Below are 144,179 nucleotides of genomic sequence, written 5' to 3' on the forward strand. Positions count from 1 at the left end.
CTATCCGCCGTACCCGCCTGCTTGCCTACCCGGAGCACCTGTCTGGCTATCAGCCGTACCTGCCTGCTTATCTACCCGGATCACCTGCCAGCCTTCCTGCCGTGCTCATCCACTGTACCGGTCAGCTCCTGTCATCTGACCCGTGGGAGTCACCTTCTCTCACACAAAGTCGGTCCCAGAGTGGCACCTGGTTCACCTGCCCAGTCCCTCCCTGGTTCACGGAGTCAACTAAGCTGCCGTGTGACCTGGGTTCGGTCCGTGTAGGCACTTAGTTACGCCCCTCTGGTCCCTCCCTGCACCGAAGCACAGAGGTTCCACCACCCGGACCTGTAACAGTTTGCACAGGCCATGGAACCCGGTGGCCCCCAGGCTCCTTCGCTCTCAGACATGTATCAAGAGGTCTCTCGCCAGAGATCCCAACAGGATACTATCCTGTCCTACCTGCGGACAGTCAACTCCCGCCTGGACGCGCTGTCCACCCCGACTGTTTCCGTCTCCAACCGAGCCGCACCCGCTCCAGCGGCATCTCAACCCAGTGGCGCTGTGGCACCCGGCTTTGGACCCCAACTCTCTGAGCCTCCACGTTTTGGTGGTGACCCCGTCTTATGTCGGGGCTTCATAAATCAGTGCACGCTGCACTTTGAACTCCTGGCACACCAGTTCACCTCCGACCGGGGCAATGTGGCGTTTATCATGTCTCACCTCACCGGGGAGGCTTTGGCATGGCAAAACCCTCTGTGGGAAAGAGGGGATCCCCTGGTGTCCGATCTACTGGCCTTCCTCGCTGCCTTCCGGAAGGTCTTCGATGAGCCCGGACGAAAATCTTCTACTGCCTCCTCACTTCTCCTTCTCCACCAAGGGAGTCTCACTGTGGGCCAGTATGCCATACGTTTCCGAACCCTCGCATCTGAACTTGCCTGGAACAATGAGGCCCTGGTGTCCACCTTTTGGGAGGGTCTTTCCGGACGGATCAAGGATGAGCTAGCCGGTCCTGACATCCCTTCCACCCTGGACGACCTGGTGTCATTAGCTACCCGGATTGACATCCGTTTTCTGGAACGTGCTAAGAAGACTACCCGAGAGAGAAGATTTCCACGTCTCGCTCCAACATTCCAAAGGTCAGCCTCACAACCAGCAATGTTCGCCTGAGCCTATGCAAATTGACCAAACCAAGATGATTAAGTCTCGCCTGGAGACACGCCGAGCTGAGGGGAGTTGCTTCTACTGTGGCAGTATAGAGCATCTGATCCGTTCCTGCCCGGTGAGGCCAGGAAACTCCAGTGTCTAGGACCGCTCAGAGAGGTCGTCCTAGGCAAGAGTAAACTCTCTCCGTCTTTGACTCTGTCTGTTTCCATCTCCAGTGGTGAGACCCGCTTCTTTGAGACAGCCCACCTGGATTCCGGAGCCGCTGGGAATCTCATTCAACAGGCCGTCGTGAAGCGTTACCAAAATCGTACCGTACATCTGGCTGAACTGTTGGCGGTTGCCTCTGTGGATGGGAAGCTTCTCCCGGAGACCATCTTGCTTGTCACTGAGCCTGTAACCCTTCAGGTGGGAATGCTGCACTCGGAGAAGATCTCCTTTCATGTGCTGTTCGGTCTCTCTCACTCCCTCTTGCTTGGTCTACCCTGGTTACAAATATATGAGCCCTTCCTGAATTGGAGATCTGGTGAAGTGCTCCGTTGGGGTCAGGAATGGCATGAGTCCTGTCTGGTTCCGGTTCGTCCTGCTCGACCCCCGTCTACTCCGGCTAATCTACCTGGTCTGCCGGCGCCCTACTGGTCCTATGCAGATGTCTTTGACAAAAAGGAGGCTGAGACACTACCACCCTATAGGCCGTATGATTGCCCCATCGACCTGGTACCTGGTGCTTCTCCTTCCTGTGGGCGAATCTACCCTTTGTCGCTGGCCGAGACCCGTGCCATGTCTGAATCCATAGAGGAGAATCTTGCTAGGGGATTTATCCAGAAATCCTCCTCTCCACCTGGAGCAGGATTCTTCTTCGTCAAGAAGAAAGACGGCTCTCTACGTCCCTGTATCGATTACAGGGGCCTTAACCAGATCACCATCAAAAATAAGTACCCCCTGCCTCTTATCTCAGAGCTGTTTGACCGCCTTAAAGGCACAAAGAACTTCACCAAGCTCGATCTTCGTGGGGTGTACAATTTGGTCCGGATTCGCCAGGGAGACGAGTGGAAGACGGCATTCAACACCCGGGACGGTCACTACGAATACCGCGTGATGCCCTTTGGTCTCTGTAATGCTCCAGCCGTCTTCCAGGAGCTGGTCAATGACATCTTACGAGATCTCCTGTATTCTTGTGTGGTGGTGTACCTGGATGATATCTTGGTCTTCTCTCCGGATCTGCCCTCTCACCGGAGGGATGTTCGTCAGGTTCTGCTGAGGCTCCGGAAGAATCGCCTATACGCTAAATACAAGAAATGCCTCTTTGAGCAGACCTCTCTGCCGTTCCCGGGCTATATTATCTCCGAGACTGGTCTGCGGATGGATCCTGAGAAGGTGTCTGCCGTCTTAAAGTGGCCCCGACCGGAGGGGTTGATAGCTATTCCTGGGCTTCCCAAACTATTACCGCCTCTTCATTCCTCATTTCTCCTCCTGGACTGCTCCCATCTCTGCGCTCACCCGTAAAGAAGCAAATCCCAGGGAATGGACTTGCGAAGCGGAGAAGGCCTTCGTCTCCCTTAAACAGGCCTTCTCCTCCGCTCCTGTGCTACACCGTCCGGATTGCAACAAGCAGTTCTTCCTGGAGGTTGATGCGTCCTCCTCCAGGGCCGGAGCAGTGCTCACCCAGAAATCCTCGCCTGGGCGAATGGTAACCTGCGACTTATTCTCCAAGCTCTTCTCCTCGTCCGAGCACAACTACTCCATAGGAGATCGAGAGCTGCTGGCCATCAAATTAGAGCTGGAGGAGTGGTGCTATTTGCTTGAGGGTGCTCTGCACCCGGTGGTCATCTACACTGACCACAAGAACCTCGCTTATTTGCAGAACGCCCAAAGACTAAATCCACGTTAGGCCAGGTGGCCTCTATTCTTTGCCCGATTCTGTTTCACTCTGCACTACTGCCCGGCGGACAAGAACATTAAAGCTGATGCTTTATCCCGCTCATTCCTGCCTTCCGACCAAGAGGAGGAGCCTCTACATATCATTGACCCCTCCAAAGTAATGACTGTTGCTCCGTTTGACCTGTCTCATCTTCCACCCGTAAGACCTTTGTAGCGGTTCCGGATCGAAAGAAGGTTCTACTCTGGGGCCATTCATCCAAACTAGCTGGTCATGCTGGCCAGAGGAAGACCTTTCTGCTCGTCGCCCGACATTACTGGTGGCCTTCCCTGCACAAGGATGTTGCGGACTTTGTCGCGGCTTGTTCCTCTTGTGCCCGTAACAAGGTTCCCAGGCACCTTCCAGCCGGCGGTCTTCTTCCTCTTCCCGTGCCTTCCGCTCCATGTCAACACATTGCAATGGATTTCATCACGGATCTCCCTGTTTCTGCCGGTTGTACTGTCATTTGGGTGGTTGCCGACCGCTTTTCTAAGATGGCCCACTTCATCCCTCTGCCTGGTCTTCCGTCTGCATCTGTGCTGGCTAAGGACTTCATCCATCACATCTTCCGTCTCCACTGCCTACCCCTCCACATTGTCTCTGATCGCGGAGGTCAATTCACTTCGCGCTTCTGGAGAGCCACGTGCAAGCTGCTGGATGTCTCTTTGGATTTCTCTTCTGCTTATCATCCTCAGTCCAATGGTCAGGTGGAACGTATCAACCAGATCCTTACCAGCTTTCTTCGGCACTTTGTCAACGCTCACCATAGCAATTGGGTTGAGCTCCTGCCCTGGGCCGAGTTCTCCTATAACAACCATGAGAGCGAGTCTTCTACTAAATCCCCATTTTTTGTGGTCTACGGTCGACACCCCCGGATTCAGTTTCCCATATTCTCTTCAGTAGACAATCCTGCCGCGGAGCCTCTCGTCATTGAATTTTCGGCTATTTGGGAAGACACTAGATCTGCACTTCTTCAGTCCTCCGAGCGGATGAAGAAACATGCTGATAAGAGACGTCTGGATCCGCCTCAATTCCGTCCGGGAGACAAGATCTGGCTTTCCCCCAAATATCTCTGTCTCAAGATACCTTCTTATAAGTTGAGTCCGCGGTTCATCGGTCCGTTCGAGGTTCTGAACCAAATCAATCCCGTGGCTTACAAGCTGAAACTCCCAGTCACCTTACGGATTCCCAACTCCTTTCATGTATCCCTCCTAAAACCAGTAGAAAACATTTTGGCCAACAAGAGGGTAAGAGGAAAGACTTTCTATCTTGTGGATAGGATGGGGTTTGGCCCGGAGGAGAGGTCTTGGGAACCCAGGAAGAACATTCATGCCCCTCATCTTCTTAAAAAATTTCTCGCGGGCCTAAAGAAGAGGGGGCGTAAAAGGGGGGGTACTGTAGCTTCGGCGTCTCTGCCTCCTGCCGGGCAGAGATGCTGTTCCCCTCACCGCCGCGGTCCCGGTCCGGCGTCTTCCTGCTCCCCTGCTGCTGCTGTGGCGCGCACCGTGCACAGCTTCCCAGGCACTGTGCTTAGGGCACGCACGTTTTCAGAAAATATTGCCATTTTTGGCCTACATTAAAAATTTGTTTCAGTCTGTTAGTGAAGCAATTGACCCCAGATTGCTGTTCAAAATAGTTACCTACAGGCAAGGTATTTAAAACTGTGTTTTCTCCGTCACATGGATCACATATACGTTTTCAGAAAGTACTGCCATTTCTGACCTCCATTTAAAATTTGTTTCAGTGTGTCCGTGAAGCAATTGACACCAGATTGCTGTTCAAAATAGTTATCTACAGGCCAGGTATTTAAAATTGTGTTTTCTTTGTCACACAGATCACATACACTTTTTCAGAAAATACTACCATTTCTGACCTCCATTAAAAATTTGTTTCAGTGTGTCAGTGAAGCAATTGACACAAGATTGCTGTTCAAAATAGTCACGGATCACATATAAATTCGCTCCAAACTCAGTCATTTGTAGTGAGCGTGGAAGATATTGTCCTCCATTTAAAATGGGCAAGGGACGGGGAACTGGACGTGATGGTGCATGCAGAGGCCAAGGCCGTGGGCAAGCTCAAATTGTGCCACAACAAACACCCACATCTTCTAGCCTGACCTTCCTGTCCCAATTCCTAGGGAACCGTAGCACACCACTAATGAACCCAGAGCAATGTCAAAAGGTTGTTGGTTGGATAGCAGATAATGCTTCCAGTCACTTAGCCACCACCACCACCCTGTCTTCCACACAGTCAAGTCTCAGTAGCCGTGAGTCTGGACCGCATATTCCTCACCCTGATCTTCCTTCCTCCCACCATGCTGAGTGCCCGGAGACAAATGATCCCACACTTGGACACTCTGAAGTGCTGTTCACTTTTCCATTTATAGATTCAGGCCTCTCGCCCAGTCCACTCGAAGCGAGGCAAGAGGAGATCGCATGTAGCGATGCCCAAATATTTGAGCAGCCACGTTCACATGAAGGCGATGGTGGGAAACTGTCACAAGAGTGGACGATGATGAGACATAATTGCCAGAAAGTCAGGAGGAGGACCAGGGTGCGGAAGTGGAAGACAAGGTGGTGGATGATATAGTTACTGACCCAACCTGGCAGAAGGACATGCAGAGCGAGGAGAGCAGCTCACAGGGGGGGAGGCAGAGCACCCCAACAAGCAGGAAGAAGCAGTGTGGTGGCCGCAGACAGAAGGCAGGCAACCGTTCCCCATAACACCAACACGAAGGAAGTTGCCAGTACAACTGTTAGGTCTTCCAGAGTCTGGTTGCTTTTTAAAGACTCTGCCGATAACCCCAAAAGGGCCATTTACACCACTGGCCAGGCCTGCATCAGCAGGGGTGGCAAAACGACCAGCCTGACCACCACCAGAATGATCAGGCACATGGCAGCAAAGCACCTGATTTTGTGGGCCGAACCCCAGGGTTCAGGAACAGTGTCTGTGGGTGGCACCATTGCTTCTTCCGCTGTTGTGCATGCATGCCAATCCCCTGTCCATGGTGCATGCGAAGATGCCTCCTGCCCTGCACCTGTCGTTGCACACTCTCAAGTAGCAGCATCAGGAAGCACGTCCTTGTCCAAGCGCAGCGTTCAGTTGTCCATACCCCAGTCCTTGGAACGCAAGCGGAAATATGCAGCCAACACCCCACAGGCCACACTACTAAATTCTCACATTTTACGACTGCATGCGCTCGAAATGTTGTCTGTTAGGCTCGTGGAGACGGAAGCATTCCGCAACCTGATGGCGGCCGTCCCTCGGTACTCGGTCCCCAGCCGCCACTATTTCTCCCGGTGTGACGTCCCCGCATTACACAAGCACGTGTCCCAAAACATTAGCCGTGCCCTCAACACGGACACGTGAACAAGTGCTTGTGGGCAGGGACGGTACATCTCGCTGATGGCATACTGGGTTAACATAGTGGAAGCTGGGACCCAGTCGGATCTTGGGACGGAACACGTCCTCCCGACGCCAAGGATTGCGGGCACTAGATCAATCAGGGTTGCCCCCACGGTCTACAGCTCCTGCACCTCATCCTCCTCAGCCTCCTCCTCCTCTTCAGCCTCCATCTCCGAAATGACCACATCAGTCACAAGCTAGAAGCAGTGCAGCACAGCCTCGGCCAAGCGGCAGCAGGCTGTGCTGAAGCTAATATGCTTAGGTGACAAACCACACAATGCTGAAGAGTTGTGGACAGCTCTGAAAGAACAGGCAGATCTGTGGCTCACACCGCTGAACCTACAGCCAGGCATGGTCGTGTGTGACAATGGCCGGAACCTGGTGGCCGCTCTGAGGCGAGGCGAGCTCACACACGTACCATGCCTGGCCCATGTGCTTAACCTCGTGGTTCAGCGGTTTCTCAAATCCTACCCGGAGCTACCGGATCTGCTTGTTAAAGTACGCCGCCTGTGAGCCCATTTTAGAAAGTCACCTACAGTTTCTGCTGCCCTTTGCCGTGTTTCAGCAGCGTTTGCAGCTTCCGGCTCACAGACTGGTGTGTGATGTCCCCACGCGTTGGAACTCTACACTGCAGATGTTGGGAAGGATTTGTAAGCAGAAGAGGGCAGTTGTTGAGTGCCAGCATCAACAAGGCCGTCGGTATTCATTTCAGACTCCACACATAAGACCTCAGGAGTGGACATGGATGTCAGACATATGTACCATCCTCCAAAATTTTGAGGACTCCACCGAGATGGTGAGCGGCGATGATGCCATAATTAGCGTCACCATCCCGCTTTTCTGTCTTCTGAAACGCTCTCTGCTCACAATCAAAGAGGATGCATTGCAGGCAGAGCACGATGAGATGGAGCAAGGAACCATACAGGGTGATTACACACAGCCCAGCCTCAGCTCATCTCAATGTGGATTGGGGGACAATGAGGAAGAGGAGGAGGAGGAGGAAGAACAGGAGCTAGTTTCATGCGCTATAGATGGTACTACCTGCACAGCTGTCATACCTTCTGTTCAGCGTGAATGGCCAGAGGACAGAGAGGAGGAGGAGGAGAGCATGGTCAATCATCCTCTTGGTGAGGAAGTCTTGCCTGTTAGTAGTCTGGCACACATGGCTGAGTTTATGTTATGCTGCCTTTCCCATGACCCTCGCATTCTCAAAATTTCATTACTGGTTGGTGACACTTCTAGACCCACGCTACAAGGAGAACTTTATATCTCTTATTCCTGAGGCGGACAGGTCTGCAAAAATGGGGCTGTACCAGAAGGCCCTTGTTGCGGAACTATTAAAAAAATTCCCATCTGAAAATGCTGGCAGCAGAGGTCACACTTTGTTGGACAACCAAGGAGTACAGGTAAGAGAGACACAACTTCAATCCAGCAGAGGCAGGGAACACTGTCAAAAGTTCTGGGAGAATTTTCTCAGCCCCTCCCATCACACGAGCCCTGAGGCGCGGGGTACTATCACAAGGAGTGCAAAGTTTGGGAAGATGCTGAGGGAGTACCTCGCCGACCGTACCAACGTCCTTCATGATTCCTCTGTGCCTTATAATTATTGGGTATCCAAGCTGTATACGTGGAATGAACTGGCTCTCTATGCCTTGGAGGTCCTGGCCTGCCCTGCCGCTAGCGTTTTATCAGAGCTGGTTTTTAGTGCCGCTGGTGGAATTATAACTGATAAGCGCATCCGCCTGTCAACTGAAAATGCTCTTATAAAAATGCAACACCACCGAATGATAGCAGCGTAACATAAACTCAAATCCAGTGTCTTTTCTTGCGAGTTGTATTCCCATGCACCTTTAGACACCCAGACATGGGTATACACTTCCTGATTTTGGCTATTTGCTCTTGTCCTCCTCCTTCTCCTCATCCTCCACCACCATATCACCAGGGTGACCGTGGTCCATGATGCAACACCCACATAGTTTTTTTAAAGGGTGTTTATGATGCCCGTAAAAAAAAAATGTATACAGTATGTTCATGTATACCCCCCAGGGGTAAATGTTTGTCAGCCCATTCACTTAGTGCATAGGCATTACAAGTATAGGAGGCCCGCTCCTTACTAATGGGAACATTTTTTTATGAGGCCCTCCTCCACGTCTCTTCCAAGGGGCATTGGAGTGCCTCCCAATTTTTGGCAACCCTTGCATTCACTGCATAGGCCAACCCTATGGGAGACCCACTTCCTAATAATGGGAACATTGTTTTCAGGAGGCCCTCTGACCTCCACGTCTCTTCCAAGGGGCATTGGAGTGCCTCCAAATTTTTGGCAACCCTTGCATTCACTGCATAGGCAAATACAATGGGAGACCCACTTCCTAATAATGGGAACATTGTTTTCAGGTGGCCCTCTGACCTCCAGGTCTCTTCCAAGGGGCATTAGAGTGCCTCCAAATTTTGACAACCCTTGCATTCACTGCAGAGGCAATCACAATGGGAGACCCACTTCCTAATAATGGGAACATTGTTTTCAGGAGGCCCTCTGACCTCCGCGTCTCTTCCAAGGGGCATTGGAGTGCCTCCAAATTTTTGGCAACCCTTGCATTCACTGCATAGGCAAACGCAATGGGAGACCCACTTCCTAATAATGGGAACATTGTCTTCAGGAGGCCCTCTGACCTCCACGTCTCTTCCAAGGGGCATTAGAGTGCCTCCAAATTTTGACAACCCTTGCATTCACTGCAGAGGCAAGCACAATGGGAGACCCACTTCCTAATAATGGGAACATTGTTTTCAGGAGGCCCTCTGACCTCCATGTCTCTTCCAAGGGGCATTGGAGTGCCTCCAAATTTTTGGCAACCCTTGCATTCACTGCATAGGCAAACGCAATGGGAGACCCACTTCCTAATAATGGGAACATTGTTTTCAGGAGGCCCCCTTCTAAGTCTCTTCAAAGGGATATTGGGGTGCATCCAAATTTTCAAAGGAGTATTGGGGTGCGTCCAAATTTCGGGCAGCCCTGGCACTCACTGCATACACAATAACAGTATAGGAGACCCACTCTTTAGTAATGGGAACAATAAAACATAGCCGGCTGATGGCTCTCTAAGAATAGTGAGGGCCGACTGCTGGCCCTTTAAGAATACTAAAGGCCGCCTGATGGCCCTATAAAAATAGGCTTTGTGACTTTCAGAGTCCCTCCTTCATAAATGAAACACGATGTGTCTGATGATATCTCACACATCACATGGCCAAATAAGATTGTAAAACGTTAAAATGACATTTCCTGGTGAATGCATTTGTCACGGTTGAAAGCAATGCAAAAGTGAAAAAATGCATCAAAAACGCTACGTGTGAACATAGCCCAAGGTGTGGAGGAGCATTTTTGTTTTTGGTTATTTATTTTGCTTTATATACAAGTCATTACCCTGGAAAGGATGTTCCTTAACATATTTCCCAGGAAAATCCATTTTGGTTTCGTTTTGGTATGTTTTATTGTGAGTCCGTAAAAGTGGCGCAATACCTCTGACAATGTTGTTGACAGAAAGGACCTGGGAGTCAGAAATGCTTCCAGGGGTCTTCCCCATGCTGTCCCCATGTCATTTGAGCACTGTTCCCATCGATTTTGGCAATTTTTAGGCCCTCTGCAGACCGCCGGGGGGAGCTGCCTGAAAAATGCTCGTTTCCCATAGACTTACATTGGGCTCATTGCTCGGGTCGAGCACCCGAGTATTCCAATGTGCTCGACCCGAGCATCGAGCACCCGAGCATTTTAGTGCTCGCTCATCACTAGTGTCCATAGACTCAATTAATCAGTCAGACTCTAACCTCTACAACATGGGCAAGACGAAAGAGCTTTCTAAGGATGTCAGGGACAAGATCATAGACCTGCACAAAGCTGGAAAGGGCTACAAAACCATAAGTAAGACCCTGGGTGAGAAGGAGACAACTGTTGGTGCAATAGTAAGAAAATGGAAGAATTACAAAATGACTGTCAATCGACATCGATCTGGGGCACCATGCAAAATCTCACTTTGTGGGGTATCCTTTATCATGAGGAAGGTGAGAGATCAGCCTAAAACTACATGGGGGGAACTTATTAATGATCTCAAGGCAGCTGGGACCACAGTCACTAAGAAAACTGTAGCATCGACGTCTCTGCCCCGTTCTAGGCAGAGACGCCGTCCCTCTCACCTCCCCGCTCCTGGCGCGGCGTCCTCCAGCGCTGCTCTCCCCGCTGCTTCCGGCGCGCGCTCCTTCTCCGGCAGTGTGCTTAGGGCGCGCGCGCGCTCCCCCTCTCTTAAAGGGACCGCGCACGCCGTCCTAAGGAGTCCCCGGCCAATTGCCGGAGGACCTCCCATATAAAGGGCACCTCCTCCAAAATGGAGGTGCCCGAGCAATGTTGTTTGCACCTGTGTCTCACCTGTGCTTCAGCCCTCAGGTCCCGTTGCCAGTTACCTGCCAGTTACCTGCCAGATTCCTGCCAGCTTGCTGCCTTTGTCCTGCCTGATATCCAGTCACCTGCCTGCTAGCCTGAGGTCCGACGGTCTGCCTTCCAACTCCTGTCAGTCTGTCTATGGACCAGCTTGCCCGCTCACCTGGGAGCGCACACCTGTTACCTGCCTGCTAGCCTACCTGGAGGCTCCGCCGTCACGTGCTGTGACCACCTACCATTCCAGAGACTCTCGCTTGCTCACCTGGGAGCACACATCTACCATCTGCCTGCTAGCCTACCCGGAGGCTCTGCCATCACAGGTCGTACCTACCCTTTACCCAGAGACTGCCCCGGTCACTTGCCGTAACTCCCTGCCCGTTCATCCAGAGACTGCCCCGGTCACTTGCCGTAACTCCCTGCCCGTTTATCCAGAGACTGCCCCGGTCACTTTCCGTGACCTCCAGCCCGTCCACTCAGAGACTGTCCCGGTCACCTGCTGTGACTGCCTGCCCGTCATCCCTGATTGCCACCCGCTCCCTTACAAGGACCGCCCCCTTGTATAGTAGCTCAGAGGTTCCGCCTCCCAGACCCGTTACAGTTTGCTCGGGCCATGGAACCCGGTGGCACCCAAGCTCCCTCGCTCTCGGACCTGTGTCATGAACTGTCCCGCCAGAGGTCCCAACAGGAGTCCATCCTGGGTCACCTGCGGAATGTCAATTCTCGCCTGGACACTCTGACTGCTCCGCCAGCAACCTCCGCCAGCGCCATGATTCGCAATCCGACAGCTCCGCTGTCCACCAACACTATGGTATCCTACCCCGGACCCCGGCTTTCTGCACCTCCTCGCTTCGGAGGCGACTCCGCTCAGGCTCGGGGCTTCATAAATCAGTGCACCCTGCACTTTGAACTCCTGTCCCACCAGTTTAACTCCGACCGGGCCAAAATTGCCTTCATCATGTCCCATCTCACCGGAGAGGCTCTGGCCTGGCTAAATCCTTTATGGGAGAGAGGAGACCCCCTGGTGTCCAACTTGCCTGCCTTTCTCACGGCCTTCCGGAAAGTCTTCGACGAACCCGGACGGAAGACCTCATCCGCATCGTCACTGCTACGCCTCCGTCAGGGAAGCCTCACCGTGGGCCAATATGCCATACGGTTCCGTACCCTTGCCTCGGAGCTGGCCTGGGATAATGACGCTCTGGTTTCAGTCTTCTGGGAGGGTCTGTCCGGCCGTATTAAAGATGAACTTGCCGGTCGGGACATTCCTACCACCCTCGATGACCTGATAGCTCTTGCCACCCGAATTGACCTGCGGTTCCAGGAGCGTGCCAAAGAGGTCACCCGTGAGAGGAGGTTTCCACGCCTAGCTCCTACTTTTCAGCAACCCGTCACTCCCTCCGTCTCTCCTGAGCCTATGCAGGTCGACCAGACCAAGATGGTCGGTTCTCGCCAAGAATCTCGCCGAGCCGAGGGAAGCTGTTTCTATTGTGGCAGTAAGAAGCACTTCATCCGTTCCTGCCCGGAAAAGCCGGGAAACGCCAGTGTCTAGGACCACTCGGAGAGGTCGTCCTAGACAAAAGTAAGTCCACTCCGTCTCTGACCTTACCGGTCTCTATTGCTTGGGGAGAAAACTGTCTCTTCGAACTCGCCCATCTGGATTCTGGAGCTGCTGGAAACCTCATCGCCCATTCTCTGGTAGAGAGATACCATATTCCCACCAAGTCCCTGGCGGAGCCATTGTCAGTTGCTTCCGTGGATGGAAGACTTCTCTCGGAGACCATCCTGCTCGTCACCGAACCTATAACCCTACAGGTGGGAATGCTGCACTCTGAGGAGATCTCATTCCATGTGCTGTCCGGATTTTCTCACTCCTTGTTGCTAGGTCTACCTTGGCTCCAGACACATGAACCCGTATTGAACTGGCGGTCCGGTGAAGTACTCCGATGGGGTCCTGACTGCCATAGGACCTGCCTGGTTTCGGTCCGTCCACTTCGCCCTCAGCCTACTCCAGCTAACTTACCTGGTCTCCCGGCTCCCTACTGGCCCTATGCGGACGTCTTCGGTAAGAAGGAAGCTGAGACGTTGCCGCCCCATAGGCCATACGATTGCCCGATCGACCTGGTACCTGGCACCACTCCTCCCCGTGGGCGTATCTACCCGTTATCTGCAGCCGAGACCCGAGCCATGTCTGAGTACATTGAAGAGAATCTGGCTAGGGGATTTATCCGAAAATCTACCTCCCCGGCTGGAGCCGGATTCTTCTTTGTCAAAAAGAAAGACGGCTCGCTACGTCCCTGTATTGACTACAGAGGACTCAATCTCATTACGGTAAAAAACAAATATCCCCTGCCACTCATCTCCGAATTGTTTGACCGGCTCAAGGGCGCCAGGATCTTCTCCAAGCTGGATCTTCGAGGAGCGTATAATCTGGTCCGTATCCGTCAAGGAGACGAGTGGAAGACGGCATTCAATACCCGGGACGGTCACTACGAGTACCTTGTGATGCCCTTCGGTCTCTGTAATGCTCCCGCGGTCTTTCAGGAACTAGTCAATGACATCTTCCGTGACCTCCTGTACTCCTGCGTAGTGGTATACCTGGACGATATCTTGGTCTTCTCTCCGGATCTCCCCACACACCGGAGGGATGTTCGTCAGGTCCTGCTTAGGCTTCGGCAGAACCACCTTTACGCCAAATACGAGAAGTGCCTCTTCGATCAGACCTCCCTTCCGTTCTTGGGCTATGTCATCTCCCAAACAGGTCTGCAAATGGATCCCGAGAAGCTCTCTTCCGTTCTAAAATGGCCTCGTCCTGAAGGTTTGAAGGCGATACAGCGATTCCTGGGCTTCGCTAATTATTATCGTCTTTTCATCCCACACTTCTCGTCTCGGACTGCTCCCATATCTGCACTTACCCGTAAGGGGGCTAACCCCAGGATATGGTCGCCTGAAGCCGAGGAGGCCTTCCTTTCCCTAAAGAAAGCCTTCGCCTCTGCTCCCGTCCTGCACCGTCCGGACTGTAATAAACAATTCTACCTGGAGGTTGATGCTTCCTCCTCCGGAGCCGGAGCGGTGCTCACCCAGAAGTCTTCTACCGGGAGAATGGTAACGTGCGGCTTCTTCTCCAAAATCTTCTCCTCGTCGGAGCGCAACTACTCCATTGGAGACCGGGAATTGCTAGCCATCAAATTGGCACTAGGAGAGTGGCGCTATCTGCTTGAAGGGGCTCTCTACCTGGTAATTATCTACACGGATCACAAAAACCTGGCATATCTCCAAAATGCCCAGAGGCTCAATCCTCGCCAGGCCCGGTGGTCGTTGTTTTTTGCCCGCTTCGACTTCACTCTTCATTTCCGTCCGGCGGACAAGAACGTCAAAGCTGATGCCTTGTCTCGGTCTTTCCTGTCCTCCGATCAAGAAGAGGAACCTACGCACATCATCGACTCCTCCAAGGTGATGAATGTGGCTCCCTTGGATCTAACTCGTCTTCCACCCGGTAAGACGTTCATAGCTGTGCCAGATCGGGAGAGGGTTCTTCGCTGGGGACATTCTTCTAAACTAGCTGGCCATGCTGGCCAAAAAAAGACCTTTCAACTTATTGCCCGGCATTACTGGTGGCCTACCCTACGTAAGGACGTGGTAGACTTCGTCACGGCCTGTTCATCCTGTGCTCGTAACAAAGTTCCCCGACATCTACCTGCCGGCCATCTCCTGCCCCTTCCCGTACCTGCTGCTCCTTGGCAACACATCGCTATGGACTTTATCACCGACCTTCCAGTTTCTGCCGGTTGTACCGTCATTTGGGTTGTCGCTGACCGTTTTTCTAAGATGGCCCACTTCATTCCCCTGCCTGGTCTTCCGTCTGCACCCGAGTTGGCTAAAGACTTTATCCGCCACATCTTCCGTCTCCATGGTCTGCCCCTCCACATCGTGTCGGATCGTGGGGTTCAGTTCACCTCTCGTTTCTGGAGAGCCACTTGTAAGCTGCTGGACATTACCCTGGATTTCTCCTCCGCTTACCACCCTCAGTCCAATGGTCAAGTGGAGCGGATCAATCAGATCTTGTCCAGCTACCTCCGGCACTTCGTGGATGCTCACCACTCGGACTGGGTGGATCTTCTACCGTGGGCCGAGTTCTCTTATAACAACCATGAGAGTGAGTCCTCTTCCAAATCCCCGTTCTTTATAGTTGGTGGCCAACATCCCCGGATTCCACTTCCTGTCTCCGTTTCTGTGGACAACCCTGCTGCGGAGTCTCTTGTCAGCGAATTTTCTACTATTTGGGAGAGCACCAGGTCCGCTCTTCTTCTCTCCTCTGAGCGGATGAAGAGATATGCTGATAAGAGACGTCTGGATCCGCCCCAATTCCGTCCGGGAGACAAGGTTTGGCTCTCATCCAAACATGTGCGGCTCAAAATACCCTCCTACAAGTTGGGTCCTCGATTCATCGGCCCCTTCGAAGTCCTCAGGCAAATTAACCCTGTGGCCTACAAATTAAAACTCCCGGCCACCCTACGGATCCCCAACTCCTTCCATGTATCTCTCCTCAAACCCGTTGTCTTTAACTCTTTTTCCAAAAATCCAGGTGCCCCTCCTGCTCCGGTTTCCGCTGATGACATCTTTGAGGTAGAGAGTATTCTGGCCTCCAAGAGGGTAAGAGGAAAAACCTTTTTTCTGGTAGATTGGAAGGGGTTTGGTCCTGAGGAGAGAACTTGGGAACCCAGGGAGAACATCAACGCCCCGCTTCTCCTTGAAAAATTTCTTTCTGGCCTAAAAAAGAGGGGGCCTAAAGGGGGGGGTACTGTAGCATCGACGTCTCTGCCCCGTTCTAGGCAGAGACGCCGTCCCTCTCACCTCCCCGCTCCTGGCGCGGCGTCCTCCAGCGCTGCTCTCCCCGCTGCTTCCGGCGCGCGCTCCTTCCCCGGCAGTGTGCTTAGGGCGCGCGCGCGCTCCCCCTCTCTTAAAGGGACCGCGCGCGCCGTCCTAAGGAGTCCCCGGCCAATTGCCGGAGGACCTCCCATATAAAGGGCACCTCCTCCAAAATGGAGGTGCCCGAGCAATGTTGTTTGCACCTGTGTCTCACCTGTGCTTCAGCCCTCAGGTCCCGTTGCCAGTTACCTGCCAGATTCCTGCCAGCTTGCTGCCTTTGTCCTGCCTGATATCCAGTCACCTGCCTGCTAGCCTGAGGTCCGACGGTCTGCCTTCCAACTCCTGTCAGTCTGTCTATGGACCAGCTTGCCCGCTCACCTGGGAGCGCACACCTGTTACCTGCCTGCTAGCCTACCTGGAGGCTCCGTCGTCACGTGCTGTGACCACCTACCATTCCAGAGACTCTCGCTTGCTCACCTGGGAGCACACATCTACCATCTGCCTGCTAGCCTACCCGGAGGCTCTGCCATCACAGGTCGTACCTACCCTTTACCCAGAGACTGCCCCGGTCACTTGCCGTAACTCCCTGCCCGTTCATCCAGAGACTGCCCCGGTCACTTGCCGTAACTCCCTGCCCGTTTATCCAGAGACTGCCCCGGTCACTTTCCGTGACCTCCAGCCTGTCCACTCAGAGACTGTCCCGGTCACCTGCTGTGACTGCCTGCCCGTCATCCCTGATTGCCACTCGCTCCCTTACAAGGACCGCCCCCTTGTATAGTAGCTCAGAGGTTCCGCCTCCCAGACCCGTTACAAAAACCATTGGTAACACATTACGCCTTAAAGGTTTGAAATCCTGCATTGCCCGCAAGGTCCCCCTGCTCAGGAAGGCACATGTGCAGGTCCGTCTGAAGTTTGCCAATGAACACCTTGATGATTCTGTGAGTTATTGGGAGTAGGTGCTATGGTCAGATGAGACAAAAATTGAGCTATTTGGCATTAACTCAACTTGCCGTGTTTGGAGGAAGAGAAATGCTGCCTATGACCCAAAGAACACCGTTCCCACTATCAAGCACGAAGGTGGAAACATTATGTTTTGGGGGTGTTTCTCTGCTAAGGGCACAGGACTACTTTACCGCATCAATGGGAGAATGGATGGAGCCATGTACCGTAAAATCCTGAGTGACAACCTCTTTCCCTCCGCCAGGACATTAAAAATGGGTTGTTGATGGGTCTTCCAGCAAGACAATGACCCAAAACATACAGCCAAGGCAACAAAGGAGTGGGTCAAAAAGAAGCACATTAAGGTCATGGAGTGGCCTAGCCAGTCTCCAGACCTTAATCCTATAGAAAACTTATGGAGGGACTTGAAGCTCCGAGTTGCCAAGCGACAGCCTCAAAATCTGAATGATTTAGAGATGATCTGCAAAGAGGAGTGGACCAAAATTCCTCCTGACATGTGCGCAACCCTCATCATCAACTACAAAAAACGTCTGACTGCTGTGCTTGCCAACAAGGGTTTTGCCACCAAGTATTAAGTGTTTTTTTGCCAGAGGAATGAAATACATATTTCTCACTGCAAAATGCAAATAAATTTATCTAATTTATACAATGTGATTTTCTTGATTTTTTTTGGATATTCTATCACTCAATGTTAAAATTAACCTACCCTTAAAATTATAGACTGTTCATGTCTTTGTCAGTGGGCAAACTTACAAAAACAGCAAGGGATCAAATAATTATTTCCTTCACTGTACATCCACAATATTAAAAGCTAATGTTGACTTCAAAAGCATATAGTATCTCCAATGCATTTTCAAAACATGTGGTGACTGTAATCTTTATATATAAAAATTCAATTTAACAACACATGAGCAGCAGCTGAGTAATATATGTATATGTGTAGCCTGAGAGGTTCCTATGACACCAAGTTGGTGAGACTGTTTTTATACATTGTGCCTTATCCAGAGGCAAAGACTATGTTTGTTTATTCATATGTGCAGAAGAAAGTACTGGTTTTGTTTAGTCATATATACTGAAGAAAGCTGTTTCTGTTTAGGAGCTGTAAAGTTTATGAAGGACAATAAACTTTATTCTGTTTTAATATAAAAACCCTGTGCCTGAACGTATCCATGTGGATACCAGAGAGTTGAGACCCCCACATTATATATATGTACAGTTGAAACCAGAACTTTAAATACACAATATAAAAAGACACATATGCATGTTTTTCTCAATATCTGACATGAAATCAGAATAAACCTTTCCCGTTTTATGTCAATTAGGATTACCATAATTTTTAATATTTGCCAAATGCCAGAATAATGAGAGAGAGAGAATGTTTTAAGGCATTTATATTACTTACTCAAAAGTCAAAAGTTTACATACATTTCATTAGTATTTGGTACCATTGCCCCTAAACTGAATGACTTGGGTCAAACGTTTGGGATATCCTTCCACAAGCTTCTCACAATAGTTGGTCAGAATTTGGGCCCATTCCTCCTGACAAAACTGGTGTAACTGATCCAGGTTTGTAGGTTGCCTTGCTCGCACCTGCCTTTTCAGCTTTGCCCATACATTTTCAATAAGATTGAGATCAGGGCTTTGTGATGTCCATTCCAAAATATTGACTTTGTTATCCTTAAGCCACTTTGTTACCATTTTGGCATTATGCTTCGGGTCATTGTCCATTTGGAAGACCCATTTCTGCCCAAGTTTTAACTTCCTGGCTGATGTCTTGAGATGTTGCTTCAGTATTGCCACATAATCTTCTTTTCTCATGATGCCATCTATTTTGTGAAGTGAACCAGTCCCTCCTGCAGCAAATCAACCCCACAACATGATGCTGCCACCCCTGTGTTTCACAGTTGGGATGGTATTCTTCGGTTTTCAAGCTTCTCCCTTTTTCCTCCAAACGTAACGATGGTCATTATGCCCAAAAAGTTCAATTTTAGTTTCATCAGACCACAGGACATGTCTCCAAAAATTAAGGTAAGGTCTTTGTTCCTGTGTTCATGTGCAAACTTTAATCCGGCTTTTTTATGTTTATTTTGGAGTAATGGCTTCTTCATTGCAGAGTGGCCTTTCGGCCCATGTTGATACAGTACTGGTTTCACTGTGGTTATTGACACAATCTTACCAGCTTCCGCCATCATCTTCACAAGGTCTTTTGCTTTTGTCCTTGTGTTGCTATACACATGTCGGACCAAAACACGTTCATCTCTGGGACACAGAATCTGTCTACTTCCTGAGCAGTATGATGGCTGGACATTCCCATCTTGTTTGTACTTGCGTATAATTGTTTGTACAGATGAACGAGGCACCTTCAGGTATCTTGAAATTGTACCCAAGGATGAGCCAGACTTATGCAAGTCCACAATTCTCTTGCTGATATATTGGCTTATTTCTTTAGATTTTCCCATGATGCTAGAAAAAGAAGCAGTGTGTTTCAGGTGTGCATTAAAATCCACAGGTGTGTCTCTAATTAACTGATGTTGCCAAAAAAACTATCAGAAGCTTCCAAACACATGACATCATCATATGGGTAGTCTAGAATTGTTTAAAGGCATAGTAATCTTAGTTTATCTAAACTTTTGACTTTGCAGTAAGTAATAAAAATGCCTTAAAACATTCCCTCTCTCTCATTATTCTGGCATTTGGCAAATATTAAAAATTATGGTAATCCTAATTGACCTAAAACGGGAAAGGATTATTCTGATTTCATGTCAGATATTGAGAAAAACATGCATATGTGTCTTTTTATATAGTGTATGTAAACTTCTGGTTTCAACAGTATGTATATAATTTAATTTTGGGGATACTGTTTTCTATGACGGGAACATGTTACTGTCCTGTTAATGTGCAGGATGGCACTATGTTTCTTTTTTTCTTCATCTGGCGCAATATAGAAATTGAGGAAAAAGTGTGTAATATGCTCTAGAAGCGATCAGCTATAGATGACTGTTATTTTCTGCAGACATGAGTCCTGGTTAGATTGATAGCGGTCTGCGCCAGATGAAGAGAAAAAGCGAAGATGAATTACTTCAACTAGAGAAGTCACTGGTAAGTCACTGTATTATATATACACTTACACTATAAAGTATATACTGTATTACATATACACTATACACAGAGATCCTGTGTATAATGTCACTGGTAATCACTGAATTGCCTGTACACTGACACTATATACAGAACTCCTGTGTATGATGTCACTGATGATCACTATTTTACCTGTACACTATATAGAGCTCCTGACTATAATGTCACTGGTGATCACTGTATTACCTGTATACTGTACACTATATACAGACCCCCTGTGTATAATGTCACCAATGATCACTGTATTACCTATACACTGACACTATATACAGAACTCCTATGTATAATGTCACCGGTGACCACTGTATTACCTGTACACGTACATTATATACTATCTACAGAGCTCCGGTGTATAATGTCACCAGTGGTAATACTAGTGTTATTAGTATTGTGGTTTTTATTCATGATCAGTATTGTAGTATTATTCGGCCACTATGTGGTAATAATATGTAGTCTGGTCATGGTGTGGTGGTATTTGTCCCTTGTATGTAGTATTATTCGGTAACTATGTGGTGGTAATATATGGTCTGGTCATGGTGTGGTGGTGTTTGTTCCTTATATGTGGAATCATTCAGTTACTATTTGGTGATAATATGTGGTCTGGTCATGGTGTGATGGTATTTGTCCCCGGATGTGGTATTCTTCAGTCACTGTGTGGTGGTAATATGTGGTCTTTTCATGGTGTGGCGGTATTTGTCCCTTGTATGTGGTATTATTCGGTCACTATGTGGTGGTAATATGTGGTCTGGTCATGGTGTGATGGTATGTGTCCCCTGTATGTGGTATTATTGGTCTTGGTATAGTGGATTGTGTTGTGTATGGCAGTCACTTGATCACTCTAATAATTTTAATAATAGGATTCTTTATTTCCATTAAAGATTACTTGGAAGTTTAACCCCTCCCTGTCCTGTGACATACCATTACACAGTATGGTGGCGCCTAGTGGATGTGCAGGAGCCTCCTTGCTAACAGGTATTTGCATATAGCTGTAGTGTGGGCCCCAGTCCTACCATCTGTATCAATGGAACAGACTTTTTTCTAGAAGCAATGTGCCAGAGGTGACTGCCTGGGCTGACATGTATTCCTATATATGTGCTGGCTGGGTAGGTGGTAGAATATCACCAGCATACACTATTCATAAAGGTCACGGTGGAGATGACCTCTCCCTGTGACATTGGAGACGATTCATAGGAATATACTAAGCCCAGAGTCAAGCAGGACAGCAGTCAGCTGAGACGCACGCTTCTAACGCAAAGAGCTCACTTTACTGCGGTCACGTGACTGACACCGCCCTTCCTTAGAGCAGCAGCCACTAAGAGTATAGGAGTTTCAATGACGTCCGTAGCTAAAGCCAATTAGCTTGGTGGAAGGAGTGCGGGGGCGGGGCGCTGACGTCACGGAAGGACAAATTCATTAGGTCTGGAGGACGTTCGCTCTCTGTTAGCCGGTGACGGCAGAGTGAGCGCCATCTTCTAGGTGAGTGCGGGCAGGCCGCAGTGTGAGGGGCTTCGGGCCCTCTGCCGGGTAGCGTGGGTGACACCAGTGTGGCCGGTTTGGCGGTGTGCAGAGAGCGCATTTACAGGCGGCCCAGTAACGTAGACCCTAGTGAGCCGTATATCTGCGGGGTCACACCGCGTCCTACGGCCGCATCAGCTCACATCCTGCACTATCGGCTCAGTGGGCCACACACTCTGTTCTGAATCAGGACCCCCAGCCATGGCCGGCTGTCCTCAGAGAATGCCTGCTCCTGTGCTCCACTGCAGCAGAGACCTATAAATAGACCACAGGGCCCAGTTTTCACTTCCACTGAACCAGTGATGCCCTTGGGTGCCACACAGGGGTCTCTACCACTAGTGGGGTCTACAGTGATGATTTATGTAAGTTCTATCTTTAGCGCTAATCTGGGGGAAGCGATGGTGCTGATCAGGACGTCATCCCAGGCTGCCTCATTCTCAGCCATTGCTATAACTGCCAATTGTGCCTGCAGGGAAGAATAAGCTGATGCAGTCTGTTCTCCATGTGGTGTAAGACTGTTAGGTGGAGTGATTGCTGCTCTGATGGCTGCATGGAAACTTTTATTGGTCAAAGACCTTATGAAAACTCATAGGGGGGTAATTGTGGGTCGTTGGTGACCAATCCGGCATGACTAGCTGCCCGGCCCCTTCTGTAAATGATGGGGGAGCTCGAACCCCAGTAAGAGCCACTTGTAGGTTCTGATTGGCCCCCACTGGGTGTAAAATGTCTTTGGCTGCTGGTGTGACCTTAGCTGTGCCCACCTAGTCTGAAAAATACTTTAATTGTTGGGCTGTAGGTAATCACATTGACCTGTAGAATATAGATATATCTCACTATATCTGCACAGTATGACTGTTCAAACCAAGTACATGCGGTTGGTGCACCCTTGGCTTGGCTAGACTTCTAGGTGCACCATCTTATAAAATTTTTCTTGCGCCTTATTACCACCCCACCGTCATCCTTGACAGCTCTGGCTTTATAGAAAGGTGGAGATAGATGGAGAACAAGTAGGTGGGAAGGTGTACCTATATGTTTGACCACGCCAAGGATGCACTGCGTATCTGTGCTTGGTTTGAACAGTCATTCTGTGCTGACAGACTTTAACATACATGTCTTTACCTGCAGTTAAAACCTAATTAATACAGATCTGCTTGGGATAGAATAGCGCCAGCTCTTTCTGGTGAGCAGAGCCAAATGATCCAAAAAGACCCGGGCTGCCCACCACTAGTACAGAGGCCTTGCCCACAGTGACCAATCATATTATATCTTTTGTTTCCTAGAGGCCTTTCTAAAAAATAAAAGGGGAAACCTGATTGGTTTCTACAGACAACCAGTTACAGCACTTTTCTTGTGTGCCTGCTATGGCTCTCCATCAGTGTGCAGGAACAGCCTAGGGTTCATATGTCTACTGAGTTATCACATTCAGATACTAAAGTCTAATAGTGTGCCAGTGTATTCTCTGAAGATCTACCAAATATACTCTGCAGCTCTAGGAACCAATTCTTAACTTCTGCACAAACTTCTCACCAGAGTGTGGCTACCAAGCTTGTATGATGACAGTCCTCCTTTAAATCCACAGCTGCCACCATGTACTCCACTGTTGCCCAGCTTGCCCGGGTGAACCCATTTAATGCTCCGCACTTCCAGTTGGGACCGGAGAATGTGACGTTACGGAAGAACAGCTCCTCCCAGGTCCAACCAGTTCGCCGGCTGGCTGCTGCTGCAGCTGTACAGGAAGGTATGTGTACATAGCCGTGACACCGGGGTTATAGTGACCACACATAAGCTGTTAAATTGCCTTCCCATTATCTTGCTATATAGGGTTTGGCAGATCCAGCTTGTCTTATCAGGATATGAACTTGTATAGGTCACTTTTTTCAAGGTCATGTCTCTTTCAATATGCAGGCCTTGCATTAACTCTTCAGAAGCAATAGTGATTTGCCTCATGCAGATGTGTTATCTAGAATTTCTTTGGTTATATTGAAGGTTATATTCTCCATACTGTCTATAAGAGGGTTGTTGCAACTGCATCTGGTCTATTCGCCGGAATAAAGTGACAACATTCAAAAATTAAATAACACCTTGAACTGTCCTGGGTATCATACCCCAGTAAATAAGGTGGAAGACATTAACCTAGTGGTTTAGAATTGCTGTAGGATATTAAAATTGGCTGTGTGTTTTAGGGGTTAACTTTTTTTTGTCTTTTTAGTAAAAACTAGAGGGTCGTTTTGTTTTTTAGCATGAGGACAAAAAATAGTAGCTAGAAACTTCTGAATAATAGTTGTTTCTATGAAGGCAGTTTGGCGAAGTCAGACCAGTCTGATTCATTGGGAGACTTTCACCACTTGAAGGGGTGGTCTGAAATACGGATTAACGTTCATCCTAAATACCTATTTGAAGCCACAGTCTAAACTATTTTCTTATATACTTTAATTAAAAATCCCCTCTCCTTTCCTAGCTACACTAACTGCTCTTTTTTGAAGACTCTTCATTTGAGAATCCCAATGTATGTTGAGATACTCAAAGTGTAATCAGGGGACAGAGGCTGTGGTCACTGCAGCCCCCGCCCCTTCCCAGAAGCGAAGCTTCGTTGGTCACTTTTGTTTCAGGGATTGGGCTAGTCCCTACTCTCGCTGTGTGATGCGAGCTTTTTTGCTGGCTCAGATTAGTAGTAACGAGCCGGCGACAGAGCTCACTGTCAGTGTGTGTTGTAAGGATACCCAGCATGCAGAGACGAACACCATCCGTGTGGCTCCAGTCTCTGCACGCCGGGTATTCGTCTTGCAACAGTGTGCTCTGTTGTCAGCTTCTTACTACTAATCTGATCTGTCGAGAGAGCGCACTGTCATTGTGCACATCGCACAGGGACTAGCTCTGCCCCTGAAACGAAGGTCACTGACTCTTCGCTACAGGGAAGGGGCAGAGGCTGCAGCAATAACCGCCTCCTGTGTCCCAGCATGCACTGGGATTCTCAAACGAATCATCAAAAAGGAAGTAGTAAAAAAAAAAAAAAATCTGTTAGATATTGTAGTTAGGGAAGAATAGAGAATTTTTAATTATCAGAAAATAGTGTAGATTTATGGCATCAAATGTATGGGCATTTAGGATGACAATTTGTATTTCGGACCACCTCTTTCATGAATCGTGCGCATCTTGCCAGCAGTCTCACGAGGCGTCTTACTCCAGTCAGAGACTGTAATAATATCTGGTGTAGGGTATACCACGTCTAGTGATGAATGACACAGTTGGACGTTGTCACACCCCAGCTAGGTCCATTTTGGGCAGAGCTGGTATAAAAACTACAAAAAGTAAATTTTTTTTTGTGTATCTGTAGCAAAAAAAATTTGTGCAATGCAAAGTGTTTTAGTCCATTTTTCTGGCAAAAAAAACCCACTTTGATAAATAGGAGCTTTTGAGTGCAAATACCCCTTTATTGGTGGTTAGTAATGCTGGATGTACATGTCCATAATGAAAGGTTTGTGCACACACTGCAATATCCATGAAGTCTTCTGACCTGAGCTATCTCATATGTACTTACAAAGCAGTTCAGGTCAGGAGACCTGCGATCAGGTCAGAAATTACTGTCTAGGCACAGACCGTGTAGTAGGGGTGTGTGAATCCTGGTAAATTCCAGCACTAGTGTCTTGGTGTAATGAGAATTATTTATATTTACACTTACTGTATTGATTTTGATTAAACAGAGGAATATAGCTGTGCTTATGGATCTGGGAAGTTCTTTGCACTATGCGGCTTTGGTGGAATCATAAGCTGTGGTACAACGCATACTGCAGTGGTCCCGTTAGATCTGGTTAAATGCAGAATACAGGTTTGTCTGCATGTATCCTGGAGTGAAGCTGAAGTGTAAACTAACCAGTGTTTCCTAAATGAATCTGTTGTGTCACTAAACAGTGAGCATCGCATGTTTGTTATAAAAGCATGGTGTGTTCTGGTTTGTTCATGCAGGAGAATACAGTTGTGAATATGGCTCCACACAGTTCTATGCAATGTGTGGCTTTGGTGGCATCCTCAGTTGTGGTATAACACACACTGCAGTTGTACCTCTGGATCTGGTGAAATGTCGAATTCAGGTTGGTATAACACAATCAAATTAACATTCTAATGTGTCTGGTGTTTTTTATTTTGATTTTAATACAAGTTGCATATGTATTGTCATAGTTATCAGATGTCAAGAATTAAATGTCCTCATCTGCCAATGTGGCTTCGCAGCACTTTCCCATAAAGGGGTGACCCAATCAGTGCCCTCCAGTATGTATATATGCCCAAATAGATATTTAGTGGACTGGACTACACCTGTCTATTTGCTGCCTCTCCTGTAAGTCTAACTGAATATGAAGTAAATGTTTAGTAACAATTTTTACTGCCAGTCCCTTTTTAAAGTTTGTAAGTTTTATCCCTTTTCCTAAACTTCTTTATTGATGGGGTGTGATCACTGGGACCCTTTCCAGTTCTGAAAACCATGGTCTGAAGAGCCCTGTCACTAGAGCTGTGGTCAATCATACACACACCTGTCCAAAAGAAAAAAAAATAAATTATATAATTTATATATTAATATATTTATAATATTCACTAACAGGCTGGTATTTGCTACCTGCCTGTTGTGCCCTGTATCGTTCTCTGCCATCACAGAACGGTCAGACTTCCGCAGACATCAAGTCAACAAATGGGCAGTTTCTTTTCCTGTTGACAGGGTGGGACTACTGGTGTCATGGTGATGATAGCCTGCACCCCGCTGCCTAATTGGGGGGGGGGGCGGGGATGCTGTCAATCTGCATGACGCCAGCAGTCCCACCCTGTCAACAGGGAGTAACTAAATATCCATCAGGCGAGCGGTCAATAAGCGGCGCTGGGTACAACAGGCAGGCAGGCAGTTACATCTGTTAGCAACTAATTGCCTGTTAGCGCTTAGGTACATTTTTTTTTTTTTTTTTTTTTTTTTTTTAAATTCCCAGATATACCCTTTTATCCAGTCTTCGGCACATGAAACACTTGTCAAAAGTCTGACATGTTATTAATGCCCGATGGAAAGTCTGGATTGGTTTACGGTTTATTCCACTTGAACAGAGCACTTGTGACTAGTTAACTGTGGTATTGTACAGAAATCTTGCCGGTTGTCATCTGACCTTTGCTCTGCCTTTTGCTTGTCAGCTATTTGACTTCTGAAAAAGAAGCTAAGGGTGCAGGAGGTACAGCTCAAAGTAAAAGTATATAAGGGGGTGCTACAAGTGGCCTGTGAGAAACATGTAGTGTGAAGCAAGGAGAAACGAGCACACCCAAAATTCTGAAAAATATATACAAATTTTATTAAACAATAAATCAGCAAGGACAATACAACCACACATGTTTTAAAAATATTTAAAACATGTAAATCTTTGCTGATTTATTTAATAAAATTTGTATATATTTTTCATAATTTTGGGTGTGCTCGTTTCTTGCCTGTGCCTTTTTTCTTGCTTCACAATCTTGACTTCTGCTGACAACTGTTCATTGAAATGCTTTTTCTCTTGTCTGTTTCTAAGCAACTTCTGATTGTGATGTCAATTGTCTCATACTTTAGCACCATCATGCCTGAAGGTTTTTGTCATCCTATGGACCGTAAGACTTTTGCCATGTGTTTCCACACTTGTCCTCCACCCTCATTAGTTCTGATCATATAACCCTTAATTAGAAGCTCTTTGTAAATAGTTTTTGTTTTCTAATCTTGTTTTTTTTTTTTTTTTTTAAATTGCAGGTGGATCCTCAAAAGTACAAGAGCATTTTCAATGGATTTTCAGTAACTCTCAAAGAAGATGGTGTCCGTGGCCTTGCTAAAGGATGGGCACCTACATTCATTGGCTATTCAATGCAAGGATTATGCAAGTTTGGTTTCTATGAAGTTTTCAAAATCTTGTATGCAAACATGCTCGGTGAGGTAAGACTTTGCTCTATTTATTGGACCCCTGGCATAAAGATTTAATTTAGTATTTAGTTTAAATGCCCAATGAAATCGATTTGTTTAAAGGCAAATGATTATATGTAGTAGTTGCAGAATGTGTTTTTCTTATACTGTTATCTTGTTTTTTTCCAGGAAAATACCTACTTGTGGCGCACATCCCTGTACCTGGCTGCATCTGCCAGCGCTGAGTTCTTTGCAGATATTGCTTTGGCTCCAATGGAAGCTGCAAAAGTACGTATCCAAACACAGCCAGGATATGCAAACACTCTGCGGCAAGCAGTCCCCAAGATGTATGCTGAAGAAGGCATTTGGGCGTAAGTGCTGGTTCATTTCCTCCTGATTTTCGGTTTGACAAGGTTGTGCTTTACTACACTCCAGGCACATGCTCCCTTAGATCCACCTTTGGGGTTGTTTTAACTTGTTCTGAGTTCAGCTGGTTCACTTCCAGTGGTTCCAGTTCAGTGACAACCAGCAACTTTTTTGGTTGTACAGTCAAAGGTGCTTGAGTCATTGGCATGTAAGAGTAATATACCTTCACATTAGCCATTTTTGTTCTAATGGCAGCAGCTACAGTATGACTGTGCCGTTTATCCCCTTTAGAACATGGCTATTGTGTGGACAATTCATTTTTTCATATGGGCTGTGTGCTTAGTTTATACTATCCGTTTGGGATGACAAAGTCCTTTTATAATGCAGTGTTTCACAGACTTGCTTCTTAATTATTCATAACCTAAATATTAACCTGCGCAGGTTCTACAAAGGTGTTGCTCCCCTATGGATGAGGCAGATTCCGTACACCATGATGAAGTTTGCTTGCTTTGAGCGTACAGTTGAAGCCCTGTATAAATATGTTGTACCCAAGCCACGCAGTGAATGTTCAAAGGGCGAACAGTTGGTTGTCACTTTTGTTGCTGGTTACATTGGTAAGTTTGTATCGCAGTTCTTTACAGTAATAGAATGGGGAACTTTGGGCTGTGTTGCAGAGTTTTCTTGCAGTACCATTTGCTGTCTAATTCCTAATACTATTTGACAGTAATTTGTATGAGTTATTTGTTTAGACAATCCACAGGATATGAGATTCGGCTGCTGGTACTACCACCGAACTGGGGCTCTGAAATCTCCAGCAGGCCCATAGACCACTTATGAAGCCACTACGCCATCTGATTGGGCATTTCAGAGCCTCATTTGCAACATGGCTTGTCCCCTTTAAAAAGCCTCTACTTTGCATGTCTGCTTCAACATAGTAAAGTACTATCTCCTAAATGTTAAAATTCGGCAACTTTAATGGTCTTTGGGCAGTAAGTTATTTGCTATTAACAGGGTAAGAGTCTATTCCTTCACCCTTTCACTGTATGCATTACATTTCAGTGCTTCACAGGGTTTCTTTTTAATTTTAGCTGGGGTGTTCTGTGCTATTGTATCCCATCCTGCTGATTCTGTGGTCTCTGTGCTGAACAAAGAAAAGGGAAGCACTGCTGTGGAAGTCCTCAAGAGGCTTGGACCAAAAGGTGCAAATCTCCCACCTTGAATAACTCCACCCCCCCCCCCCCCCACTCTCCCTGCCCTTGTTTCACTTTTTCTTTCAATTTGTAGGAGTCTGGAAGGGGCTGACGGCTCGTATTATCATGATTGGTACCTTAACCGCTCTACAATGGTTCATCTATGACTCCGTGAAGGTCTACTTCAGACTTCCTCGTCCTCCTCCCCCTGAGATGCCAGAGTCTCTGAAGAAGAAACTTGGCCTGACCCAGTAAACACATGGACTTAAATAATGTAAACTTACATGACTTTAAGGTTTTTATAAAGGAAAACTCTCAACCATGTAGGATCTACCATTTCCCAGATGTAATTATTGGTTGTATGTTCACTCTGCTTGGTAGCTCACCTGTCAGTTGGTTTTACCAGTGTGGTTGTCTGTTTGAAATAAACAGAAGGTCCACAAGAATGGAAGAATGTGTCTTCTGGCCTTGGTCTCTTGTTCCTTTCTTAGTTCATACAGGTCACCCTCCAACCTTGCATGCTAAACACTTGAGGGGGGAGTCTGACCTAGGATTTTGCTGCTCATCTGACCTGAGCAAATACCAGTGCTGGGTACTTTACTTGCTGCAGTAGATTTCATAAAATCTGATTTATCAGCAGCAGTGCTGGAGTCTCTAAGATTGTATTGCTGAACCCTCTCTATTTGTTAGGAATGGGTTAACTACACCCACCTGACAAAGATGGCCCTGTGCCCAGTATAGAGAGCGGTCAATGGTACATGGGCAAAGTTATGGACTGTAGTCAATTGAGCCAGCACTGGACTCATTAATCAGTCAGTACTTCATGCTCCCCTGAGCAATGTAGACTTGGTATTAATTTCAGCATGGAAGATGCAGAAATCTTCCTGCTGATCTGTTAGTATTTCTGCAGCCTATAAGAATTGGTTGAAGCCAAATATGACTATTGCATATAGGTGCGTTATGGACTTTCAATGGCCTACATGAATAAACTAATGGAGTACATATTTACATTGGCATCTATAAGAAACCAGTGATATAAAAGACGGCCTTTAAAATTCTGAAAAAAATAAAATAAAAATGCAACTTGCCCAGAAGTGCTTAAGTGGGAATTTTATATTTCTAAATGTGTATATATTTTTTCTAATAAAACACAGGACACACCATAGCTTTCAAAAGTGGAAATACTTGGCAGTATAAGAAGTTGTTTAAAAGCATTTGTCACCAAATTTTTGAAGAGGACACACTGCAACAGGGACTGCAGAGAAGAATAAAGTTATTTTTTTTTTCTCTTTAAATTTTGCCTCTACTGTGGAGATATTGAGATATTAGTGATCAGTTTTTGGCACCCAAACAGTTGATGTCTATTTTGACTTAAAAACAACAAATTTCACTGGGGGCATGTACCTCCTTGTTTGCTTACGATTGGTCAGTATCGAAAAATCACCGGGGGAAGAACACTACACCCCACAATAGCTTACAATGAGCTCTGTCAATACATTTCTCATGCTAAGTCAGCAGACTTTAGTGACATACAGCTTTCATCTCTGGCAGTCGGTGTGGGGGCAGTACTACAGTAGTTGAGTCTCATTATAAACACCTAGCTCTCAAAGTCAAATGAACTTTATTGGCAGGACTAACGATTGCGCATTAGCATTGTCAAAGCAAGAGTAGTGTTGACAACTCGGGCGTACGACTCCTCCATACCCACAATGACTGCTGGAGATGAAAGCTGTTAATCACTGCAGTTAGGAGAGTAGGCTGTCATGTCTCATACCTAGCCTGGTCTAAGCCACAGTAGAAGTGTGTAATTTCCTCAAAGTTGCATCCTGCTTATGATCAGAGGAAGTACACGCCTCCAGTGAAATGTGTTGGTAATGCACAGATGGACATTGTGTGTGTGTTATTTTTTTTTAAATATTTGTCAAATACTTTGCCAACATCTCTGCAACGGAGTGGTGAAATTATATCAAAGTATTTCCCTTCTGTACCCACTATTACACGGTGTCCAGGTCAACCTGAAAAAAAGGTTGTGATGAGCGAGTATTAACCCTTTTGCCGAGTATGCTCGGCTGAGCTCCGAGTATTTACAGCTCCTCTGTGATATGGTTGAATCGCTCCCGTGTGCATGATTTGCAACTGTTTGACAATTTTATTACATGTGAGGAATGTGTAAGAAATTGACAGCTTTATTACATGTGAGGAATGTCTAACAGTTGCAAATCATGCACACGGGAGCGATTCAACCTTATCATCGAGCAGCTATAAATGCTCGGCCCGAGCATACTCGGACAGAACATGCTTGCTCAACACTAGTGAAAGGTAATTTTAAACGGGTAAAATTACAACCTACTTGTAAAAACAAGCAACTCTGCAGCTTATCCCTCCCTAAAGATCTTCTGTTTATCAAGAACAGATGGACTCTTAATTTTACTGTGTACAGCGCAATGCCTCAGTTACCGTCCACCCGGCAGGCTTAGTGCTCCCAATTGGCTAGGCAAAGAGTGTGCGGTGACACTAGCGTCAGACCCCCTGCACTTCTCCCATGCTACAAAGTCAAAACGGCCTCTGTCGCCAGCCTGGAAGAGAGCACAGCTCAGACCAGCTGCGTGCCTAGTCCACTAGTCTGAAGCAGGGATGTTGAACTCAAATACATAGAGGGCCAAAATTAAAAGCTTGGACAAAGTTAATGGCCAACCTTTGATTTTTTAATAAATATGTCTCCAATTGAGGAAGTTTTTCCTTTATCAAATATAACAATGAACTTTTTCATATGGAAACAAACTTAAAGGGGTTGTCCCACAAGCAAAGTACACTTTAATTAATAGATATTAGATTATAATATTGGAATAAAATGTTGTGTAAGAAGCATATGGACTAATTCTATATATAATAAAGGGTAAAGAGCCTTGAATAATACAGATAAAGTATGGCGTAAACAAGTGACCCACCCCCCAAACACTGTATGATACTTCCGTACATACGGCATCATGACTAATGTACTCCTCCCCCCCAACAAATATTGGTGACCTCATTACAGTATGATTCTTCTATTGTAATCCATAGACAGCCCTCATCGAGGATGCCAATACACTTGAAAGTGCAATGCCGGGTGGGGGTGGGCCAGGCCAGAGTTTGACATATGATCTAAAGTGTCTATCCAGTCCTCCTATCCTGGATTTAGGTGACGGTTTTGCTTTTTCTACTCTTTATTCAGGCTCCTAATTTAAACTGCAAAACTCAGTATACCAGATTGTAGGCAACAGTCATTTACCCACCCATGTTTGTCAAATTTTTCTAAAAAAAATAAATTCAAACTAATCCTTCAACAGACATACACCATGAAAAAAGCATTTGTATATGACTGTTGAAAGATGTTTGAATTTTTTTTTTTTTTTTTGGTCCTATAATTGTCTACAGACCACTTACTAGTGCACAGATCCTGCTGGAGCACCCAAGTACGCAGTAGTTTCTTAGTGTTTTTTTTTTTTTGTTGTTTTAAATAAACTATCCAGAGCTATGGCTTTCAGCTGTTTTGAGCAATTGATTGGGGTCTTTGGTAGGAATTGGAACCCTATCTGCAGCCAACTAAAGGCTCCAATAAGCTGGTCAAACGCTTAGTTACTTTTTGAAATGAGTGTTGAATACCATTAGTTTACCTTTTTAATCTAGGAGTTTAAAAGAAAACCACACTGATTTGCAAGTCAGTGCAGTTTTGGCCACGTTGAGGTACAGCGCCTGACTGGCCAGTGTCAAAGCTCTGCACACTTTAAGTCACGTTCAGTCATCTGAGATTTGCAGTCTGCGTATGGTCCATGATGCACGGAGTGACTGTAGGTCTTCTGAGTATGAGTCAAGAGGCTCACAGGTGCTTTGTGCATATGGGCCATACTGTGACTGCAAATTACAGATGTGTGAATCTGGCCATGTGATGTATATTTTCTTTGGGTTTACCAGAAACTTAACAGGGCTGTCTGTTTTGAAGGGTTCTAGTACCCCCCCCCCCCCCCCCCCCCGAAGCCAACCGAGCACAGAGATCTCACTGTTGGCAGAGGAAAAGATGACACTGCTATGAGTTCTGTCTTTGGGAACTCAAACAGAACTCCCAAAGTATCCACTTAGGGTGTAAGGCCATTTCCAGATGTTTAAGTAATTTTATCAATTGTGTCTTTTTAAAAACTCGCAACATTTTTGAGCAAATGCATTCTAGGCCTCCCCACTGGACTGGCTTCACATGTCTTTTTTGCATACATTTGTGACATTTAACGGATTATGTGACTTCTTGCTTTAAAAAGTTGCAAAAACTGTTAGACAATTTTTTATTTTGTGTGAAATTCATAAACCATGTGCATCTATTTTGAAGAATTTGGAGCAAAAAAAGTCAATGAATACCACAAGACAAAAGAAAATACTTAAAATGCAAATAATGAAGCATGCCCAATAACTTTGTCAGCTAAGTGTTGTTCCCAATCATACAATAGAGGGATCTTGAGTCTCCTAATACCACGGAAATGTGAACACAAACATTGGTTATGAAGTGTGATTGCCTATTTGAGCAAGGTAGACTCCAAGCAATGCGTCGTCTGGACAGTGTGAACTACATGCTCTTTAGATCAATGTGAGTGCTCATAGGCTGAGCAATGATTTTTACAACCATGTCTGTAGATCCTTAGTTTGCTTCTTCATTCACGCCGCTCACCTGGTTGTGCCCAGACATTGAATTACTTCTGAGTGCCTCAGTAAGGGAATCCATTTGAGGAGAGCAGGAGACTGTCGGATCTCTGTAACCAAATAGAAAAGCTTCAGCATTTGGTAGACTGGGCTCTTCTATCAGGAATCCAGTTATGTTGGGTCTTGGCTGACCGCCGAAGAACCACGGTTCTAATGTTTTATTACTTTCTCTATAAATGTTATTTTCTACCCTCCAGATCCTCCCTAATTAAACTTACATTATCACATAGATCTATGATGCTGTTCATTAAACCTACAGTCTGGCTTGGACTTATGACTACAATAAGGATGCTAAAATGTCACTCTCTGGCAGCAAATGTTTACTGTCCATCGATCTGATAGTCTAGCAATCAAATCGGAATTTAGATAGTAGTGATGGCCCTGAATTGGCAAAATTATGTATAAACTTTTAACTTTTGATTGATATATACTTATCCAAATCTCATATGAATGAGCGACAGTGAGTGTTGAGGGTTTTTTTTCCTATCGATCCACAAGCTTGCACTCCGAAGGGATTTTATGCTTTATAAATCAGAAAAATATGCCAATGAAGACAGAGCAATGTGTTCTGCATCCAAAAATTAAATGTGTTTACGTCTGAATATTTTAACAAAGAGAATTATTATTAAATGACTTCACTCTCAATCAACATACATCTCTAAAGGGACCAGCTTGTGTATTCAGAGGAGACCATGTTAACAACTGTGCCACTTCAATTGGAAAATTAACCTCAGTAATTGTTCGCAGTTATTAATTACTTTACCAATAAGAGAAAAAGTTTTCCAATTGAGACAGATAAATGTGATCTGTATCCAAAATTGCAATCAAATATGATGTCTGACTATTTTACCAAAGAAAATTATTAAATGACTTTACTCCATTTCCATTTTGCTACAGTCAATACATATCTCTAAAGGGACCATGTTAACAATTATGCAAATTGCAACAAAGTGTATTGAACTGGCAGAAAATAGTGGAAAGAATTACATTTTGACTGTAACATGTAAAACTCTTAGACTCCTAGTGTTATTTGACTGCAGTATAAGTAGTCTTTGGAAAACCATTGTAGATATTGTTTGGGTGCGCGGCTAGGCTCAGAAGGAAAGGAGCACCATTTGACTTTTTGAACACAAAATTGGCTGGAGTCAATGTCGAGTTTGGGGAGCTCCTGATATGCCTAAACAGTGGAAACCACCCACAAATGACCACGGTTTGGAAACTACACCCGTCAAGAATTTTATCCAATGACATACAGTACAGACCAAAAGTTTGGACACACCTCATTTAAAGATTTTTCTGTATTTTCATGACTATGAAAATTGTACATTCACACTGAAGGGATCAAAGTATATAATTCCACATGTGTTAATTCATAGCTTAACAAAAAAGTGTGAAACAACTGAAAATATGTCTTATATTCTAGGTTCTTCAAAGGAGCCACCTTTTGCTTTGATGACTGCTTTGCACTCTCTTGGCATTCTCTTGATGAGCTTCAAGAGGTAGTCACCAGAAATGGTTTTCACTTCACAGATGTGCCCTGTCAGGTTTAATAAGTGTGATTTCTTGCCTTATAAATGGGGTTGGGACTAGAGATGAGCGGTGTTCGACTAGAACTGTTCGCCAATCTCAAATTCGAGCTGTTTTGGGTGGTGTTCGAGTTGTTCGACGAACCCGAACGATTTGCAAAAAATTCGGCTGTTCGAGGTTATGTTCGATAACTGTTCGTGCACCAAAAGCGTGTCCTGCATGTCTGGCGCTATTTAGAGCACCAATCATGCAGGGATTGTCTGCCACTCACTGTAATGCCACAGCCATGGTGGTTGTGGCATTACAGTGATTGCCCAAATCGATGGGAACAGTGCTCAGTGAAACATGAAAAGCCGGCAATTCATCAGCGGCATACACCGGTACCCGACAATTTAGAACCGAAAGAATAGAGCTTCACACATAGATTAGATAGATAGAAACATGTCAGTCACACATATAAGAAGCACAGTGACAGTGTTGCTTACTGTACTTGTCATTTAGTGTAAAGGATTTATCAAAAAAATAATAGTGTTTTCATGCACCGTCTCTTTAAGAAAGCCGGCCGACAATTCAGCATCTGTACCCGACAATTTAGAATAGAAGGAATAGAGAATCACACATAGATTAGATAGATAGAAACATGTCAGCCACATATATACGAAGTACAGTGACAGTGTTGCTTACTGTACTTGTCATTTAGTGTAAAGGATTTATTAAAAAATATAATAGTGTTTTCATGCACCGACTCTTTAAAAAAGCCGGCCGGCAATTCAGCAGCGGTACCCGACAATTTATAACAGACAGAATAGAGCTTCACACATAGATTAGATAGATAGAAACATGTCAGTCACATATATAATAAGTACAGTGACAGTGTTGGTTACTGTACTTGTCATTTAGTATTAAAATAAAGGATTTATTATTAAAAAAAATTGGCGTGGGATTCCCCGTAATTTTAGTCTCTAGCGGAGGTTAAGCAGACAGCTGGGGCAGATGTTTGAAGCCTGGGAAGGGGGTAATACCCACGGAGCTTCCCAGGCTACTAATATCAGCCCCCAGCTGAATACCTAGCCTTTACTAGCTATTAAAATGGAGGACCCCCCCAAAAAAAATGACGTGGGGTCCCCCATAATTTAATAGCTAGCAAAGGCTAGGCAGACAGCTGGGGGCTGATATTAATAGCCCAGGAAGGGAGCCATGAATATTGGCCCCCTCCCAGGCTAGAAACACCAGCCGTCAGCCGCCCCAGAAATGGCGCATCCATAGGATGCGCCAATTCTGGCACTTAGCCTCGCTCTTCCACGCTGCCCTGGTGCGGTGGCAGGGGGTAATAGGGTTGGGGTTGATGTCAGCTTATAATGCCAGCTGACATCAAGCCCAGGTTAGTAATGGAGAGGCGTCTATAAGACACCCCCATTACTAACCCCATAGTCAAAGTTAAAAGAAAACACAAACACCCAGAATAAAGTCCTTTAATTGAAATAAAGACACATTCCTTTATTGTTCTAAATTAAACCATACTTACCATCACGCCCATTCCAGCTGAAGCCAACGATCTCCTGCAATAAAAGAAAAATAATAAAGCAACCTCATCCTTACCTTTCCATGGTTCCCATGACAGCTTCAGCTCTGCTACATCGAGATAACAGGCTGGACCGCAGCAGAACGCTGCCATCCAGCCTGTCATCCCGCAGACACTGAGAAGCGCAGGCATGCTTGCGCTCTGCAGTGTCTGGCTGTGACGGCATAAAGATGAGACGAGTTCATGTCCAATGAACTCGGCGCACCTCATGCACGTCACTGACAGCGTGGGAGAATTCTCCTGCACTCAGCACTTCAGCGTGAGAATTCTCCCACGCTGTCAGTGACGTGCATGAGGTCAGCTGAGTTCATTGGACATGAATGAGCTCACCTCATGCACGTCACTGACAGCGTGGGAAAATTCTCACGCTGTAGCGCTGAGTGCAGGAGAATTTTCCCACGCTGTCAGTGACGTGCATGAGGTGAGCTGAGATCATTGGACATGAATGAGCTCACCTCATGCACGTCACTGACAGCGTGGGAAAATTCTCCTGCACTCAGCGCTTCAGCGTGAGAATTTTCCCACGCTGTCAGTGACGTGCATGAGGTGAGCTCATTCATGTCCAATGAACTCAGCTGACCTCATGCACGTCACTGACAGCGTGGGAGAATTTTCACGCTGAAGTGCTGAGTGCAGGAGAATTCTCCCACGCTGTCAGTGACGTGCATGAGGTGCGCCGAGTTCATTGGACATGAACTCGTCTCATCTTTATGCCGTCACAGAGAGACACTGAGGAGCGCAAGCATGCCTGCGCTTCTCAGTGTCCGCGGGATGACAGGCTGGATGGCAGCTTTCTGCTGCGGTCCAGCCTGTCATCTCGATGTAGCAGAGCTGAAGCTGTCGTGGGAACCATGGAGAGGTAAGGATGAGGTTGGTTTATTATTTTTCTTTTATTGCAGAAGACATTGGCTTCAGCTGGAATGGGCGTGACGGTAAGTATGGTTTAATTTAGAACAATAAAGAATTGTGTGTTTATTTCAATTAAAGGACTTTATTCTGGGTGTTGTGTTTTTTTAAATACTTTACTAGAAATTCATGGTGGTCATGTCTAATACTGGCGTGACCCCATGAATTTCGGGCTTAGGGCCAGCTGATAATGCCAAGCTGGCCTTAACCCCTTTATTACCCAGTGAGCCACCGCACCAGGGCCCTGGATGAGTTGGGTACAGCGCCAGAAGATGGCGCTTCTATGAACGCGCCATTTTCTGGGGCGGCTGCGGACTGCAATTTGCAGCGGGTGGGGCCCAGAAAACTTGGGCCTCCCTGCGCTGCGGATTCCAGCTCCCAGCTGCCTAGTTGTACCTGGCTGGGCACAAAAATAGGGCGAAGCCCCACGCATTTTTTTTTTTAATTATTTCATGAAATTCATGGAATAATTAAGAAAAAAAGGGCTTCCCTATATTGTTGTGTCCAACCAGGTACAAATAGGCAGCTGGTGGTTGGGGGCAGCCCATCCCTGCCTGCTGTACCTGGCTGGACACAAATATAGTGCGAAGCCCCACGTCAATTTTTTTTAAATTATTTCATGAAATAATTTTTTTAAAAAAGGGCTTCCCTATATTGTTGTGTCTGGCCAGGTACAAATAGGCAGCTGGTGGTTGGGGGCAGCCCGTTCCTGCCTGCTGTACCTGACTGGACACAAATATAGGGCGAAGCCCCACGTCAATTTTTTTTTAAATTATTTCAGGAAATTCATGAAATAATGAAAAAAAAATTGATGTGGGGCTTCGCCCTATATTTGTGTCCAGCCAGGTACAGCAGACAGGAACGGACTGCCCCCAACCACCAGCTGCCTATTTGTACCTGGCCAGACACAACAATATAGGGAAGCCCTTTTTTAAAAAAATTATTTCATGAAATAATTTAAAAAAAATTGACGTGGGGCTTCGCACTATATTTGTGTCCAGCCAGGTACAGCAGGCAGGAACGGGCTGCTCCCAACCACCAGCTGCCTATTTGTACCTAGCCGGACACAACAATATAGGGAAGCCCTTTTTTTCTTAATTATTCCATGAATTTCATGAATTTAAAAAAAAAATACGTGGGGCTTCGCCCTATTTTTGTGTCCAGCCAGGTACAACTAGGCAGCTGGGGGCTGGAATCTGCAGCGCAGGGAGGCCCAAGCTTTCTGGGCCCCACCCGCTGCAAATTGCAGTCCGCAGCCGCCCCGGAAAATTGCGCGTTCATAGAAGCGCCATCTTCTGGCGCTGTACCCAACTCATCCAGGGCCCTGGTGCGGTGGCTCACTGGGTAATAAAGGGGTTAAGGCCAGCTTGGCATTATCAGCTGGCCCTAAGCCCGAAATTCATGGGGTCACGCCAATATTAGACATGACCACCATGAATTTCTAGTAAAGTATTTAAAAAAAACACAAACACCCAGAAAAAAGTCCTTTAATTGAAATAAACACACAATTCTTTATTGTTCTAAATTAAACCATACTTACCATCACGCCCATTCCAGCTGAAGCCAATGATCTCCTGCAATAAAAGTAAAATAATAAAGCAACATCATCCTTACCTTTCCATGGCTCCCACGACAGCTTCAGCTCTGCTACATCGAGATGACAGGCTGGACCGCAGCAGAACGCTGCCATCCAGCCTGTCATCCCGCAGACACTGAGAAGCGCAGGCATGCTTGCGCTACTCAGTGTCTGGCTGTGACGGCATCCAGATGAGCCGAGGTCATGTCCAATGAACTCGGCTCACCTCATGCACGTCACTGACAGCGTGGCAAAATTCTCACGCTGAAGCGCTGAGTGCAGGAGAATTTTCCCACGCTGTCAGTGACGTACATGAGGTGAGCCGAGTTCATTGTCGGCTCATCTGGATGCCGTCACAGTCAGACACTGAGGAGCGCAAGCAAGCCTGCGCTTCTCAGTGTCTGCGGGATGACAGGCTGGATGGCAGCGTTCTGCTGCGGTCCAGCCTGTTATCTCGATGTAGCAGAGCTGAAGCTGTCCTGGGAACCATGGAAAGGTAAGGATGAGGTTGCTTTATTATTTTTCTTTTATTGCAGGAGATCGTTGGCTTCAGCTGGAATGGGCGTGACGGTAAGTATGGTTTAATTTAGAACAATAAAGGATTGTGTCTTTATTTCAATTAAAGGACTTTATTCTGGGTGTTTGTGTTTTCTTTTAACTTTGACTATGGGGTTAGTAATGGGGGTGTCTTATAGACGCCTCTCCATTACTAACCTGGGCTTGATGTCAGCTGGCATTATAAGCTGACATCAACCCCAACCCTATTACCCCCTGCCACCGCACCAGGGCAGCGTGGAAGAGCGAGGCTAAGTGCCAGAATTGGCGCATCCTATGGATGCGCCATTTCTGGGGCGGCTGACGGCTGGTGTTTCTAGCCTGGGAGGGGGCCAATATTCATGGCTCCCTTCCTGGGCTATTAATATCAGCCCCCAGCTGTCTGCCTAGCCTTTGCTAGCTAGTAAATTAGGGGGGACCCCACGTCATTTTTTTTAGGGGGGGTCCTCCATTTTAATAGCTAGTAAAGGCTAGGTATTCAGCTGGGGGCTGATATTAGTAGCCTGGGAAGCTCCGTGGGTATTACCCCCTTCCCAGGCTTCAAACATCTGCCCCAGCTGTCTGCTTAACCTCCGCTAGAGACTAAAATTACGGGGAATCCCACGCCAATTTTTTTTAATAATAAATCCTTTATTTTAATACTAAATGACAAGTACAGTAACCAACACTGTCACTGTACTTATTATATATGTGACTGACATGTTTCTATCTATCTAATCTATGTGTGAAGCTCTATTCTGTCTGTTATAAATTGTCGGGTACAGATGCTGAATTGCCGGACGGTTTTTTTAAAGAGACAGTGCATGAAAACACTATTATTTTTTTTAATAAATCCTTTGCAGTAAATGACAAGTACAGTAAGCAACACTGTCACAGTACTTCATATATATGTGACTGACATGTTTCTATCTAATCTATGTGTGAAGCTCTATTCTGTCTGTTATAAATTGTCGGGTACCGCTGCTCTATTGCCGGCTGGCTTTTTTAAAGAGACGGTGCACGAAAACACTATTATATTTTTTAATAAATCCTTTACACTAAATGACAAGTACAGTAAGCAACACTGTCACTGTACTTCATATATATGTGACTGACATGTTTCTATCTATCTAATCTATGTGTGATGCTCTATGCCTTCATGTCTAAATTGTCGGGTACCGGTGTATGCCGCTGCTGAATTGCCGGCCGGCTTTTTTAAAGAAAGCGTCTTCTGAGCAGTTTGTCAGCTTTTGGACACCTTTGAAGGTGTTTTCTATGTGTTCCTATGTGTTTTTGTTTGCCTGCCATTGGTTTTAACGGTGTTCGACGGTGTTCGACGAACAGTTCGACGAACAGTTCCTCGAACATCCCGGTGTTCGACGAACCGAACCCGAACACTAAGGGGGTGGCTCAACACTAGTTCGGACCATCAGTTGTGTTGTGCAGAAGTCTGGTGGATACACAGCTGATAGTCCTACTGAATAGACTGTTAGCTGCTTTTTTCTTGCCATAATACAAATTCTAAGTAAAAATAAACGAGTGGCCATCATTACTTTAAGAAATGAAGGTCAGTCAGTCCGAAAAATTGGGAAAACTTTGAAAGTGCAGTTGCAAAAACCATCAAGCGCTACAAAGAAACTGGCTCACATGAGGACCACCCCAGGAAAGGAAGACCAAGAGTCACCTCTGCTTCTGAGGATAAGTTTATCCGAGTCACCAGCCTCAGAAATCACAGGTTAACAGCAGCTCAGATTAGAGACCAGGTCAATGCCACACAGAGTTCTAGCAGCAGACACATCTCTTCAACAACTGTTAAGATGAGACTTTGTGCAGCAGGCCTTCATGGTAAAATAGCTGCTAGGAAACCACTGCTAAGGACAGACCACAAACAGAAGAGACTTGTTTGGGCTAAAGAACACAAGGAATGGACATTAGACCAGTGGAAATCTGTGCTTTGGTCTGATGAGTCCAAATTTGAGATCTTTGGTTCCAACCACCGTGTCTTTGTGCGACGCTGAAAAGGTGAACGGATGAACTCTACATGCCTGGTTCCCACCATGAAGCATGGAGGAGGAGGTGTGATAGTGTGGGGGTGCTTTGCTGGTGACACTGTTGGGTATTTATTCAAAATTGAAGGCATACAGAACCACATGGCTACCACAGCATCTTGCAGCGGCATGCTATTCCATCCGGTTTGCGTTTAGTTGGACCATCGTTTATTTTTCAACAGGACAATGACCCCAAACACACCTCCAGGCTGTGTAAGGGCTATTTGACCAAGAGCGAGAGTGATGGGGTGCTACGCCAGATGACCTGGCCTCCACAGTCCCCAGACCTGAACCCAATCGATATGGTTTGGGGTGAGCTGGACCGCAGAGTGAAGGCAAAAGGGCCAACAAGTGCTAAGCATCTCTGGGAACTCCTTCAAGATTGTTGGAAGACCATTTACGGTGACTACCTCTTGAAGCTCATCAAGAGGATGCCAAGAGTGTGCAAAGCAGTCATCAAAGCAAAAGGTGGCTACTTTGAAGAACCTAGAATATAAGACATATTTTCAGTTGTTTCACACTTTTTTGTTAAGTATATAATTCCACATGTGTTAATTCATAGTTTTGATGCCTTCAGTGTGAATGTACAATTTTAATAGTCAAGAAAATACAGAAAAATCTTTAAATGAGGTGTGTCCAAACTTTTGGTCTGTACTGTAGTGAGCATTTTGAACCCACAGGTACAACACTGAATTTGATAACATTAGGTCATCATATTGCGAAAGTTCATTTTTTTTCACAAAAATCTTGCTTTAGCCCCAAATTTCTCACTTCTGTAAGCGGTAACAGCAAAAATTGGACCCCACAGTTTGTTGTTCACTTTCCTATGAGCGCGGCAATACCCCACATATAGTCAAAAAGTCTTGTTTGGATGAACAGCAGGGCTCAGAACGGAAGACTGAAATAGATTGTGGGTGACATGTTGCATTTGCAGGGCCACTAAGGTGTCTAAACAGCAGAAACCACCCCCCTCCCCACCCACTACACCCTTCAAGGATTTTATCTATGGCTATAGTGAGGTTTTTGAACTCAAAGGTACTATACAGAATTTGAAAACATTAGGTCATCATATTGATATGTCATCAATAGTGTTGAACAAAAGTGCTCGCTACCCACAAAAAAACAGGCAGGGATTGCTTGTATATGGCAGGCAATCCTCGCATGTTTTTTTGGTTGTCTTAACAGCCGCGGAACATGAGGGGCGGTGACTCTAGCATGTCACTTGAGCACCCACGATACTCTGTGCATACCAGGCACCTGATGCAAACTCGAGTAGCGAGCACCTGCACTCGACACTAGTCGTCATATCGTCATTTTTTTTTTGCTTGAAAAAACACTAACCATAGGCCTAACCGTAACAGTAAGAAATAAAAATTGTGAAATAAAAAAAAATTAATCCAAGGGGATGACATGGTGAAGGAGGAGGATGACATACTAATTATTGGCTTTTAATCACTGCTGTTTCCGGCTGGCCAATCTCGGTGGGCCATTTTTTTTCAGGAATATGGCGGAGGTACAAGTGGTGGTCTGGGGACTTTAGTCTCTCCCCTCTGACATGTATATCATGTAAGAAGAGAGAGAAATTATTTTAATAATGGACACAGTTTGTTTTTTTTTTCAAATGTGATCCCAGTTATTCACTGAATAACGGCGATCACGTTATCGGGGACCAGAGAATACAGCCCTGATCGTGTTCTCCAGGGTCTCAGCGCCCCTTAAGATTTTTGGACTTTGGGGGGCGCTATACCCTTATTCCTGATCGCCGTTTGAACACAGAAATGAGGGAATAAGGCCCCTTAAAGGCCGCTGTTTTAATGTGTATCTGCGGTCGTTAAGGGGTTAATAAACGTTTGGAAAGGGCATTACATAACAATCTTTTACTATGCAAGAATAAAAAGGAAAAACGATTAGTATTTTCTTTTTTTCACACAGTCCATTTGGTAATATCATTAGAGCAGTCATTAGAAAGAATTGGCAGATCTAGAGCTGTTGCAATTAGGAAACCGATTGTATCATTCCAACCTTGTCCAAATCTAAAAGACATACCAGGAAGGTTACTTTACATGCAGACAAAACAGGTTAAGCACTGCCAAGAGGCAACTTTAAAGGAAATGGGTCATGAGTGGCCAGTTTTTGCTCTCATTTTATTTCTGATGCCCCCTTGTGTCTCCTTTGGGGCTCACAATCTAAATTCCCTTGCAGTATGTCTTTGGAGTGTGGGAGGAAACCGGAACCAAACCCACACAAACACGGGGAGAACATACAAACTCCTTGCAGATGTTGTCCTTGGTGGGATCTGAACCCAGGACCCCAGCGCTGCAAGGTTATAGTGCTAACCACTGAGCCACCGTGCTTCCCTGGCAAATCTTAAGGGGTGAAACTGCTGGCTGTGGATATTGGAATGAGCTCAGACCATTTTCCACACAGATGCAACAGTCAGCCTAGTTATGAATAATGCTGCTGACTGGGAACCAAATAGAGGTGTGGAGGTGGTGATGTCATCAGTAGGGGCGGGTGGTGGAGTTGGCATTAAAGAACAAAGACAATAACCAGCCAAAAGATCGTTTGGGTTAAGATCTGCTTGTTCTGTGGTCAGCTCGCGACTGATGTTGATGTAAGAGGCTCAACAGTGCCTGAAAGCTGTGGTGGTGTCGTGGAGATGGCAATTCCTATGTGCGGGTATCTTGGGTGTAGAAATTATTTTCCTCATCACCAGAGGATCACTTAATTGCAGTGTGCAGGGTGCGCTATTTAAAAATAAGCCTTCCACATCCAAGTACACATCAACTAGGAACTATGTCTTACCGTCAGCACATGAAATGGCTTCATATGCTCATGTGGGGAATGCAAACTGACCAGCAATATGTGCAATTTCAAATTGACCTATTCCTCCTCCTTTTGATCGTCTTTCTGGTAACCAGTCTGCACCCACAAGTAGTGCCTTCTCGTTATCATCAAGCCCCATCCTTTTCTACTGCTTTCCATACTTTTCCTCCTCTCCCTACATTTTGTTGCCAGTTAGCTTTTTGTGTGCCCAAGAAACATGCTCAGTCTGCCGTTTTTGTGGAACCTGGACTCCAACATGTCTAAGTTCACCACAATCTATGCCAAACCACCTGGATTGTACTTGCTTTTACAAAAGAATCGTGTGCACTCAGCCGCAATGGAAGATACCTAGCCGTCATCTCACATTCTTTTTCATTAATTTTGAAATTAAATGTTTTCATGCCTGCATCTAGAGTGTCTTTTACCATCAGCACTCTGGGCAGGATTGTGCTGATGTGTAGGTCAGAGCAAAAATATGATTACAAATAATAGTTTGGTTCACTGGAGAGTCAACATTCCCCTGTGTGTGCCACTACCAAAGCTTCAACAAATAACTAAAACCATAGCAACAGCGATTTCAGTATATATAACATGATGGACCAGAAGTTTTATCTGCCGCTGCACCAACCTAAAGAACATCAGCAAACAGTCGCATTGCCTGGACAGCCTGGTTCAGTTGTGCCCACAATGTGTCCTTTCTCTGGCAGAGAAGTCCCATGTATTCCTGGATCATCAAATTGGCCCAGTGGCAGGAACAGTCCCAGTTTGCTATGGGCGTAGTGTGGCCAGTGTCTTTGTCACACACCTCAAGCATCGAAAACTTATTTGGCAAAATGAATCAGGCATCGATCAGTGCCAACTTTCATTATCCTACAGCTGATTACATCACATGTACCATCTGTCTGCCTGCCGTCTGTCTTCTACACTGTTCTGATGCTACTAAGGCATATGGCCCATATTTAACAGGGCATTTACCATCTGTCCATGTTGACTCAGGGTATATCGGACTGTCATCCCAGTGCAGTCCGATATACCCTGAGTCGACATGGAGGAGATGGAGAATTCACTTTCTCTGTCTCCTCCACAGCTGTGCTCCGATCCTCTCAAGCGAGAGAATCGCAGCACGGTAGCATGACACTCGGCTCCCACTCGCAGCTGAGTAGGAGCCGAGGGTCATTAGCATATCGCATCCAATGCTCTTGCATCAGCTGCTATAAGCTGGTGTGTTTATTATTTTACTCAGGGCAAACATACGGATTGAGAAGGGGTTGTCTGAGTAGTGGACAACCCCTTTAAAGAACTCAAATGTGGATCAATACAGTACTAGGAGACATCATTTCCTGACAAATTAGGCTTTACATTATTGAAATTCGCGGCAAATCAAAATTTAATCTGGCAAATTCGAATTTCAAAATATAATCACTTTTTACACACAGGGCCTTTTAGGTTTGGATTTCTTTTTCCCTTAATAATAAAGAATTTCATTTAAAAACTTCATTTTGTGTTTACTTGTGTTATCTTTGTCTAATATTTAAATTTGTTTTGTGATCTGAAACATTTAAGTGTTACAAACATGCAAAAGAGTAAAAAATCAGGAAGGGGGCAAACACTTTTTCACACCACTGTATACATGAGAAAGAATGAATTCCGACATATAACGTTAGGCAAATGTCCCTGAAATGGCTGAAAGCCTTAGCAGACAATTAGCTGAACAGCACAAGGACACTGCCCATGCAGCAGAATGGGCAAATAAGAATCTTTTCATTTTCTCTGCGGATGCGGCAGGCGGGGAATGTAGGAGCCCAGGACAGAAAAACATAGGGGCCTAGGATGTAAGACATAGGGGCTAACGATGGGGGATATAGCGGCCTCAGATAGAGGACATAGGGACCCAAGATGGAGGACATAGTTATCGCATAAGTTCGGATTTCATAAAATCCTGAAGGGCTGAGAACAGCCCACAACCCTGCCCACGTGAGGTCATCATAGCCGGGCGGGGAGGTGTAGGTGGAACTTAGGGGCTGATATCAGTCCGAATTATGATCTGTGTTCGTGTAGAGAGATACATTTTTGGTGTATGCATGATTCCCGTCCGCTGGACAAATTTCAAACTAAGCACTCTCCTTCAGCTAAGTTGACTTGTCTCTGCGAGCAGGGTGGTAAGTACTTTCGCTAATATTTTTCATAAACACTGCCCCCCTTTGGATTAAATATAAAATGTAATAGTTCTGTTCCGTGTGTTCTGTAACCGCACCTCGAAGCCATATGCTACCTATCAGGCGTCTAATCGGCCTGTATAAACGATTGGTGGTGGCAGCGAGTAGTCTGTGGTTATCGTGGCGTTATCGGTGATCGTACTGGGGTATATACACAAATTCCATGTGTTGGAATCCGCAGGTGTACATACCATACGCTCACTGTTAGTTTTCCGATAACCGGCCTGTTAGTGCGAACAGCCTACGACCTCCTCCATTGATCGTCTGCCAATTGTGTAATTGTCCGGATGATAGGGGGCAGCAGAGAGCTTTTCTCTCCAAAGATCACAGCGGGTGGCTCTGAGTGACTTCCGGCCTGTGATGTTTGTGATTAAATCCCTGACATGTACACTTACACTATAAAGTATATACAGAGCTCCAGTGTATAATGTCATTGGTGATCACGGTGTTACCTGAACACTATATAGTATATACAGAGCTCCTGTATATAATGTCAGCAGTGATCACTGTATTACCTGTACACTATATACAGAACTCCTGTGTATAATGTCACTGGTGATCACTGTATTACCTGTACACTTGCACTATATAGTATATACAAAGCTCCAGTGTATAATGTCACCAGTGGTAATATTAGTGTTATTAATATTGTGGTTTTTATTCATGATCAGTATTGTAGTATTAGGCTATGGTCTCACTATAAGTATTTGGTCAGAATTTGTAAGCCAAAACCAGGAGTGGGTGATAAATGCAGAAGAGGTGACGTGTTTCTATTATACTTTTCCTCTGATTGTTCCACTTCGGATTTTGGCTTACAAATACTGATGTTAAATACTGATAGTGAGGCAGTAGCCATATTCAGCCACTATGTGATGATAATATGTTGTCTGGTCAGGGTGTGGGGGTATTTGTCACTTGTATTTGGTATTATTGGTCTTGGTATAGTAGATTTTGTTGTGTATGGCAATCACTTATTCACTCTTATATTACTAAGGAGAACAATCTTTACTTCCATTAGAGATTATATATTTGTAAGTTTAACCCTTCCCTGTCCGTTGACATACCATTACACAGTAACAAGGATGCACTTACACAGGTTTTCTGGTGAATACAAGTAATCATCTATCCACAGAATTAATAATTATTGATTGGTGAGGATTCGACTGCTGAGACTTGGCCGATCAGCAGAATGTGGAACTTTTATCCCCATTAGAATGGAACTCATGTTCGACTTGACCACTGATTCATTCATTCCCTAAGCGACTGCGATGGCTTGGCTTTTCCTGGAAGCCCCAAAGAGGATGAATCGAGCTATGGTCAGACATCTAAACTGCCTGTGCATTTAAATATGGGGATATAATTTCCCCATTCTTCCGATCGGTGCAGTTTCCAATTGTCAGATTCCACCGATCAATAAGTCATCATCACCTTGTTATGGAGACCCTCTTTGTTATTAGGGAGAACTTTGGAATAGACAGCAAAGGGTCTTCACATTGCCAGTGAGATTCAAATTAAAATACTTCATCGATGAAGGGAGAGAGACACTCGTACATGCGACGTGTATTGTCAGCAGGTAGAGTCTTCTGTGTCGCAACTAAGACTCACCACATTTATTAGCTAGACAAAAACGGAACTACAATTCTTACATACAACTGAACAGGAAACTGAAATAGACAATCAGTGATAACACACTTCCCTTGGCCCAACGTAAAACCTTCTTGTCAGGGAATTTACAGGAAACCAGTATCTTAGTCAGACATTTCATGATGCAAGTCTTAAGCAGAGGCTTCAGACATAGGAAAACAATCCATTCTAAATAATGAAGCAAGATATAAAAAAAATAACCAACTCCTCCCTTTTTATTATTTTACAAAACAATTTATTCATCAGCTACTTCCCCATGCTATAGAAGCCTGGAGGGGACGAATCCTGTTCACCGACAGATATCTTGCTTGTAAATCTCATGTTTATAGGAGAAGTGGTATTATATTTTGCTGGCCTGTGGTGCTTAATCTTGCGTGTTTTGTTGCATAGTTTCTTAACAGCAAATATACTAATCCTGGCAACTATATACACTAGTAATATCAAAATTCCTATTTGTAGAATACCTTGTAGGATGCCCATTAGCCATCCAGCTATACCCTTGAACCAACTGACAGGATTAAGAAATGAGAAAGTGTCGCTCCACCAGGAATCTTTGTTGACAGGATGTTCTTGGAGCTACGCATCCCTCATTTCTCTAACTATCTCTATCTTGGTTTTTACCTGGAAATTTCCTGCAGGGTCTATGTAGTGGGAACAGGTAGGGCCTATTATCTGACACATCCCACCCTCTCTAGCAGTCAAGTAATCTAGCACTATGGTGTGTTGGTTGCTAACTGCAATTAGTTGTTTCTGTTTAATATTGGATGCATTGAGAACATGAAGAATCTGGAAGATCTGGTCATCTAGATAATCAGTCGCTTCTACCAACTTATCCCACATTTGCATTATGAATGGGTAAATAAATAAAAAAAAAATGGCTAAAAAATTTGTTAGCCACCCCCATTTCTACAAGATGTGGTTTACCATTTGGTCTGGGCTTGTCGTCTGCAGCTGGTCTGTACAGTGTGTAGAGGGATTGCTTTAATATCTACTCTTGTGTGTGGTACTATAAAAGTAGAAGGTGTCAGAAAGGCCAGTGTGCAAACTCCTGTGAAATTGTTGTGGGTAACCACTTGTAAGCCTGATGTCCACATACAATATATAAACTCTCTGGTGCTCCAACAACAGTGTTGTTGAACAGACTAGCAATCCATTTAGATAACAAGGTGGTGCTTAATTTTTACATCATTTTTCCCTGATACTGAGTGTCATTTGAGGTAAAACCTGATATTAGATTTTGCAAGGTTACATTTACACAATGAAGTTTAGGATTGAGAGTGGCATCAACTGCTATACACTGCATAGTAGTGGTAGCAGATCCATTACACTCTGAATAGTCAGCTGTAGAGAAAGGAAACCCTCTGGATTTTATCTGAATACAGCTGCAAGAGGTAAAGTTCAGATAACAGGAGAGGTCAACACGACTGGTCGCCCAAGGGATTTCAGTCTGACTTAGAGGCGGATCACTCCTGTTAAACAACAACCATGGCTCAGTCACCCAAGCAGCTACAGTTAGACCTACAGCCTTCTTTTTTTGTTGTTGTTGTTCTTCGTCTAATAGGAAAAGTGTAGTTAAGTAAAATATTTCTTTCAAAAAGTCACTGGAATGGCTATATAAGGCATAGTATTGGAGGATATTGGACTATGGGTGCATATCCAACAGTTCTTAGGACGGTCATTAGAGTTCATGTCTTGGAGAAAGACTTGGTGATGCTTTATCAGTTTGTTATCCCAGTTCTCTTTAAGTACTTCATGGAGAGTTAGTGCAAGGGGTACTGTTACTATCACCATAGTCCAAACAAACAGGGTCATCATCTTTGCTGCTGATGGGGTTCAAGACCTTTTTACAATGGCTGGCGTGGATCCAAGTGTCCTTGCCTTGAAACTTGACAGAAGTGGCAGTGGTTAACAGCACTTGGAATGGTTCACTGTATCTGGGCTCCAGTGGTTTCATCATATGTCTCTTTACCACGACCCAGTCTCCTGGTACCAAAATGTGAGTGCCGCTGAGGCAATTGGGGTCTGGGATAGAGGAAAGAAGACGATAATGAGTAACAGTCAAATGTTTATGCAACGCCAGAACATATTCAGTGAAAGAACAGTGGAGGCCTGAAGCTGCTGTGGGAAATACAACCCTGTCTTAGGGACAGTACCAAACAGTATTTCATATGGGGACAGCTTCTCCCTCCCCCTTGGGGCGGTCCTCACTGAATACAATGCTATGGGCAAACAATCTACCCAGGACAAGTGTGTTTCTTCCATGCACTTTTGGATTTTTAGTTTCAAGGTACCATTGAGGCGTTCCACTTTGTGGATGATAGGGAACATGGAAAGCCTGTTCTATCCCAAGAGTGACCATGATTTGTTTCATTAGTTCCCCAGTAAAGTGGGTTCCTCTGTCACTTTCTATAGTTTCGTGCACCCCATATCTACAAACCACCTCACTGATCAATTTTTTAGCAGTAGTTTTTGTGTTTGCTTTAGTCACCGCCCAAGCTTCTGGCCACCCAGAGAAAAGGTCAATGCATACCAGAGCATTTTCATAATTACCCACCTTAGGTAGCTGTATGTAGTCCACCTGCAGTCTCTGAAATGGGTAATCTGGTTTTGGTGTGCATTTCTGTGGTACTCGAATAGGCCTACCAGGGTTATGTTTTGCACAAACTAGACATTCTTGAACATGCTTTGCAGTCGTATTCGGGAACTCGGGGGCACACCAGTTTTGAAGCACCACTGCACACATAACACCCTTTGAGTTATGCACCGGAGAATGTGCAAGGGCAGCCATCATGGGGAACAGGCAGCGTGGAAGGCAAATACGTTTGTTTACCTGCCATACCCCTGACACTGACTGTACGGCGCCCGCTTTGACCCATGCATTCTGCTTGTGGGGGGGCTGGGTCTGGAACACCTGCAGGAGTTTGAAGTCCACGGCCACTGGGACCGGTGCAGGGGATGTCTCCTTATTTGAAAGGGGGCTTCCTGCACTCCCTGACTCTGAGTCTCCTGGGGTTCCCGCACCTGCTATAGCCAGTATCTCTGTCAGAGGTAGTCATGCTGCTTCCTTAGCCGCTTGGTCGGCCAAGGCATTCCCTACTGCAAGGGGAATTTGTTCCCGAGTGTGTGCTGACACTTTAACTATGGCTGCCCTTCGGGGAAGGGTGAGTGCTGTGAGTAGCTGCTCTACCGCTTGTGCATTCCTTATAGGTTTGCCAGCAGAGGTCAAGAAATTACGGCTTCGCCAAATGGCGCCAAAGTCATGTTGCAACACCATAAGCATATTGCGAGTCAGAAAATACATTAAATTTCTTTACCTTTTCCCAGATTACACGCTGCAGCGAGTGCTTTAAACTCCGCCTCTTGCGCAGAGCAGCTGGAGGGGAGTGATTCTTATATCACTGCCTTACTATTGGGGACTACTGCATACCCGGTGATGAATCATCCTTGTTCACTGTCCCAAGCTCTGGAATCATCTACAAAATACTCAGCAGAGGGGTTAGTGAGTGGTACATCAGTAATATTTGCCAAGCCCTTTATTTCAGCTTCCATCAATGCCTGACAATCATGTTCATGTGCCATATCAATCTGAGCTTCATCTGCTAATTTGAAAAACAGGGGCAGGTCTTGGCTCATGGTCCCTCCCTCTTCCCCATCCTGATACTTTCCGCCCTTTTCTAAATCCACTGGAAGTAGTGTAGCTGAATTTAGAACATTACAGCGTTTGATAGTTATATGGGGGGTGTAAGGAGTGAGACTTCATATTTTGTCAACCTTGATGTTGAGAGGTGGCGGGTCTGAGCCTGTTGAAGTATTTCAGATACAGCATGAGGAACTTGAAGTGTGAGGGGGCTTCCTAACACTATGTCCTATCTTTTAAATGAGTTCTGAAGCAGCTGCCACAGCTCTAACAGGTAGGAGACCCCATAATGACTGGATCTAGGGTTACAGAGTAATACCCTAGATGGGGCTGCCTACCACCATGTTCTTGGGTAAGGACTAGTGTTGAGCGAGCACTAAAATGCTCGGGTGCTCGAAGCTCAGGCCGAGCTCACCGTGATACTCGGGTGCTCGACCCGAGCAACGAGCCCAATGTTAGTCTAGGGGAGACCCGAGCATTTTTGCGGAGGCACCCCCGGCAGTCTGTAGAAAGCCTAAAAAGTGCCCAAAACGATAGTGACAGTGCTCAAAAGACATGGGGACAGCATGGGCATCACTCCAGGAAGCATTTCTGACCCCCAAGTCACTGCTGTCAACAATGTAGTCAGAGGTATTAAGCCACTTTTACGGGCTCACAATAAAACGTTCAAAAACAAAACTGAAACGGTTTTCCTGTGAAATATGTTAAGGAACTTCCTTTCCAGGGTAAAGACTTGTGTATAAGGTAAAATAAATAACCAAAAACAAAAATACTCCTCCATACCTTGGGCTATGTTCACAAGTAGCATTTTTTATGCGTTTTTGCACTTTTGTATTGCTTTCAACCGTGACAAATGCATTCACCGGGAAATGTCATTTTAACATTTTACAACCTTATCTGGCCATGTGCTGTGTGACACATGCATACAGTGCTGAAAAGACATGGGAACAGCATGGGGAAGACCCCTGGAAGCATCTCTGACACGCAGGTCACTGCCTAAAAGTGTGCCCATCAGAAGTGATCCTTGCTGCATCAGAAGATGCAGACTTGCAACTATCCCCGTGCAAGTCCTTGTCCCAGGGCAGTGTTCAATTGTAACTCCCCCATTCCTTGCAATGCAAGCGTAAGTGTGCAACCTGCCACACACGCCCCCCCCCCCAGGCCACAATACCTTACTGCTAGCTTGCTTGCACTTGAAATTGGGCGTTTTAGGCATGTGGAGGCAGACGGCGGCCACCATGTCATGGCTGCGTCGGCGGCCTGGTATCCATACTCAGTCCCCAGCCGCCCGGCGGCCGGGTGTCCACGCTCAGTCCCCAGCCGCCAGGGGGCGGCCGGGTGTCCATACTCGGTCCCCACCCGCCCCTATTTCTCCTGTCAACTTCCCCCACACTTTTCTTAGCCTGGCCTGCTTTAGGGCAGCATTGGACGAGCCCACCAGAGAACCAGACTCCTCCGGTGGGCCCTGGCTTCTCCATCAGGGGAGTTGAGAGTGCCAAGGTGAGGAGCATGATGATGATGATAGAAGTTAGCATCTGCTTTGTTTTCTTGGAATGCAAGCGCATGTATGTAGTAGCGGCTAGGCCTGAGGTGGTCAGCGTTTTGGCGCATATCCTACCTCCTCCGAGGATTGCTGTATGTTTTCCTGCTACTATCCCAGTTCTATGACTCCCGTTAAAACAAAGCTTCAGGTGATGAATGATGGATGAGGTGGTGGCAAAGGAGAAAGAGCAGAAGGAACAGGGACCATTCACATCAATATCAGGCCAGTCAACCACACATGTCTTGTAGGATATGTTTCTGTACCAAAAGGAGCGGTTCGGCTACACAGTTATAGGGCATGCAATGAGTGCAATGCCTACCAAAAATTTCGAGGCATTCCAATGCCCCTTGGAAGTGACATGGAGGTCAGAGGGCCTTAACTAAACCGTTTTTTCCATTTATAGCAACTGGGTCTCCTGTACACTGTTGGCCTAAGCAGTGAATGGAAGGCTTTCCAAAAATTATGAGGAACTGCAATGCCCCTTGAAACAGACGTGGATTACAGCATACTAAAAACCTTCTACCCATTATTGGGGAGTGGGTCTCCCTTAGTGTTCGCCTATGCATTGAAAAGCAAAAGTTGAATAAAATTAGGAGGAAGTGCAATGCCCGTTGGAAGAATGGTGGAGGTCGCAGTGGAATAAAAAGACAATATCAATGCCCCTTGGAAAAGTGGTGGGGGACGCAGTAGCTTAACAAGACGGTTTTAATGCCCCTTGCAAGAATGGTGGAGGTCGCAGTAGCTTAACAAGACGGTTTTAATGCCCCTTGGAAGAATGGTGGGAGGTCGCAGTGGAATAAAAAGACAACATCAATGCCCCTTGGAAAAGTGGTGGAGGATTCAGTAGCTTAACAAGATGATTTTAATGCCCCTTGGAAGAGACGTGGAGGTCGCAGTAGCTTAACAAGACGGTTTTAATGCCCCTTGGAAGAGACGTGGAGGTCGCAGTAGCTTAACAAGACGGTTTTAATGCCCCTTGGAAGAATGGTGGAGGTCACAGTGGAATAAAAAGACAATATCAATGCCTCTTGGAAAAGTGGTGGAGGTCACAGTAGCTTAACAAGACGGTTTTCATGCCCCTTACAAGAGCCATGCAATACAGCATATTAAAAACATTCCCATTATTGGGGAGTGGGTCTCCCATAGTCTTTGCCTATGCCTTCCAAGCAAAAGCTGCCAAAAATTAGGACGGAGGAACTTGCAATGCTGGCAACACGGACCACGGTCACCCTGGTGGTATAGTGGTGGTGGAGGCTGAGGATAAGAAGAAGAGCAAAAAAACAGCCGAAATGAGGAAGCGTATACCCATGTGTGGGTGTGAAGCGGTGCATGGGAATACACCTCCTGAAATAACACAGTGGATTTGACGTTATGTTACTCTGCTGTCATTTGGTGGTGATGAGAAGTCTGGCCCAATCCAGCCCTTGTTCATTTTGATAAGGGTCAGCTTGTCAGCATTGTCAGTTGACAGGCGAGTGCGCTTATCAGTTATAAATCTCCCAGCGGCACTAAAAACACGCTCCGATAACACGCTAGCGGCAGGGCAGGCCAGGACCTCCAAGGCGTACAGAGCGAGCTCATTCCAAGTGTCCAGCTTGGATACCCAATAATTAAAAGGCAAAGAGGAGTCACGGAGGACACTGGTACGGTCGGCAAGGTACTCCCTCACCATCTTTTGAAACTTTCCACTCCTTCTGAGAGTACCTCGCGCCTCAGGGCCTGTAAGCTGGGCGGGTCTCAGAAAACTGTCCCAGAATGTTGACAGTGTTCCCCTGCCTCTGCTGGATTGGAGCTGCGTCTCTCTCGTCTGTACGCCTTGGTTGGTCAACGAACTGTGACCTCTGCCGCTAGCGTGTTCAGAAGGGAATTTTTTTAACAGTTCTGCAGCAAGGTCCTTCTGGTACTGCCCTATTTTTGTAGACCTCTCCACCTCAGGAATAAGAGAGTGAAAGTTCTCCTTGTAGCGGGGATCTACAAGTGTCACCAACCAGTAATGACTGTCACCCAACATTTTGACAACGCGAGGGTCACAGTTAAGGCAGCGTAACAAAGTCAGCCATGCGTGCCAGACTGGTAACGGGCAAGACTTCCTTGTCCTCACCAAGATGACGACTGACCATGCTCTCCTCCTCCTCCTCCCCCCTGTCCTCAGGCCACCCACGCTGAACCCGACTGTATGACAGTTGTACAGGTACTACCGTCTACAGCGCATGATACCAGCTCCAGTTCTTCCTCCTCCTCCTCTCCCTTATTGTCCCCCAATGCACGTTGGAATGAGATGAGGCTGGGCTGTGTGTAATCGCACATTACGGCTTCTTGATCCATCTCATCATACTCTGGCTGCAATGCCTCCTCTTTAATTCTCTGCAGAGAGCGTTGCAAAAGACAGACAAGTGATGGCGTCATCGCCACTCACCATCTTGGTGGACTCCTCAAAGTTTGTCAAGATGGTACATATGTCAGACATCCAGGTCCACTCCTGAGGTCTTATGTGTGGAGTCTGACCTGAATATCGACGGCCTTGTTGCAGCTGGTACTCCACAACTGCTCTCTTCTGCTCACAAATCCTTAGCAACATGTGGAGGGTAGAGTTCCAACGTGTGGGGACATCACACACCAGTCGGTGTGCCGGAAGCTGCAAACGCTGCTGCAACACAGCAAGGGCGGCGGAAGTTGTAGCCGACTTCCGAAAATGAGCTGACAGGCGGCGTACTTTGACGAGCAGATCTGGCAACTCGGGGTATGATTTAAGAAACCGCTGAACCACGAGGTTAAGCACATGAGCCAGGCATGGTACGTGTGTGATCTCGCCTCGCCTCAGAGCCGCCATCAGGTTACAGCCATTGTCACACATGACCATGCCTGGATGTAGGTTCAGCGGTCTCAGCCACAGATCTGCCTGCTCTTTCACAGCTGTCCACAACTCACAAGCAGTGTGAGGTTTATCACCTAAGCTTATGAGTTTCAGCACAGCCTGTTGCCGCTTGGCTGAGGCAGTACTGCAGTGCTTCCAGCTTGTAACTGATGTGATATCTGAGATGGAGGCTGAACATGAGGAGGAGGATGATGCGCAGGAGCTGTACACTGTGGGGGCAACTCTGACTGACATAGGGCCCGCAATCCTCGGTGTGGGGAGGATGTGTTGCGTCCCAAGGTCCGACTGGGTCCCGGCTTCCGCTATGTTTACCCAGTGTGCCGTCAGGGAGATGTACCGTCCCTGGCCACAAGCACTTGTCCACGTGTCCGTTGTCAGGTGGACTCTCCCAGTAACTGCGTTGTTGAGGGCACGGCAGATGTTTTGGGACACATGCTTGTGTAGTGCGGGGATGGCAAACCGGGCAAAATAGTGTCGGCTGGGGACCAAGTACCAAGGGACGGCCACCGCTATAAGGTTGCGGAAGGATTCAGTCTCCACCAGCCTAAAAGGCAGCATTTCCAATGCAAGCAGTCGTGAAATGTGCGAATTTAGGACTGTGGCCTGTGTGGCGTTGGCTGCGAACTTGCGCTTTCATTCAAAGGTCTGGGATATGGACGTTGATGCTGTTTCTTGAGAAACTGCCATAACAAGTGAAGACTGAGAGGAGCGGGCATCTTTGCATGCAGTATGGACAGGGGATTGCCTTGCACGCACAACAGGGGGTTCTATTACACGCACAACAGCAGAAGAAGCAGTGGTGACACCCGCTGACACTGGTCGTGGACCCTGGGGTTCGCCCCACAAAGTCGGGTGCTTTGCTGACATGTGCCTGATCATGCTGGTGGTGGTCAGGCTGGTAGTTTTGTCACCCCTGCTGATGCTGGCATGGCGGGTGGTACAAATTGCCTTTTTGGGGTTATCAGCAGAGTCTTTAAAAAAATTCCATACTCTGGAAGACCTACCGGTTGTGATTGCAACGTCCCTCGTGTTGGTGTTACGGGGAACTGTTGCCCGCCTTCTGTGTGCGGCCACCACACTGCTTCTTCCTGCCTGTTGGGGTACTCTGCCTTCCTCCCCCTGTGTGCTGCTGGCCTCGCTCTGCAGGGCCTCCTGCCACGTTGGGTCAGTTACTAGATCATCCACCACATCCTCCTCTTCCTCATCATGATCCTCCTCACTTCGTGGCAATTGTGTCTCGTCATCGTCCACCTCTTGTGACAAATTGCCAGCGTCGACTTCCTGTGGCCGTGGCTGTTCAAATATTTGGGCATCGTTACATGGGATCTCCTCTTCCACAACTTCAAGCGGAGCAGGCGAGGGGCACAAATATGGAAATGGACCAGTGAACAGCTCTTCAGAGTGTCCAAGTGTGGGATCAGTTGCTGTCTGACAACACTCGGCATGGTGGGAGGAAGGAGCATCAGGGTGAGGAAGAGTATGCGGTTGAGACTCACGGCTACTAAGAGTTGACCGTGTGGAAGACAGATCGGAGGTGGTGGTGCCCAGGTAACTGGAAGTATTATCTGCTATCCAATTAATAACCTGTTCACACTGATCAGTTCGCAATACTGGAGTTGTAGTGTGCTTCCCTAGTAATTCAGTCAAGAAGTGGGAGCGAGAAGATGTGGCTGTTGGTTGTGGCACATTTTCACCTTGGCCACGGCCCCGTCCTCTACACGCACCATCACCAGAACGTCCAGTTCCACGTCCCTTGCCACGCGCCTTGCCCATTTAAATGAAGTAAAATAGCTTACACTCGCACTATCAATGGAAAAAGGGTAATAAAAAGGAGATTAGAACCGTGGAAGAGGAAAATCACAGTTCTATTTCTCTGGCCTACACCAGACTCTTTTAAACAGATATATTGGTGTCTGAACAGTCACAGACACACTCATTTTTTTTTTGGGGGGGGGGGGGGGGGCGAATACCAAAAGGTTAATATGACGCGTATTTGTACAGTCTGACTGAGGAAAAAAAAAATACAGGATTTAGATGAGACCGGGGGATAAGTCTAGCAATTTGACCAACAGGAGCACACAGGACTGTAATGCAGCGTTTGCTGGTATAACCACTGCGTCTCCTATACAGCCTGCCTGCCTGATATCTGGGATGGATATTAGTCCTGAGAAGGACTGTTTGTTTGATTTGGCAGGCTTTAGAGATCCTACACTACCTATTTCGCACTATATATCTCTCCCTAACTCTGCAGCACTCTCCCTACACTGTCTGATCCGGAGCGACTGTTTCCAAGATGGCGGCGCCCGGTTTTAAATACTCGAAGTGATGCTGAGCGGCCAGCCAATCACTGTAATGCCCATAAACAACATGGCTGCGGCATTTCAGTGACTGGCTGGCAATCCCTGCATGTTCATTGGCTCTGTAAAGAGCGCCAAATGTGCAGGGGGTGGAGACCCGAGCTCCCGCCCGAGTAACTAGTTTGTTTTTATCTTTCAACCATCCTTCCCAATTGCAGATATATTTCTCCCATTCCTTCTCTTCCAGATTTCCTCACTTTCCCATACCAAATTTCCTCAATATTATTTCACATCCCTCTACTGCTTCTTTTCCTTTCTGTCTCTCCACTATCTCACATGCTAGAACTGGGGCCACGCCCTTTAGGTTAGTCAATTCCGTACTGTTGCCAGTCCCCATGACTGCAATCACTGTGCCAGAGTTACCGTGGAACTCTCTTCAGCACACCTAGAGCCTCTCAGACTCTAAATTTGATCCCGTCCCAGTCTCCTCGAAAGACGTAGCTGATCCTGTCCCAGTCTCCTCTGAGCCTCGGAAGACAGATCTTTAAGGAAGTACTAACACCGATTTTCCAGCCCTGTGAGCTAGGGAGATTCTTACACACAACCAAACAAATAGCAATACCAAGCCTACTGCTCCACTTACTATTACAATTATTTCTGCATGATCATATAACATTTCCTGAGGTAATCTACAATTATTAAATAGCTGCATCTGCAGTTTCTCTATCAACTGGGTTAGTTCCAGGATAAAAAAAGGAAGTCACCCAGGTGGGGGCGTAGTGGTGTTTTTACTACCCAGTTCAAAGGTTTTCCTTCTACACCTTGTAAAGGCACTGCATGACAATTTTGATTCATCAAAAACGACATAACAATACGTCAGTCACTCAATGCACACTGCACAATCGCTGATATTAATCCCCCTGCTGAATTTGGACTAAAAACTGCATTCAGTTACCCCTTTCTTGAGGGTACCCTTACCAATTTACAGGGGAATTTAATACCCTCAGAGTACTACCTTACCGTGAAGGATTCCTCTGTTATAGGCAATCACACTTCCCTGATCCTCTTACGGACCGATTGTCCTCTCCACCACATGTGAAGGAACACACCTAACGGGATCCCTTATCAAGCAGAGACCGTAGTCCCTTATTGGTCAATCAAAAATCATTCAGTCCAACATTCAAGGATCCTCAGTTTACAATATCATACCAGACATTTATGACGTAGACAAAACAAACAACATAAAACAATCCTCCAACTCCTGAAATATACAGGAGAACTGCGGCGGTGCCTAATCCCGACACGCTGGGCAAGGTTGGTTACTCGTCACTTCATTCAATTATCATTCAACCGTCAATTATACATCTAGAAAAAAAACTAAAAACATTGAAACATATAAGACAACAAATTTTGCTCAGAAAAAAAAAAAATCCTTCAATCACTGGCAAGGCTTCAAAAATTATTGTCTTGTTAGGACCACCAATTACCCGTCCTGGAGCCCTCTAGGTAACACTGAATTATTAGTAATACAAGGGATTACTTACCGTGGATTTATTCAGTGATTCCCAGAGAGATCATTGTTGACGGGTCCAGAGGAGACCCTCTTTGTTATTAGGGAGAACTTTGGAATAGACAGCAAAGGGTCTTGCCATTGCCAGTGAGATTCAAATTAAAATACTTCATCGATGAAGGGAGAGAGAAAAAATACATGCAACGTGCATTGTCAGCAGGTAGAGTCTTCTGTGTGGCAACTAAGACTCACCACATTTATTAGCTAGATAAAAACGGAACTACAATTCTTACATACAACTGAACAGGAAACTGAAATAGACAATCAGTGATAACACACTTCCCTTGGCCCAACGTAAAACTTTCTTGTCAGGGAATTTACAGGAAACCAGTATCTTAGTCAGACATTCCATGATGCAAGTCTTAAGCAGAGCCTTCAGACATAGAATAGATTATTTAGGAAAACAATGAAGCAAGATATAAAAAAATTAAACATAACAACCTATACTGTGGATCGGTGATAACTTGTTTTCATCAAAGAACCCCTTTAATGCAAACTACTATTTGTACATCCCTGTTATTGTGGCTTACAGTAGATGTGCAGGAGCCGCCTGTGTTTTACAGTCAACGCTCCACTCTAAAGTGGATTACAGCACTTATATATTTTGCATATAGCTGCAGTGTGGGCCCCTAGGGTCAGACCCTCCTGTGGGCCCCATATGCCCCATTCTAACTGTCTGTATCAATGGAACATACATTTTTCTAGAAGCAATGTGCTTGGTGTTTTTGCAACAGCTATTTCAGTTTGATATATGTAATAACTGTTGGACACAGTAATGTTTCTGCCTTGAAATGAGGTTTATTGTACTAACAGAAAATGTGCAATCTGCATTCAAACAAAATTTGACAGGTGCATAAGTATGGGCACCTCACCAGAAAAGTGACATTAATATTTAGTAGATCCTCCTTTTGCAAAAATAACAGCCTCTAGTCGCTTCCTGTAGCTTTTAATGATTTCCTGGATGAAGGTATTTTTGACCGTTCCTCTTTACAAAACAATTCCAGTTCAGTTAAGATTGATGGTCGCCGAGCATGGACAGCCCTCTTCAAATGATCCCACAGATGTTCAATGATATTCAGGTCTGGGGACTGGGATGGCCATTCCAGAACATTGTAATTGTTCCTCTGCATGAATGCCTGAGTAGATTTGGAGTGGTGTTTTGGATCATTGTCTTGCTGAAAGATCCATCCCCTGCGTAACTTCAACTTTATTACTGATTCTTGAACATTATTGTCAAGAATCTGCTGATACTGAGTGGAATCCATGCATCCCTCAACTTTAACAAGATTCCCGGTGCCGGCATTGGCCACACAGCCCCAAAGCATGATGGGACCTCCACCAAATTTTACTGTGGGTAGCAAGTGTTTTTCTTGGAATGCTGTGTTTTTTTGCCGCCATGCATAACGCCTTTTTGTATGACTAAACAACTCAAACTTGGTTTCATCAGTCCACAGGACCTTCTTCCAAAAAGAAATTGGCTTCTCCAAATGTGCTTTTGCATACCTCAGCCGACTCTGTTTGTGGCGTGCTTGCAGAAACGGCTTCTTTCGCATCACTCTCCCATACAGCTTCTCCTTGTGCAAAGTGCGTTGAATAGTTGACCGATGCACAGTGACACCATCTGCAGCAAGTTGATGCTGCAGCTCTCTGGAGGTGGTCTGAGGATTGTCCTTGACTGATCTCACCATTCTTCTTCTCTGCCTTTCTGATGTTTTTCTTGGCCTGCCACTTCGGGCCTTAACAAGAACTGTCCCTGTGTTCTTCCATTTCCTTACTATGTTCCTCACAGCGGAAACTGACAGGTTAAATCTCTGAGACAGCTTTTTGTATCCTTCCCCTGAACAACTATGTTGAATAATCTTTGTTTTCAGATCATTTGACAGTTGTTTTGAGGAGCCCATGATGCCACTCTTCAGAGGAGATTCAAACAGGAGAACAACTTGCAAGTGGCCACTTTAAGTAGCTTTTCTCATGATTGCATACACCTGGCTATGAAGTTCAAAGCTCAATGAGGTTACAAAACCAAAAAAAGTGCTTTAGTAAGTCAGTAAAAAGTAGGTAGGAGTATTTAAAACAAGAAAATGATAAGGGTGCCCATACTTTTGCACCTGTCAAATTTTGTTTGAATGCAGATTGCACATTTTCTGTTAGTACAATAAACCTCATTTCAAGGCAGAAACATTACTGTGTCCAACAGTTATTACATATATCAAACTGAAATAGCTGTTGCAAAAACACCAATTTTTATAAAACATGAAGCTTAAGATTAATAGGGGTGCCCAAACTTTTTCATATAACTGTATGTGCTGGCTGGGTAGGTGGTAAAGGTCACGGTGGAGATGACCTCTTTCTGTGACATTGGAGACTATGCAGACAGGGGCATACATAAAAATCATGGGGCCCCATAGCAGATGTTCTAATTGGATCCCCCTCCCTCAACAGAGCAATGGATTCTTTTCCACTATGCTCTGTTAAAGGGGAGGGACAGTTTGACAGCCTGATTCCCACTGCCTATCAGAATAACATCGGAAGTCCTGCCCTGTTAACAGAGCACAGCGGAAAATAATCACCGCTTTGTCGACAGGTCGTCAGCAGAGGCAACTGAATCGCCGGCAGGAACGGTCTGTGACTGCTCTGTGTCGGGGAAGAACGGCACCGGGCACAACAGGCAGGTAGGAACTGCCTGCCTGTTAGTGCTTAACCCCTTCACCCCCGGGACATTTTCCGTATTTTGCTCCCCTTCTTCCCAGAGCCTTAATTTTTTTATTTTTCAGTCAATATGTCCATGTGAGGGCTTATTTTTTGTGGGACAAGTTGAACTTTTGAAAGACACCATTGGTTTTACCATATCATGTACTGGAAAAAGGGGAAAAAAATTCCAAGTTCAGTGAAATTGCAAAACAAGTACAATTCCACAGTAGTGATGGGTGAGCATACTCGCAAGGACTTGATATTCGCCCGAGCATCTCAGTACTCGAGATGCTCGGAGCACGCTGAGTACTTGCGAGATGCTCGGGTCTCCTCCCTGCCATTCGCTGTATTGCCGCAGCCATGTTGGTTGCGGCATTACAGTGATTGGCTGGCCGCACAGCGTCATCAGGTCTATATCAGACCTGGCGCCGCCGTGCTCGTCAGTCTACTCCGCAATCAGGCAGTGTAGGGAGAGGTGCGGCTGAGATAGGGAGAGATTTGCTTGTTTATTAGGTAGTGTAGATAGAACAGAAGTATATTACACATACCCATCTCAACAAACAGTCCTTCTGAGGACTAATTCATCTGCAGAGATATCAGGCAGGCAGTTTAAATAGGCAGGCAGGGTATATAGCAGACTGCAGTGCATATAGCACAAGAGGCTCCATTTCAGTTCTGTCTGCTGCTGTTAGACATTTCTACACATAGGCCCAGGTCTCAGGGGCCAGGAATAATTTTTTTTTGGATCTTAATCCTCATTATTTGCTTAAAAAGCAATCCAGAGAACACCGTTTTTCCATTTGCTTGTTGGCAGTGCAGAATACAGCCAGATCCTTTCCATATTAAAGCGCTAAATATCCAGCTATTTAAAACTGTGGTTTCTCCGTCACATGGATCACATATAACTTCGCTTCAAATTCAGCCATTCGTAGTGAGCGTGGAAGGTATTGTCCTCCATTTAAAATGAGCAAAGCGCATGCATGGATCACATATAACTTCGCTCCAAATTCAGCCATTCGTAGTGAGCGTGGAAGGTATTGTCCTCCGTTTAAAATGAGCAAAGCGCATGGCAAGGGACAGGAGAACTGGAGGTGATGGTGATGGTGCATGCAGAGGCCAAGGCCGTGGGAAAGCTGAAATTGTGCCACAACAAACACTCACATCTTTTCGCCCCACCTTCGTGTCCCAATTCCTAGGAGACCGCAGCACACCGCTATTGAACCCAGAACAGTGTCAAAAGGTTGTTGGGATAGCGGATAATGCTTCCAGTCACTTTGCCACCACCACCACCCTGTCTTCCACACGGTCATGTCTCAGTAGCCGTGAGTCTGGACTGCATATTCCTCACCCTAATCCTTCTTCCTCCCACCATGCCGAGTGCCCGGAGACAACTGATCCCACACTTGGACACTCTGAAGAGCTGTTCATTTTTCCATTTATAAATCCGGGCCTCTTGCCCAGTCCACTTGAAGTGGGGCAAGAGGAGATCGCATGCAAATATTTGAGCAGCCACGGTCACACGAAGGCGACGGTGGGAAAGTGTCACAAGAGGTGGACGATGATGAGACACAATTGCCAGAAAGTCAGGACGAGGACCAGGGTGCGGAAGTGGAAGACGAGGTGGTGGATGATATAGTAACTGACCCAACCTGGCAGGAGGACATGCAGAACGAGGACAGCAGCACACAGGGGGAGGGAGGCAGAGCATCCCAACAGGCAGGAAGAAGCAGTGTGGTGGCCGCAGACAGAAGGCAGGCAACCGTTCCCCGTAACACCAACACGAAGGAAATTGCCAGTACAACTGTTAGGTCTTCCCGAGTCTGGTTGTTTTTAAAGACTCTGCCGATAACCCCAAAAAGGCCATTTGCACCACCTGCCAGGCCAGCATCAGCAGGGGTGGCAAAACGACCAGCCTGACCACCACCAGCATGATCAGGCACATGGCAGCAAAGCACCCGACTTTGTGGGCCGAACCCCAGGGTCCAGGAACAGTGTCTGCGGGTGGCATCACTGCTTCTTCTGCTGTTGTGCACGCAAGCCAATCCCCTGTCCATGGTGCATGCGAAGATGCCTCCTGCCCTGCACCTGTCGTTGCACACTCTCAACTAGCACTATCAGCAAGCACATTGTTGTCCCAGCGCAGCGTTCAATTGTCCATACCCTAGTCCATGGAACGCAAGCGCAAATAAGCAGCCAACGCCACAAAGGCCACACTACAAAATTCCCACACTTCATGACTGCTTGCGCTCGAAATGTTGCCGTGGAGATGGAAGCATTCCGCAACCTGATGGCGGCCGCCATCCCTCGATACTCGGTCCCCAGCCACTACTATTTCTCCCAGTGTGCCGTCCCTGCATTGCACAAGCACGTGTCCCAAAACATTAGCCGTGCTCCCAACAATGCAGTTACAGGGAAAGTACACCTAACCACGGACACGTGGACAAGTGCTTGTGGGCAGGGACGGTACATCTCGCTGACGGCACACTAATATAGTGGAAGCTGGGACCCAGTCGGACTTTGGGACAGAACACACCCTCCCGACGCCAAGGATTGCTGGCCCTAGGTCAATCAGGGTTGCCCCCATAGTCTACATCAGTCACAAGCTTGAAGCACTGCCTCGGCCAAGCGGCAACAGGCTGTGCTGAAGCTAATATGCTTAGGTGACAAACTGCACAATGCTGAAGAGTTGTGGACAGCTTTAAAAAAGCAGGCAGATCTGTGGCTCACACCACTGAACCTACAGCCAGGCATGGTCGTGTGTGACAATGGCCGGAACCTGGTAGCGGCTCTGAGATGAGGCAAGCTCACACACGTATCATGCCTGGCCCATGTGCTTCACCTCGTGGTTCAGCGGTTTCTCAAATCATACCCGGAGCTGTCGGATCTGCTTGTTAAAGTATGCCGCCTGTGTGCCCATTTTAGAAAGTCACCTGCAGCTTCCGCCGCCCTTGCCGTGTTTCAGCAGCGTTTGCAGCTTCCAGCTCACAGACTGGTGTGTGATGTCCCCACGCGTTGGAACTCTACACTGCAGATGTTGGGAAGGATTTGTGAGCAGAAGAAGGCAGTTGTTGAGTACCAGCATCAACAAGGCTGTCGGTATTCAGTTCAGACTCCACACATAAGACCTCAGGAGTGGACATGGATGTCACACATATGTACCATCCTCCAAAACTTTGAGGACTCCACCAAGATGGTGAGCGGCGATGACGCCATAATTAGCGACGCCATAATTAGCGTCACCATCCCGCTTCTCTGTTTTCTGAAACGCTGTCTGCTCACAATCAAAGAGGATGCATTGCAGGCGGAGCACGATGAGATGGAGCAAGGAACTATATAGGGTGATTACACACAGCCCAGACTCATCTCATCCCAACGTGGATTGGGTGACAATGAAGAAGAGGAAGAACAGGAGCTAGTTTTATGCGATATAAACAGTACTACCTGCACAACTGTCATACCGTCTGTTCAGCGTGGATGGCCTGAGGACAGAGAGGAAAAGGAGAGCATGGTCAGTCGTCCTCTTGGTGAGGACACGGAAGTCTTGCCTGTTAGTAGTCTGGCACGCATGGCTGAGTTTATGTTACGCTGCCTTTCTCATGACCCTCGCGTTCTCAAAATTTTGGGTGACAGTCATAACTGGTTGGTGACATTTCTAGACCCACGCTACAAGGAGAACTTTATATCTCTTATTCCTGAGGCGGACAGGTCTACAAAAATGGGGCAGTACCAGAAGGCCCTTGTTGCGGAACTATTAAAAAAATTCCCATCTGAAAACGCTGGCGGCAGAGGTCACAGTTTGTTGGACAACCAAGGAGTACAGGAGAGAGACACAACTCCAATCCAGCAGAGGCAGGGGAACACTGTCAAAGTTCTGGGAGAATTTTCTCAGCCCCTCCCATTGCACAGGACCTGAGGTGCGGGGTACTCTCACAAGGAGTGCAAAGTTTGGAAAGATGCTGATGGAGTACCATACCAACGTCCTGCATGATTCCTCTGCCTTATAATTATTGAGTATCCAAGCTGGACACGTGGAATGTACTGGCTCTCTACGCCTTGGAGATCATGGCCTGCCCTGCGGCTTTTCCCATGCACCTCTTCACACCCACACATGGGTATACGCTTCCTGATTTTGTCTATTGGCTCTTGTCCTCCTCCTTCTCATCCTCCACCACCATATGACATGATTTTCTTAAAGGGTGTTTAGGATGCCCGTAAAAAATTTTTTTTATACAGTATGTTCCTGTATACCCCCAGGAGTAAATGTTTGTCAGCCCATACACTTCGTGCATGGGCATTACAAGTATAGGAGGCCAGCTCCTTTCTAATGGGAATTTTTTTTTTATGAGGCCCTCCTCCACGTCTCTTCCAAGGGGCATTGGAGTGCCTCCCAATTTTTGGCAATCCTTGCATTCACTGCATAGGCAAAAAGTATGGGAGACCCACTTCCTAATAATGGGAACATAGTGGAGGGTCTCCTGAAAAGTAAGTCTCTTCAAAGGGGTATTGGGGTGCGTCCAAATTTTCAAAGGGGTATTGGGGTGCGTCCAAATTTTGGGCAACCCTTCCACTCACTGCATACGCAATAACAGTATAGGAGACCCGCTCTTTAGTAAAGGGAACAAAGCATAGCCGGCTGATGGCTCTCTAAGAATAGTAAAGGCCGCCTGATGGCCCTATAAAAATAGGCTTTGTGACTTTCAGAGTCCCTCCTTCATCAATGAAACAGGATGTGTCTGATGATGTGTCACACACCACATGGCCAGATAAGGTTGTAAAATGTTAAAATGACATTTCCCGGTGAATGTATTTGTCACGGTTGAAAGGAATGCAAAAGTGCAAAAACACATCAAAAACTCTACATGTGAACATACTCCTCCACCTTGGGCTATTTGTGTGTTTGGTTATTTATTTCGCCTTATATACAAATCATTACCCTGGAAAGGATGTTCCTTAACATATTTCCCAGTAAAATCCATTTTGGTTTCGTTTTTGTATGCTTTATTGTGAGTCCGTAAAAGTGGCATAATACCTCTGACCAGGGGTGGATTAAGAGTAGCAAGGGCCCCAGGCAGTTTAGAAGGCGCGGGCCCCCCCTCCCCACACACACACACACACACACACCTGATGTATCACGTGACATGTCACAGGATCCCCTGTGATAGATCATGTGATCGTTCACGTGAAATTAATTTGGCACAATATTAATTATAATAATTTTTTTTTGGCTGTGTGTCCACTATGAGTTTTTTAAGCATTTCCGCAGCGGCAATTCCGCTGCAGAAAAGCTTAAAAAACGCTTGGTAGAAGGTCTGCCATGTTACCCAATGATAATCCTCATGTGCTGTGCACATGCTGCGGAAATTTCCGCTGCGGATTATCATTGCGGAAAAATCTGCAGCACTACCAATTATTTTGCGGACGCACGGCGCTTTCGCCACCATTGACTTGCATTGGAACACATGGAATCCGCATCACTGCATCTGTACATGCAGAATCCATGCGTTTCAATTTGCGGATGGTACCCGGGTTTGGAGAAGAGGAGACTCTCCTCCGGACCCGGGTACCATAGAACCTGTAAAAAAAGAATAAAATAAATATTATACTTACCTTCTGACGGTCCCAGGTGTCTTTATCCGATGCGTCCTGGCTTGCCGGCAGCTCGCGATGGTCTGAAAAGGACCTGCCGTGACGTCATTTAGTCATGTGACGGGTCATGCGACCGCTGAGGTCGGCTGGCCATCAGAAGGTAATTATATATTTATTTTTTACCATTCTTTTACGGTCACACTATATAAATCCATGCCGGTTGCATGGATTTATATAGTGTGACCAAGTTGTCAAGCACTTTCCAAGTGATGCTAAAATCGCTTGGAAAGCGCTTGTCAACCTGCATGCGGAAACGCATGTGAAGACGGCTTCACATCCGCAAGTCCCTGGCAGGAAAAACGCATGTACAATCCACATGCGTATTTTCTGCCAGGGAGATGCAGAATCGCTCAAAAAAAATCCGAAGCATTTCTGCATCGTGGGCACATAGCCTTACATTAATTGTATAGATGGCACGGCGCCATCTATACACAGCGAGAGGCCACACGGCGCCATCTATACACAGCGGGAGGCCGCACGGCGCCATCTATACACAGCGGGAGGCCGCACAGCGCCATCTATACACAGCGGGAGGCCGCACGGCGCCATCTATACACAGCGGGAGGCCGCACGGCGCCATCTATACACAGCGGGAGGCCGCACGGCGCCATCTATACACAGCGGGAGGCCGCACGGCGCCATCTATACACAGCAGGAGGCCGCAAGGCGCCATCTATACACAGCGGGAGGCCGCAAGGCGCCATCTATACACAGCAGGAGGCTGCACGGCGCCCCCAGAGACAGCAGGAGGCCGCACGGTGCCATCTATACTCAGCAGGAGGCCGCACGCAGTCACGCACGCACACAAACATATATAGACATATACATACAAGCATAAACACATTTGAAACACAAAAATACATATAAACAGACATAACACAATGATATCTGCCTGCACACACACACACACATACATACATACATACACAGACTCACCACGGCGTGATGTCACAGCTAGGAGACACGGCTGTGCACAGGGCCGTGTCTCCTAGCAGTGACGCGGCCGGGCCAGCACAGGGAAGTTAACTGCTGCAGTGCTGGCCCAGCCGAAGAAGAAACAGCGGCCGTGCGCCGCTGCTGGGGGAGCGGTCCGGGGGCCCCCCCCGCCACTGTGTGCCGGTATGTGCCGCACATATAATGAGGGCAATCTGGCCATAGACACTCCGAGGCCCCGGGCGGTAGCCCAGATTGCCCTCATTATAATCCGCCTATGCCTCTGACAACATTGTTGACATCAGTGACCTGGGAGTCAGAAATGCTTCCAGATGTCTTCCCCATGCTGTTCCCATGTGATTTGAGCACTGTTCCCATCGATTTGGGCAATTTTTAGGCCCTCTGCAGACTGCCGGGGGGAGCCGCCTGAAAAATGCTCAAGTTTCCCATAGACTTACATTGGGCTCACTGCTTGGGTCGAGCACCCGAATATTACAATGTGCTCGCCCATCATTATTCCACAGTTGTTTTTTTTTTTTTTTAACACCACGTTCACTAAATGCTAAAACTGACCTGCCAGTATGATTCCCCAGGACATTAAGAGGTTCGTACATACCAAAGATGTATAGGTTCATTTTTAGTTAAGTGGTGACAAAAAAATGCAGAGTTTGTTGTAAAAAAAAAAAAAAGTCGCTATTTTCCGAGACCCGTAACGTCTCTATTTTTCGGGATTTGGGGCAGGGTGAGGGCTTATTTTTTGTGCCCTGGGCTGACGTTTTTATTGATTGGGGTAGATACGGTGTTTTGATCGCCTGTTATTGCACTTTATTACAATGTTTCAGCGAGCAAAAAAACGTAATTCGGGCATTTGTTTTTTTTCCTCATTATGCAGTTTACTGATCAGACTAATTCTTTTTATTTATTGATAGATCGGGCGATTCTGAACGAGGCGATACCAAATATATGTATATTTGATTTTTTTATTGTTTTATTTTGAATGGGGCAAAAGGTGGACCAACATCCCCGTACAGGTGGCCCGCGGCCCCCATCCAGCCACAGATGGCCGCACACAAAAAAAACAAAACATTCTACTCACCTTCCTTCCGCTCCCTGGCAGCGCTGCTTCCTGCTCTGATGTCGGCAGCTAATTTCAGCGTGTAAGAACGTAGAGCATGACGTCACTGTCATGCGCCCTCACACGCTGAGGTCAGCTTCCTCACTGCTCTCCAAGTCCGAAATTATGGGTGTGGAGAGCAGAGACTATTCGTTTTCTTTAATAGAGGGGATGTGTTAGCCGCAGCTGCCAGCTCCTGTGCCCGTTCCTCCCTCCCTTACAGCCGGACTTTACCCGCAAACAGTCACTCTGTTAGCCGGTGACGGCAGAGTGAGCGCCATCTTCTAGGTGAGTGCGGGCAGGCCGCAGTGTGAGGGGCTTCGGGCCCTCTGCCGGGTAGCGTGGGTGACACCAGTGTGGCCGGTTTGGCGGTGTGCAGAGAGCGCATTTACAGGCGGCCCAGTAACGTAGACCCTAGTGAGCCGTATATCTGCGGGGTCACACCGCGTCCTACGGCCGCACCAGCTCACATCCTGCACTATCGGCTCAGTGGGCCACACACTCTGTTCTGAATCAGGACCCCCAGCTATGGCCGGCTGTCCTCAGAGAATGCCTGCTCCTGTGCTCCACTGCAGCAGAGACCTATAAATAGACCACAGGGCCCAGTTTTCACTTCCACTGAGCCAGTGATGCCCTTGGGTGCCACACAGGGGTCTCTACCACTAGTGGGGTCTACAGTGATGATTTATGTAAGTTCTATCTTTAGCGCTAATCTGGGGGAAGCGATGGCGCTGATCAGGACGTCATCCCAGGCTGCCTCATTCTCAGCCATTGCTATAACTGCCAATTGTGCCTGCAGGGAAGAATAAGCTGATGCAGTCTGTTCTCCATGTGGTGTAAGACTGTTAGGTGGAGTGATTGCTGCTCTGATGGCTGCATGGAAACTTTTATTGGTCAAAGACCTTATGAAAACTCATAGGGGGGTAATTGTGGGTCGTTGGTGACCAATCCGGCATGACTAGCTGCCCGGCCCCTTCTGTAAATGATGGGGGAGCTCGAACCCCAGTAAGAGCCACTTGTAGGTTCTGATTGGCCCCCACTGGGTGTAAAATCACAGTGTTTGACCAAAATGGTTTCCACCTAGCCTGAACAATGCTCTTTCATTGGTGGGCTGCAGCTGGGGTGGGGTTATGATCATATTTGACTGTTGATTTTTGGCCAAACCAAGGGTGCACCGAGCACCTGTACTTGGTCTGAACAGTCATTCTGTGCTATCAGACTTTAACATAAATTTCTTTACCTGCATTTGAACCATAATTAATAGAGATCTGCTTGCAATCTAATAGAGCAGAGCCTAATGATCCAAAAAGATCCAGACTGCCTATCACTAGTACAGAGGACTTGCCCACAGTCACCAATCATATTACAGTATATCTTTTGTTTCCTAGAATGGTTTAAAAAAAAAAAAAAAAACCCAAGTGGAAACCTGATTGTTGCTATGGACAACCACTTCACTCTTCACCCGGTTTTGAATGTACATCAGTGTGTTGGAACAGCCTGGGGCTTAACTGTTTGCTTAGTTATCACATTCAGATAAAGTCTAAAATAGTGTGCCAGTGTATTCTCTGAGGATCGAACAAATATACTCAGCAGCTCTATGAACCAGAACAAACTTACCAAGCTTGTATGATGACAGTCCTCCTTTAAATCCACAGCTGCCACCATGTACTCCACTGTTGCCCAGCTTGCCCGGGTGAACCCATTTAATGCTCCGCACTTCCAGTTGGGACCGGAGAATGTGACGTTACGGAAGAACAGCTCCTCCCAGGTCCAACCAGTTCGCCGGCTGGCTGCTGCTGCAGCTGTACAGGAAGGTATGTGTACATAGCCGTGACACCGGGGTTATAGTGACCACACATAAGCTGTTACATTGCCTTCCCATTATCTTGCTATAAAGGGATTGGCAGATGCAGCTGGTTTCATCCGGATATGATATGTATAGGTCAGTTTTTCTAGGTCATGTCTTTTTTAGTATGTAACATGAGGAACAACTTCTTACCACTAACTCTTCAGAAGCAATAGTGATTTGCCTCATGCAGTTGTGTTACCTAGAATTTCTGTCTGTGGTTATATTGAAGGTTATATTCTCCATACTGTCTATAAAAGGGTCGTCGCAACTGCATCTGATCTGTTCGCCGGACTAAAGTGACAAAATTCAACCATTAACCCCTTCCTGACATTGGACTTAAGTTTATATCCTGGTCAGGAAGGGGTTCGTGCAAGAAATTAAAGTAAATAAAGCAAAGCAAGCAAATTTGCTATCTGCCCACACGATCGCTGCTGGAAGCTCGGCTTAAAGGAAACCTGCTACCAGAAAAAATGCTGTTAACCTGCAGATATGGGGTTAATAGCTTTACTAAGGCTATGTGCCCACCATGCAGAAATGAAGCAGAAAATTTCTGCAGCATTTCTGCATCTCCCTGGCAGAAAAAACGCATGCAGATTGTGCATGCGCTTTTCCTGCAGAATACATGCGGATTCACATGCGTTTCCACATGCAGATTGACAAGCGCTTTCCAGGCGATTTTAGCATCACTTGGAAAGTGCTTGACAACTAGGTCACACTATATAAATCCATGCAAACGGCATGGATTTATACAGTGTGAACCGTAAAAATTAAAATTCCGCAGCATAAACGCTTGAAAAACGCTATGTGGGCACCCAGCCTTAACCTACAATTAACTGAACGATGCATGGAGAAAATTAACTTTATTCACCCCGACAGCATTCGGGATTCGGTCACGGGGGCTGTGCCTGTGCGGGTTCAGTCACCGCTCTGAGAATACAGCCAGCCCTAATGCAGAGCCAGTGTTGGTCGGAGGCGCAGTTGATGCTCTGTATTCTCAGAGCGGTGACTGAACTGGCGCCGGCCCTGTGTCTGAAACACAAATGCAGTTGAGAATAAAGTTAATTTTCCCCTTCTCCCATGACAGCACCACCTGAGAGAGGGTATCCGCCCACCAAGGACAGGAACCTACTGAATAAAAAGGCGGTACCTCTCCTCCGCATCAGTTTTGGTTCCTGTCCCTGATGGGAGCCTCACCAGGTGGTACCTCACGTACCTGGATTATGGACGGTGCGGCCTGGAGGCCGTGGAAGCAGCAGATGGTCCCTGTTCCCAGCCCGTCTGGCTGCTGCCCGGGTCTGCGTGTGGGGAGGAGGTGCTGTTTTCCTTTGGATGCCTCCCCGCGTGCGCCGGGGCCTGCGGCCGGGTCTGCGCCTCGCAAAGATGAACTGAGCGCGCCGGCCGGCAGGTCTTCCGGGCTGCGCACGTGGGGGTCGCGTCGCACCCTGTGACGGAGCGCGCCGGAAGTCCGGGCTGCGCACGCGCGGGGTGCTGACGCGCCCTATCACGGAGTGCGCCGGAAACCGGGTCTGCGCATGCGCGGGTGGGAAGCTGTCATCCCGCTGCAAGCGCGCCGGGTGCCGCTGGTCTGCGCACGCGCAGAGGCAGGTGGATCTGCGGGTAGCGCGCCAGCTGGCTAAAATTAAAAAAAAAAAAAAAAAAAAAAAGAGAGATGAGCATGCTGCCGGAAGGGGAGGAGCCTAAAGGAGGTGGAGCCCTACTGCTTTTAAGGATGGGGAGCAATCAGGATGGCGGTGTCTGCATCCCCGCCATGATGAATGAGGAACCGCAGTCACCTGGGCAGCAGCTGTCACCGCCACAGGAAGTACAGCAGCAGCCACAGCCATCAGAGCAGCGCAAGCAGCTCAAACAAATGGAACGGGAATCTTCCCATCGACAAAGTCACAGCAGTGAGGGGCGTACGAGTTCCGGCAAGACTGGTCAGAAAAGACTTCGTCAGTCCGCCTCCGCCAGATGGGAGCCCTCATGTGAACGGCAACCACCGCCTCCGGTACCCTAGTCTGAACGGCAGTGTGGTGAGTGATCTTCGTGAAAGTCTCACCTTGAATAATGTGCTCTTCTCTCTCTCTCTCTCTTTTCCTCCTTCTTCTCCTTTTATTTCTTGGGGCAGGAGGCGAAGAAGTGTAGTGCTAAAAATAAAAACAGGGAGTGTGCTTTATGCAAAATCGGTCTTCCCACCTCCTATGCCAAAAACCTTTGCTCAGACTGTATTCAGAAAACCATTGCAGAGGAGTCCCCCAAGTTTTCTTTAGAATTAAAGGATCTAATCCAGACAGAGGTCAGAGAGTCTTTAAGAGGCTTAACCTCACTCAAAAAGAAGAAGCGAAAACTAGTTTCTTCAGAATCAGAGGAATCAGTGGAGTCCCGTTTTACGAGAGAACTGCCTTCCTCCTCTAATCACTCCTCATCGTCATCGGAGTCTTCGGATGATAATGGGGGGGGCAGACCTTGTTTTTCGGTTGATAATACTGAGAGACTAGTTAAAGCCGTCAGAGGGACTATGGGTATTACCGATACCAAAGTGCCCAGAACAGTCCAGGATGTTATGTTCGGGGGCTTAGACCAAAGGAGGAGACGCTCATTCCCGGTCAATGACAGGATTAAATCTCTGATAGAAAGGGAATGGAAGAAACCGGAGAGGAAGGGTCAGCTGCCGTCATCCTCCAAGCGGAGGTACCCCTTTGAGGATGCGGCTAAATGGGACAAAACCCCTAAGATTGACGTGGCCATTTCAAAATCTTCAAAAAAATCCACTCTGCCCTTGGAGGATTTAGGAGCCTTAAAAGACCCGCTGGATAAAAAAGCGGAGTCCTTCCTTAAGCAAACCTGGGAGTCGTCAGCAGGGGCCCTTAAACCGGCAGTAGCAGCGACTTGCACTGCTAGATCTATGATGATCTGGCTTCAACAATTGGAAGACCAGATCAGGAGGAATGTGTCCAGGGAGAAAATTCTATCAGACCTTCCTCTTGTGCAGGGAGCGGCTGCATTCCTGGCAGATGCATCGGCAGATTCAGTTAGGATGGCTGCCCGGTCTGCAAACCTCTCTAATGCAGCCCGTAGGGCGCTATGGCTCAAGAGCTGGCCAGGAGATGTGCAGTCAAAGTCTAAACTGTGCTCAATCCCTTGTGAGGGGGACTTCTTGTTCGGCAAAGGTCTAGATGACATCCTAGATAAAGCCGCAGACAAAAAACATGGATTTCCCACGGTGTCTGGTTCCCGATTTAACAGTTCCTTTCGGAAGAGAAAATACAGCCGCAGTAAAGCTCCCAGAGACCAAGGTAGCTGGAAAGAAGTTCAAGAGCAGGCCCAAGAACACTGTCAAAATATCAGCCCCCAGAGGTTTAGCGGAACAGATACCCTTACAGCAGGAAGTTCTCTCTCTGCTCAGGAAAGGAGTTCTGGTGGAAACACCTGCACCCTCTTCCTAATAAAGAAGCCGGACGGCTCCTTCAGGACCATTGCGAACTTAAAGAGACTGAACGACCATTTAATCTACAGGCCTTTCAAGATGGAAACAATAAAATCAGCCATAAAGATGTTATTTCCGGACTGTTTTATGTGCGTCCTCGATCTGAAGGACGCCTACTACCACGTCCCGATTTTGCCAGATCATCAACAGTTTCTAAGAGTAGCTGTACAATTCGGCAGGCACGTAAGGCATTTTCAGTTCGCAGCTCTTCCCTTTGGCATTTCCATGGCGCCGAGAGTCTTCACAAAAATCATTCTGGAGGTCACAGCGCACTTGAGGGAAAGAGATATTTTAGTCATCCCTTATCTGGACGACTTCTTAGTAGTGGGCAGATCAAGTCAACTCTGTGCTCTAGCCCTGGCGGACGTCATGGCCAGTCTAAGACGCCTAGGTTGGCTGTTAAATCTGGAGAAGTCAAGGCTGGAACCAAAGAGGGTTCAGTCTTTCCTGGGTCTCATTCTGGACTCGGAAAACCAAACCTGTCTTCTGCCAGAGGAAAAGAAACTGAAGATCAGATCCCTAACATCTCAGATTGTCAGCAATCCGACCATCACCCTGAGGAGTGCAATGTCTCTGTTGGGTACAATGACGTCTTGCATTCCGGCGGTTCAGTGGGCCCAGCACCATTCCAGATATCTTCAACAGGAGATTCTGGCAGCGGACAGGCGGCTCAAAGGTCGCCTGAATGGGAAAATATCTCTTCCAGATGTTGTGATCAACTCCCTGGACTGGTGGACATCTCCGGTCAACCTATCTTTGGGGGTTCCTTGGACCTTCCAGGTGTCGGATACAATTACAACAGACGCAAGTGCGGAAGGTTGGGGAGCTCACCTAAGGGATCGTTCTGTACAAGGCCTCTGGTCGGACAGCGAGACAAGCCTCTCTTCCAACATGAAAGAGCTGTTGGCAGCCAGAAACGCGCTAAAAGAATTCAGTTCTGTTCTTCAGGGTCCTCACGTCAGGATAATGTCAGACAACAGATCAACAGTCGCCTACATCAATCATCAGGGGGGTACCAGGTCTCTCCCTCTGATGTTAATAGCGGATCAGATCTTCAGGTTTGCCGAGAGTCGGCTGGTTACGCTCTCGGCACTGCATATAAAAGGGGAAGAGAACATAAAGGCCGATTTCTTGAGTCGTCACATCTTGAAACAAGGAGAGTGGGAGTTGAATCCAGCCGTTTTTCAGCAGATTGTGGATCGGTGGGGACAGCCCCAGATAGATCTGTTTGCAAACAGACACAATCGGAAGACCGAAACCTTTTGCTCCCTGAATCCAAAAGAGGGGGCGTTTGCGGTGGACGCGCTGCAGATTCAGTGGGATTTCACTCTAGCTTATGCCTTTCCCCCTTTAGTACTGATCCCTACTATCCTGAGGAAGATCCGAGAGGAACGGGCGAGGGTTATATTGATCGCCCCGTTCTGGCCCAAGAGACCATGGTTCACTTGGATGAAGAGAATGTCCCAAGCAGATCCATGGGTTCTTCCGGACATCCCGGATCTCCTCAGGCAGGGCCCAGTCTGTCATCCCCAAAGAGCGGGCCTGCATTTGACGGCTTGGATTTTGAGAGGTCGCTATTGACGCAAAGGGGGTTTTCTCCATATCTTGTTACTACCCTTCTAGCAAGTAGAAAGCCGATAACAACTAGAATCTATGGTAGAACCTGGGCTAAGTTCTTGTCTACCTCGGGTCAGTCTGCCAAAGGGAGGGTTCCTATTGAGGCCATACTAGAATTCCTCCAGAAGGGGTTAAACATGGGACTAGCCACCAGTACTCTTAAGGTACAGGTATCGGCTCTGGGGGCACTGTATAATTATGACTTGGCAGCAAATAGATGGATCATTAGATTTATTAAAGCCTGTCATAGATCCAGACCTATTCCTGTTCCAAGAATGCCTCCTTGGGACCTTAATTTAGTTCTGGAAGCATTAACCAAACCTCCCTTCGAGCCCTTAGAGAAGGTTTCAGAAAAAATCTTAACTTTAAAGACTGCGCTATTGGTGGCCCTGACATCAGCTCGTAGAGTCAGTGACTTACACGCACTATCCGTTAACCATCCATTCACTCAAGTATGTATGAATAGAGTAATCTTAAGACCAGACCCGGCCTATCTTCCAAAGGTAGCCTCCAAGTTCCATAGGACGCAAGTAATCACTCTCCCTTCCTTCTATCCTAATCCTAGGGATTCTGAGGAATATAAGCTTCACACCTTAGATGTTAGGAGGGTGTTAGTCCAGTATTTGGAAGTGACAAAAGCCTGGAGAAAGAGTGACGCTTTATTTATATCCTTTCAGGGGGCTAGGAAAGGACTTAAGGTTACAAGGGGGACCATAGCTAGATGGGTCAGGGATACTATTACCTTAGCCTACTCTTCTAGCAATCTGCCGGTTCCTGAGAACCTGAAGGCCCATTCCACCAGAGCGGTAGCTGCTTCCTGGGCTGAGAAGGCGGATGTGCCCATCGACATTATATGTAAGGCGGCAACTTGGTCATCCCCTGCTACATTTTACAAACATTACCGTCTTGACCTTTCCTCTTCTACTGATCTGTCCTTTGGTAGAAGGGTGTTGCAAGCGGTGATCCCTCCCTCTGGTATTTAATCTCTATAAATCTCTCAGGTGGTGCTGTCATGGGAGAAGGGGAAAAGATCCTAGTTACTTACCGGTAACGGGATTTTACAGAGCCCATGACAGCACCCTATTAATTCCCTCCCCTTTATCACTGTGGTGTGCACTTTTTTTAAGGTGTTTAGTACATATGTTGAGGTGGTGGTTATGTATTAACCTGTCTTCGGAGGCCCTCTCATGCTCTGAAACAAAAAACTGATGCGGAGGAGAGGTACCGCCTTTTTATTCAGTAGGTTCCTGTCCTTGGTGGGCGGATACCCTCTCTCAGGTGGTGCTGTCATGGGCTCTGTAAAATCCCGTTACCGGTAAGTAACTAGGATCTTTTCTCCCCGTAGCGTTCAGCGACGTGCAGGCTAGTAACACTATTAACTTTCACATTATCACCTTATTTGCAGGTTGTCCCCTTAACACCCGAAGGTGGTTTGCTCATTAATGACCAGGCCAATTTTTACAATTCTGACCAATGTTACTTTGAGGTAATAACTCTGAAACGCTTCAAGGTATCCCGCTGATTCTGAGATCGTTTTTTCGTGACATATTGTACTTCATGATTGTGGTAAAATTTCTTCGATATGACTTGAGTTTATTTGTGAAAAATTGGAAATTTGGCGAAAATTTCGCAATTTTCAAACTTTGAATTTTCATGCTCCTCAAATCAGAGAGATATGTCACACAAAATAGTTTAACCCTAGAACGCATACCTGGGGCCTCGCAGGCCCGTCCTGTTAATTGTTTTCTATTTTCTGCAAGATTACTTTAGTTAGAATTTTGAAACTCTAGGTATTCCTCAGGTATATAGTTGTTTGTCATTTTTGTTTGAGTTATTCCATGTTATTTGCACACGGGCCTAAAAGGCCCCAGGTATGTGAAAAAGTAGATTTTTATGGTCATGCGTTCTAGGGTTAATAAATAACATTTCCCACATGTCTACTTTACATTAGCACAATTTTGGAACAATTTTTTTGTTAGGAAGTTATAATGGTTAAAAGTTGACCAGCAATTTCTCATTTTTTCAACAAAATTTACAAAACCATTTTTTTAGGGACTACATCACATTTGAAGTGATTTAGAGGGACCTTTATGACAGAAAATACCCAACAGTGATACCATTCTAAAAACTGCACCCCTTAAGGTGCTCAAAAACACATTCAAGAAGTTTATTAACCCTTAAAGTGCTTCACAGGAATTTTTGGAATGTGGAAGAAAAAAATGAACATTTTAACTTTTTTCACAAAAATGTTACTTTAGACCCCAATTTTTTTTTATTCTTGCAAATGTAACAGGAAAAAATGGACCCCAAAATTTGTTGTGCAATTTCTACAGAGCACGCAGATACCCCATATGTGGGGGCAAACCACTGTTTTGGCGCTCGGAAGGGAAGAAACGCCATTTGACTTTTTGAATGTAAAATTTGCTTCAATAATTAGCAGACGCCATGTCGTGTTTGGAGAGCCCCTGATGTGCCTAAACAGTGGAAACCCCCCCTTCCCCCCCCCCAAGTGACACTATTTTGAGACTAGACCCCTCAAGAAATTTATCTAGATGTGTGGTGAGCACCTTGCACCCCCAGGTGCTTCACAGAAGTATATAAAATTGAGCCGTAAAAATAAAATGTTCACATTTTTTCCCATAAAAATGTTTTTCAGCCCCCAACTTTGCATTTTCATAAGGGTAACAGGAGAAATTGCATCATACCATTTGTTGTGCAATTTCTCCTGAGTAAGCCGATACCCCATATGTGGGAGGAAACCACTGTTTGGGCACACGGCAGGGCTCGGAAGGGAAGGTGCACTGTGTGACTTTTTGAACGCAAAATTGGCTGGAATTGAGAGCGGACGCCATGTCGCGTTTGGAGAGCCCCTGATTCGCCTAAATAGTGGAAACCCCTCCACAAGTGACCCCATTTTGGAAACTAGACCCCTCAAGGATTTTATCAAGGGATATAGTGAAAATTTTGAACCCAGAGGTACGACAGAATTTGATAACACTAGGTCATCATATTGAATAAGCTGTTATTAGTCTTGAATAACTTGTCATTGTCATTAGTGACATGCGGGCCGGGGACTCGAGCATGTCACTTGAGCACCCGCGATACTTGGTACATACCTGAGTACCCGATGCAAACACTCAAGTAGCGAACACTTGCGCTCAACACTGGTCGCCACATGGTCATATTTTTTTTTTCACTTTTGAAAAAATCCCTAACCCTAGCACAACCCTAACCCTAGAGTTTATTTTTTTTTTTTGCCATGCCTCGTGCGGTATTAGTGATTAGACTACTTTATTCTTCGGGTCGGTGAGATTAGAGATACCATCTTCATATCGGGTTTTTATGATTGACAGCTGTCACACACTAAAGGACGCTTTTTTTTTGTAAAAACTAGTTTTTGCATCGCCATATTTTGAGAGCTATAATTTTTCCATATTTCGTCCGACAGTCATGTGACGGCTTGTTTTTTGCGGGACAAGTTGACTTTTTTATTGGTACCATTTTCAGGCACGTGACTTTTTTTTATCACATTCTATTCCGATTTTTGGGAGGCAGAATAAACAAAAAACAATAATTCAGGAATTCTGTTTTGTTTTTTTTTTATGCCGTTCTGCATATGGTAAAATTGATAAAGTAGCTTTACTCTTTGGGTCAGTACGTTTACAGCGGTACCACATTTATATATTTTTTTTTTGTTTTATGTTTCGGCGCTTTTACACAATAAAAACTATTTTATAGAAAAAAAAATTTTTTTTTGCTTTATTCTGAGAGCTATAACTTTTTTTTTATTTTTTGGTTGATGGAGCTGTATGGTGGTACCATTTTTATTTATATTCGTCTTTTCGCGTTTTATTCCATTTTTTTGTCTTTTCGGTATGATAAAGCATCGTTTTTTGCTTCATTTTTTATTTATTTTTTTACCGTGTTCACTAAATGGGTTAACTAGTGGGACAGTTTTATAAGTCGGGTCGTTCCGGATGCTTTGATACCAAATTTGCAGCAGCATCTCTATGCTAGCCAGGCTGTCAGCGCTGCACAGGAAGAAGTTACTTTGCTTGCACACTGCGCATGATCAAAGTAACTTCCTGCTGTCTGGTGACCCGGATGTCGTCATGATGACATCGGGTCACCATGACGACCACCGGGACCCGGCAGTGACAGTGCGGGACGCCGGAGAGGAGGTAAGTAACGGTTCTCCCAGCACATAGCACCGAGTGTCAGCTGTGAGAATCAGCTGACACCCGGTGGCGATCGCTCCCGCACAGCCTGTGTGGAGGCGAAATCGCCAGGGCGTACTAATACGTATCTGGCCCAAAAGGCCCAGGGCGCAGATACATATTAGTATGCCCCACCTCAGAAAGGGGTTAATAGCATTTTTTTTTTCTGGTGACAGGTTCCCTTTAAGTTATAGCCAAGACCCGGCTGTCGCTGTCACCACTGCCCCCGGGCCTTTTAACGCCCTAATGCCATGATTGATAACGATCGGCGCTCCCATGAGGTCATCGTGTGGGCCCGATCGTTGCCATGGCAACCTGAATTCGTCATGATGACATTTGTGGTCTGCTGCACTACAATGGCAGATTTGCAATTTTCTCTCAGCAACATCCACTGCTTTTTGTTTGTGGAAAATAACCATGGAGTCAAAATCGTCACTACACCTGTAGATAAATTCCCGGAGGGGTGTAACTTCCGAAATGGGGGTCACTTGAGAAGGAATTTCGCTCTTCTGGCACTTATGGGCTCTGTATGTAGAGCCCGCAAACTATTTTACTATAATTTGTTCTTCGAGTCAAATAGCACTCCGTCTTTCCCTAGTCTCGTCGTGTGGCTAAGCTAGTACTGTACAGTGACATATGGTGTATTGCCATGTTCTGCAGAAATTGTGACATATTTCCTCATGTGAAAATGTAAAATTTGGGGTTAAAACCATTTTTGTGGTGAAAATTAAATTTTTTTTTTCTTCACTGCCCAATCGTATAAAATTCTGTGACACACCTGTGGTGTCAATATGATCACCGCTCCCTTAAATGAATTCATTGAAAGGTGTAGTTTGTAAAATGGGGTCACTTATAGGGGAGTGTTCTGTCACTTCAGGGGCTCTTCCAGTGGGTCATGGTGCCCCCAAAGCATAACAACAAAACTTGCACTAAAACATGGAGCTCCTTCTCTTTTGAGCTTTCTACTATGTCTGAAAAGTATTTCCTGGTTACATGTAGGGTGTTGACGCACTCACTGCCGCAGCCCCTGTCTCCTCCTTGGAAGCTTCATCAGTGACCTTCATTTCCGTGGTTAAGCTAGTCCCTGTCACTGTGCGATGTGATAGTGCGCTCTTTCGCTCGCTCGTATTGTTAGTAATGAGCCGGCATCAGAGTGTATGGTCAGTGCACGTTATAAATACACCCAGCGCGCAGAGCCCTGTGGCATCAGTTGCGGGGGCGACGCTGCTGTTTACATGCTGGGTAATCGTTTATCAACAGTGTGCTCTGTTGCTAGCTTGTCACTACTGATCTGAGCCACCGAGAGAGTGCACTGTCACTGTGCACATCACAGTGACAGAGCAGGGACTAGCTTAACCCATGAAATGAAGGTCACTGATAATTCTTCGTTTCTTGAAGGGGGTAAAGACTGCGGGAGTGAGCACAGTCTCTACCCCCTGATGACACTTAGTTTGAGTATAACAGCATGCACTTGGATTCTCAAACGAAGCGTCATGAAGAAGGAAGTATGGAAAAAAGAAAAGCTGTTATAGTGTAGTTAGGAAAGGATAGGGAATTTTTAATTGTCAGAAAATAGTTTAGATTATTGCATCAAATGAATGGGCATTTAGGATGAGAATTAGGCCACGGCCCCACTATCAGTATTTGGTCAGTATTCTGTCAGTATTTTTTCTCAGGAGTGGGAGCCAAAACCAGGTTTAGAACAATCAGAGAAAAGGTATAATAGAAACAAGTCACCAATTCTGCATTTATCACCCACTCCTGTTTTTGGCTCCCACTCCTAAATACTATAATTTATACTAAATAATACTGATAGTGGGGCTGTGGCTTAAATTAGTATTTCGGACCACCCCTTTAATGAAGTGGGTGCATCTGCCAGCAGCCTCGCTAGATATCTTAATCCAACCAGAGACTGGAGTAAAATTTTTAGTGTAGGGTATGCCAAGTCTAGTAATGAATGACACAGCTGGACTTTGCCACACCTCTTGTCCCTCTATTTTGGCAGAGCTAACCAACAAATAAAGTAGTGCTATAGTATGCAAACATGAAATATGAATTGCATTACTGCTCTAGAAAATAGAAATAAATGAGAATTTTTAGCACATAAATTGGCCAATTCATGTATACCTGGCTGCAATGGTAAGGCGACTCTCATTGCTCTGTACCTACCTAGTGTGAAACCACACTTAGGCTATGTGCACACGATGCGGTTTTAATGCTTTTCCGCGGCTGTTTTTCTACTGTGGAAATGCATTAAAACCGCTTGGTAAGAGGTGTGCCATGTATAGCAATGGTAATCCGCATGTGCTGTGCACATGATGCGTAAATTTCTGCTCCAGATTATCATTGCGGCAGAAAACGCAGCATAGCCAATTCATGCGCGGTTCTGGGGCAAATTCATGCCCATTGACTTGCATTGAATCACAGCAAACCCGCAGGTAGAATATGTATACCTGTGGAATTGCTGCGTTTCAATGAAAATCAATAGGCGCGAAACAGCCACGGAATCGCGCTTCGTGTGGTACCCGGGTCGGGAGTGGAGACTGCTACTCCTCTCATCTGACCGCTGCTCTGGCTGATAACAGCGAGAGCAGCGTGGATGGGAGGAGCAGCAGTCTGCTCTTCCGAGCCCGCGTGCCCGCGGTAGTAAAAATAAAAATAAACCCTTATACTCACCTGTCTGGCGGCCCCCGGTGTCCTCCTGGTCCCCGGCGGCGATGCTGTCTGTTCGGCATCCAGCCGTAAATTTCTGTTGTGGAGACTAGCGACTCCACAAGAGAATTTGACATGCTGCGGTCCTGAAAGACACGCTACATGTCAGTGTCCACGAGTGATTCGCAGCCTCAAATTCACGTTTAGTGGACATGGGATTTCTAGAGATCCCATCCACTATAACATAACAACTGGACTCTGCGGCTTTGACGCTGCATAAACACGCAGCGTCAAACCTGCAGCGGCTCCTGATCGTTGCCACGCACCCAAACTCACCCGCAGCATGTCAATTTTTGTAGTGGACACGCTAGTCTCCTCTGCAGATTTTAATCGATTGAAGTGTCATGCGGTGGATTCGCATGTACCGACAACAAAAGTGCGGCATTAGAACACCACGTTTTGGACGCAACATAAATGCGTTGTGTCCAAAGTGCTACTGAGTGCAGATCGAGAGGACATAGCGGCTAACGAACCAGCTGTGAGATGCTATTTAATGGCCAGGAACCATGTTTGCCTAATGGCACCTTCCCAGGCTAAAATTAACAACTCACAGCATTCGCATAAATTACCTGAACAGAAATGCTAATGAAGATTGGGTGAATGGGACTAGCTGACACCCAGGTCTTTTGTTTGGTGAGGTCAAGGTGTCAATCAGACATTTTCATGACAAAACTTAATTAAAGTAAAGAGTTAAATAAACACAGAGTAAACACTTTATTTGAAATATAACAGACCCATTCTTTAATCATTTAAATTAACCAATATACTCACCCCAGTTCTTATGGTAATCCAAGGGCTTAAGCAATGTCCCACCAAATAACTTTATTTAGCTCCAAAAAGCATTCATTGATATACAAAAATGCATGTAAATCCGCATGTTTGTTTTTTTTGACAGGGAGAGGCAAAAACGCTCAGGAAATTTCTGCTTCAAATCCTCAACGTGTGCACATACCATTGGATTGAAGTATACATGTATATGGGAAGGAAGGGTCCTGCTATGTTTAAAACCGCTTGTGGCTTAGTGGAGTACTTAGACAGAGAGCATATGTATACAAATATCAAAAGACTGACCATCACTTCCAGAAAACTGGTGTGTACAGGTGCTTATTAAGAGTAGCTATCTCCATATATAGCCAACAAATAAGGTAGCACTCTTTTGGCAAAGCTGGCGTGAAAGCTACAAAAGTCCATTTTTTTTCCTGAAATGTTGCAAAACAAATTGCGCAATGCAAGTGTTTTACACAGTTTTTCTTGCGAAAAAAACAACAACTTTGATCAGTTGAGTTTTTGAATGCGAATACCCATTTATTGGTGGTTAATAATGCTGGATGTACATGTCCATAATGAAAGGTTTGTGCACACACTGCAATATCCATGAAATCTTCTGACCTGAGCTATCTCATATGTACTTACAAAGCAGTTCAGGTCAGGAGACCTGCGATCAGGTCAGAAATTACTGTCTAGGCACAGACCATGTATTACGGGTGTGTGAATCATACTGAAGTCTAGCAGTAGTGTATCTTGGTGTGAGGAGAATCCTTTATATTTACTCATAATGTATTGATTTTGATTAAACAGAGGAATATAGCTGTGCTTATGGATCTGGGAAGTTCTTTGCACTATGCGGCTTTGGTGGCATCCTCAGTTGTGGTATAACACACACTGCACTTGTACCTCTGGATCTGGTGAAATGTCGAATTCAGGTTGGTATAACACAATCAAATTAACATTCTAATGTGTCTGGGGCGTTTATTTTTAACCCCTTAGTGACCCAGCCAATTATGCCCTTAATGACCAAGCCAAATGTTATAATTCTGACCAGTGTCGCTTTGAGATATTAACTCTTTAACGCTTCAATAAATCCCACTGATGCTGAGATTTTTTTTGTGACATATAATACTTCATGATAGTGGTAAAATTTCTTTGCTATGATTTGCGTTTATTTAGCAATTTTCATACTTTGAATTCTTATGCCCTTAAATCAAGTCAAGTGAGTAATGTCACACAAAATGGTTAATAAATACAATTTCCCACATGTCAACTTTACATGATCACAATTTTTAAAACATTTTTTTGTATTAGGAAGCTTTAATTGACCAGCGATTTCTCATTTTACCAACAAAAATTACCAAACTTTTTTTTTTTAAGGGGCCATATCACATTTCAAGTTACTTTGAGGGGTCTATATGAAAAAAATGCCCTAAAGTGACACCATACTAAAAACTGCACCCCTCAAGGTGCTCAAAAACACATTCAAGACATTTATTAACCTTTCACATGCTTCACAGGAACTAAAGCAGAGTGAAAGGAAAAAATAAAAATTTAACTTATATTCACAAAAATGTTACTTAAGACCCAATTTTTCTATTTTTAAAAGGGGTAACAAGAGATAATAGACCCCAAAATGTGTTTTTCAATTTCTCCTGAGCAAGCCAATACCCCATATGTGGGGAAAAACCACTGTTTGGGCGCATGGCAGGGTTCAGAAGGGAATGAGCACCGTTTGACTTTTTGAATGCAGAAATGGCTGGAATCGAGAGCGGACACCATGTTGCGTTTGGAGAGTCTCTGATGTGCCTAAACATTGGAAACTAGACCCCTCAGGAAACTTATCTAGATGTGTGGTGAGCATTAGTGATAAGCGAGCATTCTTGCTACTGCTCGAGATGCTCAGCGCTCGCCGAGTATTTCCAGTGTTGCTCTGCAGGAGCTCGGGTCCCCTTCCTGCATGTTGGGCGCTCTTTACAGAGCCAATGATTGGCTGGCCACACAGCGTCATCAGGTCTATATCAGACTTGGCGCTGCCGCGATCGTCACAGTCACTCCGGAATCAGACAGTGTAGGGAGAGGTGCTGCTGAGCTAGGGATAGATTTGCTTGTTTCTAGTTAGTGTAGCTATACCAAACTATATTAGAGACACAGATACATCTCAACAAACAGTCCTTCTGAGGACTAATCCATCTGCAGAGATATCAGGTAGGCAGTGTATATAGGCAGGCAGGCAATGTATATAGCAGACTGCAGTGCAAATAACACAAGAGGCTCCATTCCAGTTTTGTCTGCTGCTGCTGTTAGATATTTCTAGAAATAGGCCCAGGTCTCAGGAATAATTTTTTTGGGCTCTTAATCCTCATTATTTGCTTAAAAAGCAATCTAGAGAACACCGTTTTTCTGCCATTTGCTTGTTGGCACTGCAGAATACAACCAGGTCCTTTCCATATTACAGTGCTAAAAATCCAGCTATTGTAATGCAGCGCCTTGCTTGGCATTACTGTATGGTCCAGGGTATGTTTTGGCCGACCAGGTACCTCCCCCCTCAGCTGACTGGTCACATGACTGTGACATCACACAGGTCCTTTTGCACACAGAAGGTCTGAACACATGTCTGTGACATCAGCTAAGGTCCTGTCTGTGTATGTGTGTGTGTGTGTGCTACAGGATATATAAACCCTGGTAGTCTTGAGACAGTGTGATAGGTGTGAGGCCTGTTCCCCATGTGTGGGACACCATTCGTGTGAGGCCGAGTGAAGCCTGGCAGCCTGAAAGGTCGAGCCTGGATCCTGTGGGTGGATGCTAGTGGCCTTGCAGGGAAAGCCGGCTTGGTGAAGAGTCCTGAAAGGCGCAGGCTGGATGTCAAGTGTGAAAGACCTACCAGTAGCCTTAGAGGGAGCGACTTCTAGAGACCCCCATCTGGGAAGCGCAAAGCCACAGTGGTGGCAAACCAAATGGACTGAAGCAGCTAAAAACCCTGCAAAGGTAATGCACTGCGTTATATGGACATTGCTATATTATTACCTTGCTGAAGGCTGTACCTGGAGCCAAGTGGGCCTGTCTGCCACTTGGGGCTCGTGGACATTATATGTGTGAACTGCGGTTTATGATAAAATAATAAACTGCTGCATTCTGAAATACTGAAAAGACATTGCTGGTGTGCATTAATTGACCCGGTGCAGCGAGTATCCCCCAGTATGATGACTAGCGCTGCCTTACACTATTTAAAACTGTGGTTTGTCCATCACACGGATCACATATAAGTTCTCTCCAAATTCAGACATTTGTAGTGAGCGTGGAAGATATTGTCCTTCATTTAAAATGGGCAAGGGACTCGGAACTGGACGTGATGGTGCATGCAGAGGCCGAGGCCGTGGAAATTGTGCCACAACAAACACCCACATCTTCTCGCTCGACCTTCCTGTCCCAATTAATAGGGGACCGCAGAACACCACTGTTGAACACAGAGCAGTGTGAAAAGGTTATTAGTTGGATAGCAGATAATGCTTCCAGTCACTTGGCCACCACCACCATCACCCTGTCTTCCACACGGTCAAGTCTCAGTAGCCGTGAGTCTGGACCGCATATTCCTCACCCTGATCCTCCTTCCTCCCACCATGCCGAGTGCTCAGAGATAACTGATCCCACACTTGGACTCTCCGAAGAGCTGTTCACTTTTCCATTTATAGATTCGAGCCTCTCGCCCCGTCCACTTGAAGCGGGCCAAGAGGAGATCGCATGTAGCGATGCCCAAATATTTGAGCAGTCACGGTCACACGAAGGCTGCGGTGGGAAAGTGTCACAAGAGGTAGACGATGAGACACAATTGCCTGACAGTCAGGAGGAGGACCAGGGTGCGGAAGTGGAACATGAGGTGGTGGATGATACATTAACTGACCCAACCTGACAAGAGGACATGCAGCACACAGGGGGAGGGAGGCTGAGCACCCCAACAGGCAGGAAGAAGTAGTGTGGTGGCCACAGACAGAAGGCGGGCAACCGTTCCCCGTAACACCAACATGATGGAAGTTGCCAGTACAACTGTTAGGTCTTCCTGAGTCTGGTTGTTTTTTAAAGACTCTGCCGATAACCCCAAAAAGGCCATTTGCACCACCTGCCAGGCCAGCATCAGCAGGGGTAGCATAACTACCAGCCTGACCACCACCAGCATGATCAGGCACATGGCAGCAAAGCACCCGACTTTGTGGGCCGAACCCCAGGGTCCAGTAACAGTGTCTGTGGGTGGCACCACTGCTTCTAACGCTATTGTGCATGCAAGCCAATCTCCTGTCCATAGTGCATGCGAAGATGCCTCCTGCCCTTCACCTGTCGTTGTACACTCTCAAGTAGCAGCATCAGGAAGCACGTCCATGTCCTTGTCCCAGTGCAGCGTTCAGTTGTCCATACCCCAGTCCTTGGAATGTAAGCGCAAATACGCAGCCAACGCCACACTAATAAATTCCCACATTTCGCGACTACTTGCGCTCGAAATGTTGCCTTTTAGGTTCGTGGAGACGGAAGCATTCCGCAACCTGATGGCAGCGGCCGTCCCTTGGTACTCGGTCCCCAGCTGCCACTATTTCTCCCGGTGTGCCGTCCCCGCATTACACAGGCACGTGTCCCAAAACATTAGCTGTGCCGTCAACAACGCGGTTACCGGGAAAGTCCACCTAACAACGGACACGTGGACAAGTGCTTGTGGGCAGGGACGGTACATCTCGCTGACGGCACACTGGGTTAACATAGTGGAAGCCGGGACCCAGTCGGACCTTGGGACGGAACACGCCCTCCCGACGCCAAGGATTGCGGGCCCTAGGTCAATCAGGGTTGCCCCCACAGTCTACAGCTCCTGCACCTCCGCCTCCTCCTCCTCTTCAGCCTCCATCTCCGAAATGACCACATCAGTCACAATGCCTGGCCCATGTGCTTTACCTCGTGGTTCAGCTGTTTCTCAAATCCTACCCGGAGCTGCCGGATCTGCTTATTAAAGTACGCCGCCTTTGTGCCCATTTTAGAAAGTCACCTACACCTTCTGCTGCCCTTGCCGTGTTTCCGCAGTGTTTGCAGCTTCCGGCTTACAGACTGGTGTGCGATGTCCCCACATTGGAACTCTACACTGCAGATGTTGGGAAGGATTTGTGAGCAGAAGAGGGCAGTTGTTGAGTTACCAGCATCAGAATCAAAGAGGATGCATTGCAGGCGGAGCACGATGAAATGGAGCTAGGACGTTGGACAACCAAGGAGTACAGGCGAGAGAGGCACAACTCAATCCAGCAGAGGCAGGGGAACACTGTCAAAGTTCTGGGAGAATTTTCTCAGCCCCTCCCATCGCACAGGCCCTGAGGCGCGGGGTACTCTTACAAGGAGTGCAAAGTTTGGGAAGATGCAGAGGGAGTACTTTGCCGACAGTACCAACATCCTGCGTGATTCCTCTGTGCCTTATAATTATTGGGTATCCAAGCTGGACGCGTGGAATGAACTGCCTCTCTACGCCTTGGAGGTCCTGGCCTGCCCTGCCGCCAGCGTTTTAACAGAGCGGGTTTTAGTGCCGCCGGTGGAATTATAACTGATAAGCGCTTCCGCCTGTCAACTGAAAATGCTGACGGGCTGACTCTTATAAAAATGAGCAAGGGCTGGATTGAGACAGACTTCTCAACACCACCGAATGATAGCAGAATAACATAAACTCAAATCCAGTATCTTTTTTTGGGAGGTGTATTCCCATGCACCTTTTCACACCCACACATTGGTATACGCTTCCTGATTTTGGCTATTTGCTCTTGTCCTCCTTATCCTCATCCTCCACCACCATATCACCAGGGTGACCATGGTCCGTCATGCAACACCCACATAATTCTTTTAAAGGGTGTTTATGATGCTCGTAAAAATAATTTTTATACAGTATGTTCATGTATACCTCCCAGGGGTAATTGTTTGTCAGCCCATACACTTCGTGCATGGGCATTATGTGGCACCCCAGGGGTCTGGTTTCCACAGTAATGTAATGTTATGTCTGAGAGCAGGTGGGAGGTCCTTTGGTCAGGGATCCTGTGCATGCCACACCTCCTGCCCAGTCTTGGGAGGGGAAGAACTTCCCCTATATAAACCCGGGGCTGAGGCAGGGTTAGGAGTCAAGGAGAGTAGAGACGAGAAACAGTCATAGGAAGAAACAGCAGAAGCTCAGTGGGAGCAATACTACTACGAGTCAGGGGCTGGCAGCTGCAGAGCTCGCCCTGACTGAGAAGCTTTCTTACCGGACCCGGCGTCCGAGGCTGTGGGGACTAACTCTTACCCAGCAGCAGAAGCCGACCGGCAGGGGATTTCAGGTCCTCAGGCCCAGAAACCCGTAGGCAAGGTCACACGCGTAGGACCAGCACCGCCATCGTGGAGCGGAAGCCATTAGAAGGCCCCGAGTCACCGGCCATACGGGTGAGCACCACACGGCACACTCAGGGACGTGGGCTACTTATATCCGCTTCTAGCAAGGTAGCCAGAAGAGTACAGTCAGTTTGGGAGGCCTACAACTCCGCCTGGCCAGGGGAGATCCCATCTGCTCAAGGACTGACCAGGCCCCGTTCGCTAGCAAGTACTCCGGGAGGGTCTATCGTTGTTACCAGTAAAGACCCTGGATTACACCGCACCGTCTCTGAGTGGTTCCTGCTACCCCCATCTTCCACGTCGGCTGCCCTGAGGCCATACCCCTCCCGTTGGGGGTTATACTATCACGCTGCACAATTCTACACCGGCCTCAGCGGTCTGCCCTGCAGCGGCAGCTCCATAGCTGCAAATCAACGGGTGGCGTAGTCGACACTCAAATAACACCTATCAAGACTGCCACACACTGAGTTTGACTCCCTGGGCACGGACCGGGTCCCCGCCACTCGGAGACTACAACCCTCATCTGATCCGGTTCCGGGTAAGCCCCCGTGCGCGAGACGCTGCGCGACATAGCAGGCCCAGGGGCGCGTCAACTTTGGCGTAGTCGGCAGGATTTCGTGCCCGCAACCACCGGGTACTGCGTGCCTGAAAAGCAAAGACTGTTCAAACTTACCAGTGGTGAGGTTTCCCGCCATCCGGCGCCATCTTCTGCCTTCTTCCCGCCATCCGCGAAGTTTTCCCGCCATCCGGCGCCATCTTCGGCCTTCTTCCCGCCATCCGTGGAGTTTTCCCGCCATTGGACGCCATCTTGAGGACGCCGCGCGGGAAGAAGAGGGGCATGGACTCCGAAAGCGCGCGAGAACTGAAGCCCCGCCTCACGTCCGGACGTTGCGTAAGGTCCTGGAAGGAGCCCAGCAGACGCCGACGTCACGGGAGCGCGACGGAAGGTCCTCAACCCTGACGATCTACTGCGGAGCCGCGGCCTACGGAACAGGATCATCGCAAGGTAGGCCACGGTCCACTAGGGGGGAGGAAGATGTCGGATGCGGAGGAGAGCTTCACTGCCTCAACCCCCGCCAGCGCCACCGCTGCTGCAGTTATGCCCTTCACCATGCCCTATATCCCGGGAGCAGCCTGGCTACCCCAGTACTCAGGGGAGTCACATACCCTGAATGACTTTAAAGAAAAGCTGGATAGCCTCTTCCAGGTGTACCCCCTCACAGAGGAGCAAAAAGTGAGCATCCTGGTGGCCCAACTAGCCGGGGCAGCCCAAAGGGAGGTAAAGTCCTGGCCACCTGGGAGGAGGACTGTCGCAGGGATACTAACCCGGCTGAGGGACACCTTTGATACCCGCACCTCAGCCGAGATTAAGCTTAGATTCTATAGGTGCAAGCAGCGAGCACATGAGAGTATAAGGGACTATGCACTAAACCTACAAGAGGCCCTGAGAGCCATTAAGCAGACCAACCCTGACGGCGTGGGAAACGAGGACAGGCTGTTGACCGAACAATTTATAGAGGGACTATATTGCAATGCCCACCGAACCCAGTTGCGGGCAATGGCCTTACAGGATCCTCATCTGGACTTTGCACAGTTCAAGGACAGAGCCATCCGGGTGCTCCGAGAACCGGCACCGGTTGGCGTTGTGACCCACAGGCACCCAGCTATCACTTACCACCAGGAGGTGGCGCCCTTGTCGGCAGGGCCTGTGGGGGCTGATGCGCAGGCTTTGAACAATGACCCGGCTCCAGACCTGCACCATCAGGTCCAAGAGCTAGCTAAAAGCGTTGCTGCGCTAACCCGAACTGTGCAGTCTTTACAGGTTTCCACCCCAGGGAAGATCCAGCTGGCATCCGGACCGGAGGACATCCCGTGGCGTCGACCAAGGAGGACCCCACCGGCCAGAGGAAGACCCAGTGACCGATACAGCGAAGACGGACGACCCATCTGCCGCCGCTGCAATCAACCCGGACATATGGCAAGGTACTGTTCTTTAAACGGGCACAACCTGGGGTAGAGGGCCAACCCCCAGGAAAGAGATCACCAGGCCCATCGAACTGGCGCGACAGATATGTGGGAGGACGTTCAGTCTTGCCTGTGGTACTGGATGGCATTCCTATGAGTGCCCTACTGGACACCGGGTCACAGGTCACCACCATCCCGTACGTGCTCTTTAAGCAGTACTGGAATGACTCGGATATTACCCGCTACCCTGACGACGACTTGAGTATCATCGCCAGCAATGGCCAGCCCGTGCCACAGATCGGATTTAAAGAGGTGACCATCAAAATCGGTAGAGTCGAACTGGCAGCACAGGGACTGATCATTGTAGATATTGACAAACATGAGAGTCACCCAAAAATAACTCTAGGAACTAATGTAATTGAAAATGGTCTTGCAGAGGTGATTTTCCTTTTACAGCAGGTTGCCAAGAACGCCAGCTCCGGCGAGCAGCGGGTGCTCCAGAAAGAGATCCGGGCACTGATGCGACGGCAACAGGTGGAACTCTCCGGCGGTGAGATTGGTAGCGTAAGAATGTGTGACCCTTTTCCTATTGCCATGCCCCCAAAAAGTGAAATGATGATTTGGTGCCGGGCAGCTATTGGTCTGAGAGGTAGGGATTACCAGGCAATGGTAGAACCAGTTTACTCGGACAGTAGGCCCACCATTTTGACAGCACGGGGGGTGGTTGATGTACGCCATGGGAGGGTGCCCGTTCGCGTAATAAATATCGGGGAGAGGGAAGTGTACCTGCCCCGGTATGCCACGCTAGCCAAATTATATACCATTAACCAAAATTCTATACAATCTGTGGAACCCTTGCCTCCATCTCACCCGGAGGAAGGTAACGGCTCTAAGAAAAACATGGAGGACTGGTGTCAGCAACTACATCTGGGTACTGACTCCACTCCCGCACACCAGAAACAAGGAGTCTATCGGGTGGTTCAAGAGTACGAGAGAGTGTTCAGTAAACACCCGTTAGACTTTGGGCGAGTCAAGGGGGTAGAACACCACATCCCCACGGGAGACCATCCTCCTATAAAAGAGAGGTATCGACCCGTACCCCCTGCCCACTACCAACACGCTAAGGGGATGCTTAGAGACATGAAGGAGGCTGGGGTGATCAGGGATAGCTGTAGCCCCTGGGCAGCTCCACTAGTCTTAGTCAGAAAAAAAGACAACACCATGAGGATGTGTGTAGATTACCGGAAAATCAACCGTATCACACACAAGGATGCGTACCCCTTACCAAGGATAGAGGAGTCATTGGCTGCTTTAAGATCTGCTAACTTCTTCTCTACCTTGGATCTCACTAGCGGGTACTGGCAGGTTCCTGTAGCAGAGGCGGACCGGGAGAAGACCGCATTCACCACCCCGATGGGACTTAGCGAGTTCACCTGCATGCCGTTCGGACTCTGCAACGCACCAGGAACCTTCCAACGACTAATGGAGTGTTGTCTGGGCCACAGAAACTTCGAGACGGTCCTGTTGTACCTGGACGATGTCATCGTATATTCCAAGACGTATGAGGACCACCTAAAACACCTGGCGGAAGTGTTCGAAGCTCTGGCAAGTTACGGCCTAAAGGTGAAACCCTCCAAGTGTCACCTCCTGAAACCAAAGGTGCAGTACCTGGGACACGTGGTGAGCGCTGACGGAGTGGCTCCCGACCCTGATAAGATCACCGCAATTAAGGAATGGCCAAGCCCCTCCAGCGTAAAAGAAGTGCGGCATTTCCTCGGGTTGGTAGGCTACTACCGAAGGTTTATTCCCGGTTTCACCAAAAAGGCAGCACCTATGCAGGACCTCCTGATAGGCCAGTCCCGGAAGGCCAAGAACCAGAAGCCGCCCTTCAAATGGGAGGAGCTGGAAGAAGAGTCCTTCCGCCAGCTGAAGATGGCCCTCACGGGGGACGAAATCCTGGCGTACCCGGATTATAGCCAGCCCTTTATCCTCTACACCGACGCCAGTAACATCGGGCTAGGAGCCGTACTGTCCCAGATCCAACAGGGGAAGGAACGAGTAATCGCCTACGCCAGCCGAAAGCTGCGACCCACCGAAAGGAACCCCGAGAATTACAGCTCATTTAAGCTAGAGTTCCTGGCCGTAGTATGGGCAGTCACCGAGCGCTTTAAGCATTACCTCGCTTCTTCCCGGTTCACCGTGTACACGGATAACAACCCGTTGACACACCTGGACACGGCAAGACTCGGTGCCCTGGAACAGAGGTGGATGGCCCGTCTGTCCAACTACGAGTTCACAATCAAATACCGGGCCGGACGCTCCAATACCAACGCGGACGCCCTGTCCAGGATGCCCAACCTGCTGGACGAAGGAGAAGATCCGGAGGGACTGGAAGAAGTTGAACTCCCTGCGTTCCACCGTCATGGGACTATCCAGTATTCCCACCGGGTAAGGAGTAAGCAGGCTGCTACGTTGAACCCCTTACCTCACTACAACTGGGCGGAAACGCAAGACAGCGACCCTGCCGTCCGACTGGTGAAAGAGATGCTGACTCGCCCGGAGGCTTGCCTTGAACCAGACGCTCCGGAGGAAGCCAAACCACTATGGGCAGAGAAGAGTCGACTGTTCCTTTACAAGGGGAAGTTGTGCCGCAGAATGGTTAACTCCCGGACGCATGAACTACTCTGGCAAGTAGTGTTGCCACGAAGAGACGCAGCCATGGTGATGGAGGCATACCACGACGGAGCTGGGCACTTCGGGTGGAAGAAGCTGGAGTTCCTGCTGCGCGAGCGATTCCACTGGGTAGGCATGAGGGGAACCATTGAGAAGTGGTGCAGAGACTGTGGCCCGTGCAACCTGAGAAGGAAGGACCGTGCCAGCCAGAAGACTCCCCTGCAGTCCATCGTCACCCGGCAACCGTTGGAACTGGTAGCCTTGGATCATGTAAAACTGACCCCAAGCAGAAGTGGCTACGTCTACGCGTTAACCATCGTGGATCATTACTCCCGGTTCTTGGTTGTCGTCCCCGTCAAGGACTTAACGGCTCAAACAGCAGCTAGAGCCTTCCAGCAGCACTTCTGCCGTCCACACGGGTACCCGGACCAAGTGCTGACGGATCAGGGACCTGCCTTTGAAGCGGAGGTCTTCCAAGAATTCTGCACTCTGTATGGCTGCCGGAAGATAAGGACGACACCCTATCATCCGCAAACTAATGGACTTTGTGAGAAAATGAACCAGGTGGTGATAGATCTTCTAAAAACATTGCCCCTGGAAGAACGCAGTCTGTGGCCCGAGAGGTTGCCCGACCTAGTGGACCTATACAACCACATCCCGGTAGGTTCCACTAACTGTACCCCGGCTTACCTGATGAGGGCAAGACCTGGTAAGCTACCTGTTGACCTGGAGATGGGAGTCCTGACACCCGAGGACACTTCACCAGAAGCCGACTGGGACACAGAGGCAGCAGCAGTACCGGAGAGTACAGGAGAGCGTGGAACGAAGTCTCTGTCAGGCTAGGGAAAGACAAGAGAAAACTTACAACCAGTATGCTCCCGCTGTTCCCCTGGTACCCGGAGAGCAGGTCTTGAAGAGGAAGAGACGGCTCCACAAGTTGGACGACCAGTGGGAGAAGGACCCGTACACCGTACTGCCCTCAAGCCACGAGAACCCGAAGGTTTGTACCATCAGTAAAGACGGAGGGGAAACCACAGCCATTGTATCCCAGGACCACCTGAAGAAGTGTCCCGAACAACTGCGGAACCCTGAAGAGGAACAAGAAGACCATCGACCCGTAGAGGAAAGGGAAGATATGGTTAGTACTGTGCTCGGGGACTTCCCTCGGTCTTGGACTCAAGTCAATGGTGCAGTTGTGGTACCCGTACTCACCTTCCTCCAACTAGCATCCCAAGCACCTACGGAGCAACAGGTAGAGCTGGAAGAACAGCCGGTCCAGGAGGATCAACCCTCTGCTTGCAGTGAGCCTGCCATATCCCTAGTGAGCCAAAGAGCCGGTAGACAGCTGCCCAGTTTACCCTTGACAGCTCCTACACCCTGTAGTTCAGGGCTAGACAGTCAGCTCCGTAGGTCCACTAGGGCCACTAGAGGCCAGTTACCCGCACGTTGGAGGATTTGAAGTGTATAAATTGTTTTATTTATGTTTACCTGTGTATTGTTGCTTGTGTATAATTTTGTGTTTCTAGTTATTTGTAGGAGTCCTTGGTGGATTTACCGGGAATCCTTTGTACATAGTTGGAGCGTAACCCAGGACGGACTAAAGACTGTTAAGGACTCGGGGCAGGACAAACCCCTACCTGGTTACGTCTCCCTGTTTTGGTGAAATGGACACCTTGCTTTTCTTCAAAGACTACACCCGGTTACGGACATGCCGTGACCACCTTTATGTGTTTCTTCTTGTTGTACTATTATTGTTGTTATATCTTGTTATGTTTTTCTAAAATATGTTTAGTCCCGGAGTACTAAATTTCACTAGGGGGGAATGTGGCACCCCAGGGGTCTGGTTTCCACAGTAATGTAATGTTATGTCTGAGAGCAGGTGGGAGGTCCTTTGGTCAGGGATCCTGTGCATGCCACACCTCCTGCCCAGTCTTGGGAGGGGAAGAACTTCCCCTATATAAACCCGGGGCTGAGGCAGGGTTAGGAGTCAAGGAGAGTAGAGACGAGAAACAGTCATAGGAAGAAACAGCAGAAGCTCAGTGGGAGCAATACTACTACGAGTCAGGGGCTGGCAGCTGCAGAGCTCGCCCTGACTGAGAAGCTTTCTTACCGGACCCGGCGTCCGAGGCTGTGGGGACTAACTCTTACCCAGCAGCAGAAGCCGACCGGCAGGGGATTTCAGGTCCTCAGGCCCAGAAACCCGTAGGCAAGGTCACACGCGTGGGACCAGCACCGCCATCGTGGAGCGGAAGCCATTAGAAGGCCCCGAGTCACCGGCCATACGGGTGAGCACCACACGGCACACTCAGGGACGTGGGCTACTTATATCCGCTTCTAGCAAGGTAGCCAGAAGAGTACAGTCAGGCCCCGTTCGCTAGCAAGTACTCCGGGAGGGTCTATTGTTGTTACCAGTAAAGACCCTGGATTACACCGCACCGTCTCTGAGTGGTTCCTGCTACCCCCATCTTCCACGTCGGCTGCCCTGAGGCCATACGCCTCCCGTTGGGGGTTATACTATCACGCTGCACAATTCTACACCGGCCTCAGCGGTCTGCCCTGCAGCGGCAGCTCCATAGCTGCAAATCAACGGGTGGCGTAGTCGACACTCAAATAACACCTATCAAGACTGCCACACACTGAGTTTGACTCCCTGGGCACGGACCGGGTCCCCGCCACTCGGAGACTACAACCCTCATCTGATCCGGTTCCGGGTAAGCCCCCGTGCGCGAGATGCTGCGCGACATAGCAGGCCCAGGGGCGCGTCAATTACAAGTATAGGAGACCCGCACCTTTCTAATGGGAACATTTCATTTTTTTGAGGCCCTCCTCCACGTCTCTTCCAAGGGGCATTGGAGTGCCTCCCAATTTTTGGCAGCCCTTGCATTCGCTGTATGGGCCAACACTAAGGGAGACCCACTTCCTAATAATGAGCACATTGTTTTTAGGAGGCTCTCCGACCTCTATGTCTCTTCCAAGGGGCATTGGAGTGCCTCCAAAGTTTTGGCAGCCGTTGCTTCACTGCATAGGCAAACAGTATGGGAGACCCTCTCCTTTCTAATGGGAATTTATCGTTACTGTGGCCCTGCTCTGTGACTTTAAATTGTTAGTGGGGTTGCCTCCAAATTTTTGGCAGCCCTTGCAGTCACTGCGTACACAATAACAGTATAGGAGACCCACTCATAATAATGGGAACAACAAAGCATAGCCGGCTGATGGCTCTCTATCAATAGCAAGCGCCGACTGCTGGCCCTTTAAGAATAGTAAGGGCCGTCTGATGTCCCTATAAAATAGGCTTTATGACTTTCAGAGTCCCTCCATCATTAATGAAACAGGATGTGTCTGATGATGTGTCACACACCACATGGCCAGATAAGGTTGTAAAATGTTAAAATTACATTTCCCGGTGAATGCATTTGTCTTAAAAAAAAAAAAACAGTAGGATCTTTCTTTGACCCCTTGAAAAAGGTTTTCCTACCGAAACGTGCGTCGGGGTGACGGTAGCAGAGCCTGTCTGGTGGCCTTACCCAGGTACATAGCTATTTTAGCTTATTGATGACCAATTGGTTGCATTACTTCCATCTGTATAAGGGTTTTAACCCTTTTGTTTCTGGGTATTTTGATTGTGATGGGATATTATTGTTTTGGGGGTACTATTTGGAAAAGGTATTCTTGATGGGTGGTATATATTTATTAATACATGTGACCCTGTCGCTGTCCCCCTTATATTTCCACTTGCTATATAGGCTGACCTTTCGGGCGCTGTGTCACAGTTTTTAACATTGTTTTATTCATGTGGATCCAGCACTCTGTGTCTACTCTGTCGTCCGCATTTATCTTTGTAATTTGTGTTTACTACATGTGTTAATAAAGGAATTTTCTTACTTCTTTACAATTTTGAACTTGTGTGGCCATCTTTTTGTTTCTCTGCTTCACAGAGGAACAATCCCCCCTTTCCGTTACTGTTACAAGATGATGGCCCGTTCTCTTTATTAGTCCTATATGCAATAACATGGGTCCATTGGGATTAGATTTATCTTCACTGTGTTGTTTGCATCTGTGTTTCTGTCTCTCACTACAGGATCTTTCTTTAGTATAAAAGAGTCGCCAATGTAACCTCAATGTAATCACATTGTTCAGCTCCTGCACCACCTCCTCCATCTCCGAAATGACCACATCAGTCACAAGCTGAAAGCACTGCCTTGGCCAAGCGGCTACAGGCTGTTCTGAAGATAACAACATGCTTAATGCTTAGGTGACAAACCGCCAAGCGCTGCAGAGTTGTTGAAAACTGTAACACAGCAGCCTGATCTGTGGCTCTCACCGCTAAACATAAAGCCAGGCATGGTCGTGTGTGTCAGTGGGCGGAACCTAGTGATGGAGAAATTACAGCCGGAGTAGATACGGTTTCCCTCTATGCCAGTCCTTTCACCGAGCTAAAGAATGACTGTGGTGAAATACAACTCCCACTGAGAAGCTGTTTCAGATTGAAAAACATTGGGCCCACCAGAGGATTTGATTCTGAGGGCTCACCTTTGTCCCCCGCTCAAGAGCCCCATAGTTGCTGCAAAGTTTACACTATCATGAACTCTCCTGATAGAAAAGCCAGGGCCCACCCGAGGACTCTCGGGTGGGACTGTCCAACCCTGCCGAGAAGCAGTCCTGGCTAAGAAAAGTGTGTGGGAAGGTTCCCGGTCACTCTATGGCTGCTTTCTTACTGAGGTGGAAACCCACGCAAACACGGGGAGAACATACAAAATCCTTGCAGATGTTGTCCTTGCTGGGATTTGAACGCAGGATCCCAGCTCTGCAAGGCTTCAGTGCTAACCACTGAGCCAATGTACTGGCGTTCACCCTGTGATATCTAACAGGCTGGAGAAACTTGCACCTACTGCCACTCTATCTTCAGCTCCTTTTGTGAGAAACTAATGTATTTGGGCAGTCACTCAGTCTACCAAATATAATTCCTGAGAGAGAAATTGGGGATGTCTTCGCTACTGGTACTCGGGGCAGTGCTAATATCATGGCGTTGTACCATAGTTCACTGGAAATATTCCAGGCTGGTAAGAGTCAAGCAAATTCCAACTGAAAAGTACCAGCAGTTATGTTCAGGGACCCTTGCTTGTGGAAGGCGGAGACGATACCGGGAGAAATAGTGGTGGCTGGGGACCGAGTATGGACACCTGGCCGCCGTCGCCATGAGGTTGTGGACAGCTTCCACCTCCACAAGCCTAAAAGACCACATTTCAAGTGCAAGCAACTTTAGTGGACTTCCTGGGAGAAAGGACAGCTGGAGTAGATTCGGTTTCCCAAGTCCTTTCACCAAGCTAAAGAATATGGCTGTGGTGAAATACAACTCACCGACAAGCTGTGGACTGGCTCCGTACCGTCCCTTGCCATTTTCACGTGACCACGTGTTTGTTGTTAGGCGGTCCTTCCCAGTAAGTGCACTGGGGAGGGCACGGGTAATGTTGTGGGCCCCGTGCTTGTGGAAGGCAGAGACGACACCGGGAGAAATGGTGGCGGCTGGGGACCGAGTATGGACATCCGGCCGCTGCCGGCATGAGGTTGTGAAAAGCTTCTGCCTCCTTGAGCCTAAAAGGCCACATTTCAAGTGCAAGCAGCTGTCAAAAATTTGGCAGTATAGTATTGCAGCCTGTGGGTGGGTGGTGGCTGGCTGCATACTTGCGCTTGCCTTCCAAGGAATGGGGTAGGGACAACTGAACGCTGCACTGGGACAAGGACGTGGACGGTGTTTGTTGCAAGTCTGCAATGACAGGTGCATGGCGGGAGGCATCTTCGCATGCGCCAAGGATCACTTATGATGGGCACACTTTTAGGCAGTGACCTGGGAGTCAGAGATGCTTCCAGGGGTCTTCCCCATGCTGTTCCTATGTCTTTTCAGCACTGTATGCATGTGTCTGATGTGTCACACACCACATGGCCATTGTAAAATGTTAAAATGACATTTCCCAGTGAATGCATTTGTCTTGGTTGAAAGCCATGCAAAAACGCATCAAAAACTCTACGTGTCAACATAGCCCAAGGTGTGGAGGAGCATGTTTGTTTATGTATATTTATTTTGCCTTATATACAAGTCATTACCCTGGAAAGGATGTTCCTTAACATATTTCTCATGAAAATCCATTTTGGTTTCGTTTTTGTATGTTTTATTGTGAGTCTGTAAAAGTGGCGTAATACCTCTGACAACGTTGTTGACAGCAGTGACCTGGGAGTCAGAAATGCTTCCAGGGGTCTTTCCCATGCTGTTCCCATGTCATTTGAGCACTGTTCCCATCGATTTGGGCAATTTTTAGGCCCTCTGCAGATTGCCTGGGGGGAGCCGCCTGAAAAATGCTAGAGTTTCCCATAGACTTACATTGGGCTTGTTGCTCGGGTCGAGCACCCGAGCATTCCAATTTGCTCGACCCGCGCATCGAGCACCCGAGCATTAGTGCTCGCCGTTCACTAGTGAGCATCTTTAACCCCCAGGTGCTTCACAGAAGTTTATAACGTAGTGTCGTGAAAATAAAAAAATCACATTTTTTTTCCCACAGAAATGTTTTTTTTACCCTCAATTTTTTTATTTTCACAAGGGTAACCGTAGAAAATGGACCCCAAATTTGTTGTGCAATTACTCATGAGTACGTTGATACCCCATATGTAGGGGAAAACTATTGTTTGGGCGCATGGCAGGGCTCTGAAAGGAAAGAGTGACTTTTGGAACGCAGACTTTGATGGAATGGTCTGCGGGCATCATGTCGTGTTTGGATAGGCCCTGATGTGCTTAAACAGTGGAACCCCCTTACAAGATACCCCATTTTGGAAACTACACCTCTCAAGGATTTTATCCAGGTGTATAGTGAGCATTTTGAACCCACAGGTAGTACACAAAATTTGTTAACATTAGGTCGTCCTATTGAAAAGTCTCATTATTTTCACGAAAATGTAGTTTTAGGCCCAAATTTGTAATTTTCACAATGGATTACAATGCAATTTCTTCTGAACGCGATGATACCCCATATGTGGTCAAAAACTTCTGTTTGGGCACATGGCAGGGCTAGGAAATGAAAGAGCGCTATTTGTCTGAAATAAATTGTGAACGCCATGTCTCATTTGGAGAGCCCCTGACATGCGAAAACAGCCCCCCGCTCCACAAGTGACCCCATTTTGGAAACTAGACACCTCACGGAATCTCTGGGTGTACTAAGCATTTGTAACCTATAGGTGATTCACATGTGGTTGTACAGTACTGTTTGCGCATACAGCAGGGGTCAGATGGGAAGGAGCGCTGCTTGGCTTTTAGAACACAGATTTAGTTTTAATAGACTATGGGCTCCATTAGCCAACCCCCTTAGGTGCCAGAACAGCACAACCCCCCCCCCCGGTGACCCCCATATTGGAAACTTCACTGCCTATTGAATTCATCTATCGATGTATTTTGAACCCATAGGTGCCTCACAGAATTTTATAACATTGAGACGTGGAAATATGAATTTATTTGTGGTAAAAATGTAATTTTTTTATTTGCTGCAAACTTGTCAGGTACACAAGGGTTAATAGGTGAAACTAGACCCCATAATTTATTGCTCAATTTCTCCCGAATGCGGTGATGCCCCATATGTGGGGCTGAGAAGGAAGGAGTGCTATTTGGCTTTTGGAGCACAGATTTTGGTAGAATAGTTTGCGGGAAAAATTTGTGGAGCCCCTAAGGTGCCAGAACAGCCGAAAAAAAACAGAATTGACCCCATTGTAGAAATTACACATCTCAATAGTCACTGCAGCCGCAGATGAATTCATTATGTAACATCCACCCCAGGCTTTTTTTCTGGAGAATTGCGAATATGCCAGTTTAGTCCCCATACATTGTGCCCCCATAAAAGTGTAGGGTCGCCATACATTTCTCCTGGTGACACACACACCTAAATTAAGTGCTCTCTCCCCACTACAATAATGCCAAACATGTGGCCGCTTACTGTGGTTTAGGCACAGGAGGAATTTGGATTTGGTAGCGCAGAGTTCACTGGATTTTATTTGAGGGGGTGGGAGCCATGTCACTTTTCCAGAGTCTTTGTTCTACCAGTAACGTGGGAACCTCTATAGTTCTAGTGGCAGATGACGGACCTGAGTAGGGGCTGGTTTTGTGCGATTTAAATTAGGGTTTTTATTGGTAACATTTTGGGGTACATAATATTTTTCGATCGCATCCAGAATAAAGCTGGGATCACGTTGTTGTGTTCTATGCTGAGCACTTACGTCAGTTTCCATGTAAATCCCACAAAAATGTGATTCAGACAGAACCACCCACCATAACGAGGCAGATGGAGACACTTTGAAGTCCGTTTGGCATCTGCTCTGGTGGTATCCATCTTTTTCTAGGCGTGCACAGATCTGTGGTCGTCCTCAATTGTGCACTAAAAAGGCGCCTAAAATGATGGGACACCGCCGAAACAGAGACCACTCCAAAGTGACTCCATCTGCCTCCGAAATGAGTGGTTCTGTTGGGGGTTTACTCTGAATCGTGGTTTTGGGGAATTCACACACAAACCCAAACGTACGCGCTCAACAGAGCGAGCAGGATAAGTGTGAGCCAAGCCTTGTTCCAATTTTTGGGAGGTAGAATGAACATATAGACAGCTGTACAAGAATGGTTCTTATTTTTATTTTTGTGCAGTATAAGTGATAAGGCGGATTTATTCTTCAGGCCGGTGCGATTACATCTATACCAGATTTATAAGGGGTTTTCTTTATTTATTTTTTTTAGTTTTTTTTCTGCTGTCACAGTAAAAATGCTTTTTTTTTATAAAAAGTAGTTTTTTTCGTCACCATATTCTGAGAGCTGTAAAAATTTTTACAGAACTGTATGAAGGCTTATTGTTTGCGGGACAAGTTGCAGATTTTTTTGGTATCATTTTGAGGCATATAGTAATTTTTGATCGTTTTTTTTATAAAGATTTTTCAGACACAGAATGAACAAAAACCAACATCCAGTTATTTTTATTTACTTTTTTATTTTTTGCGCCGTTCACCGTGCGGTAAGTGATAAGACTGATTTGTTCGTTGGGTTGGTACATTTACAACAATACCAGATTTATGTTGTTTTTTTATGCCTTGCTATTTTTACAGACTAAATACAATATTTGACAGAAATAAATTAGTTTTTGCATCACCATATTCTGAGAGCTGTAAATTTTTTTGCCGAAGGAGCCATATTAGGGCTTGTTTTTTGCGGGACATTTTGGCGTTTTCAATTATACAATTTTATTGATTTTTTTTTTTTTTTTTTACATACTACCTTTTGATCACTTTTGATTCACTTTTTTTGCGAGTCGGTATGATGAAAAAGTGACATTTTTGGTGTGTTTTTTAATTATTTTTTACGGCGTTCGCCGTACAGAATAAATAACATGCCAGTATTATAGAGCGAGGTCGTTCAGGACGCGGCAATACCAATTGTGTACTTTTGTTTATTTTTGTTTTTTCACAAACGCTGCATTTTGAGTGACGAAATGGATTTTAGTGATTTGTATGCACTTTCTTTGTGTTTTTTTTATTTTATTTCACTTTTTTTTTTTTTCTTCACTATGTCCCACTGTGGGACAGCTATATTTTTTACTTTGATTGCTGGTCTCATACACTGAAGTACTCGTGTACTGCAGTGCATGAGACTGTCAATGACTCACTGACTGTGCCTCTGAGACCCAGCTTATAGCTGGGTCTCACAGGCCACTGTACCCTGAAGTCATCACATGACCTCAGGGTAACCATCGGGACCCACGATTCTCATCTCGGGGGTTCAATGGTTACTAAGGGGGTCTTGTCCCCCCCCATGTAAAAACTTAAATACCTCCTCCACGATTAACAGCGTTGAGGGGTTAATCGGCCCTGATTGGCTTCAAACCCGGCCAGGGCCGATACTGCAGAGTGTCAGCTGTCACATACAGCTGATACTCACAGGAATTGCTGCCACCGGGCAGCACTATACCATTATTCCTCAGCGCAGTGAAAGAGTGGCGCTAAGGAACAAGTAACCTTAACGATTGCCGTGAAAAGGCATATCGGCGGTCGTTAAGGGGTTAATTTGGATTTTAATACAAGTTGCTTATGTATTGTTATACTTATATGCCAAAAATTAAATGTCCCCGTCTGTCAATGTGGCTTTGCCATAAAGAGGTGACTCGAGCAGTGCCCTCCAGTATGTATGGTATATGCAGAAATAGATATTTATTTGACTTCAATTGAAGTAAATGATTAGGGATGAACTTTAAAGGGAATGTACCTAGTTTGGAATTTGATTCCCTATCCTAAACTTGCCAAATGATGGAGGTCTGACTGTTGGGACCCTTACCAATTCCAAGAACTAGGGTCTTAAGAGCCTTGTGTGAATGGAAGTGGTTCAATCCGCTCCATTCATTTTTAATGGGTTCAGCATAGGTAGGTGACCTTTACAACCTATGGATGTATAGGTACCCCTATTTGTTGCTGGCTCCGGTGCTGAAGCCACATGTTTTCAGGCACATGACGGCTGTAAAATCAGCTGCCTTGTGCCCCTAACAGTTGCAGGTGGAATCGCGATCTACTTGCGGCTGTTAACATGTTAAATGCCACTGTCAATCTCTGACAGCGGCATTTAACATGCACGCACCGGAAGTGCGTAATTAGACCTGCCCATCAGCGCCCCTGTCACATCGTGGGGTACCGATGGGTTGGCCAGAGAACCCGGGGTCTGTAGGAGACCCCTGTGGTTGTCATTGCCGATCTGTTATGAACACCTCCCCATGGCCGGCGCTCATGGCAGATGAGCATTCTTGCTACACATAGCAGGCCTAGAGCCCTGCTATGTGTGGCACAGGCAATTAGATGATTGCAGCTTCAAGTCTCCTAAGGAGACTCATTGAAGCATGTTAAAAAAAAAACATAAGTTCAAATCACCCTCCATTTGCCCCATTCAAAATAAAATAAAAAATATACATTTGGTATCGCTGCTTTCAGATCTCCCGATCTATCAAGTTATAAAAAGAATTAATCCGATCGGTAAATGGCGCAAGGGGTAAAAAAAAAAAATCAAAATGTCAGAATTAAGTTTTTTTTGGTTGCCACAATATTGCAATAACAGGCTTTCAAAACATCATATCTATTCTAAAATGGCATCAATAAAAACATCAGCTAGACTCGGAAAAAATGAGCCATTACCCAGCCCCAGATCCCAAAAAATGGAGACGCTGCGAGTCTCAGAAAATGGCGCCTTTTTGTATTGAAAAAAAAAAAAAGAACTTTGAAATGTCTTTTTCACCATTTCAGTAAAAAAATAACCTACATGTGTTTGGTATCTACGAACTTGTAATGACCTTGAGAATCATAATGGCAGGTCAGATTTAGCATTTGGGGAACATGGTAAAAAAAAAAAAAACTGTGGAATTGCACTTTTTTGCAATTTCACCGCACTTGGAGTTTTTTTTCTGTTTTCCATTACACTATATGGTAAAATCAATGGTGTCGTTCAAAAGTACAACTCGTCATCCAAAAAACAAGCCATCACATGGCCATAATGGCAGAAAAATAAAGTTATGGCTCCTGGAACAAGGGGAGCAAAAAATGAAAACTGAAAATCCCAAAGTCTTAAAGTGGGTTAAGAATGAAAGGAGCAGATGTGCACATGGTCAACCACCACTCCATTCACATGGAGCTCTACAGAGCCCCCATTCTCGGGATTCGTAAATTCCTGATTGCTAGGAACCTTATTTCCTATCCCGTGGATAAGTGATAATTTCCAAACTTGGTACAACCCCTTTGAAAGTTATTTGAATCTCAATCACATTGAACACTTGCCTAAGTCTAACATTGTCATATTGCCCTTGGAAAATCTAGTTTGATTTACTACAAATTCCACTTGAACCGAGCACTTACAAATAGTAAACCATGGTTTTATACAGGGTTGTCCCTAGATGGGCAGCAATCTTGCAGATTGTCATCTGACTTTCGCTCTGCCATTTATGTGTGTCAGGTATTTAACTTCTGCTGACCACTGTACATTGAAATGTGTCTGTCTCCTTGCAACTTCTGATTGTATTGTTGAAGGTGCTAAAGTTTGAGACAACAGTTCCTGAAGGTTTTCTTGTTATCCTATAGACCATAAGACTTTTGGCATGTTTCCACACCATTGTCCTCCATATTTTTGTAGTTCTGATCATGTAACCATTAATTAAAAGCTATGTTTAAATTGCCCATCTTTGTCTTCTAATCTTGGTTTTTCTTTGAAATTGCAGGTGGATCCTCAAAAGTACAAGAGCATTTTCAATGGCTTTTCAGTAACGCTCAAAGAAGATGGTGTCCGTGGCCTTGCTAAAGGATGGGCACCTACATTCATTGGCTATTCAATGCAAGGATTATGCAAGTATGGATTGTATGAAGTTTTCAAAATCTTCTATGCAAACATGCTCGGTGAGGTAAGACTTTGCTCTATTTATTGGACCCCTGGCATAAAGATTTAATTTAGTATTTAGTTTAAATGCCCAATTAAATTGATTTGTTTAAAGGCAAATGATTATATGTAGTAGTTGCAGAATGTGTTTTTCTTATACTGTTATCTTGTTTTTTTCCAGGAAAATACCTACTTGTGGCGCACATCCCTGTACCTGGCTGCATCTGCCAGCGCTGAGTTCTTTGCAGATATTGCTTTGGCTCCAATGGAAGCTGCAAAAGTACGTATCCAAACACAGCCAGGATATGCAAACACTCTGCGGCAAGCAGTCCCCAAGATGTATGCTGAAGAAGGCATTTGGGCGTAAGTGCTGGTTCATTTCCTCCTGATTTTCGGTTTGACAAGGTTGTGCTTTACTACACTCCAGGCACATGCTCCCTTAGATCCACCTTTGGGGTTGTTTTAACTTGTTCTGAGTTCAGCTGGTTCACTTCCAGTGGTTCCAGTTCAGTGACAACCAGCAACTTTTTTGGTTGTACAGTCAAAGGTGCTTGAGTCATTGGCATGTAAGAGTAATATACCTTCACATTAGCCATTTTTGTTCTAATGGCAGCAGCTACAGTATGACTGTGCCGTTTCCCCTTTAGAACATGGCTATTGTGTGGACAATTCATTTTTTCATATGGGCTGTGTGCTTAGTTTGAGCTGACAAACTCCTTTTTATAATACAGCGTTTCAGAGACTTGCTTCTCTTATTCATAATTTAAATATTAACTTGTGCAGGTTCTACAAAGGTGTTGCTCCCCTATGGGTGAGGCAGATTCCATACACCATGGTCAAGTTTGCCTGCTTTGAGCGTACAGTTGAAGCCCTGTATAAATATGTTGTACCCAAGCCACGCAGTGAATGTTCAAAGGGCGAACAGTTGGTTGTCACTTTTGTTGCTGGTTACATTGGTAAGTTTGTATCACAGTCCTTTACAGCACTAGAATGGGGAACTTTGGGCTGTGTTGCAGACAATTTTCTAGTATTTGCGTTTGCTGTCTACTTCCCAATAACATTACTGTCAAATGGTATTTGTTTAGACAATCCACAGGATAGGGGATATGGCTGCTGGGATTACCACCGAACCGGGGCTCTGAAATCTCCAGCTGGCCCATAGACCACTTATGGATCTACTACGCCATCTGATTGGGCATTTCAGAGCCTAATTTGTAACCTGGCAAGTCCCCTTTTTAAAGCTTTTTCATTAATATGTCTGTACGGTAAGGTACCATCTCCTAAATGTTAAAATTCAGCAGCTTCAATGGTATTAACAGGGTAAGAGTCTATTTCTTCACCCTTTCACTTTTTGCATTACATTTTAGTGATTCACAGGCTTTCTTTGTCATTTTAGCTGGGGTGTTCTGCGCGATTGTATCCCACCCTGCTGATTCTGTGGTCTCAGTGCTGAACAAAGAAAAGGGAAGCACTGCTGTGGAAGTCCTCAAGAGGCTTGGACCAAAAGGTAAAAATCTCCCACCTTGAATAGCTTCCCCCCTCCCCACTCTCCCTGCCCTTGTTTCACTTTTTCTTTCAATTTATAGGAGTCTGGAAGGGGCTGACAGCTCGTATTATCATGATTGGTACCTTAACTGGTCTGCAATGGTTCATCTATGACTCTGTGAAGGTCTACTTCAGACTTCCTCGTCCTCCTCCCCCTGAGATGCCAGAGTCTGTGAAGAAGAAGCTTGGCCTGACCCAGTAAACACATGGACTTAAATAATGTAAACTTACATGACTTTAAGATTTTTATAAAAGAAAACTCAACCATGCAGGATCTACCATTTCCCAGATATAATTATTGCTTGAATGTTCACTCTGCTTGGTAGCTCACCTGTCAATTGGTTTTACCAGTGTGGTTGTCTGTTGAAATAAACAGAAGGTCCACAAGAATGGAAGAATGTGTCTTCTGGCCTTGGTGTCTTGTTCCTTTCTTAGTTCATACAGGTCACCCTCTAACCTTGCATGCAAGACACTTGGAAGGAATCTCATTAGGTTTTTGCTGCTCAACTGAGCTGAGCATAAAACTGTGACAAGACCATGAATACCAGTGCTGGGTTACTTTACTTGCTGCAATAGGTTTAATTATCAGCAGTAGTGTTGGAGTCCTCTAAGGCTAGTTTCACACGTCCGTATATTTCCGGTACCGGAAAAATCAGTGTGGCAACCTTGTACTGCATCAGGAGCACATTTATGGGTGCCTGGGAATCAGCACTACAGTTAGCGCTGTTCCCAAGCACCAGGTGCTGAACGCTGCCCTCATCACGGTTCCCTGCCGGCACTGCGATCAACACCAGCAGGGACAATGATGAGGGTGGTAGTGTCTGCTCCTGCAGTGTCCCTGTGTAAAAATAAGAATAAAATAATAAAATCCATATACTCACCTGGCTTATGTGTCCCCCACTCTAATCCTTTGACCGCTGATGCCAAGGAGCCATGAAGAATGAGCCGCTCCTGAGCTCGGCTCTGGTGCCCGCTCCAGCGGCTCATTCTCCCCGGCTCCTTGGCGTCAACGGTCAGAGGATTACAGTGGGGGACACTTAGGCCAGGTGAGTATATGGATTTCATTATTTTCCCTTCAGCACACCTGAGAGAGGGATCTGCCCACCAAGGACAGGAAACCTTTCTAAAATAAAAGGGTGATACCTCTCCCCTCTTCAGTTGGTTTCCTCTCCTTGATGGGAATGCTCGTATAGAAGACGGCGGAATAAAAGTACTCACCCAGGCCTGTCCCGGCGCTGGAAGAACGGGCTGCAGGCCTGTGGCGCCCGCCTTCAGGTTTCTGGATGTGTCGTTCACAGGTTCCCTGGGACCTGTTGCACGTGCGGACAGTGGAAAGGTCCCGGGCTTCTTAAAACTGCCGTGCCACCCTCCCCCTGCTGCACACATGGCTACTCCGGAAGTGGCTTGGGAGCTCAGCGGTTGCGCACCTCTGACGTCATGGAGCGGGGCATGCCTGGGTGATGTCGGGGGCAGCGCTGATTAACAAGATGGCGGAGCCCTGTGCGTCGCCGGCTGGCACATGGAAATGCTGGCGGTGGCTGCAGAGGGGGGAGGAGAGGCTAAGAGGATTGGAAGGACACCGCATGGGAACCAGAAGGTGGCGCTGACCCCACCCGCCTTCTTGTTTAAAAGGAAATCTATGGGGTCAGGACACTGCTCATGTAGTCTGATCACCATGGACGATCAAGATGGAGAGCAGCAGCCGCAGTCACCACAACCACCACCATCACACCATCATCTGCTGACCGACCGAGAGGTAGCCACTCGAGTGGTAAGAGCAGCAGTCATCCCAGCCAGAGGAGCAGAGCTTCTCAAGACTCCGCAGTATCCAGAAGGGATGCATCACATATCCCACAAGAGACTTTGAATCAGGTATCCTCATTGAACAGCGGGAGTGAGTGATTTTCGCGAATGTCACCATATTTTTGCTAATGGGCCTCTTGTGTCTTTAAATCACTAGGAGGGACCCAAGAAAGTTACCACCAAGAAGCGGCACAGGCAATGTGTACTATGCAAAAACCTGCTAGCGGTAGACTGGCAGAAAGAGCTCTGCTCAGATTGCATTCATAGGACTACCCCTGATTTTGCAGCTAGCCTCAGGTCTGTCATCAGATCAGAAGTAGAAGTTTCCTTGAGAACACTATTGAAGACAAAAAGAAAAATCCTATCGGAAATTTCTTCTGATCCTGACTCCTCTACGTTGTCGGATGGGCAGTGTTATAGTGATGCCTCACTCTCATCCTTGGAGGAAAAGAAAAAATGCACCTTTCAGGTAAATGCCAAGGTCCAAGCACTCATTAATAGAGAGTGGAGAAAACAGGTGCCTTGCCTTCATCCTCAAAGATGAAATATCCCTTCAAGGAAAAAGACTCGGAAACTTGGGATAGGGTTCCTAAAATTGACGTCGCTGTATCTAGGTCATCAAAAAGATCAGCTCTACCCTTTGAGGATTCAGGAGTACTAAGAGACCACCCCTTAGACAAAAAAGCAGATCCATTCTAAAGGCATACATGAGAATCGGCAGGAGGTCTAAAACCAGCAATCACAGAAACTTGCACTGCCCGTTCCCTTATGGTGTGGTTACAACAGCTGGAAGATCAATTGAAGGATAAGAAAACCTCAAGGGATAAGATTCTGTCTAATTTACCCCTATTACATGGTGCTGCAGCCTTTCTAGCGGACACGTCTGCTGATTCTGTGGAACTGGCAGCTAGATCGGCCGGATTATCAAACGCGGCAAGAGGGACCTTATGGCCTACAGTCAAAAAATAGATTGTGTTCCATACCTTGTGATGGCCAATTTCTTTTCGGAAAGAAGTTGGATGATCTCCTTGAAAAGGCGAGTGACAAGAAAAGGAGTTTCCCTAGGTTTTCAGGGAACTCAAGGAAGACCTATTTTCAGAGGAGGAAATTGAATTGGGGTCGCCACCCAGGAGAAAAAAGGTAGTGGGATTTCAAGAACATAAGGGAATCTGGGTACATGTTCGGAGGTTCCTCCTCCACTTCCAGGAAACCCTCCCAATGACGCCAGGCCACAAGTAGGAGGAAGGCTGTCCCACTTTGTTCAGGCCTGGGAGAACATCTCCAGCACATGAGTCCTGAATATAGTGAAGGAGGACCTAAAAATAGAATTCTATCGGCAACCTCGGCATTCATTTGTAATAACCCCTATCAGGAAGTCACCAGAGGAGCAACTTGCCCTGGAAACAGATCTTGAGCCTAGTGGGCAAACAGGTCCTATGCAAAGTCCCGGACAAACAAAAAGGAAGGGGATTTGATTCCCCCCTTTTTTTTTATTAAAAAAAAAAAAAAACGGACGGCTCATTCAGGACCACTATAAATCTGAAGAGTCTTAATCGCTTGGTCAGGAACCATACGTTCAAGATGGAGTCGGTGAATACTGCCATAAAACTCCTATATCACAACTGTTTTATTGTGGTAATCGATCTAAAAGATGCATATTATCACATCCCAATTCACCCAGATCATCAAAAATACCTAAGAGTTGCTCTATACATACAAGGAAGGTGCAGACATTTCCAATTCCGAGCCCTCCCCTTTGGGTTGACAATAGCTCCAAGGGTATTCACCAAACTGATAGCCGAGATGACTGCTTTTCTACACATTCAAAAGAGTCATCATTCCCTACCTAGGCGACTTCCTTATAGCGGGGAGTTCAGAGAACCACTGCGCTACACAGTTACAAGAGGTGACACTTGTCTTGCAAACCTAGTTGTAAATTTGGCCTCAGCGGCCATACAAATCCCAGATCTGTCCCTGAGAAAAGCTATGTCCCTACCTAGAAACCCTAACATCCTGCATTCCAACAGTTAGATGGGCCCAATTCACACAAGACACCTCCAGTGGGAAATCCTGTCTGCACAGAAATTGTTGAAAGGGTATTTGGAAGGAAAGGTACAGAAACTCCCTCTTGTGGTGGACAAACAAGGCAAATTTAGCTTTAGGGGTCCAATGGGGGACACCAATAGAAAACATCACAACCGATGCAAGCAACTCAGGTTGGGGGGCACATCTGAGAAGCCACATGATTCAGGGATTTTGCACATTCCCTGAGAAAGAAGGGTCATCAAATCTAAAATAATTGTGGACAGTAAGGAACGCCTTGGAGGGCTTCTTCCCTCTACTCTGGGGTCGCCATGTTCGAGTTATGTCGGACAACCGAGCTACGGTGGCATATATAAACCACCAGGGGAAAACGAGGTCCCACTCACTGTTGAAAGCAGTGAGCAGACTCTTTCAGATAGCAGAACAACATTTTCTCTCCCTTACGGCACTGCACAATCAAGGTATAGAAACACCTGGGCTGACTTTCTGAACCGCAAAAAGTTGAGGCAGGGGGAATGGGCCCTGAACTCTGGGGTATTTCGGCAGGTAGTGCAGCTATGGGGGCTTCCAGATAAAGAGTTGTTCACCGACAAGAACAGAAACCTAGAAAGGATCTGTTCATTAGACCCAAGGGGAAATCCGTTTGTTATAGATGCTCTCCAGTTTCCCTGGAGCTTCAAGTTGGCTTATGCTTTCCCTCCGATAGCTATCGTTCCACTTTAAGTGAAAAAGATCAGAGAGGATCAGGCGAGAATGATCCTCATTGCCCCCTTTTGGCCAAAGAGACCATGGTTCTCCCTCCTGAGAATGTCACTATCAGAATCCTGGATCCTGCCGGAGATCCTGGACCTTCTTGCACAGAAACCAATATTTTACTCTCAAGTAAAGGGTTTCTATCTTGCAGCGTGGAATTTGAGAGGGCAATATTAAGTAGCAGAGGTTTTTCACCAGGCTTAGTTTCCACTCTGTTAAAAAGTAGAAAGCCTAGAATCTACGGTAGAACGTTGAAACTTTTTTTAGATTTTTTTTTGGGAAACCGTTGAGTCAAAAGCCTCCAGTCAATGCCATCTTGGTGTTCCTGCAGAAGGGGTTTGAGTTAGGACTAGCTACCAGTATGATTTAAGGTCCAGGTATCAGCCTCGGGGGCATTATATAACTGCAACCATGCAGCCAATAAGTGGATCACAAGGTTCATTAAATCCTGTGGTAGATCCAGGCCGTTCACAATACCCAAGATTCCCCCATGGGACCTGAACCTGGTGCTTGAAGCATTGACCAAAGAGCCTTTTGAGCCAGTTCAGAAGTGGTCAGCAAAATACCTTACTCTCAAAAAATTATTTTTGTAGCTTTGACGTCCGCCCATAGAGTAAGCGACTTACAGACTCTGTCTATAAATCCTCCGTATACACAAATATATTTGAGGATAGAGTAGTGTTGAAACCTGATCCAGCATATCTCCCTAAGGTAGCGATCAAATATCATAGGAGTCAAGAAATTGTTCTGCCCTCCTTTTGTAACAACCTGAAGACTCCAGGGGAACAGAAATGTCACAACCTCAATGTTAGAAGGGCACTATTGCAGTACATGCATGGAACTAGCCAGTGGAGACGAGGCCAATCCCGGTTTGTAGCGCTCCAGGGAAATGGGAAGGGTTACAGGGTAACCAAAGGGACCATTGCTAGATGGATTTGAGAGGCCATTAGTTTAGCCTATTCTGCTAGTGGCACTCCGATCCCTGACTGCATCAAGGCTCACTCCACCAGAGCTGTGGCTACCTCCTGGGCTGAGAAGTCAGAGGTATCAATAGATCAAATCTGTAAGGCCGCTACCTGGTCTTCACCAGCTACCTTCTTTAAACACAATCAGTTGTATCTGTCCTACTTGACTGACTTAACCTTTGGTAGAAGGGTGCTGCAAGCAGTGGTCCCTCCCTAAGGTGTTTCAAATTCTCCAGAAGTCTTCCAGGTGTGCTGTCAAGGGTGAAGGGAAAACACCAAGGTTACTTACCAGTATCTGTTTTTTCCAGAACTCATGACAGCACCCATATATCCCCACCCCCCTTTCTCACCATATGGATGTGCACTATAGTTGGTTGTTTGTGTGATGTGGTGTTGGTTATGTGTATAACTTTTTTATACACATAATGCTCAATGCTCAATGCTCTGTAACCAACTGAAGTGGGGGAGAGGTACCGCCCTTTTATTTCAGAAAGGTTTCCTGTCCTTGGTGGGCAGATCCCTCTCTCAGGTGTGCTGTCATGGGTTCTGAAAAAACCGGCTACCGGTAAGTAACCTTGGTGTTTTATTCTTATTTTTACACAGGGACACTGCAGCAGCAGACACTACTACCCTCATCATTGTCCCTGCTGGCGCTGATCGCAGCGCCGGCAGGGAACCATGATGAGGGCAGCTTTCAGCACCCGGCACTTGGGAACAGCGCTAATTGTAGCGCTGATTCCCAGGCGCCTGTACGTGTCAGTGATGACACACAGATGTCATCCGTGTGTGTGTTCAGCGTGAGACACTTTTGCGGACCATGCATCTGCAAAAAAACGGACAGGTCAGCGTGTGGCGCACACGGACACACTGTCCGTGAAAACACTGACATGTGTGCAGACCCATAGATTTGAATGGGTCAGTGTCTCCAGTACGTGTGGAAATTCACAACACGTACCGGCGATACTAACGTGTAAAAGAGCCCTAACCGTATATTGCATGCATTGCTGAACCCTATCTATTTGTTAGAGATGGGTTAACTACGCCCACCTGACAAAGATGAGGCAGCGCTGGACTCGTAAATCGGTCAGTACTTCATGCTGCCCTCAGAGCAACGTAGACTTGACCTTGGTATTAATTTCAGCATTGAAGATGCTAAAAACTTTTTCCTGCAGATCCCTGTTAGTATTTCCTCAGCCTATAAGAATTGGTTGAAGCGAAACATGACTAATGCATATAAGTACTTTCAATGGCCTACATAATTAAACTAATGGAGTACATATTTACATTGGCCTCTATAAGAAACAAGTCATATATAATAAACACAAGAAGGCCTCCAGAATTATCAAGAAAAAAATAAAAATGCAACTTGCCCAAAGTGCTTAAGTGGGATGTTACAGGTCCGGATGGTGGAACCACTGTGCCGTGGTACAAGGAGGAACCAGAGGGGCATAACTAATTGCCTACCGGGACTGACCCTGGCTACAATGGCGGCTTAGTCGACTACGTGAACCAGGTGCCACTCTGGGACCGACCTCGTGTGAGACCAGGCGACTCCCACGGGGCTGATAGCCGAAGCGGAATGACACGACAGATGGGCTGACATGTGCACGGCTGCTAGGCAGGCGGACGGAGCTGACTGACAGACAGGCTTGGCCGATAGGCTTGCACGGCTGATAGACAGGCTGGCGGCCAGCACTGGGACCTGAGGGCTGGAGAGAGTGTTAGCACACAGACTACAACATTGCACAGGCACCTCCTTTCTGGGGGAGGTGCCTTAAATACCAGATGTACTCCAGCCATTGGCCGGGGACCTTTTAGTATGGGTCGCGGCCCCTTTAAGAGGCACCCCGGGCCAGCACAGTGTGGGAGGCTGGGGAGTGCCGGACCAGGACTGTGGCAGTAAGGAGATTGGCGTCTCTGCCTCCTGAATGGCAGAGACGCCAACACTACAGTACCCCTTTCTTTACGCCCCCTCTTCAAGCCCGCAAGAAATTTCTCCAGAAGAAGAGCATGAATGTTTTCCCTGGGCTCCCATGACCTCTCCTCAGGACCAAATCCCCTTCAATCCACAAGAAAGTCTTTCCTCTTACCCTCTTGGTAGCTAGAATGTTCTCTACTTCAAAAACGTCCTCTGCGGAAACTGGAGCTGGAGTGGTACCTGGATCGTCAGAGAAAGAATTGAGGACGACAGGCTTGAGGAGAGATACATGAAAGGAATTGGGGATCCGTAACGAGATAGGGAGTTTCAACTTGTACGCCACTGGATTGATTTGACTCAGAATCTCGAAAGGACCGATGAACCGCAGACCCAACTTGATGGTATTTTGAGATGGACATACTTGAAGATAACCAGACCTTGTCCCCCGGACCGAATAGAGGCGGGTCCAGGCGTCTCTTGTCGGCATGTCCCTTCATCCGCTCAGAGGACTGCAGCAGCGCAGATTTAGTGTCCTACCAAATCTCAGATAAGTCTTTGACGAGAGACTCCGCAGCATGATTGTCAACGGAAGTAGAAACAGGAAATGGAATATTGGGGTGCTGACCGTACACCACAACGAACAGCGATTTGGTCAAGGATTCACTCACATGGTTTTTGTAGGAAAATTCGGCCCAAGGCAGAAGCTCCACCCAGTTGCTATGGTGAACGTTGACGAAATGCCGAAGGAAGCTAGTGAGGATCTGATTGATACGCTCAACCTGGCCATTGGACTGTAAATGATAGGCCGATGAGAAGTCCAGAGCGACATTCAGCTGCATGCACGTGGCTCTCCAGAAGCGCGAGGTAAACTGAACTCCTCTATCCGAAATGATATGAAAAGGTAGGCCGTGAAGACGGAAGATGTAAAGGATGAAATCTTTAGCTAGCACTGGAGCAGAAGGAAGACTCGGCAAGGGAATGAAATGGGCCATCTTGGAGAAGCGGTCAGCGACTACCCAAATGACGGTACAACCGGCTGATACAGGGAGATCCGTGATGAAATCCATCGCAATATGTTGCCATGGAGCGGAAGGCACGGGTAGAGGAAGAAGTTGACTAGTCAGAAGTTGTGTAGGCTTCTTTGGTAATAATTGCCAAATCTCAGAAACCACTGAATGGCCTTCAACCCCTCAGGTCGAGGCCATTTAAGAACAGCAGACACACTTTTGGGGTCCATCTTAAGCCCAGTCTTCGAGATTATGTATGCCAGGAAGGGGAGAGAAGTCTGTTCAAAAACGCATTTCTCGAATTTGGCATACAGACGATTCTCCCTGAGCCTCTGCAATACTTGTCGTATGTCTCTTCGATGTGCGGGCAGATCAGAAGAGAACACCAAGATATCGTCCAAGTACACCACCACACAGGAATATAGAAGATCTCGGAAAATGTCATTCACTAGTTCCTGGAAGACTGCTGGTGCGTTCCAGAGTCCGAAGGGCATCACACGGTACTCGTAATGGCCATCCCTAGTGTTGAATGCTGTCTCCCACTCATCACCCTGGCGAATCCGGATAAGGTTGTATGTGCCACGGAGATCGAGCTTAGTGAAGATCTTTGCGCCTTTTGAGGCGATCAAACAGCTTGGAGATGAGGTGCAGAGGTTACTTGTTCTTGACAGTGATTTGATTTAGACCCCTATAATCAATACAAGGGCGGAGAGAGACGTCCTTTTGCTTGCCGAAGAAGAATCCTGCACCTGCTGGAGAGGTGGATTTCTGGATAAAACCCCTCACCAGATTCTCTTCAATATATTCCAACTTGACACTGATCTCGGCCAATGACAGGGGGTAGATTCAACCTTGAGGTGGTGAGGCACCAGGAATGAGATCGATAGGACAGTCATACGGCCTATGAGGAGGTAGAGTCTCAGCCTTCTTTTTGTCAAAGACATCCGCGTATGACCAATAAGGGGCCGGCAAGCCGGGGATATTCGCAGGAGTGGACGGAAGTCAAGCAGAACGGACAGGAACCAAGCCGATTTTGTGACACTCCTGACCCCAGCGGAACACCTCTCCCGAACTCCAATTCAGAACCGGCTGGTGAGTCTGAAGCCAGGTTATTCCAAGCAGTAAAGAGTGAGAGAGGCCAGAAAGCACGTAGAAGGAGATTTTCTCTGAGTGTAGTATTCCAATCTGAAGAACTACAGGCTCGGTGACGAACAGGATGGATTCTGAAAGGGGCCTCCCATCCATGGAGGAAACCATTAACCCTAGAACGCATGACCATAAAAATCTACATTTTCACATACCTGGGGCCTTTTAGTCCCGTGTGCAAATAACATGGAATAACTCAAACAAAAATGACAAACTACTATATACCTGAGGAATACCTAGAGTTTCAAAATTCTAACTAAAGTAATCTTGCAGAAAATAGTAAACAATTAACAGGGCGGGCCTGCGAGGCCCCAGGTATGCATTCTAGGGTTAATGGATCTGAAAGATGTTGAATAGGGATCTGATACTGCTCCACAATGGCCTGTTGGATAAGATTCCCAGCGGCACCAGAATCCAGATAGGCAGTCTCGAAAAAAATGTGTCTTACCACAGGTTATAGATAGACAGGGTCAGAGATGGAGAGGGAGGATGCCGAGGCAGAGGTGGGTTGATAAACTGGCCTTTGGAAGGTTGGTGCAAGGCGCAGAGGTTTTCTCTCACGGATCACCTCCTTGGAACGCTCCTGGAACCTGATGTTGATCCGTGTACCTAACGATACCAGATCATCCAGAGAGGTGGGTATGTCACGGCCGGCCAGCTCATCCTTGATCCGCCCAGAAAAACCCTCCCAAAAGGTAGACACCAGAGCCTCATTGTTCCAGACAAGTTCAGACGCGAGAGTTTGGAAATGCACCGCATACTGACCCACTGTGAGGTTCCTTTGGGGGAGACTAAAGAGAGAGGAAGCAGTCGAGGATGTGCGTCCGGGCTTTTCGAAAACCCTCTGGAAGGCCACAACGAAAACCTGGAGGTTGGACACCAGAGGATCCCCTCTCTACCACAGGGGATTGAGCCAAGCTAACGCCTCTCCAGTGAGATTAGACATGACAAATGCCACTTTAGCCCGGTCAGAAGGGAACTGATGAGCCAAGAGTATCAAAGTGCAGCATGCACTGGTTGATGAAGCCCCAACATAGAGCGGGATCACCGCCAAAGCATGGAGGGGCCTATATTCTGGGTCCAAAGCTGGGTGCAACACCGCTACTGAGTTGAGGTGCTGCCGAAGTGGGTGGTGCTTAGTTAGAGGCGGCCACAGCCAGGGTGGACAGTGCATCCAAGCGGGAGTTTACAGTCCGTAGGTAGAACAGGATCTCTGTTGAGCCACCGGATTCCATGGCCTGTTCCGGATGGTGGAACCACTGTGCAGTGGTACAAGGAGGGACCAGAGGGGCGTAACAAAGTGCCTACCCAGACTGACCCTGGCTACACGGCGGCTTAGTCGACTCCGTGAACCAAGGAGGGACCGGGAAGGTGAACCAAGTGCCACTCTGGGACCGACCTCGTGTGAGAGCAGGCGACTCCCACAGGGCTGATAGCTGAAGCGGACTGGCACGACAGATGGGCTGACCGATGTGCTCGGCTGGTAGGCAGGCAGATGGAGCTGACTGACGGACAGGCATGGCTGATAGAAAGGCTGACGGGCAGCACTGGGACCTGAGGGCTGGAGAGAGTGTTAGCACACAGACTACAACATTGCACAGGCACCTCCATTCTGGGGGAGGTGCCTTAAATGCCAGATGTCCTCCAGCCATTGGCCGGGGATATTTTAGAATGGCACGCGCGCCCTAAGCACAGTGCCCGGGGATCAGCACAGTGTGGGAGGCTGAAAGAGGGACGGGGAGCGCCGGACCAGGACTGCGGCGGTGAGGCGATTGGCGTCTCTGCCTCCTGCCCGGCAGAGACGCCGACGCTACATGGGAATTTTATGTTCCTAAATGTGTGTACAATATAATATAAATATACAGTTGTCCTTAAAAGTTTACATACCCCAGCAGAATTTTTCCTTTCTTGGCCTTGTTTCAGAGAATATGAATGGTAACCAAAAAACTTTTTCTCCACTCATGGTTTTTGGTTGGGTGAAGCCATTTATTGTCAAACTACTGTGTTTTCTCTTTTTAAATCTTAATGACAACCAAAAACATCCAAATGACCCTGATCAAAAGTTCACATACTTTTGTGATTTTGGCTTGATAACATGCACAAAATTTGACACAAATAGGTTTGAATGGCTAGTAAAGGTAACAGCCTCAACTGTGACCTGTTTGCTTGTAATCAGTGTGTGCATAAAAGCTGAGTGAGTTTCTGGGATCCAGACAGTGTCTTGCATCTTTCATCCATCCACTGATGTTTCTGGATTGTGATTCATGGGGAAAGCCAAAGAATTGTCAATGGATCTGCTAGCGGTGTGGCTGTTTCAAGTTGCACAATAAGGAGGCACTTGAAGAAAAATGGGCTGCATGTTCGAGTCGCCAGAAAAAAGCCATTACTGTGCAAATACCACAAAGTATCTTGCCTACAATACGCCAAACAGCACAGAGACAAGCCTCAAAACTTCTGGAACAAGGTAATTTGGAGTGATGAGACCAAAATTGAACTTTTTGGCTACAACCATAAACGTTACGTTTGGAGAGAGGTCAACAAGGCCTATGATGAAAGGAACACCATTCCTATAGTAAGACATGGAGGTGGATTGCTGATGTTTTGGGGAAGTGTGCGCTACAAAGGCACAGAAAACTTAGTAAAAGTTGAAGGAAAGATGAATGCAGCAATTTATCAACAAATACTGGAGGTAAATTGGTACTCGTCAACCGGGAAGCTGCGCATGGGACGTACTTGGACGTTCCAACATGACAACTATCCAAAACACAAGGCCAAGTCGACATGTCATTGGCTACAGCAGAACAAAGTGAAGGTTCTGGAGTGGCCATCTCAGTCTCCTGACCTCAATATCATTGCGCCACTCTGGGGTGATCTCAAGCGCGCAGTTCATGCTAGACAGCCCAGGAATTTACAGGAATTGGATCCTTTTTGCCAAGAAGAATGGGCAGCTTTACCATCTGAGAAAATAAAGAATCTCATCCACAACTACCACAAAAGACTTCAAGCTGTCATTGATGTTAGAGGGGGCAATACACGGTATTAAGAACTGGGGTATGTGAACTTTTGATCAGGGTCATTTGGATGTTTTTGGTTGTCATTAAGATTTAAAAAGAGAAAATACAGTAGTTTGACAATAAATGGCTTCACCCAACCAATAACCATGAGTGGAGAAAAAGTTTTTTGGCTAAAATTGATATTCTCTGAAAGAAGGCCAAGAAAGGAAAAATTCTTCCGGGGTATGTAAACTTTTGAGCACAACTGTATGTATGTTCCATCCATCCATCACAATGTTGAAGTGGACACATATTGCAGCAGGAACTGCAGAGAAGTAAAACTTATTTTTTCTCTAAATTTCCCTCTCTACTGTGGAGATATTCATGATCAAAGTATTTGACACCTAATCGGTTAATGCACACTTAACCTTGATCGTGGGAAAACCCCTTTAAGTCTATTTAATCAATAGATCTTTGAATATTTTCCACAATTGGATGTGTTTAAATAAAATGTCCCTGTGCTGAGTTAATCTTATAAATGTGCCCCTGCTGTGTACTGTGTAATGGCTGTGTCTGACCGTGCAGGAACATGGTCTGATCATTCCACAGCTCCTGGGCAGAGGAGGAAGCAAAAGAGTATGCAGATATTACAGCATGGGATAGCAACTGATTCTTTCTTTGAAGTAAAATATTGCTTAAAAACAGATGATGAAATGTTTTGCCTCACAAAAAGAAACAGCTGCAATCCCGTGCTGTAATGTCTGTATACTCTTTTGCTTCCTCTTCTGCCCAGGAGTTATGGTATATGCAGACCATGTGCAGCACTGTCAGACACAGCAGGGGCGCATTTATATGATTATCTCAGTAGAGGAACATTTTTTTAACACTTCCAATTGTGGAACTTATTTTTATTCGAGGATCTAGTAATTAAAATGTACTTCGTTTTAAAGGGGTTTTCCTACAAACAGATATCACTGGGGATGTGTACTTCCTCTTTCTGATGCTGGCCAATCATAAGCAAGCAGAATCACTGGAGAAAAACACCACACCCCACAATAGCTTACATTGGGCTCAGTGTGAAAAATGTATGGACAATCTGCAGACCTGAGTGACTAACAGCTTTCATTTCCAGTACTCAGTGTGGGGGGAGGGGAAAGGGGCAGTGCTGCAGAAGTTGAATCTCATTACAAACTCTAGTAGCTCTCTTAAATTCAAATGAGCTTTATTGGCAGGACCAACAGTTACACATTATTACTGTCAAAGCAAGAGTAGTGTTGACCACTTGGGTGTACTGCTCCTCCCTACCCACAATGACTGCTGGAGATGAAAACTGTTAATCACTCAGGTCTGCTGTGCTCCAAGACATGTAATCACTGCAGTGAGGAGAGCAGGCTGCCATGTCTCATACCTAGCCTGTTCTAAGCCCTAGTGAGATGGGGGTGTTCTTTTCTTAATGTTTACTACTTATGATTGGTCAGATGAAGTAGACGCCTCCAGTGAAATCTGTTGGTAATGCACACTTAGATGTTTTTTTTTAAAGCTGTCGAATAGTTTACTAACATCTCTGCAACGGAGTGGCGATTATAATATACATTTTTTTTGCTCTATACTCACTATTACACACTATTACTGTGTCCAAGTCAACATGAAGAAAATTGATGAAAGGTCCAAAGTTAAACTGGTAAAATTGCAGCTCTGCAGCTTACCCCTTCCTAAAGATCTTCTGTTATCAAGAATGAAAGGACTTTTAATTTTACTGTGTACAGTACAATGCCTGTTAACGTCCACCCTGCAGGCTTAGTGTTACCAATTAGCTAGGCAAAGACTGTGCGGTGAAACTAGTGTCAGACCCCCTGCACTTCTACGCTACAAAGTAAAAGCTGCCTCTGCCAGCAGCGTGGAAGAGAGCACAGTTCAGACCAGCAGCGTGCCCAGGCATCTGATCTAAGTGTCAATCCAATTGTCCCTTTGTAGCATCGGTGTCTCTGCCCCGTTCTAGGCAGAGACGCCGTCCCTCTCACCTCCCCGCTCCTGGCGCGGCGTCCTCCAGCGCTTCTCTCCCCGCTGCTTCCGGCACGCGCTCTTTCCCCGGCAGTGTGCTTAGGGCGCACGCGCGCTCCCCCTCTCTTAAAGGGACCGCGCGCGCCGTCCTAAGGAGTCCCCGGCCAATTGCCGGAGGACCTCCCATATAAAACGCACCTCCTCCAAAATGGAGGTGCCCGAGCAATGTTGTAGCACTGTTCACTACTCTGCTTCAGCCCTCAGGTCCCGTTGCCAGTTACCTGCCAGATACCTGCCAGATTCCTGCCAGTCTGCTGTCTAATTCCTGCCTGATATCCTGCTACCTGCCTGCTAGCCTGAGGTCCGACGGTCTGCCTTCCAACTCCTGTCAGTCTGTCTAAGGACCAGCTTGCCCGCTCACCTGGGAGCGCACATCTTCTACCTGCCTGCTTGCCTGAGGTCCGACGGTCTGCCTTCCAACTCCTGTCAGTCTGTCTAAGGACCAGCTTGCCCGCTCACCTGGGAGCGCTCATCTGCTGCCTGTCTGCTAGCCTACCAGGAGGCTCTGCTGTCACGTGCTGTGACTACCCGCCTGTCCAGAGACTCCTGCCCGCTCACCTGGGAGCGCTCATCTGCTACCTGTCTGTTGGTCTTCCTGGAGGCTCCGCCGTCACATGCTGTGACCACCCGTTTATCCAGAGACTCTCGCCTGCTCACCTGGGAGCTCACGTCTATCATCTGCCGCCACAGGTCGTACCAATCCTTTACCCAGAGACTGCCCCGGTCACTTGCCGTGACCTCCTGCCCGTTCATCCAGAGACTGCCCCGGTCACTTGCCGTGACCTCCTGCCCGTTCATCCAGAGACTGCCCCGGTCACTTGCCGTGACCTCCTGCCCGTTCATCCAGAGACTGCCCCGGTCACTTGCTGTGACCTCCTGTCCGTTCATTCAGAGACTGTCCCGGTCACCTGCTGTGACTGCCTGCCCGTCTACCCTGGTCGCCACCCGCTCCCTTACAAGGACCGCCCCCTTGTATAGTAGCTCAGAGGTTCCGCCTCCCAGACCCGTTACACCCTTTCTGGATTTAGGTGGTTTTTTTAGCTTGTTCTACTGTTTATTCAGGCTTCTAATTCAAACTGTATCCTACAATCTGATATACTGAGTTTTGCAGTCATTTACCCTCTTTGAGTTTTTCACATTTTATTAGATGCTTTTTCTAAGTAACAAAACAGAGGTTATTAGAGTAGCTTAAAAAAAATTTCCCTCAAATTTTCTTTTAGGACCTACAATTGCCTACAGGTTTGTGTGGCTTTTATCTGCAGACTCCCCGCAAGCTTGGGAGATAGGAATACACAGATCCTGCAGCAGCACCCGGGTACACAGTAGAGTATGTATTAGTTTATTATTTGAAACAAAAAAACACTATCCCGAGCTGTGCGCGTTCAGCTGTCTTGAGCAATTGGTTGGGGTCTTTGTTGGGGTTCCAGTTTTTATCTGCAGGCAATTAAAGGGACTAATAAGCTGGTCTAAATCTTAGTTACTCTTTTAAATGTGTGTTGTACACCAGTGTATTTTTCTCCTTGCCCCATGACAGCACCACTTAGAGAGGGGATCCGCCCTTCAAGGACAGGAAACCTACAGATAAAAGGGCGGTACCTCTCTCCCGCATCTGTTGGTTTCCTGTCCTTGACGGGATCCTACAGCTCCTATAGGAGGCATACCTGCTGGGTGCCAGAAGATGGACGTCGTGGGATGCCAGGCCCGGCCAGTCCAATTCAGGCAGCGGGGGTTCCCTGCCTCGGCTGGTGCGGTGCCCTGAAGCGCCACCGCTGGGGTCAGAGGCCTTTAGGGTGTGCGGGGGGGGGTCCAGACGAAGAGGACGGGACCTGTCTGTGCCCGCCGAGGTTGCGGCAGGTGGGATCACGGCGCTGCCCAGCGGTGATCTAAAAGACTTCTGGGTCTGCCGCGAATGCGCGAGGGCGCCTCCTGATAACGCGGAGCCGTAATGCATGACTGGGAAACCAGTCTGCGCAGGTGCGGGGGAGGAGGGGTGCACCGGATCACCGCAGGCACTATGCGAGGGACTCCCAGTGCCTTAAGACAGCTGGGGGCGCCAGTAAATGCTTCTCTGAAGCTCTGGCACGCTGTCTGGAAAAATGAGTGATCAAGAGCTGCATACTCAGTCGCCACCGCCAACTCAGCACAAGAAGAATCCGTAAGAGACTGGACACCAGGATGGTAACAGTGGAAGCGGGTGCTCCGGCAGATTGTCGCAGCGCAGCAAAGACTCCACCTCAGTATCTTCCAGGAAGACTCCGTCTACAAAGATTGCTCCGCCTCCTGAACCGGTACCTTCCGTATGGTTGGTAAGTAATCTTCGTGAACGTCCACTTTGTAACTAGGGCCCCCCTTTCTCTTTTTTTCTCTTATTAGGGAAGAAAGAGTACAGGAAAAACAAAGAATAGGACCTGTGCACTATGCACGGAAGTCTTACCCGCTACTTGGGATAAGAGACTCTGCTGCTCCTGTATTGAGCAAACCATATGCGAGGAATCTCCGAAATTTGCCTCAGAACTTAGATACCTGATAAAGTCGCAGGTTGAAGATACAATGAAGTTCCTTCAGGGGGGTAAAAAACGTAAAAAAAACTAAAAACATATTCCCCAAGTCCGGGTCTAGCAGCTCTGAGAATGGTGGAGATTCGGACACGTCCGTTTCTTCATCATCCTCTTACTCGTCTACAGATAGGGGAGGACGGAGCGCTTTCCCTATCGAGGAAACAGATAGCCTCATTGAGGCTGTCAGGTCCACCATGGGGTTAGCAGATCCCCGGCCCAAGAGATCTATCCAGGACGTAATGTTCAGTGGTCTAGAACAAAAAAAGAGATCTTTTCCACTTAATGAGCAAGTTCACTCTTTAATTAAAAAAGAGTGGAAAAGACCGGAGAGGAAGGGCCTCTTTTCCCCAAAATGGAAGTACCCGTTCGATGACCCTGCGTGTTCCTTTTGGGAGAAAGCGCCAAAACTGGACGTCGTGATTGCCAAAGCCTCAAAGAAGTTCTCCCTTCCATTTGAGGACATGGACGTCTTAAAAGACCCCATGGATATAAAAGCAGACACCTTCCTAAAGGGTTCCTGGGAAGCCGCCGGGGGGGTGTAAAAACCTGCAGTAGCTGCCACATGTACGGCCAGGTCATTAATGGTCTGGTTAGACCAGCTTGAAACACAACTGTGACAGAAAACATCTAGAGACACAATACTAGAAACCATCCCGTTAATGAAAGGAGCAGCGACCTTCCTAGCTGACGCCTCGGCGGACTCCGTCAGATTAGGAGCTAGGGCCACAGGGCTCGCTAACGCAGCCAGACGAGCCCTCTGGCTTAAATGTTGGCCCGGGGATCTACAAACAAAATCGAGATTGTGCTCCATCCCCTGTGAGGGCGAATTTTTATTTGGGCCCACCCTTGATGACATCTTAGAGAAAGCGGTGGACAATAAAAAACGGTTCCCTATCCTGTCTAACACTGCTTACAGGAAACCTTTTCGGAGCAAAAGGTTTATCTGCAGAAAGCCCCCTAAAGAGCAGGATAGGTGGGAAGACAGGAGAAGGAAGACCAAAGGGTTCCTATTCAACAAACCCCTCCAACGATAGCAGAAAGCCCTCCCAATGAGGATTTGTCCCGGGTGGTGGGAAGGCTATCAGATTTTCTCCCAGCCTGGGAATCAATATCCAACAGCTCATGGATTCTGAGCCTAATGCAATCAGGCCTGAAATTCCAGTTCCTCTCATTTCCACAGCCAAACTTTTGTTTTAACCCCCAAAAGGTCCTCAAACAAGGAGCAGCTGGCCTTAGAGCAATAAATCCGGGGACTGGTAGGGAAGACGGTCCTTGAGGAGGTCCCAAGGGGGGAGGAAGGCGAAGGCTTCTACTCTCCGCTATTCCTAAGAAAAAAAAACGATGAGACTTAAAGGACGATTATAAATTTAAAAAAGCTGAACAGACTTTTGAAGGTGGAAGCCTTCAAAATGGAGACAATAAAATAATCAGTAAAAATCCTGTTTCCCGATTGCTTCATGGCCGTTCTGGATTTAAGACTCCTATTATCACGTCCCAATACAGAAAGATTACCATAAGTTCCTCAGCGTGGCAGTTCCCATACGCGGAGTGTCAAACACTATCAATATACGGCCCTCCCATTTGGCATCGCCATAGCCCCAAGGGTATTCACCAAAATTATTGCGAAAGTGATGGCACATCTAAGGGAACAGAACACCCTAGTCGTTCCATACCTGGACGACTTCCTGGTAATAGGCAGTTCCTTCCTAAAACTGCAAAACCCATCTGAGAAAGGTCATGGATTCCTTGACACACTTAGGATGGCTTTTGAATCTGGAAAAATCCAAAACAGAACCATGCCAGATATAGGAATACCTAGGCATCGTGCTGGATTCAAAAAGACAAGAGTGTCGTCACCCTACAGGGAAAATTCACAAAATCATAGACCAAATATCGCGGGCAAAGACCCACCCGTCTATGTCCCTACGGAAAGCCATGTCCCTTCTAGGCTCCCTGATGGCATGTTTTCCGGCCGTCCAATGGGCCCAAATTGCACACCAGGGCCCTGCAGTGGGAAATCCTAAAGGCAGAAAAATCCCTAAAAGGGTATTTAGAAGGGCAGCTAACGCTATCTGCAGAAACCACACTTTCCCTAGAGTGGTGGGGGAAGATAGACAATCTAACCCGGGGTATTCCATGGACAATCCCTACACCTGAAATCCTGACCACAGACACAAGCCCCGGGGGCTGCGGGGCTCACCTCAACAATCTTGTAGCTCAGGGGGTCTGGACAGAACATCTGAAGCTAGTTTCCTCAAGCATGAAGGAGCTTATAGCAGTAGAGTGGGCACTCCAGGAATTCATACACACACTACAAGGCCACCACGTGAGGGAGTTCTCGGACAACCGAGTAGTAGTAGCGTACCTGAACCACCAGGGGGGTGCCCAGTCCAATTCTCTGATGCAGGCAGCAGAGGTCATCTTTCATTTAGCCGAGGAAAACTTACAATCCCTATCAGCCCTACACATAAAAGGGATAGAAAATTGCACGGTAGAATCCTGAGTCGGACACAGCTAAAGCAGGGAGAATGAGAATTAGATCAGTCAGTTTTTCGTCAGATTGTACAAATGTGGGGACGTCCTTCCATAGATCTGTTCACCAACAGTCGGAACAAGAAAACGCACTCATTCTGCTCTCTAGACCCCAAAGTTAACCCCATAGCTTTAGATGCCTTTATAATCCCATGGAGTCACCCTCTAGCTTACGCTTTTCCTCTGACCGCCCTGATTCCAGCTGTTCTGAGGAAAATCAGGGAAGAAAAAGCGAGAGTAATCTTGATAGCCCCCTTCTGGTCAAAGAGGGCGTGGTTTTCTTGGCTGAGGGTGATGTCAATCTCTGACCCATGGGTGCTTCCAGAGCTTCCGGACCTTCTTTCACAGGGTCTGGTTCTTCATCCTCAGGCATCAAACTTACACTTGACAGTCTGGAATTTGAGAGGGCTCTTCTGAAGGACAAAGGTTTTTCCCCAGATCTCATCACCACACTACTTCAAAGTAGGAAACCCGTGACCACCAAACTTTACGGGAAAACTTGGAGGAAGTTCCTTTCAGTCTTAGGTTCCAGGCTAGGAGTGGAGGTTCCATTAACAGCTATCCTGGAATTCTTACAAAGGGGTTTGGACCAGGGTCTGGCCACAAGTACCTTTAAAAGTCCAAGTTGTGGCTCTGGGAGCCCTCTACAACTTTGATCTGGTTAGGGATAGATGGGTATCTAGGTTCATGAAAGCATCATCCAGATCCCGACCCATCAACTCTCGAAATACTGCCCCTTGGGATTTAAACTTGGTCCTTTCAGCTTTAAGAAAGGCCCCTTTTGAACCTCTGTCAGGAGCATCCCTAAAAATCCTATCCCTCAAGACAGCGCTTTTAGTAGCTCTCACATCCGCACGTAGGGTTAGTGATATTCAGGCCCTATCGGCAGGCCCTCCCTTCACACAAATCTTGGAGGATAGGGTTACTCTGAGAACTGACCCTGCTTACCTGCCAAAAGTGGCGTCAAGATTCCACAGATCTCAGGAAATCACCCTCCCTTCTTTCTGCCCCAATCCTAGGAACATGAAAGAGAGAGATTTGCATACGCTAGACGTCAGAAGGTGCCTAATCCGTTATCTAGAGGCGACACGAGTGTAGGGAGGATAGTTCTTTTTGTTTGCTTTCAGGGCCCTCGTAAAGAGTAAAAAGCTTCTAAGGGCACTCTGGCCAGATGGATAAGGGAAGCCATCACACTATCGTACTCCTCACGTGGGGAAGCTACCCCGGAGAAACTGAAGGCCCACTCAACAAGAGCGGTGGCAGCCTCATAGGTGGAGAAGGCCGGTGCCACAATAGAGCAGATATGTAGAGCGGCAACCTGGTCTTCCCCCTCTACCTTCTTCAATCACCACCGGCTAGACTTAACCTCTTTTTCAGACCTTACTTTCGGGAGAAGGGCTCTGGAAGCTGTGGTCCCCACCTAATGAGTCACTTCTCTGTAATTCTCTCTGTGGTGCCGTCATGGGGGAAGGAGAAAAACGTTGTTACTTACCGGTGACGAGATTTCTCAGAGCCCATGACGGCACCTGTACATTCCCTCCCTTCACGTGTGGGTGCACACACTTATTAGTTGCCTGTTTGTAGCCACATGGTGTTTCTGAAAAGTTCTTTAAATTTAAAATTTTGTGTTACTAACCTGGTTGTCCTCTCATGCTCTGTAAACAACTGATGTGGGAGAGAGGTACCGCCCTTTTATCTGTAGGTCTCCTGTTCTTGAAGGGCGGATCCCCTCTCTCCGTGGTGCCGTCATGGGCTCTGAGAAATCCCGTTACCGGTAAGTAACTACGTCTTTTTTAATCTTGGAATTTAACAAAAAAACTAGAACAATAAAACCATGCTGATTTGTATGTCTCTGCAGTTTTGGCCACGTTGAGGTACAGCGCCTGACTGGCCAGTGTCAAAGCTCTTCACACTTTAAGTCACGTTCAGTCATCTGAGATTTGCAGTCTGTTTATGGTCCATGATGCACGGAGTGACTCTAGCTCTTCTGAGTATGGATCAAGAGGCTCACAGCTGCTTTGTGCATATGGTCCATACTGAGACTGCAAATCACAGATGTGTGAATCTGGCCATGTGATGTATATTTTCTTTGGGTTTACCAGAAATTTAACAGGGCTGTCTGTTTTGAAGGGTTCTAGTACCCCCTGAAGCCAACTGAGCACAGAGATCTCACTGTTGGCAGAGGGAAGGGTGACACTGCTATAACGAGTTCTGTTTTTGGGAACTCAAACAGAAACTCACAAAATATCCACGCAGGGTGTAAGGGCATTTGTCATTGTCGGAGAGGTTTGGGGTTTCCAGATGTTTTCAAGTAATTCATCAATTGCATCTTTTTAAAAATTTGCTACATTTTTGAGCAAATGCAATCAAGACCTTTGTCGCCCACAGACGAGAGAGAAATGATTTTAATAGCGGACACCATTTGTTTTTTATGTGATTGCTGTTATTCACTGAATAACCGCGATCACGTGATCGGGGACTGGAAAATATAGCCTGATCGTGTTCTCCAGGGTCTCAGCTACCCCCGGTAGCTGAGACCACTGAGATTTTAGGACTCTGGGAGGTGCTATACCCTTATTCCCGATTGCCGTTTTAAAACAGCAATGAGGGAATAAAGCCCCTTAGCGTGCACCGGTTTCATGTGTATCAGTGGTCGTTAAGGCGTTACTAAAGGTTTGGAAAAGGCATTGCTTAACAATCCGTTTTACTATGCAAAAATAAAAAAGGAAAAACTATTTATTTGTATTTTCTTTTTTTCTCATAGTCCATTTGGTATCATTCCAACCTTGTCCAAATCTAAAAGACATACCAGGAAGGTTACTTTACATGCAGACAAAACAGGTTAAGCACTGCCAAGAGGCAACTTTAAAGGAAATGGGTCATGAGTGGCCAGTTTTTGCTCTCATTTTATTTCTGATGCCCCCTTGTGTATTCATTTTCTTTTCAATCTGTCATACAGTTTTAGTTGTGGGTCTTTTTATTCAGTGCTAATATTTATAGTATTTACCAAGAGGCTGGTGTTTATCAGATATAGACACCCAGAAAATTCTATGCATTTTTTTTTTAACCTGGTGACAGGTCCTCTTTAACTGTGTGCAATGCAGACATTGCAATTGCCTGCTAACAGCACCTAAAGTTAGGGTGTAGTATGTTTAAAGTAAACCACTTTATAGTGTACAAAATTAAGTACAGGAGGTGAAATATGTACTGTATTGAATGCGTCACCAATTTTCTAAGCAAAATTTATTTCTAAAGGTGCTATTGACATGAAATTTTCACCAGATGTCAGTAACAATCCATTCAATCCACATAGATATTACGCAGAGAGACCCAGCAAGACTGAGACCAAACCAGCAAATGCCCAGCCACAGACGCACTTGGCTCAAGCTGCCCAGCTAGGCGAGCCCTTGAGAGCCGGGAATAACCTTTACTCAGCTCCCAGTAAATAGAAGAGGGACTTTGGCAGAGACCTTCCCAGGCCCACTGTCGCTGGACAGCTGGCGTCTGGTGACAGGGCTGGTGCCTGGTCAGCAACCAGGTGAGTACCTCTGCAAGAACCCCAGGAAGTGTAACAAGAAAAGAAAATGAGAAAACCCCTGAAAAGATAGCAACACACTGCTGGCACCACTCACCTCCACAGCAGATAGGAACTGCAATAAGCAGCACATGACTGAGCAGGGAGCAGGGTTAAATAGCCCGTCTAATGATCAGGTGTCGAATACCTCCCAATCATCCCCAGACAGCCACTCCCTGCTAGCTAACACAGCAGAATGGACATAATCCCACCAGCAGCGTCCTGCATTGCCTGGCAACTGGGGAAAGCAGTGAAAGACACAGCGTACTCACATATCCTACAACACCAGAACATGATGCTTCATAAGATTGGGATGGTTTCTCGGCACACGTAGCAGCTCCAACTCCAGGGTCAGGACAATGGCAGCGCCTGCGACCGGAATAGCATAGCACCGGACCAGATCCATCCCCAGGTGAGAGCACAGAACCACACTTCTTAACAATAGGCAAGGAAATCAAAGCATAGATGTCAATAAATTATCAAACCATAGATGCCCATAAATTAAGTTATGTGTAATAATGAGAAATGGCACAGGGAAAAAGTATTGAACACACCAAGAAAGAAAGGTGCAAAAAGCCATGGAAAGTCATGACAGCAGCTGAAATGAATCAGTAATTAGAAAGCAATCCTGCCACTTAGTGAAAAATATCAGCTGGTTAAACTTATGGCCTTTAAAAGGTATCTCATTACTAAGGTGCCACACAAGAGACAGCTCACTGGTTTTACCCATCATGAGATGTTTCAAGACCTTTGCAACCTTATTTTTGCAAAATATCCTGATGGCATTGGTTACAGAAGAATTTATAAACTACTGAAGGTACCAGTGAGCACTGTTGGGGCCATAATGTGGAAATGGAAAGAGCATAATTTGACCATAAACCGGCCATGACCAGGCGCTCCCTGCAGAGGAGTGAAAAGAATTATCAGAAGTGTTGTCTAAGAGCCGAGTGCCACCTGTGGAAAGCTAAAGAAAGTCTTGGAATCAGCAGGTACAATTGTTTGAAAGAAAACTATAAATAATGCACTCAACCTCCCTGGCCTGTATGCACGCTCACCTCGCAAGACTCCATTGCTGAACAAAAAGCATGTTCAAGCCTGTTTACAGTTTGCTCAACAATATTCAGACAAGCCTGTAAAATACTGGGAGAATATAGTCTGCTCAGATGAGACCAAAATTGCACTTTTTGGATGCCATAATACACACCAAGTTTGGAGACCAAAAGGCACTGTGCATCACCCCCAAAACATCATAACGTCAGCGAAGTTTGGAGGTGGGAACATCATGGTGTGGGGCTGTTTTTCAGCATACGCCACTAGCAAACTACCTGTAATTGAAGGAAAGATAAATGGACAAATGTACCGAGACATTCTTGATAAAAATCTACTTCCATCTACCAGTATGACAAAGATGAAATGAGGGTGGACTCTTCAGCCAGACAATGATCCCAAACACACAGTCAAGGAAACTTTGAATTGGTTTCAGAGAAAGAAAACAAAGCTGCTAGAATGGCCAATCACCTGACCTGAATCCAATAGAAAATGGATGGAAGGAATTAAAGCTCAGAGTTCATAGAAGGAGCTCACGGAACCTTCAGGATTTGAAGAGTGTTTGTGTGGAAGAATGGACTAAAATCAAACTTGAGCAATGTATTCGACTAGTTTTTCCATACAGGAGGGGTCTTGAAGCTGACTCATCACCAAATGAAGCATTGAATTAATTTCAGTTTGTTCAATACTTTTTCCCTGTGTCATTTCTCATTATTAAACACAACTTAATTTATGGACATCAGTGGTTGGAGTTCTTTGCCTGTGTTGATTGGATGGGTTGTTACCAACATTTGCTGAGAGTTTCATGTCAATAGCACCTTTAAAGATATATTTACTTAGAAAATTGGTGATGTGTTCAATACTTAGTTCACTCACTGTATGTTGAGTATGTAGCTGTATGTGATTGTGTTCTTTTCTATACAGTCAAAACAATTCATCCAATGTTAGAGATGATCTGATTAGGCAAAATTTTAATTTGCCTGTTTGCGTGGATTTTCCTGGGAAATTTAAAACGCAGAGAATTTCTTCTCCGGAAATTAAATATCTCTTATTATGCTCTCGGTTCCTTTAGACCCAAGAGCATAATGAACATAAGATGTGAAAAATAAAAAAAAATACTTACACTCCCTTTACTGCTCATCTATCAGGCCCCTCTGCTCCTCACAATCATCCAGCCCTGGCCTCTTCACGCTAAGCCGGGGACTTCCGGCTCTGATAAGGCACGGGTGGGTTCCATGATACACATCAATTAGATCCAGTATCAAGTAAAGTTTTCCTTATAGCAGATGCACTGTCAGAGAAGGGCTCATAAAGGGGTCGAACCTTTTAGCAGTGGGGGCATGGATCCAAGTGGTCTTACCTTTTGGCTTTAGACACCTGCATACATGGTAAGGTCCTACCCATCTAAGCTGCAGAGAGCCAGGTGTCTTTTGTTTATTATTTTTAATACATTTTCAAAGTAAACAAAACATACACATAACTACTATCTACTACAGTGATACATTAAAAAAGGGAAGGGAGGAAATCTATCATGTATTTTAAACAGAGTAGTCCAGTACACTATCTTAATCAGATATTATTATCTAAGAATAAACAAAGCTGAATAATAAACAATTAAAATAACATATTAAAATATTTGTATATTCAAAATATAGGAAAAAAAGAATTTAAATTAACAGTTTCTAGTGGTATAGCATAGATAACATATACCAAAAATATATATAACAGTTGTGTCAGAATTCCTTTTGGAGGGGAAATTGTTTGTTCCAAAAGTTCAATTTATTATAATATTTGTGTAAAGAGTTGTTTATTTTGGAGTTAATATATCCCCATAAATTGTGCAGGGTTACTTTTTCTATAATTTTGGAGATTAATGGTATAGTAGAAGTTTTCCAACAAGGCGCAAATAAATTTTTGACAACTAAGAAAATGTGTAAGATTATGTCTCAAATTTTTTTGGAATTAATTCTATGTCTAAAGATAAAAGTGTGAGATTGGGGTTAATTATCATTTTTTGGTGAGTGATTGTATAAATCAATAAGGAGATATCTTTTCACATATTATCTAGATTTGGACAGTTCCAAAACATGTGAAGTATATCTCCTTGCTACCCATAACCGCGCCAACACAAGGGCGTTTGGTCTTTATAGGCATTGGTAGCCTATTGGGAGTTAGATGCCATCTTCTATTGATTTTATAATGGCATTCATGTAAGTTCGAATAAAGATTAGATGAATAAGTAAGACTAAGAATGTAGTTCCATTGTTTAATAGTAGTTGTAAGGCTGTGTTCACACGATGCGTATTTCATGCGTTTCCGCGGCGTTTTTGCAGTTGCGTAAACGCCGCGGAAACGCATGAAAAACGCATGGTAGAAGGGAAGCAATGTTCCCCAATGGAAATCCGCATGTGCTGTGCCCATGATGCGGATTTTTCCGCAGCGTTAACGCTGCGGTCAAAAATCCGCAGCATGTCAATTAATTTTGCGGAAACGCGGCGATTTCGCCGCCATTGACTTGCATTAGAACGCGCCAATTCCGCAAGACAGCATTTGTACTTGCGTAATTGGTGCGTTCTAATGTGCGGATGGTACCCGGGTGTGGAGGAGAGGAGAGTCTCATCCACACCCAGGTACCATTAAAAAAGCTGTAAAACAAGAATAAAATAAAAAATAAATGTATTCTTACCATCTGTCGGCCCGCGCAGCGCTCCCGCTTGGTTCCCGGCACTTGCAGTGAGTTGTAGGACCTGCGGTGACGTCAGAGTCATGTGACGGGTCACGTGACGCTGACGTCGGCAGGTCTTTCAATTCAAAGTTGCCGGCGAGGGAGAACAGATTGAGCAGGACAGCGCGGGCCATCGGAGGTAAGTATATACACTCTCTCGGTTCACACTGTATAAATCCATGCTGTTTGCATGGATTTATATAGTGTGACCTAGTTATCAAGCACTTTCCAGGTGATGCTAACATCGCCTGGAAAGCGCTTGTCAATCTGCATGCGGAAACGCATGTGAATCTGCATGTGGATCCGCATGTATTCTGCAGGAAAAACGCATGCACAATCTGCATGCGTTTTTTCTGCCAGGGAGATGCAGAAATGATGCAGAAATTTTCTGCTTCATTTCTGCATCGTGTGCACATACCATAATTCTAAGGTATTTCTCCATTATTTATGGTGTTTGTTTTGACCATAACTGTATCACTACTGAAGAAGTCATAAATGTTACGTGTTGACCATATCCCCTTGTTTGTTAAAGTAGAAGGTCTGCTCATCTGTGTTGGTTTCTTGCCCAGAAGAATGACATGCGTCAATATAGTGAAATGATAACTTTGCCACTGAAAAGATGAGATGCTCATAAACACAGACAAGAGTCCCATGTTTCGGCCTTTTGAGGTCTTTGGCAAGGCAGCCTGTCACTTTTATGTACAATAATAGCTATTTCAAAACCCATGAAAAAAGGAATAAATATTTCAATATACATAAATAATTATAGATCAGAGGAATAATAATAAGTGTTCCTCACAGAAAAATGATCCAATTTAAAAATTGACGATCCAATGGCTCTGTCACTCCAATGTATTATAAAAAAAGCACATTTTTTAAAAACCTGTTTCTAGAGCGAACCGCTGTCTTTATCAGGTACAAATAAAAACATATAAAAATGTTAGTTAATTTGAATATAAAACCCCTTTACCCGGTGTGGGTACCAAATTCTTTAATCATTTAACCTCATCTCCGCTGCTGTATAGCTCCACAGCAAACTTGACCCATTGTCAATGTAATGTATGTTAACCTATATGTCACGTATAGGAGCGCCTCTGTTTCTTTCTTTGTCTCAGAAAATTGAATAATAATAATAATCAAGATGATGTAACACGGCATCAATGGAAACACATGCAAAAACACACAGGAAGTACTAGGAACATCTCCAGGAAAAAAAAATTTCCACTTGAAATGTAATATGCAAATTGCCTCTTCAGAGAAAAAGAGGACTTGAACTCTACAGTGCCACCTATTGGCAGCAGGAATCCTACAAGTCACAATCAACCTTTTAACGAATCGTGCAATATGACTTAGGATAATAGCTTAATCAGAATCTCAATTTGCAGACACGGTGTTTCGGGCTGTTGGCCCTCATCAGTGCAAAGTATGAGAACTGATTTGGTTAGGTAAGAGGCTCTGGACTGAGGTCTAAGGGGTAACGTTTCTCCTTGTGGAGAGTGAGACACCGGCTCTGGCATGCCAAGGTGAGGAGGCTTATTCGCCATGCAATGCTCCTCTGGGAAATTTAATATGCAAATTGCCTCTTCAGAGAAAAAGAGGACTTGAACTCTGTAGCGCCACTTATTGGAAGCAGCAATCATACAAGTCACAATCGACCCTTTAACGAGTCTTGCAATATGACTTAGAATAATAGCCAAATCAGAATCTGAATTTGCAGACACGGTGTTTCGGCTGTTGGCCCTCGTCAGTGCAAAGTATGAGAACTGATTTGGCTAGATGAGAGGCTCTGGACTGAGGTCTAAGGGGTAACGTTTCTCCTTGTGGAAAGTGACACACCGTCACTCTCCACATTACTACACTTACTTGAAATGTAGTAATGTAATCTGACCACTAGATGGTATACTAACAAGATTCAAAGGCAGACCCTGTGAGAAATCTGAAAAATAGTGGACAAGTCATATAATATATAAGTGGCTGAACGAGAAGGAAAGCAGGAGTAAAATAGAAATAAAGTCTAAAGGAGGAAAGTCAAAACAGACGAGAAAAGAGACAGGAAATGCAAATATCTTAGATGAGATAAAAATGAAGCAACTGATAATATTGGTATGTGTATACCTGTAAGAATGGTGGAGTAAGTGTAAGGAATGCTGGGCGTCCGGGTCTTGCCGAACTATGTGGTGACCCAGGATCAGAAGAGGTTAATAAAGGGTCAGACGGAGGAGTATAGACCAGGTGTGGTATATGAGATAAAGTGTTGAGTATCGGTGCCTGACGCCATGTGAGGGCGTTATCCTCAGGGCGGGTGTGCATGTATTGAATGCCGTGTTAAGAAGATAGGTGGCAGGCGCATACGCAGTTCGCGGGGATTACACTGGAATATTGCGCATGCGGAAAGTCCTGGTGTATAAACGTTAAGTAAAATGCAACTAGACTCTGATTGTTTTTAGTGTTGCACAGGTTGACACAGGTGTCTTTAAGCCACCAATCACCAGAAGGAGGCAGAGTTGAGTCCTGGTACGAGAGTAGGGCAAACAACCGGCATATGCGACTCCGCAAGTGTTCGATATACAAGCACAACATAGCGAGTAAAACTTATATGTGCCAAAGACAGTTCAGAGTCATGAGGAAGATACAATTCAGTTTTAAGAACTTCCCCAAAGAATATCTCAGCCGCGAACAAGATCCCAGGGTGTGTGCTGAGTAGACATCAGTGCCAAACTCAAGGCTTCAGTCCATTTTTTTTTTAACCCTGCTTGTTCGAGTAGTAATTTTTTGTTTTTTTTTAGAGTGAAATTATAAAATTTAACATTGCTGCTTGCTGTGGGTTGGAAAAAATTCAAATCCCCTATAACCATATTTTCATTACCTGTCCTGTGAAATGTGTACCTTGACCGCTGTCTGTTACCTCTGGTATCCAAAATCTACAAACCTCTTCACACAGTAACTTCTACAGTGGCTTGGGCATCCCTAACTTTTACCCACCCTGAAATGACATCCACATATACCTTCACACATACTTATGCAATTCACAAATCAATGGATGTATGAAATCAGTCTGTAGTAGTGTCTTTAGCAAATATTTCTGAGGAGCTTTTGCTCATTTTTCAGCATTGAATTTTTGATACTTTAGACAGCTAAAATTTGTTAGCTGAAACTGAGGTGAATATTGGAGCTGTATGAATTAAATAATCCCTCCTTTTGAGACATGTGTAATATCTTGTAACATAGCAGTCATGTAAGGGGAAAAAATCCTGGGATCCACCAGATACCCATCATAATGTCTCCATAGTTCTACCCCAAATGAGTCTGAGGGGGAACACGCCTTCTTCCAAGATCTGCCTGCGTATTTATGGGACCTATTTGTACAGGCATCTGCTCTGTTTTTGTAAGCAAACTTAAAGGGGTATTCCCATCTCCAAAATCCTATCCCAATATGTAGTAGGTATAATAAGAATATTAGCAAATACCTCCAATTAGAAATGTAGTATAGTTTTTCTGATTCGCGATGTCTCTTTCCTCATGTGCAGGCATTGCAGGCAAAACACAGTGTTTTTGATGCGTTTTTGCACTTTTGCATTTCTTTCAACGGTGAAAAATATATTCACCAGTAAATAAATTTTAACATTTTACTACCTTATCTGGCCATGTGGTTTGTGAGACATGATCAGACACAGCCGGAATGAACACTCATTTCCAGCTGATAATACCATATAGCAACTGTCCCAATTTTAAAAGCAGCTAACAGCGTTATCAATAGGGAATCGATTTTTGTTTTTCAGCACGGAGTATAATACAATAATCCCTGACTGGATGGCTGTAAAACGCTCTCTCTACTGCTATAGGTGACCCATACACGAATCTCAGATAAGAGAGGTAATATTGTACAATAAAATATAGATTTTAACCGGCCTCAAAATGTTTTTTTTGGATGTGGCAGCAACAAACTGTTAAAGGGACGCAAGCAACCCTTTCTGCTTTCATGAATTTGTGAGTAAAGATCACCGTTAAAAAATATGAATCGGTCAACAAGTGCATGGAAAATATCAATCAAGTAATGCACTGTGAAAGATATGTATTCGACGACAATGAACCACACTCCTGTCGGGCTGATGATGGTTGCATTTACAATAGGGACAGGTGCAAGGTAACAGCGGTATCAATAGGGAATAGAATAGATTTTTTTATTTTTTTTTGTAGCAGTACTAGGCAATAATACCTGGCTGGATTGGTGTAATATGCTATCCATACTGAGATAGCTCACCCATAAACGAATTTCTTATGAAATTCTCAATAAGTTTGATGTGTCACATAACCCTCTTCCCATTGAAAAAAATAAAGTTGGATCCAAAATGGCAACTTCAAAATGGCCACCATGGTCACCACCCATCTGGAAAAGTTTCCCCCCTCCCATTTACTAATATTCCACAAACAGGAAGTTGATATCACCAACCATTCCCATTTAATTTAGGTGTATCCATATAAATGGCTCACCCTGTAGAATTGATTTGAATTGGTCTCCCCGTTACTAAGGAGTGGGTCTCCTATACTGTTATTGCGTATATTTTATAATACCCCCATTGGCACTAAAAACCATCTCTGACAAAACGCTAGTGCCCAGGACCTCCAAGGCGAAGAGAGACAGTTCATGCCATGTTTCCAGCTTGGATACCCAATAGTTGTAAAGCACAGAGGAACCATGGGGGACTCTGGTACTGTCACCAAGGTAGTCCTTCAGCATCTTCCAAAACTTTTTCCTCCTTGTCAGAGTAACCCGTGCATCAGGGCTTGGGCGCTGGGAGGGTCTGATAAAACTGCCCCAGACCTTTGCCAGCATTCCCCTGCCTCTGCAGCATCTGCTTTGTTTCTCCCTCGCCTGTACTCCTTGTCCTTGGTTGTACAAGAAATTGTGACCTCTGCCGACAGTGTTGTCAGATGGGATTTTTTAAAATAATTCTTCAACAAGGGCCATCTAGTACTGCAACATACAACATAGGAGTGGGTCTCTCATACTGTTATTGTGTATGCAGCAAGTTCAAGGGCTGCCAAAAATTAGGACATGCTCCAATACCAATTTGAAGAAACATAGTGGACATTAAAAAAAATGTTCCCATTATAAAGGAGTAAGTCTCCTATACTGTTATTGCGTATGCAGTGAGTGGCAGGGCTGCCAAAAGTTAGGACACATATTCGCTGAATAGACGTAGAGGAGGGCTTCACTAAAAAAAATGTTCCCATTATAAAGGAGTCTGTCTCCTATACTGCTAAGGCGTATGCAGCGACTGGAAGGGCTGCCAAAAATTAGGACGCACTCCAATACTCCTTTGAACACACACAGAGGAGGGCCTCATTAAAAAAATGTTCCCATTACAAAGGAGTGGGTCTTTTATACTGTTATTGCATATGCAATGACTGCACGGGCTGCCAAAAATTAGAACGCACTCCAATACCCCTTTGAAGAGATGTAGAGGAGGGCCTCATTAAAAAATGTTTTCCCATTATTAAGGATTGGGTCTCCTGTACTGGTAATGCCCATGCACTAAGTGCATGGACTGAAAAACATTTACCCCTGGGGGGTATACATGAACATACTGTGTAACATACAGAATGTTAGAGGTAGGCCTCTAAAATACTTCCTATGGGCATCATAAACACCCTTAAAAAATGATGTGGGTGTTGCATCACGGTCACCCTGTTTATATGGTGGTTGAGGATAAGGAGTAGGAGGAGGGTAACAAAATAGACAAAATCATGAAGCGTATACCTATGTCTGGCTGTAAAGAGGTGTATGGGAATAGACCCCTGTAGTATGAACATGAGAAATGGCTATTTTATATTTCAAATCCATATTGAAATAAAATAGGAACCAGACATGTCAGAATTTGTAGGTATCCTACCTCAGTAGACTAGGGGTCATTAGTCCAGACATACTAAAACATAGCTTTAGTTTAAGTTTGATAACAGTCTGAGGTTTAATCTTTATTACTGAAGGGAATTAGCCTTTTGTATACGCTGTGTTTGTCATCCGATGTAGAACCAGAGACAGACGATTGCACAATATTGTAAATAAGACTACAGACATATGGCTTAAGATGGAGAAGCTTATTGTAGTACCAAACATATAAGTGGCTATCTGAAACCTATTATGATGTATCCAACCTTTAATTAATATTCTGATTATATATTCTATGTTAAGGTATACTTTATCTGTGAATGTATCTCACTGATACATAGCTTCTTAACACAATATACTGTCTGGGAAGAAAACCTTGTTCTGATTTATAACCCAGTGTAGGATTTAAACATTATGACAGAAGTAAAATGGTCCGTGAACAGGTCTTGTCCGGCATTGCTTATCTGTGATAGCTGGCCACTGTCACAGGATTGGAATGTACAACAACCTATGTACTTTCATGCTTACGTAATATTAGGTTGGGTAAGCCTTTTTCTAAAATATAAAATCTGTTGAAGAATTCAGTTATGTCAGAAGCATTGTGGACCTGAGAAGCGGACGCTCTTCACAGTGTAGGACCTAGTACACATTCTCTTCCCATCGCTGAACGCCTCTCCAGCTGAAGTTTCTGGACAGATGATGTACATGCTACTAGGGAAATCTTTTTCTTCTTCTATCTAATAGTAAGTATGTAACCTTTTATAAGTATTTAACCTTTATACTTAGAATCTACAAAAGTGTACACAATATCATAATATC

The 144,179-nt window shown here is 46.4% G+C and overlaps 2 protein-coding genes, 1 long non-coding RNA gene and 2 other non-coding genes across 6 annotated transcripts; 4 read left to right on the top strand and 1 right to left on the bottom strand.

Moving 5' to 3' along the window:
- The first annotated feature begins 21,181 nt into the window (after positions 1 to 21,181).
- On the top strand, positions 21,182 to 29,278 carry SLC25A3 (solute carrier family 25 member 3). 2 transcript variants are annotated; one of them, XM_073651585.1, is made up of 8 exons: positions 21,182 to 21,329; positions 22,948 to 23,106; positions 25,070 to 25,194; positions 27,118 to 27,297; positions 27,454 to 27,635; positions 28,072 to 28,244; positions 28,719 to 28,829; positions 28,915 to 29,278. In XM_073651585.1, the coding sequence occupies exons 2-8, from the start codon at positions 22,956 to 22,958 to the stop codon at positions 29,073 to 29,075; spliced, it is 1,083 nt and encodes a 360-aa protein (XP_073507686.1). In that variant the 5' UTR covers positions 21,182 to 21,329; positions 22,948 to 22,955; the 3' UTR covers positions 29,076 to 29,278. The 2 variants fall into 2 exon arrangements, with proteins under 2 accessions (XP_073507686.1, XP_073507685.1); XM_073651584.1 differs by lacking the exon at positions 25,070 to 25,194 and adding an exon at positions 25,332 to 25,456.
- On the top strand, positions 27,701 to 27,944 carry LOC141168044 (small nucleolar RNA SNORA53). The gene has a single exon (XR_012251799.1). It is a non-coding gene; the product is annotated as a small nucleolar RNA SNORA53 (small nucleolar RNA).
- Positions 29,279 to 48,101: 18,823 nt separating the features above from the next.
- Positions 48,102 to 72,608, bottom strand: LOC141165733 (uncharacterized). Its single transcript, XR_012251193.1, has 3 exons — positions 72,331 to 72,608; positions 51,722 to 51,880; positions 48,102 to 50,429 (listed from the first exon to the last, which is right to left on the bottom strand). It is a non-coding gene; the product is annotated as an uncharacterized lncRNA (long non-coding RNA).
- Positions 70,950 to 110,747, top strand: LOC141165731 (solute carrier family 25 member 3-like). Its single transcript, XM_073651586.1, has 8 exons — positions 70,950 to 71,001; positions 72,369 to 72,527; positions 86,174 to 86,298; positions 108,646 to 108,825; positions 108,982 to 109,163; positions 109,584 to 109,756; positions 110,197 to 110,307; positions 110,387 to 110,747. The coding sequence occupies exons 2-8, from the start codon at positions 72,377 to 72,379 to the stop codon at positions 110,545 to 110,547; spliced, it is 1,083 nt and encodes a 360-aa protein (XP_073507687.1). The 5' UTR covers positions 70,950 to 71,001; positions 72,369 to 72,376; the 3' UTR covers positions 110,548 to 110,747.
- On the top strand, positions 109,229 to 109,470 carry LOC141168042 (small nucleolar RNA SNORA53). The gene has a single exon (XR_012251797.1). It is a non-coding gene; the product is annotated as a small nucleolar RNA SNORA53 (small nucleolar RNA).
- Positions 110,748 to 144,179: the final 33,432 nt, after the last annotated feature.

The sequence above is a fragment of the Phyllobates terribilis genome, unplaced genomic scaffold (assembly GCF_046119375.1).
Source record: "Phyllobates terribilis strain yellow unplaced genomic scaffold, ASM4611937v1 Scaffold_11__3_contigs__length_659146591, whole genome shotgun sequence".
Classification (NCBI taxonomy): domain Eukaryota; kingdom Metazoa; phylum Chordata; class Amphibia; order Anura; family Dendrobatidae; genus Phyllobates; species Phyllobates terribilis.

Coding starts and splice junctions, on each gene's coding strand:
- SLC25A3 (XM_073651585.1), top strand. CDS start 22,956: ATGTACTCCACTGTTGCCCAGCTTGCCCGGGTGAACCCATTTAATGCT. Junction 27,298..27,453: donor ATGCAAACATGCTCGGTGAG/GTAAGACTTTGC, acceptor GTTTTTTTCCAG/GAAAATACCTACTTGTGGCG. Junction 28,830..28,914: donor CAAGAGGCTTGGACCAAAAG/GTGCAAATCTCC, acceptor TTCAATTTGTAG/GAGTCTGGAAGGGGCTGACG.
- LOC141165731 (XM_073651586.1), top strand. CDS start 72,377: ATGTACTCCACTGTTGCCCAGCTTGCCCGGGTGAACCCATTTAATGCT. Junction 86,299..108,645: donor TGGTGAAATGTCGAATTCAG/GTTGGTATAACA, acceptor TTGAAATTGCAG/GTGGATCCTCAAAAGTACAA. Junction 110,308..110,386: donor CAAGAGGCTTGGACCAAAAG/GTAAAAATCTCC, acceptor TTCAATTTATAG/GAGTCTGGAAGGGGCTGACA.